The 144,179-nt window shown below is 32.8% G+C and overlaps 8 protein-coding genes, 1 long non-coding RNA gene and 2 pseudogenes across 36 annotated transcripts; 3 read left to right on the top strand and 8 right to left on the bottom strand.

Moving 5' to 3' along the window:
* Positions 1-16,618: 16,618 nt before the first annotated feature.
* On the bottom strand, positions 16,619-17,951 carry LOC148563229 (uncharacterized). The gene is made up of 2 exons (XM_088486212.1): positions 17,094-17,951; positions 16,619-17,008 (listed from the first exon to the last, which is right to left on the bottom strand). Exons 1-2 carry the CDS (start codon positions 17,904-17,906, stop codon positions 16,619-16,621), a joined length of 1,203 nt encoding a protein of 400 aa, XP_088342338.1. The 5' UTR covers positions 17,907-17,951.
* A 10,200-nt stretch (positions 17,952-28,151) lies between these two features.
* LOC148563228 (uncharacterized) lies at positions 28,152-31,881 on the bottom strand. 8 transcript variants are annotated; one of them, XR_015883227.1, is made up of 6 exons: positions 31,394-31,881; positions 30,788-31,035; positions 30,247-30,311; positions 30,048-30,143; positions 29,481-29,543; positions 28,152-28,590 (listed from the first exon to the last, which is right to left on the bottom strand). It is a non-coding gene; the product is annotated as an uncharacterized LOC148563228 (long non-coding RNA). The 8 variants fall into 8 exon arrangements; XR_015883230.1 differs by having other exon boundaries at positions 30,247-30,300; XR_015883226.1 differs by having other exon boundaries at positions 30,811-31,035.
* Positions 31,882-35,643: 3,762 nt separating this feature from the next.
* On the bottom strand, positions 35,644-37,282 carry LOC148563227 (protein FAR-RED IMPAIRED RESPONSE 1-like; annotated as a pseudogene).
* Positions 37,283-59,351: 22,069 nt separating this feature from the next.
* On the bottom strand, positions 59,352-60,047 carry LOC148563226 (ninja-family protein AFP2-like; annotated as a pseudogene).
* Positions 60,048-86,029: 25,982 nt separating this feature from the next.
* Positions 86,030-91,371, top strand: LOC107642503 (phosphatidylinositolglycan-like protein). 15 transcript variants are annotated; one of them, XM_088486226.1, is made up of 10 exons: positions 86,062-86,404; positions 87,027-87,120; positions 88,257-88,402; positions 88,667-88,737; positions 88,861-88,977; positions 89,731-89,908; positions 90,024-90,108; positions 90,247-90,301; positions 90,660-90,798; positions 90,949-91,371. In XM_088486226.1, exons 6-10 carry the CDS (start codon positions 89,732-89,734, stop codon positions 91,033-91,035), a joined length of 543 nt encoding a protein of 180 aa, XP_088342352.1. In that variant the 5' UTR covers positions 86,062-86,404; positions 87,027-87,120; positions 88,257-88,402; positions 88,667-88,737; positions 88,861-88,977; position 89,731; the 3' UTR covers positions 91,036-91,371. The 15 variants fall into 15 exon arrangements, with proteins under 15 accessions (XP_016201371.1, XP_088342355.1, XP_016201375.1 ...); XM_088486233.1 differs by having other exon boundaries at positions 86,067-86,404; positions 88,291-88,402; positions 88,909-88,977; XM_088486228.1 differs by having other exon boundaries at positions 86,070-86,404; positions 88,291-88,402.
* On the bottom strand, positions 91,195-99,419 carry MLH3 (MUTL protein homolog 3). 4 transcript variants are annotated; one of them, XR_015883187.1, is made up of 26 exons: positions 99,112-99,419; positions 98,976-99,027; positions 98,804-98,851; positions 98,179-98,333; positions 98,004-98,061; positions 97,644-97,701; positions 97,429-97,521; positions 97,186-97,351; positions 97,043-97,058; positions 96,710-96,930; positions 96,358-96,427; positions 96,189-96,269; positions 94,610-95,974; positions 94,432-94,513; positions 94,234-94,343; positions 93,737-93,810; positions 93,432-93,629; positions 93,252-93,323; positions 93,062-93,106; positions 92,940-92,993; positions 92,744-92,847; positions 92,451-92,499; positions 92,270-92,329; positions 92,105-92,177; positions 91,744-91,829; positions 91,195-91,649 (listed from the first exon to the last, which is right to left on the bottom strand). XR_015883187.1 is itself a non-coding variant. In XM_016345883.3 (25 exons), the coding sequence occupies exons 1-25, from the start codon at positions 99,241-99,243 to the stop codon at positions 91,586-91,588; spliced, it is 3,531 nt and encodes a 1,176-aa protein (XP_016201369.1). In that variant the 5' UTR covers positions 99,244-99,419; the 3' UTR covers positions 91,195-91,585. The 4 variants fall into 4 exon arrangements, 3 of the variants coding, with proteins under 3 accessions (XP_016201369.1, XP_016201365.1, XP_088342350.1); XM_016345883.3 differs by lacking the exon at positions 93,252-93,323 and having other exon boundaries at positions 91,195-91,666; XM_016345879.3 differs by lacking the exon at positions 93,252-93,323.
* A 16,602-nt stretch (positions 99,420-116,021) lies between these two features.
* On the top strand, positions 116,022-118,488 carry LOC107642501 (PHD finger-like protein). 3 transcript variants are annotated; one of them, XM_021122840.2, is made up of 3 exons: positions 116,072-116,190; positions 116,680-116,794; positions 116,997-118,488. In XM_021122840.2, exon 3 carries the CDS (start codon positions 117,004-117,006, stop codon positions 118,138-118,140), a length of 1,137 nt encoding a protein of 378 aa, XP_020978499.1. In that variant the 5' UTR covers positions 116,072-116,190; positions 116,680-116,794; positions 116,997-117,003; the 3' UTR covers positions 118,141-118,488. The 3 variants fall into 3 exon arrangements, with proteins under 3 accessions (XP_088342349.1, XP_020978499.1, XP_020978498.1); XM_021122839.2 differs by having other exon boundaries at positions 116,072-116,250; XM_088486223.1 differs by having other exon boundaries at positions 116,022-116,190; positions 116,680-118,488.
* A 5,492-nt stretch (positions 118,489-123,980) lies between these two features.
* Positions 123,981-127,854, bottom strand: LOC107642498 (Protein kinase superfamily protein). The gene is made up of 4 exons (XM_016345875.3): positions 127,280-127,854; positions 125,237-126,022; positions 124,608-124,655; positions 123,981-124,534 (listed from the first exon to the last, which is right to left on the bottom strand). The coding sequence occupies exons 1-4, from the start codon at positions 127,460-127,462 to the stop codon at positions 124,223-124,225; spliced, it is 1,329 nt and encodes a 442-aa protein (XP_016201361.1). The 5' UTR covers positions 127,463-127,854; the 3' UTR covers positions 123,981-124,222.
* A 1,677-nt stretch (positions 127,855-129,531) lies between these two features.
* Positions 129,532-131,427, bottom strand: LOC107642499 (Transmembrane amino acid transporter family protein). Its single transcript, XM_016345876.3, has one exon. The coding sequence runs from the start codon at positions 131,087-131,089 to the stop codon at positions 129,812-129,814; it is 1,278 nt and encodes a 425-aa protein (XP_016201362.1). The 5' UTR covers positions 131,090-131,427; the 3' UTR covers positions 129,532-129,811.
* A 4,295-nt stretch (positions 131,428-135,722) lies between these two features.
* On the bottom strand, positions 135,723-140,530 carry LOC107642497 (pentatricopeptide repeat-containing protein At2g17525, mitochondrial). Of its 2 annotated transcripts, none has more exons than XM_088489113.1 (2): positions 139,785-140,530; positions 135,723-138,108 (listed from the first exon to the last, which is right to left on the bottom strand). In XM_088489113.1, exon 2 carries the CDS (start codon positions 137,905-137,907, stop codon positions 136,015-136,017), a length of 1,893 nt encoding a protein of 630 aa, XP_088345239.1. In that variant the 5' UTR covers positions 137,908-138,108; positions 139,785-140,530; the 3' UTR covers positions 135,723-136,014. The 2 variants fall into 2 exon arrangements, with proteins under 2 accessions (XP_088345239.1, XP_088345240.1); XM_088489114.1 differs by having other exon boundaries at positions 135,924-137,769; positions 139,785-140,199.
* A 614-nt stretch (positions 140,531-141,144) lies between these two features.
* LOC107642496 (putative protein phosphatase 2C 47) lies at positions 141,145-143,853 on the top strand. Its single transcript, XM_088488618.1, has 4 exons — positions 141,145-141,806; positions 142,080-142,274; positions 142,642-142,847; positions 143,152-143,853. The coding sequence occupies exons 1-4, from the start codon at positions 141,597-141,599 to the stop codon at positions 143,705-143,707; spliced, it is 1,167 nt and encodes a 388-aa protein (XP_088344744.1). The 5' UTR covers positions 141,145-141,596; the 3' UTR covers positions 143,708-143,853.
* Positions 143,854-144,179: the final 326 nt, after the last annotated feature.

Genomic DNA, 144,179 nt, shown 5'->3' with positions numbered 1-144,179 from the left:
GTCTTGACGGGCAGCAACTTCACCACTCCTTCTTGAGTCTTGTCCCTGACCAAATGACAGTCTACTTCCAAATGCTTTGTCCTTTCATGGAAGATAGGGTTTGCAGCTATGTGAAGAGTGGATTGAGTGTCGCAAAAGAGACTAAAAGGTGTCTTATGCTCAGCCTGGAGTTCTTTCAGAAGATACACTAGCCATTGTCCTTCTCTAGTTGCCTGGCTCATTGCCCTGTATTCTGCATCTAATGATGAACAGGAGACAGTAGTTTGCTTCCTGCTGCGCTAACATACAAGAGTTCCACCCAAGAAAAAGCAATAACCAGTTACCGATCTTCTAGTATCTAGGCAAGTTGCCCAGTCTGAATCAACAAACCCTGTGAGTTTCAAGTTATTGTCTTTGGCAAAAAACAAACTCGAACTCGAATCACCCTTGAGATACCGAAGCACATGGAGACCTACTTGAAAATGTTGATCAGTGGGGCAGTCGAGAAATTGGCTCAAACATCCTACAGCATACGAAATATCTGGTCGAGTGTTGGTGAGATATAATAACTTGCCAACTAGTTTTCTGTACCATAGCGAATCACTCAACTTCATCCCTGAATTCTTGGAGAGGGCAGCTGAATAGTGCATGGGAGTGCTTGCTGGCTTGGCACCCAACATACCAAATTCTTCTAAGAGGTCTAATGTGTACTTGCGTTGACAAATTGCCAATCCTTTTGAACTGTGAGCAAATTCCAGTCCTAGAAAGTACTTCAATCTGCCGATATCCTTGATTTTAAACTTCTCATCCAAGACCTTTTTCACATTTCTGATTTCTTCCATGTCATTTTCAGAGACAATGAGGTCGTCTACATAAACTAGAATTGCTGTAAATCCATTTTCGGTGGCTATAGTAAAGAGAGTGTAACCATGTTTTGACTAAACAAAGCCTTCTCTTTGTAGCACTCCACTCAACTTCAAATTCCACATTCTACTTTCTTGTTTTAGTCCATATAAGGATCATTCCAACTTGCACACTTTTTTTTTTGGAGCATCAAGACCCGGTGGTGCTCGCATGTAAACTTCTTCGGGTAAGTCTCTATGTAAGAGCGCTATGTTGACATCCAGCTGATGAAGGAACCAGTTTTTGCTCGTGACAACAGCAAGTAACATTCGCAAAGTGGTCATCCTTACTACGGGGCTGAATGTGTCGAGAAAATCGAAGCCAGGCCTCTAAGTGAATCCCTGTGCAACCAATCGAGCTTTATAGCGCTCTACTATACCATCAAGATTGTACTTTATCTTGAATACCCACTTACAGCTAATGGGTCTCTTCCCAACTGGTAAATCAATTAGATGCCAAGTTCTATTATTCTCAAAAGCCAAAAGTTCGTCTTGAATGGCTATTCTCCAACATTCGTGCACCACAGCCTCTTGATAGGATTTTGGTTTGGGGTTGGATGAGAGATGTAGTGCAAAACGTTTATGATTTTGTGAAAGAGCATCATAATCTATTGCCTCAGAGAGTGGATACCTGTATGTGGTTAGCACTTGAGTTTTGATGGATGGAGCCATAAGCATGCAATGATAATCCTACAAGTCTTCTCTCTCTGGTGATCCTTCTCGATGTCATATGTGTGTGTGGTGTAATCTCAGCCAGTTGTACATTTTCTAAATGTGCTAAAGATGTTTGTGAATCTTGTGTATTATGCAATGTTGTGCCTAAAGTGTGTGAGGCAGTGCTTTGTACTTGTGTAGGGGAAGGCATGGGATGTTCCATGATAACGGGCAGAGTATGTGTGAGAGTGTGTGTAATATGTTGTGGCTCAAGATCTATTGCGAATAAATCAAGGTTACTAATGTTGTGAGATGGTATGCATGTGTGTGATGCATGTTGGGAGCTTAAGTTATTGTCTTTGAACTTGTATGAAAAATGAAGCTCATAAAATTGTACATGTCTTGAAATAAAAAGTTCTCTAGAATTCAGGTCAAATAGAATGTATCCTTTGGTTCCTTATTTAAATCCAAAAAATATACATTTTCTAACTCTGCTATCTAATTTTTTTCGATTAGCAGTTAAAGTGGAAGCATAAGCTAAACACCCAAACACCTTCAAATTTTTCAGATCAGGTAATTTATGAAACAAAATTTGAAATGAAGATTTTTCATGCAATTTTTTACTAGACATTCGATTGATAAGATGGACAGCATGGTTAACAGCAAAAAGCCAAAAAATTTTAGGAACATTGATTGAAATATGAAGGCTCTAGCTGTGTTGAAAATGGTTTGATGTTTTCTTTCCACAACAACATTTTGTTGTAGAGTCTCAACACAACTAGTTTGATGTTGTATGCCTTTGGAATCAAAAAAGATTTTAAAACGAAATTCAGGTCCATTATCACTTCTTATACATTTTATAGTTTTTTTGAATTGAGTTAGAATCAAATGAACAAAAGCTTGTAAGAGGAACCTGCCTCTGATTTGAGTTTCAAAAAAAAATATTCATGTAAATTTATTTTTTTTTATCCACAATAGTAAGAAAATACTTGTAACCATTAATAGAAGAAATAGCAATAGGTCCCTATATATCCACATGAATAAGATTAAAGTAACATTTTATTTCTGTGACACTGCCAATAAAAGGCAATTTCTTTTGTCTTGAAAAATAACAAGAATCACATGGTATAATGTTATTTATACAATGAATGAATGGGTACAGTTTCTGAATGCTATGCATTTTCTCTTGTAGCATGTGTCCTAGTCTAAAATGTCACAAAACTTTTTTATTATCTAATCCATGTGCTATGTCTATTTGTGCTTTGTGTGATATGACTTGAGTTGGAGGAGAAATCAATTTCTGATTTGCAGGTAGTTTGAGCATGTAAAGTCTTTGATCCACCTCAGCTGTGCCAATCATCTTTTAGGTAGGGGTGAGCACGGTTTGGATTTTTATAAATCCAAACTTGATCCATTTCAAAACCAGTTTTATGGTTCATGAAACCAAACCAGAACTGGATTGAAGAGAGAAATCGGTTCTAAATCGGTTTGAAAAAATAAAAACCGATTTTAAACCAGTTTTAGAATTTAAATTCGATTTTACTTACAAATCGGTTTTAAATCCAGTTTTACGTATAAAACCGGCTTTAAATCCGTTTTTTTTAATCCAAATCTAAAATTCAGTTTTTTTTTTTAAATCCAAATCTAAAATCTGGTTTTTTTTTTATAAAATCTAGTTTTAAAACTAGAGTTTTTAACCAAAAATTCAGTTTTAAAACCAATTTTTGAAAATCCAGTTTTAAAACCAGTTTCTTCAACCAAAAATCCAATTTTAAAACTAGTTTTTAAAAATCCAATTTTCAAACCAGATATTTTAACAAAAAATCCACTTTTAAAACCAGTTTTTAGAAATTCAATTTTCAAACCATAATTTTTTTAAAAGTAAAATTAATACTAAAGTCATTTTAAAGTGTATAGGTATTAATTTTACTTTTAAAAAAATTATGGTTTGAAAATTGAATTTCTAAAAACTGGTTTTAAAAGTGGACTTTTTGTTAAAATATCTGGTTTGAAAATTGGATTTTTAAAAATTAGTTTTAAAATTGGATTTTTGGTTGAAGAAACTGGTTTTAAAATTGGATTTTATAAAAAAGCCGAATTTTAAATTTGGATTTAAAAAAAAACCGGATTTTAGATTTGGATTTTAAAAAAATCGAATTTAAAACCGATTTTATACGTAAAACTGGATTTAAAACCGGTTTTATACGTAAAACTGGATTTAAAACCGGTTTGTAAGTAAAATCATATTTAAATTCTAAAACCAGTTTAAAATTAGTTTTTATTTTTTCAAACCAATTTAGAACTGGTTTCTCTATTCAATCCAATTCTGATTTGGTTTTATGAACCATAAAACTGATTCTGAAATGGATTCAGTTTGGATTTATAAAAGTCCAAACCATGCCCACCCCTAAACACAATGGTGTGTTGCCCGAAATCCATCATCACCGTGGCCTGGATGTGGTGGCCCGGCAGTTTTACCCAACTGCCATGGCGGCATTTGGTGTTGAAGTGGTGGCGGGAGGCACCACATGTTGTTCCCATCATCCTCAGCAGAATCCACGCTACTTATACTCTCAATGGAGTGGAACCACTGGCAGAAAATAACCATCAATGCAAGCAAAATCAAAGCTAAAATCCTCTTGGTTTGGGCCATGGGAGTTAGACAAATTAAATTAAACTCAAGGTTTGTTTTTATTTCAATAATAATAAAATGAAAGTGGTATTTGCATTGGGAGTAGTATTTAGTACGCAAGCATAGCAATTGGAGTAAGAAGCATACAATTGAGTTGGTTGGTTACAAAATAGAAATGTATAATTCCGATCGTTTTATATGTAGGCAACAAAAGGTAGCTAATTTTTTTTTTTTTAAATATGATATAAATGGGAAAGTCATGTTGAGATCCTCTCCCACTTCAGTAAAGTTAGATTCTCGAGTGCACTAAACTTAGATACTCTGGGTCCCGCCACAGAAGTTCATGAAGTTGTTACATTTTTGAGTATTTTGGTTAGGGTTGGCAATATATACTCTATCTAATCAAATTTGGACTAATTCATTCGAATAGGGTTGTTTATCCGATCCGTAGGATACGGTGTAAATTTGTCTGCGGGTAGGGTAGGGTACGGGTTCAAGGTATACCCTATCCTATCCTACCCGCATCCCTAATATATTATATAATATATATGTAAAAGTTATGTATGTAGTGAAGAAAGTGAGGGTTGAATTCACAATCTTTTTCATATAAAAACTTGAAATAACCACTAAACTATTTGATGATCATATTATTTATAATTTTATGTTGAATTTCTTTAAGATTTTATTTTTTTAAATTTTAATTTGAACTTAATTTTTTATTTTCTATTTTATTAACATGTATAAAATTTGGAATGGTTGAATCTTATATTTGTTTAAAAAAAAAATTTTTTCTGCGAGTAGAGTCGGGTAGAGTAGGGTTTAGAACTTTAAGGTGCAGATAGAGTTAGGGTTGAGAGATTCTCAACTCGCGAGTAAAATAGAATAGAATTTTAAAAAAATTTTCAATTTGCGAGTAGGATTAGGGTAGAGTCCAAACTCTACCCATTGCCAGCCCTAATTTTGGTCTTCTAAAAAATTTAACATTAAAAAAAATGATATTAAGAACAAATATAAGGAGGTGTACTAAAAGAATATATTAAATTTCCATACAGTTTTTGTATGTCTATTTAAAAAAATAAAATTTTTTATTTTTTAAATCTGATAATTTTATGCTAAATGAGTTTTTTTGAAATTATTTTTCTGAACGAGTTTTTAAACAAAAGATTGAAAAAAAAAATCTAGAAATCTATTTCTTTTTTATTTACTCTTTCAATAATTTTCTAATGTTCTAACAAAATATTAGATCAAATATATAAATTATTTGCTACTTATAAAAAATATGTGTTTTATCAAATTAAAATAATTTTATTGAAAATTGAAATTTTAATATTAAACCAATAATTTGGTTTTATATTTTCTTACATTTTCAGGTGGGAGAAGAGGTGCCCTTCATTTGAGAAAGAAGCCAAAGCGAAAGGATACAGTCCTATATATTTGATCATCCTTTTTAGTTACTGTTGATGGGTACAATAATATCATGAACCAACTAGAAAACATACACCGAGAAATTAAAGGATATATATGTACCATTAGCTATGATAAATGTGTGGTTTATCTTCTAAGTTTGAAAATGCTTTTACTTTAATTTTGAGCATGGTCACTACTACATGAGGTACAGCTTTTAGTTTCTATATATATTAACATTTAAGATCAGGTGAGAAGCCAAATGTAGTAATCTCTACTAAGAAAATAAGGTGGTCTCAAGAAGCATGCAATCCAGTTGGTTGGATAAATTCCCATCGCATTTTGAAAGACTCCATTTTATAGAGGACAAGAGCTTCCTAATTGCTTTTCTAACATTGGCAATCTACGTAAAGTGCAAAATAAATAAATCAAAATAACTGCTTCCACCAACTTAAAAGTCCATGACTGCATGCCCGTTTAAATAATATAAGAAGCAACGCAAGTTGGCACAGATGGACGAGGGTCTGTATTCCTTAACCATCTCTCCCGGGTTCGATACTGGAGGATGAGAATGGAGCTTGCTTATTTGGGAGGATCGTCTACTTTGTCTTTGCAGTACCCGAGGGATTAGTCATTGGGCTACCGGCCTGATGAATACCCTGGTGCAAACCAAACAAAAAAATTATATAAGATGAGATAATGGGATAAATTAAAAAATTAGTGCAAAACAAACCCCCACGATGCCTAATTAAAAATGTTATCATCGTAACTCCTAGCTTGTATACTTTAACACACATATGCGCCAACTTTGTTTCTAATACTAATTGTTCAACTAAAATATAACACGTGTCATCTCCTCATTAAAATTGGAACAAAATCTTCTCCAATTAGCTTGGAAGTTGGAAGAATTTTGCGGCTGAGATCAAATTCATATAACAAAATCATTCCTGTCTCACTCATCCTACGTAAGTAGGTCATGCATATATGGAAAGTATTATATGGAAAGTATTATAAAAATTTAATTTATTCCATTTTTTTATTTAAGAATTTTGAGAAAAAATATAATAATAAAAAAATAAAATTATAAAAAATTAATAAAAATAATAAAAAATAAATTATATTTTTTGTTAATATTTCTATATCTTTTTTATTACGATGAACGCAAAATAAATAAAAGACTTTATGAGCTTGTAATAATTAATAATAAGCATTAGTTTATTAATTATATATTAAGCCTAGAAGGGCCCATGATTTTGATTGTTGAATCTGTGTATGTTAGAAGGTAACAATTTCTTCTTCTTCTTCTTAACTTTACATTAGCTTTCTTCTTTCTCTCCCCCCTCCCCCACTTGAATTCTACCATGGTGTATGATTTTAGGAAAAGTATAGGTAAACAATAAAAATATTAAATAATGTAAATAATAAATATATTAAATATTCAATTTATTAGGTGTGTAGATAGTTATCCTAATATTAAGATTTAGGTAAATAATTTAATAATGTAGTATATTTTTATTTTATTAGACTTATTTTAGAGTTTATTGTTTATATTATTCACAAAAATTATTGTCTATTTAACAAAGTCTATGTCTTTATCACCAACTTGACATAATATATAATAACATACAAAATGAGAAGGTAATATCAAAATGGCCTAAATCCTAGTATTTAAATGATTTAATGTTAACGGTGTGAATTATATATAACATATGAAGATTTTTTTCATTAATAATTAGATCGAATGAAATTAGTAACGAATCATTAATTATTATCTAGTCTATTCTATATTATGATTGAACAAAATAGAGTAATACCTCAAACCAATTTCTAAAAAAATTTTATTCGGATACTTTAATCTTTAAAAAAATTTAATTATAAAATTATCTCCAAACTTTTTATTTGAAAAATTAATCTCTAAATTAAATTTTTCGTTTTATATGAAAGAATTATATCATGAATAAAATAATGACATGGACTAATTGTTTAGTTTTTTTTTATTAAAATTTGGCATGATAATTAATTTATCTAACAAAATAAAAAATTAAAAACTGTTTTAATGATTAAAATTTTTTGAAGATTAAATTATCATACTAAAAATTTTACAAGAAATGATTTAGAATATTACTAAAAGAATGAATTAATAATGTTATATACATTAAAATCTTTTTGTTAATTAAAATTAATTAAGTTAATTTAATATTAATAAAAATCAGTTATAAATAGTATTATTCTAAATCTTATTGTTTAAGATTTGATTTATAAAAAAATTGGATATCAGGGGTAAAAACAAAGATAATGATCTATGCAGCCATGCAGAACATGCATGTGTCTTCTAATGCCCATAAAGCACGTCTCTTATGAGAACGCTATTGTAAATCTCAACCATTGGATTATTTAATTAGTTATCGCAAGTTGCAACAAGACGACAACCATTGCACAATGTAAATATGTAGGTTAGTTTTGTCGTTGAGGGCACCATCCACCAGACAAGACAAAGAGTGCAACATAATAAAGTTGAGATCCTTAATTCGAACCGACTTCTCCCACTTTTATCTCCACCTTTACATTTGAATTTCTAGTGCACTAAACTTAGATACTCTCCCACTTCTTACAAAAGATCAGATCAATAAATTATTTGCTACTTATAAAAAAATATATGTTTTATTGAATTAAAATCATTTTGAAATAATCAAAATATCATTTTGTTCAAAAAATGTTTTATTAAAAATTGAAATTTTAATATTAAACCAATAATTTACTTCTAGCTATATGAATATGAGTATCCAGTAGTACACACGCTCCATGAGCCTTTAACCCCTCATCCAATAAAAAATAAAAGAGAAAGTATCTGTATAATGGAGTATTTACAATGTGTACAGTTGAAATTTAGGAATATCATATGTTTATTATATTATTCTTAGTATCTGGATGGTTATTTTAAATAATATGGGTGTATTATGTTTGAAAAGTTAGTAATATTTTATTTTGGATGTTCATTTTTTAATTCATATTGAGCCAAATAAATAGTTCATTATACACGTTGTTTAAAATAAAATAAGACAAACCGGGTGTATATATGTATCATTGTCTTTTTTGGCCTAGTGAGGGTGATTGCTCTTGTATATAATTAAGAAGGATTGGTTACTAAATACTAACTACCACTTTCTTCATAAACACAAAGTTTGAGTGATCATGGTCCAAACCAACACCATTTTAGCTTTCACTTTGCTTGCTTTGATCGTTATTCACTGCTACTCCATTCACCCAACAAGTAGCGTCGACTCTTCTGCTCAGGACATGTGGTGTCTCCCTCCACCACTTGAACAACAAATGTCGCCGTGGCAGTTGGCGGTAAAACTGCCGTGCCGCCACCTCCACACCACGGTGTTGATGGATTTCGGTCAACACAGCATGGTGTTAGGCATAGCGTTCCGCATTCCATTCACAACCAAGGCTTGCGTTTCTCTTCGCTGGATTTATACTTTTTAATTTCTGTTTCCTTGTTACACATTCAACTCATATATATCTCATATGTTGTGCCTTTGGTTTCTTCTTGATGGTTAAGATTTATTTTACATTATAATTAGGATTTCTAGATTGAGATATTAGTGTTTATGACTAATTACTAATACCAAAATCCAAAGTTGCTACTGTACAAATGTGAGTTAGTATCCTCAAGACATTTAGTTATCAAAATATTAATTATTTTGAAATCACTAGATTAATTATCATATGAAAAGTGCGGCGTGGATAGGTGACTATCTTTTTGGTTGTATTTCCGTCCAAGAGAGTGACAAAAATGATATATATATATGAGTAAAGCTAGGAACCAAAAGCATATCAGCCAAAACTCAGCCAAATATTTTTAGATGAATTCAAAATCCCTACGAATTAATATATATGGATGTTTCTTTTACTAAATATCAGAATATTTCTATTTCATATTAAATGGATGTTCTTTTATATATTTTTTGAATTTTTTTGTATTACAAATGTGAATGTCTCTATTTCTTTAAGAATTTTATATATTTTTTTAATTTTATAGATATTTATTTATTTGTGTTAAAATATAATTAGATGTTTCTTTTGTTAAGTATTAGGATTTTTTTTCATATTAAATGAATATTTTTTTTTATATTTTTGTAATTGTTCAAGGACTTCTTTTAGTTAAGATCGATCAAGTATGTAGTTTATCAAAACGGCATCTAATATTCCAAAACAATTGCGTACAAAGTAGAATCTCTTCATACAATGTGATGAAATCCCAAAAAAGAGTGTGTCCAAACACAAAAGAAACGCATTCAATGGAAGAGAACTAAATCATAACAGTCAAAAAACTCCCAGAAGAACATAAAGAACCAAAAGAAATATGAATACAACCTCCCACATCACTGTCAACATCCATACCATTTAACTACTAATATAATAACTATCCCTAGACCCTAATAAAAACAAAACCCAGTACACACGGATTCCAGCCCCTTCTCACTTGAAGTGGCATTGCATTCTACTTATCACTAAACATGTAATGCTTCACATAAAACCTTGAACACCACAACCTCCTTCAGCAATAACCATCAATAGTATCCATGTCACGTCCTATGATATATCTGAAAATCACACTCTTCTACCATGATTATCCATTCCTTACGTTCCACAACATCTGCTTACGGTGACGAATCCGACGAGCCAGATGTCGGTGATAGAAGAGGAGTGGATTGCGGTGGGAATGCGGAGAGGGCCTGACGGTGAGAGAGAGGGGTCTGTGTGTGTGATTGTTGGAGGTGAGTAGGTTAATGTGAGAGAGAAGAGGAAGGTTTTTATAGATTTTAATTAGGTTTACTTAATCAATTTAAAATTTTTTAAATTTTAAATTTAAAAAATTTAAAATTAATTATTAATATAAATTAATGTAGTTTTGTTTAGTTTTTGACTTATAAGCTTTTGGTTTCTTATACTTATACATATATATAATCAATTACTAACAAAATTAATTATTATATATTTATCTATAAATACATATATTATTTTATATATTTTTGAGAAAATACCAAGGTTCTAAAAATCGGATCGGACCGGTCAGTTCGACCGGTTTAACCGCAAACCAGCAATGCAAACGGTCCGGTCCTCCTGCAGAAACCGTCCTGGAAAGAACCGGCAACGAACCAGCGAACCGGCCAAAAACCGGCCGGTTGGGCCGAACCGATAACCGGCCGGTTCTGCATAAACGACGCCGTTTTATTTTTTTATTTTTTAAAAGAAACCCTTAACCCGACCCGACCCGTAGAGCACCATGCACCTCAACCACCCCCCTTTCTTCTCCCGAATCCCTAATTCTGAATCAGTGAATCATATTCATCTGCGTGAGAGAAGAGAACAGAGAAGACTGAACCCTCCACGCCCGAACCCTAGCCTGCCACCGCGCCCTCCTTCGTCGCCGCGGTCACCGGTCAATAGCGCAACCGCCGTCGCCTAGTCGTCAGCCCAAGTAACCCTCCTTCTTCGCCTGGTTCCCTGCCCAGTAGCCATCCATCTGCGTCGTCTTCGTCTTCTCAACACCAGCAGGCAATAGCCCATCCCATCGTCTTCATCGTCGCGCGGTGAGTAACTCGTCTCTGATCATCTTTGTTCTTTGCCTCTGTGAACTTCGACTTGCCTCTGTGAACTGACTTCCTCTGCTCATCTTTGTTCTTTGCCTCTGTGAACTTCTTTGTTAGTAACTTGGTTTGCAGCTCAATTTCTGTTTGTTAGTAACTTGGTTTGCAGCTCAATTTCTGTTTGTTGCTCAATTTCTGTTTGTAGTTCAATTTTTGTGTGTTGCTCAAATTTCTGTTTTGTAGCTCAAATTTGTTACTGTTTTGTACTTTGTTAATGCTGGAAACTGACTTGGTTTTGCATATTTGTTGACTGGCTGAATTTCTCAAATTTGTTCTGCATAATTGTTAATGTTCATTGTGTAGATAGAATTGTTAATGTTTATTGTTGTGGCTATTTTTGATTTCATATATGTTCATTCAGAGGGCATAGTTCTCGATTGCTAGCATTCAGGTATCTTGTCTCAGTTGCTGCAACAATGCAAAGAAATGTGAAGCCTTCCTTCTTCAAATTTTAACCACTTTATTGAACATAATTGATTATACATGACAATTGCATTTAGCTTGATTTTTGGATCTGATATAATGTAAATAGAACCAACATTGTACATAAAAACTGAAGGAAAAAAGGAAACACAAAATTGGCGAAGATATTATGTAAATAGAACCAACATAGTACACAAAATTGATTATATATTTCGAAGATATTTTAAGATTTATATCAGATTATAATTATATTTTAGGATGTGTATTTATAATTTATTTATTATTCTACTCTAAAACGGTTTTTTCGGTTGAACCGGTTAGATTAGTGAACCAGTGAACCAGTGACTAGAGCGGTTTGATGATCGGTCCGGTTTTTCGAACCTTGGAAAATACCACTCCCCTCTCCTGCGAGATGCTAAAATGACACTCCTCTCTCCTCTATTTATAAAATGTATATTCTCCTCCCTTATAACTTTTAAAAAACCTCATCTTTAATTCATTTTAATTTTTTTTTGGTTAACTAATGTTAATTTTATCCATTTTCAAAAAAAAAAAAATTTATTTTTTACAAAAATACTCTTTAGCAAAAAGTTTTTTTTTTGTCATTAAATTTTGCTTAACAAAATATTCTTTAATAAATTATTTTTTTAAGATATCCTTCAATAATTTTTTAATTATTAAATTGTGATATTACCAAAATTTTCGTTAACAATTATTTTTATATTTAATGTTAAAATAATATATATTGATATCGAAAAATTAATAGTAAAATATAAAAAAAATTGTTAACGAAAATTTTAGTAAAATCATAATTTAATAATTAAAAAATTATTAAAGGGTATCTTAGAAAAAATAAATTTAATTATTAATTTTTTTTAAAAATATTTTGATAAAAATACAATTTAATCAATAAAAAAATAATTTATTAAAGAGTATTTTAGTAAATAAAATTTAATAATAAAGAATAAAATTTTTGTTAAAGGATATTTTTATGAAAAATAATTTATTTTTTCTTGAAAAATGGATAAAATTAACATTAATTAACACAAAAAATTTAAAATAGATTAAAAAAGAGGTTTTTTAAAAGTTATAAGGGAGGGGAATATATATTTTATAAATAGAGGGGAGGGGAGTGTTATTTTAGCATCTTACAGGAAAGGGGAATGGTATTTTTTCTATATTTTTTAATTAGACGGTGGTGGAAGCTGTTAATTTGATAATAATCACCGAAGTTTGTCTCTCGAATCTTGAATCGGACACTTTTGCTTACCAGTAAATTTTTATTATTATGAAAATTTTGATAATTATTTCTTTTAGATAAATTAATTTCTTTGTTATTTTTAATATGTGTATTAGTCAAATACATTTCTGTCAATTTCTATTAGTTGTTATCGACTTTGCCTATTCATTTATCCAAGTCCAAGCTAAATTAGCTAAGGTCCTTGTGGTACGTTGCTCATTGGTGCCGGTTTTATGGTTGCTCATTGCTCCCTTCCAAAAAAAAAAAATATATATATATATATATATATATATTTATTACTATTTATTATATATAATATGTAAATCATTTAATTTATTAATTATATGCTAATATATTAGCCATAAAAAAATTACATGTAAATAATTCAATATGTATAATGCGTATTATTGTAATAGAATATAATAAGTATATTTAAATATTTTGGGTGGAGGAGGTTTAATTTTTTATAAAACAATTTAAAAGAAAAAGAATGATATTTTTATTGTTTAAAGGTAACAAAAAAATTATGTATCTGATATTCTGGTCTAATATTTTATTAAAATGTTAAAAAATTTAGTAATAAAAAAAATTCCAATCTCTAGATTAACTTTTTAATATTTTGTCATTTATGTAAAATAATACCTAAAATAATTCACTTAATATAAATTCTTTTTATAGTGTTATTTTATTAAAAATTAATTTTTTAAAAAATTAGAATGATAATTTATTCAAAAAATGTAAGAGAAAATGATTTACTAGTAGTAATAGGATGAAACTGATATACATCGTACATTATTTTCATGTGAAATTACTAATTCAAAATCATTAAATAATTTGACAAAATTGTTATCTAATTATTTCGAACAAAACATCTAAACATACTATAAAAAAAAGTAATATTTGTAACAAAATTTTTTTACAAAAAATTAAAATTTTAAAACAAAAGAATTTTGTAACAAAAAAAGGGGTCATTGTAGTATGTTTTATTACAAAAAGTTTTTGTAACAAAAAATAGGACTGTTACAATTTAAAATAATATTTTGTAACAAATTTTTTTGATATAAAAAACTAAAAGTCGTTACAAAAGTGATAACAAATGTTGATCTTCAAAATATTTTTGTGACAATATATTTTTTCTTATCATAAAATTTTGTTACAAAATGTAACTTAATTTTGTAACATTTTTTTCTTTAGTTACAAAATACTATTTATTTTATAATAACTTTTTTAATACAAATTACACGTATAATTTGTCAAAATATATTATTTTTTTAATTAATTAATATATTAATTAATTTACTCAACAAGTCAACATTTATATAATATATAATAACATATAAACTTTAAAGTACAAACTAACAAGACACATTGAAAAATCCTAATGAACTAGATAGATACATAGGACAAGAAAAACAAAGAATTATAGATCTCCAAAATATAAACTACAAATTACAAACTCCATCATGTTCATACATCTCCTTTCAAAAACAGTCAAGTATTATGTATCAAGTTGTATAACCTTGGTGATTGTAGAACAAGGCTCTCAACATCTCTAATGTATAAAATGATGGGAGCAGTTTCTGAGATAGAACCAAGACCTGCACAAAGAAAATGTTCTTAAAATTTCTTTTTCCGAAATCTATGTAACAGAGTAGGTTGTTATCAAATGAGATAATAAAAGTTTAAGTAAATTAAATCACCTTGTAAAGTGACAGAACAAATAGCTTTTCATCGAAACATAAGCTACTCATGCGCTTTAAAGGAGTTACAAACAAAATCTGAAATAGTAAGCATAATATTGCAACACAATAAGAAGCAACACTACTTATATTAAATGCAGCTGAGCCATTTCTCCTAAGTTTTAAAACAGTTTTCAAACCTTCAGCACCAACACTTTGTTGATGTAAAGTACCTATAAGATCAAAAGATAGTTATAAAATGAAATTAGTAATTAATATTTAGGACAAAATCAATAACAATGTGATGTCAATTAATGCAATTCTAAAAAATTTTGTCTAAAAAATTTGAGCTTTACTTTCTCTAGTACCTATAGTTTCAAATTGTTTAGTTAGCATAAACATGTAAGGAAATCACACAGCCAACATAACCAAAAAGTTTAACTAAATCATTATATTTTTATAAAAATTTGGATATAACTTCTACTAAAAATGGATTTAAACCACCCTTACAGGTTTCCTCAACCTCAACAACTCATCAACCTTTTCTCTATTATTATCAAAACAATACACTCTCAAAAATATCTGATAATAGCATAAAAATCTATTCTTAAGTCCCATAGGCCATAGCTAAGGTTAGGGTTAAGTACTGAAATCGTCCCTAAGGTAAGGGGCGAAAATCAAATTCGTCCCCAACCTTTTTTTGTTATTAAAACCATCCCGAACGTTCAGAAACACATTAAAATCGTCCTTCCCTCCTGAAAACAAAATTTTTGGACACTTTTGCCCTTTAGCCGTTACTGTCCGTTGGAGGGTTTATTAAATAAAGTTAATTTATTTGTTTATTTATTTATTTATATAAAGTTGTGATTTGGGGAGGGTTGGGATTAAATCAGAGAAGTCATCCTTAACCAACGAAACAGAGAAAGAGGAAGGGCTTGCGAAGGTGAGTGGAGCCATGGCTGCCGAGAGCTCACGGTCGTGCCGGAGTCGGTCGTCTGCGCAGAAGAGGGAGCTTGTGTGTGGACATGGAGAGAGACCCGTGCTTAGGATTTTCGGAACGAGGAACAACCCTGGACGACGATTCTGGGGGTGTGTCTACTATGAGGTTAGGGTTTTAAGTTTCTGTAGGTGGGTGATGGCAAGGTATTGTTTGTTCTGGGCTCTGACTCTGATGGGTTGCTGCAGATCCAGGAGGAGTGTGACTTCTTCCGATGGGCAGACCCAGAAGCAGAGAGTGAGGATCCCCATGTTGCAAAGATGAAGAGGAAAGTTGTTGCTTTGAAAGCAAAAGTGAGGGACACTGAGTGGAAGTTCAGAGTTGCTGCAGTGCTAGGGATTTCGGGATGGCTTGTTTTGTTTTGCTTCTGGTCTCAGATTTGGTTCAATCAGAGAGAGGGGGTAGCGTGTGTGATGCCAGTGAAGTATGGTTGAGGAAATTAGGGGAGAATTTAGTGTTCAGTTTGCATTTCTTTGATTGGGTCTGAGTTATGTAAATTGTTTTGTACTGGGTCTTGCTGAACATCTGGGTTTAGTTTAGGGTTTTGCTGATTAATTTTGTGAGTGTAATTATCTCCATGTAATTTGACAATTAATTGGAATGGCAAATTTATCTGTTAGCAAGAGAATTGTGACTGAACTCTTCTGTTAATCAACTATGTAACATGTCAACTCAGCTAAGGAAATTCATTAAACAGAAGCAGCATAATATGAGGCAGAACATAGTCTAGTGTAATTCAGTAATAAGCATAGGAAAAGGAAAATAACACCAAATGGTGGATACCATCAATTCCACTACATGGAGAGTAAACAAAATATAGTCCAAGACACACAAAAAACCTAGTGCAACTCTGTTGCTCAGTAAGAAAGATCACAATCCATGTTGTCTAGTTTTAAAAAAAAAAACCAAAAGAAAAGTGACACTAACATTGTCTCACAATCCCTGTTGTCTAGTAAGGAAAAAAAACCAAAAGAAAAGTGACACTAACATTGTCACTATACCAAACAACAGTACATTAATTACAGCACAAAAGACAAATTTTCAGAACAGCCTAAAGTTTTTCCCAAAGCCTTGGTGGAAGTTTAGCCATGAGCCTCAGCCTTTTAGGGGATACATGCAGTGGAATTCTGTGACTAAAGGACACTGGCCTGGCTGGTTGGCTGGAGCTGGTTGCACCCTTCTCCTTTGGTACTGGTGGTTCTTGTGTAAGGCTTGTAGTGGGCTTTCTGTTGGGCCTAGTAGAGGATGATGTGGGCTTGGACCTGGAATGGGTTGAGTTGGGCTGAGATGCTGCTCTAGACCTGGGGGACCTCCTCAAACCTCCACTTGCAGATGGCATGTCAGGCTGGGATGAAGCCTTAGATCTAGTTTTAGGTCTGATAGATGAAGACTTCCTTCCTCCTCTGCTCCTTTTGCTAGCAGCTTGTCTTGGTTGTTGGGCCTGAAAGACATTAAAGAATTCATTTGATTAAACAATGAAACTGTAAACCTAACATACATGCAGTTGAAAATATTCACACACTTACATCCAGGGATGACTTCTTGCATCCTCCCCTCTTGTGTCCAGATTCACCACAGTTTGAGCACCTTTGGATTTGTCCCCTCCTAGACAAGTGGGAGTGGCTGCTGTCCGGAGGCTCATCAGGTCCTCTCTTCCTCTTCTTGATTGGTCTGTGGCTGGGCTTTCGATAAGGAGGGGGCATGACATCATCAAAGTTGGTTTCCTCCCACAAATTTGGGCCATTCAGAGGATAGATGACTGAATCATAGCACTTGACATAAGCAGGTTTCTTGTAGCAGTCATCAACAAATCCATCTATGTCAAGGCCCTTATAGTTGATGCAGCTAATGGCGTGGGTGCAGGGGATACCACTAAGCTGCCACTTCCTACAGGAGCACTCATGAGCAGAAAGATCAACAGCAAATTTAGACAAACCATTAACAACCTCATATGTTTGTGCAGCAGACCAGTAAGGCCTCCACTCACCAGCTGATCTGCCTCTCCTCTCTAATTTCATCCTAATCCGAGGTAAGACTGTCCCATTAAATTTCTTAATTCTTTCCCTATTAAGAGCCCACCTACTCATCAAATAAACCCTAATGTCCTCCAACATTGTCACTATAGGTTTCTCCCTAGAGTCTACTATTACACTATTAAAGCTCTCACACATGTTGTTCACAAGAGTGTCACATTTACAGTAAAAATTAAACCTGGACCTGCTCCAAAATCTTGGAGGAATAGCATTTAGATGTCTGTGCGCATCCACATTGATCTGCCTTATGATTTGCATCTCTTTCTCCCATTCCTTCCAGTGTGTAGCCTTTACACACCTCCACATCAGCTGTTTCAGGTGTAAGCCGGGAAATTTCTTCCTAAAGTTGCTGTAAAGATGGCGGACACAGAACCTCTGGTCCACTCCAGGAATAACTTCATCGAAAGCAGGCAAGAGACCCTAACAGACCAGGTAAAAAATTGTTACATAACAATTACAATTACTGCATTAATAAAGGACAAGAGCTTCAACATCAAGAACAGCAAATTTGTCAAATGTAAGATTTTAATTGCAACCCTAACCATTTACCTTCTGCTGATCAGACATGAAGGTTGTTTTCCCAATGACCTCAGCTCCAAAGTCGTCAATGAGCAGCCGGAGAAACCACTTCCACGTGTCTTTAGTCTCTGCCTCCACAACGGCGTAGGCAATTGGAAGCATTTGATCATTGGGATCCCACCCAATCGCTGTCAACAACTGCCCCCCTTAAGGTGTCTTTAGAAAACAGCCATCCAATCCAACAAACTTTCTACACTGCATGAAGCTCTTCTTGCAAGCAGCTAGGCACACATATACCCTTTGAAAAATGCAGTAATTGTTTAACCCCTGGTGCTGGTCTTCAACCTCGAAATCAGGGGACCTCTGGACCTTGAGCGTGACTGACGACCCAGGATTAGCACGTAGCAGCTCGGAGCAGTAGTCAGCAATCCTTTTGTACTGCTTCCGGTAGGCTCCCTGAATCTCATCCAATGCAGCTTGTCTAGACCTTGCTGCCATTGAAGTTGTCACTGTCAAATTCCATTTCCTTTGTGCCTTGTTAACCAGATCCTTTATCTTCACCTTTGGGTTACCTTCCACTTTCTTCCTAAATGCTTTACTTAGCCAACCAGTATGCAGTATCCCTACCCTATGTGCCTGGCCACAAGTATGCTTAAGGTTCAATGACCTCAGCTGCCAAGTCTCCTCCCCACTCATTTTTGCTGCATATAACCAAAACGGGCAACCCTCTTGACAAACAGCCCTCACCCTGACCAAGTCAAGTTTCGCATACCTCAGTCCCCTTCTTGTCTGCACTGCATAAGCTGTTACAGTGTCCTTGAATTCCTCCCTTGAAGCAAACACAGTTCCAACTTCCCATTTGTACCTTGTCATGTCTTTCACATCTTTATGGGTCAGATATCTAATTGCTTCATTGTGATCATCATCCTCGCTGTCCTCTTTCTCAGAACCACCACCCACTTCATAATCCACATCAACTTCATCACTATTAAACCCTTCCTCATCAGTGAACTCACCTGCTGCAACCCCTTTTCCTTTTTCAACCCGATCACCATCTGTCCCATCTCGTACATCATCAAATCCGCTCTCATCATCATACTCCTCTTCACTATCTGTAAAGTCTACATCATCTGCACTAACAACCTCACTATCAGATGGAATGAAATCCTCATCATCACTATCCTCATCACTATTCAGCTTATCTCCTTCTTTAACCCCCTCTGCATTGGCCCTTTCCACCTCTTGAACCCCATCACCCTCATAAATAACCAGCTGTGTCTGATTATGTACCTCTTCATCATTGGCCCTCTCCTCCTCCTGAACCTGTTCACCTGGGCCTCCAACATCAAGAAACCCTACTTCAGGAAAGGCTTCATCAACCTCAACCTTATGGACCACGTACAGATCGACATGACCCCTCTTCCCCGCTATTTTACACATCTCAATGGCATCTCTGTCTCCCTCAAATAACTTCAAATCGTTCTCTAACCATTCAGAACTTGGGTCCTTATACCAGAAAGCTGCGATTTGTTCCTTTGTGTACCCAAACTGTCCCACCTCAGCATATGCCTCAAAAAGAGACCAGCAGTCCATATCAACATCTTCGATCACAGTCCTTTCTCCCCCTATATACTCTAATGTACCATTGTCATACCCAAATCTACCACCATGGTACACAGTCAGGTTAAAGGTTCCCATCACCCTAAAACCTACAAAGAAAAATCGCACCCAACTCCCATTAGTAAACCACCAAATACCCTTCACACAGTATTAAGTTCAAGCTCCAAAAAATCAAATCAAATGCTGCACACGTACCTTATTCCAGATGACTGGCACGACAACGAGCTCCTCCTCTACTCTTTCCCACGCAATCCAGACGCAGCGACGATACTCCTCAGGCCAGCACTCACTCAGTTAGGGCATCATTGAAGGTGAAGGATCGGTGTTCCTTTGTGTAATGTTACTCATGTAATGAATTGGAATTCGCGGGAATAAAACACCAAGCGTCAAAGGGCTCAGGGGCAAATTTGGAATTAAAATTTTTTAAATGCACTTGAGGACGATTTTAATGTGTTTCTGAACGTTCGGGATGGTTTTAATAACAAAAAAAGGTCGGGGACAAATTTGATTTTCTCCCCTTACCTTAGGGACGATTTCAGTACTTAACCCCTAAGGTTATTACCAAAAATAACTACGGCAGTCTAATTTCAATTGTTTTTAAAATACCAAATGAATTCGAAATTGCACAAACTTTATATCCATGGGACCGTCTCGGATTAGGCTTTCCATTAAACTTAAAATCACAATTTTTCGCTTACTCTAACTTCGGAAATATAAGCAAAACTTGCAGTGTCTTAAAAACCAGAAAATAACAACAACTTAAAATCGTCCCCTGCGTTTTCTGCATTATTCTGCACTTCGCGCATGTCACGCGTCCGCGTCGTCCACGCGTTCGCGTCATTTGTGCAGATTCCAGTCCACGCGTTCGCGTTAGGCACGCGATCGCGTCATTGCGATTTCCTCCATTCCGCGCGGTCGCGTGAGCCATGCGTCCGCGTCGGTACTTGCTGGTCATCTCCTTGGTTTCTTCTCTTTCTCTGCAGAAACTTCATCAAATCCATCCGAATGCTACCTAAAATAAATAAAATTGCACAAAACTCAAAATAGCATCCATAGTGGCTAAAATATAATTAATTCTTAATTAAATTCAACAAATTAGATACAAATTCACTAGAAAAAGATAGACAAGATGCTCACGCATCAGGTCACCCGACCCACCGCTCCCCACAAGAGAGGCAGCTCCATTCCCCTGCTGAAGCCCACCAATTGGCCCACTTCCCCATCTCCTTTCGCCCCTGCCTCGCAGCCCATTTCCAAGAAGATTTCCTGTTGGGCCACTGCATGCCAAGCCCACCATATCTACTATGTTCCTACTCCCATCCTGGTGACACCAAGGTTAGCCCACATGAGTTGTACCATACTTCCTAGCATATTCTCCCAGATACCCTCCTCCCCCAGTACCACAGACTTGTGTAGTTCTCTCAGACTCCACCTCATTATCCTGAACCAGCCCCTTAGAAACTGCTTCTCTTTCTTCCTTGGTACTACTAACTGAATCCGGTACATGCCAGCCATTTTTGAAATTCAAATAAGCAACGTTAACATCATTCAAAAGCACATCTTGAATGACAATTCTGTCCTTGGCGTCCTCAGTCACCGTTTGCCCAACTTGAATCATGTCCGCCGCCAGATCCCACGGCACCGCCACATCTCCCTGGTCCTCCGCCGTACCATTCCCATCACAGCCTAGGGTGCTTACCCCCACATTGTCCTCCTCAGAAGCTTCCATACCCACCTCCTTCACAAAAACTCCGAAAACAGTATCCCCAACAGAGATTTGAACCCACTCTCGAATGGTATCAAACACCCCAGTCTCCACTTGGACCCTCCCAGTTTGAAAAGAAGCACCTTCCTCGGTCGGCACATCACACTGAATTACATCACCCCACTGTCGTCCAATTGTTTTCACAGTCTCCGGCGACCAAACATGTAGAGGGATGCCATGGCATTCCAGCCACACTGCCCGAGTATTACCTCGGTCCGCCTCCCCACAACGCCATACCCTATGGAATAATCGCAACAAAGTAGTCAGTTTGATAGCAAATGCCTCCTCTGCATGTTGAACAGTATCAAAGGTTAACAGCACTTTCGACGGCCCGATCTCCCTTACATCCACAATGTGCGGCATATTTATCCTCACTGTTTTCTTCAGCGATTTTAGTTCCAACGGTTTCAACATTTTCCCTACCAAACTTCTCCCCAACCATTCCATATTTGCTTCGACGATGGTTACCTCAAGTATCTTCGAATCTGCCATACCCTGATTGATTGACGTTTGTTCCTGCACCGGCTTTTTCACAACTGTTGGGTCAATAGCCACCCCTTTCCCACGATGAGGCTCCGCTGGCCCTCCGCCCTGCTTGCAGCGTGGTTCGACATTTACCGGTCGATCCCTCGTCCCTGCCTGCCTTCTAAATTTAGCTTCTCCAACAGTAATCACCTTCCCTCGTAGTCTCCACTGGTTCATCTCTGCAATAGCTTTTAGGGCACCCCTTTTGTCGTGTACTGGACAAAGACAAACAGATAAATCGTTCCACTCTTCCATTTTTTGCATAGATAGATGTCGTTAATCCTTCAGAGCACCCCCTTTAAAATAATATTAATATTATTTATATAAATTTCATTACAAACAGTTTATTATTAAAACAAAATATATGACTAAGACACAGCGATGGTACTATCAAATAATTACAAACTTTTTTTTTAATAAAATTAAACAATATAATTTGGATTTCAGAGTATTGATCTAAATTTCGAACTAAGTAAGCAAGGTTAGAGACTCGACTAATAAATATAGTAATTATTCATATAATATTTTTATAAGAAGAAAAATTAAAGTTAAAAATTAAATTAAATTGATTAATATAATATTTAACAAAATATCCATATAACTAACTACTAACTAACATATCACTCTGCAATATATATAAAAGATCAAAATAAAATAAGGGGTAAGTATGGTTTTGGTCCCTAAAGTTGAGGTTGAAAATCAAAACCGTCTCTCATGTAATTCTCGATTTAGAATCGTCCTTCACATTTTTTTTCGTATTAATATCGTCCTTTTTATTTTTTTGAACAAAAATATCATCTCCTCCCTCCACCCTCACTCCCACCCCCACCCCCTTTCCCCACCCGGTCACCCCTTCCCCCACCCCACGTCCCCTTCCCCTCCCCCCCCCCAAACGTCTCCTTCCCCTCCCCCATATGCGTTGTTTTATTTTTTATTTTTTAAATTTTATAATTTTTTTAAAATAGGAGTAGTTTAGGAATAAAATTAAAAATTTAAATAAAAAGAACGATTTTAATACGAAAAAAATGTTAAGAACGATTCTAAATCAAAAATTAGATGAGAAACGATTTTTAGCCTCAACTTTAGGGACCACAACCATACCTACCTCATAAAATAATTATCATCACATGGTTGTTTTCAAATATAGAAAAAAAAATATTTTGAACAAAAACTAATTTAGAATAAAACTCAATCCTGTTTGACTTTGACAATATTCGTCTTTAATTTTCTGCGTTCCCTTCTCGCATAGTTGCCGCTTATTAGCTTAGCAGTTAGCACAACTCAAGTTCGGTTTCACTACCAAAAAAAAAAATCAGCTAGAATTTGTTTTAAATTAATAAAAATTAAATAAAATAAATTCTAATTAATTTTAGTTAATTTTTTTTTGTTATTAAATATTTCTATTTAGTTATACGGTGGCAAGAGATCTTAAAAGTTTTTCCATATTATTACAATTTGTAATGAATAAATAAATTTTATAAAATTTATATTAGATACGCTGATTTTATAATTTGAATTTTTTTTATGATTTTATATTTTACCTATTTAATTTGTTTGTTTTTTTATTTTACATAAAATTTTAATTTTATTTTCACCTGCACTCTTTTTATTTAAAAAAATGTCTCTCATTTCTGCTCGATTTTCATCACACATCTCCTTTTATTTTTTTAATATTAAATTTAAAAAAATTTTAAAAAGATAGATTGACACAACTAGCTATAATACAATTTAATATAATTCAACCAAATTTATTATATATATTGAAACATAATCCAAATACAAATTTAATATAATCTATTTGCATATAAAATCTTCGACATACACATTAAAAAATAAATAAAAATAGTGTTTAATAAAATAATATAACATAACTTTTATATATAAATAAAAATATTTTAATAATTTTACCCTTTACAAAAATTTGATAGGTCTCCATAGAGACGGTATTTCTACTCCATTTTCGTCTCTTAGAAATTTTGCGGCTTCCCATTAAATTCCCATTGCAAATAATATTTACCAATACGTCGTACCCATACTAGTATACTACACTAAAGCTCAAGGTTCAAGGACGTACGGAAGCGAACCCTTTTTTAAATGAAATCATTGCAGACATATTAAATGAAATAAGTTTTCATAATAATTATTTATTATTTTTCAGTTATTCTAGAATATATAATTAATAATAAATACAACCTTTTTCTTAAACATCATAATTATATTGTGTTTATTTGTACCCTGACCTAAGAACATAAACCAAGTTCGATAAAGCTGAAAGGCCAAATAAAAAAAGTAGACTTTGCCTCATATCCGGCCTTTTTGAGGAGGTCAGATTCGACAAAAATGGATAGCTTATACCTATCTACAAAGTAACTGCCCCCTGAATCTCTTCTTATCAACTTCTAGAAGAGAGATCTTAACAATTCTAAAATAAAAGGACGGTTATCCACTGTCAAAAGTGGAACTATTCCAACGGTGGTTATTGACACATCACCTATAAATACCCTGACACACTCAAGTATCTTTAAGTTCCAATACACTTAAACCTGCTTAACCCTTTGCTGACGTAGGCATTGGAATGTCTTGCAGGTACCACTCCCCTATTCTTTCAAACACACAACTCGGTCGGCGGCTCCCTGACGTAGGACAAGTCGGAGACCACCTTCCTTAAACGCTTGGACCTCACAAACAAGCCCAATCATCATCCGATTTTAGGTAACCATCGGAACATTAGCGTCGTTATCGGGGACTTGGGGTTCAACGCTCCATGGTGGACGATCAATATGAAGACGGACGTACAACGTCTGAGTCAGATCAAGAATACCAAGACATGGTCAACAATGACCAAGCACTAGTAATACCTCCTCCAAGAACGGAGGAACCACATGGTGAAAGTCCTTCTGGCGACTAACACTAAAGGAGAATCCCATCTGAGGTTCGTCTCCCTGAAGGGGAAGCACAACCTCATAGTGCCGAGATTATGGGATTACTGCACGGACATTATGGTCGACTTGAACAGCTGGAGCAGGAACTAGAGCGACACCGTGAAGCAGAGAGAAGCCTGAGGAAGGAGATCAAACGGCGCAGAGAACTGGAGAAAAAGCTCTCAAAGCTAGAATCCAACCTTCGAAACAAGGATTCCCGCACAGTTCGGGAAGATACCCCACTGGGGGGAGAAGATCCTTTCACTGAAGACATCATGCGGGCTAGAGTTCCTAGAAACTTTAAAAGTCCTGACATGAATCTATACGACAAGACGACCGACCCGAAGCATCACCTCATCAACTTCAAAAGTTTGATGTATTTGGCCGACGCTTCAGATGCTACCCGCTGCAAAGCTTTCCCCATGACTTTGACAAAAGTGGCCATGAAGTGGTTAACAGTCTACCCCTAAGTCGGTTTCCAGTTTCGACGACCTCGCGCGCAAATTTCTTACACGATTTTCAATCCAGAAAGATAAGGTTAAACACACACCCAGCCTACTCGGAGTCAAACAGGAGGTCGGAGAACCCTTGAGAGACTACATAGAGAGATTCAACAAGGCATGTTTGGAAATCCAAGACCTACCTACTGAGACAGTAAATCAGTAATAATGGGACTAGTCAATGGGCTCCGAGAAGGACCCTTCTCCCAGTCTATATCAAAAAGACATCCGACTTTCTTGAATGATGTACAAGAACGAACTGAAAAGTAAATCAATATAGAAGAAAACGGCAGGTTGCGAGAGCCAAGCCGGCGACATGGGCACCCTCATTAGCAAAAGGAAAAGGAGAGGGAGTCTAAGAAGAAGGAAGATGTCGGATATGAGAAGTCTAGAAGGTATCACAAGTTCATAACTACACTCCGCTACGAGTTTTTCTCGTAGACATCTACAGAAAAATTTGCCACACCGAGAAGCTTCCTCCCTCACGTCTAATTAGAAATAAAATGAGGGGGAAAACTGCAATAAATATTACAAATACCACAAATTATATGGACACTCTACAAATAACTGTTACGATTTAAAAAATGTAATAGAAAAATTGACTAAATTTTAGAAATATTTATATAGAAATACAAAACACAATTTTTATCTTATTTAATAACGTCTCATATTTTAGATATACAAATATTAGAAAACATGTTAATTTTTTAAAAAAAGAAAATACAAAAAAAATATATTTTTTAATTCTAAAACAAAATTTAAGTTTTTGTCTGTGAGAGAGAGAGAGGGAGGTACGCATAGTCATAAGTAACACATGTTGTACGGTCTGTACACTTTTTAGAAAAATAGTGAGTTGAAACCAATCCAAATAAGAATAATAATAAGACAAATTCTATGGCGTAGATTGTACAAAATATTTACATATATAGATTTTAAGTGTTATTTTTTTTTGTGTGACGCGTGTTAGAGAAAATTTAAAGGTAGTTTTAGTTGATGCAACTAAAAAGTTGACACCGACAAAATTTTTGAGAGCTTTGTCTCATAAGTCATAATAGCATGCATAATCAGAAAGAATAATCAAATATAATTAGTAAAAAAAATTAGTTTAATATGTTTTGCTAATGGGTCAACTATTTTTTTGGGCCAATCAATTTTAATTGAACATGCTGCAGAATGATTGCTAAACCATACTTCTATTTTCGATTTTTGTCACTATTTTATATTTAGAATTAATTTCAGAAAACATTCTATCTTAATATATTATGAATATTTTTGGTAGAAAAAAAATCCTTCACAAAACTAATAATAATAATAATAATAATAATAATAATAATAATAATAATAATAAAGAGTGAGTAATAATCTTAATTAGTTTAGAGTAAATATTAAATAGTAAAGCAGCTTTGTCTTTTTTTTAAATAAATGTCAACAATATTTGATACTTAATTAATAATTATATTCTGAACGTAGTTATATATACGTCTCACTATGTATTGAGTTCATAAATTTAATTTAATTTAATATATGAAAGACAATTACATAGTCTTTTAAGAGAATTTATTTTGTGGTCTTTAATATGATAAAAATCACATAATTAGTTAAAAAATTAAAAAATCGGTATTTATTCTCATTGAAGTACTTATAAAACACTAAAAGTAGTTAAACACTAGACATTAGTAGTCAAAGAATAAAATAGCATAAGTTACAAATCCTCTAATTTATTAATGTGTGAAATATATATGTATTTGTGTGTGTGTGTGTTTTTTTTAATATTATGTCATATTATATATTTTTTGTTATTTTAAATGTATAATTTACTTGGCAATTAATGTAATTTACTTGGTCAGCACCCGGAGTATTTATGTTTTGTTATGATAACTATGTTGCAAGGGCGTATTCGTTTAATAAATATTGATATCTTTATCTTTTGTAAAATTAATATTTTAGTTTATGAAATAATTTAATTGGTGTATCTATATTAAAAAGAATTTTTTTATTTATTATTTAAATTTAAATTCAAAACATTTTAATTTTAAAAATTGAACAATTTACATTCACTACAAGAAAAACACCTATTCAAGTACACTTGAAAAGTGTAGCCAAAAGTAAAAAAAAAAAAATGATGCCTTAAACTACGGCTACACTTTCTAGGCTACGGCTACGCTTTCTAGGGTAATTCCTATTCAGCCGTTGCCTATTCTCAAAGGCTACGCTTTTCTACACCAAAGGCGACGCTTTTGGCTTTTGAAAATAGAGTGCACTTTTCAAGTGATGCTGTCCAGGACCAAAGGCTACGCTTTTCAGCTTCCATTTTTGCCAGAATAGACTACGCTTTTCAATGCTACTGCATCACCTGTAAAGCGTAGCCACATTCTATACCATGACTACTTTTTATAAGTGTAGCTTTAGGTCCTTCATTTTTTTTTTTGTATACTATAGCTACTGTATATAAGTGTAGCCGTAGGTCCCTTATTTTTTTTTATTTTCTATCTTCTATATATATATATAATATTCTAATAATTATTAATACAACATAATACTTAATAATATGATTACAAGTATAATAATTCTGTATTTTTAATTAAATGAGTTAAATATTATAAAATAAAAATAAATACATAATTATACTAAATAATTTCTTTAAATAATAAAAATCACCTCTAACCAAAATATATTTATAATAATGATACAAAAAAAAAGGTTTTGCATAAGCAATAAATTTCACTATGAATGCTGATGTACCAGGGGCATAACCAATATATTATATACAAATGGGTCTGTTCATATTTTACAAAATCAGAAAGAAAAAAAAAAGTTACAAAATTTGGATGGAGAAGTAGAGAGAATAATCCACACCTCAAAAATATATGCACTTGTCTGGCCACACAAATTATGGCATATTCATGAGATTAGCACCAGAAAAATGACTTGTGATGAAAACCATGGTTAACCATGGTCCATATGTTTGAATAAAACCCATCAGATCTTTCAAGTAGATCCATGTGAAGGAAACCATTCGAACATATAACTTTGTCAGCAAAAAAACATGATGTATATAGAGCAAAGATGAAGTATGCATTCACCTTCATATATCTTCCATCGTTGCAAAGTTTTTCTCTTCCAATAAATCTTGAATGAGTCTACAATGGACAGATACAAGGAACTAATTATATATTTTGTTCATAAGAATGCACATTGTGAGGGAACAATAAAAGAGAATATGTAATATTGGAAAAAGAACTAAAGCAGAATGCACAGGTCAAGAAAGTGAACCCTTTTTATAAAATGGCAAAAGATTTATGAACCACAAAAATATGTGGTACTCTTCAAATGAGAAATCAAATATGAGAAAAAATAATTAAAAAAAGGATAAAAATAGCCTTAGGCGTTTGAGTATATTATCACACAAGACAATAAAAAATTAAGACACTCTTTAGATTTTTCTTTTTCTTTTTTTTTCTTTTTTTTTTAAAATTTATATTTGTTTTACAAAAAAGTAGAGACGTAGAGTAGAAGAAATTACCATAATCACAGACACAATTCATGAATGCATTTTATTTTTGCTGCTTATCTTCCACAGATAAATAATGGTGCCACATATGTGCTTTTGTTTCTACTTTCTACTACTATTGTTTACTTAAACTGTTATATAATTAACCTTTTTTCACTCAAAGTAATGCTTTCAGTTGTTCAGAATTGAATATGCCTTCCAAGAAAAAGGATACAAAAAACATCAAATATAACAAAGCCACTACAATGTTTATGAAAAGATAAATTGACTATCCAACAAGCATTAGCTCCTAGTCTCTAGCTAATAATATATAAACCCAAAAATCATTGCTGCAAGTAATCATTTGTACACAAAGTAAATACATTTTCATTTGACCTCAACGTCCCCAAATATAGGGTGTAACTGCAGTGCACACATAATAGGCAGGAATCATAGTTATATCATATATGCTATATTAGTTATAATTTAGTGTACAAACTGACATGCTATAGTTTCAACAGTAATCTAAATTATATATACCTGCAGTGTGGAGCTGCAGGCTTTTCACAGCCGAACATCATGTCTGAATAAGTCAAAAAACACCTGTAAAATCTCATCAGAAGAATGCACTTGCAACAAAGTGAACCTTTGCTAGAATGGAATTAAAAAGATGCCAAATACATGTCTAAATGACTCCCTTTACAAAAGGAAAACTGCAATGACAGTGAAGAAAGGCAATGATTACTGGCTTATTGCTGTGTGTGCTTAAAAAAGTCCTCTTTGATTTGCACATTTAATTCCAAGCATGTTGTAAAAATCATTTAACAATAATGTAGAACCAATGATAAGAGGAAAATGATGGCGCTAATTACTAAGACATTGAAAATATTCTCATGTTAGGAGTCTAATAGCAATGCCATTTGGCTAGCCTTGTACCAGTTCAACATAGTTAACATAATTATATCATGTCAGTGTTATTGCTTTTGTCACCTCATATTATATATATAACAAAATGATTAAGGATTCTATTTTTCATCATCTATTACATTTTTACCATTTATTTTAACACCGTTGCTGTTGCAATCATGTCAATGAATCCAAGTATACCTTAGAACTTCTTAATAGAGTAAACAGGACAAGCGTCCATTCTTTAAGCTTGACAGAGCACATGTGAGCAAGGAGAAAGTAAGTATCCAACTGCCTCTATAATTTGAAGTTGATAACACAAAATAATGTCATTAGTGAGAAGCAAAGAAACTAATCAAAGAAAATATTAGAATATATCTACCAAGCTTCAGCACTTAACTATCGAAGTTATTGCACCAGGATATAAATTGGCTTCAGCACTTCAGTTAATTATCTGCATTAACCCTTCATAGAACTTCATCATACATATTTTGAATTTATATCTCATTTTCTTGAAAATGTCACATGATGTTTTATTAGAAAAGTTGCAGAAAAGGAGGAAAAAATGCAATGATTCCTCCAATGCATGAAACTTCATAAAGGTAATTGATCACATTTATCAGCTTGAAGTGACAGTAAATCCATGTCTTTTGGTCAATGTATCTTATCTTTCAGAAAAATATAATATCCAAATCTCTACTTTATAAGATACCTATATCCCATATTTCTGTCTGAATTTGTAATTTAAGAGTAACTGACATGGTACATTTATGATTATGACATCAACATCAACATATGTTTTAGTAATTTCACAAAATGGAAATTTTATTTTTATATCATTCATACCATAATTATAAAAGGAAAAATTCTAACCAATATTAAGACCACAATTCATTCTTAACAGCCATAAGAATAAAAGTTGTCAAAGTAAAGAAGGATACCCAAATCAAAATTAGAGAGGCACCTGCACTGACAAATCCTTTGATACAACTCAAGCTGGACCAATGTGTATTCTTTTGTCTGAAGCTGGATCTTGAAGGCTTATCAAGTATGAGATCCAAGTGTTGTGGGAATGGAAAGGTAAGAGTTCAGGTGGGTCAGAGCTTTTGCAAGATGCCAAATGGCCAATAGCACCCTCTGCTATTCCTCTTCATGACACAGTGGAAGGCCAACCACGAACATCTTATTCCTACAAGATGAAGAATGCTTATTAAAAAGAAAAGAAAAGACGTGTATCCCTTATTTTCTTTGCTTGTGGAAAATTATTAGTAGCATTGCATATAATATAGGTTACTAGAATTGATATGATCCTTTGAAAAATCACTATATGGACACTATTCCATTTTTTATCAGAAGGTAAGATAAACATAAAAAATCACTAATCTAACAATACTCATTAATATGTTAAACCACGCAGCTTCATCAACAACAACAGCATGCATGTTATCAAATCACAATTCACAAACCCATATTTCACAGATTAAAACCCCTAAAATCGGAACCCTAAACCTCTAAAATTTCAGAACCAAATAGAAATCAATACATACATAATCAACACGGAGATGACGATGATGAGAAGCATGGAGATGACGATGGTGAGGGCGGCGCAGCGACAATTAGTGCAGAACGGAGAAGAAGAGTGATGGTCTGTCCAATGGTGACAATGGCAAAGGTGATGAGCGACGATGGTGAACGGTGAATGGCGACTGGCAGAGAGTGGTTACTGGGTGGCGACGGTCAACAGCGACGGTGAGAATGGCGAAGGTAAGGGTTGTGTGAGACAGGGTTGGCGAAGGTGAGGGTTAATCGATCGAATTGAAAGGGAAAGGACGATGAGAAGCGCAGAGATGACGATGGTGAGGGCGGCGCAGCGACAAGGAGGAGGGCGAAGAGAAGCGACGGTGAGCGGTGACTGGTGAGTGTGCAGCGAGAGGGTTTCTTCTTCGATGGTGAAAGGGTTTTTGAAGGCTAAGTGTGAGTTTTGGAGGAACAAAAATTTCACTAAGTGTGTGAGTTTGCTTTCGGGAACTGAGGAAAAAAGTTTACTAAGTGTGAAGTTTTTTGTTCTAGATACATTAGACATCATTTTTAAAATGCACTTAAAATTTAATAAATAGGCTACTTTTAAAAAGTGTTTTTTTTATACAAAAAGTAGACACATAAATATTAACATACCACTACGATTTATTAGTAATTTTTATAATACCTAAAACTATACTTTTTAAATAATGCTAGAATTGTATTTCCTTTTCTCTTATAAAAAAATAACACTAAAAAAAGTGTAACCTATTCTATGAATATGCTACACTTTTCAAATGTAGCTTAAAAAAATATGGCTAAATGGATATTTTTTGTAGTATATTATATCAATCATACTATCTTTTATATTATTTTGGACCTATTTATTTTAAATTTTTACGATTTAAAACACATCATTAAATATTAGTCAATAGATTATTGTTTTAATTTTTTAAATTCTTTTATTATATTATCTCAAAAATAAGTTTAATAAAAATATATATAAAAAAAAGACGCACATAAAAATTATAATTTCATACTATTAATCAATATTTTTTTAGTTAGATCATAATAGCAATAATTTTTTATAATAACCGTAACATTTTGGTTTTTGCGTTAGAGTCACATATACGAATTTTATGTTTTGTTTGCATAATGTTTATATTAAGTTTTTCTGCGATCTTTAAATAAAATAAATAATAATATAATATTAATATTTTGCTATTATTTAATTTTATTTGATGAAGAACGATCATCATTTAATATTGAATTCGGTAAATTTAAAAAGCTCAGCTTTACAAATGTCATTTATCTTAGTAATTTATTCAATTTTTATCCTAATTAAATACCACTACTTAAAATAATTATTTCAGTTTTTACCATGCCTAATTACTTTAATTACAAATACTTGAATGAGAATAAATACCGATTTTTTAATTTTTTTCAACTAATTATGTGATTCCCATCATATCAAAGACCACGAAATAAGTTCTCCTAGAAGATCATGTAACTATCTTTCATATATCAAATTAAATTGAATTCATTAGCTCAATAAATAATGGAACATATACATAACTACGTTCACAATATAATTATTAATTAAGTATCAAATATTGTTGATATTTATTTAAAAAAAACAAAGTTATTTAACCTTACTATTTAATATTTACTCTAAACTAATTAAGGTTGTTACTCACTTATTATTATTATTATTATTATTATTATTTTGTGAAGAATTTTTTTTCTAGCTATCAAAAATTTTCAGAATATATTAAGATTTTAAAATTAATTCCAAATAGAAAATAGTGACAAAATTGAAAACCGAAGTATGGTTTAACAACCATTCTGCAGCATGTTCAATTAAAATTGATTGGCGCAAAAAAAATAGTTGACCCATTAGCAAAATATATTAAACTGATTTTTTTACTAAGCATATTTGATTATTCCTCCGGATTATGTATGCTATTATGACTTATGAGACAAAGTTCTGAGAAACTTTGTTGGTATCAGCTTTTTAGTTACATCAACTGAAGCTATCATTAAATTTTCTCTAACACGCGTCACATAAGAAAATATAACACCTAAAATCTATATATGTAGATATTTTTTACAATTTATACGTAGAACTTCCCTAAAAATAATAGTACAAAATTAGAATCCACATCTGCATGCTTGGAAAAAAAAAAGAGCTGCTGTGCCTATAAATCTATAATTGACGGAGACACCAGACATTCTACATAGAAAGTGTCTTAGTTCGTCTTCCATGATCCATAATACATGGTTATTCCAACCACAAACCAAAATAACATTGTTATATCAACTTCCATATTCATCTCTCACATTATCCAACCACTAACCAAAACCTGTCACCGACTTTTAGTTTAGCGCTTAGAAAATTTTCAACAGTTCCAACTACGTCAGGTCTCAAAGTGCTAAACATATTAAACTAGTTTGTTAAAGGTGCTGAAATATTGGCTTTTGAATGGCACTTATGTACAACAAAGGTTTGTTCTTTTTATGATGAATCTTTTAATTTTTTAGTTTATGCTTAGTATAAACTTTTATAAATGAGTTTCATTTGTAAATTTACACATTAAATTTATCCATGAAAATTTTCACCTAAGATGTATATTATAAGCCTTTCCGCAAGTTTATGGTACATATATTTGAAAATATACGTAATAATATGAGAATAAAACATGAGAATAAGACATGGCGATGGTACTATGAAATAATTACAAACCTTTTTTTTAAATAAAATTAAATTGTTTAAATTTCAGAGTCTTGATCTAAATTTCGAACTAAGTAAGCAAGGTTATTAGAGACTCAAAACTAATATAATAATTATTTGTGAAGAAAAAAATAAAAAATAATTAAATATTCATATAAATATAGTAGTTATTGTAACCATTTATATATATTTAATTAAATTGATTAATATAATATGTAACAAAATATTTATATAACTAACTACTAACCAACATACCACTCTGCAATATATATAAAAGATCAAAATAAATAATTATCATCACATCGTTGTTTTCAAATATAGAAAAAAAAAGTTGTTATATTATTTTGAACAAAAACTAATTTAGAACAAAACTCAATCCGATCCGAAGTTAACCAAATATCATGGTATTCTTTGGATACAACCATAACCATGAAGAGATGATCAACAACAAAGAAAACACACAGTATATATATGACATATTAGATATGAGTTGAATGTGTAACAAGCTAAGGAAACCGAAATTAAAAAGTATAAATCCAGCGAAGAGAAACGCAGGCCTTGGTTGTGAATGGAATGCGGAACGCTATGCCTAACGCCATGTTGTGTTGACCGAAATCCATGAAGACCGTGGCGTGGAGGTGGCGGCACGGCAGTTTTATCGCCAACTGCCACGGCGGCATTAGTTGTTCAAGTGGTGGAGGGAGGCACCACATGTTGTCCTGAGCAGAAGAGTCGACGCTACTTCTTGTTGGGTGAATGGAGTAGCAGTGAATAACGATCAAAGCAAGCAAAGTGAAAGCTAAAATGGTGTTGGTTTGGACCATGATCACTCAAACTTTGACTAATAAGCAGCAAATGAATCAACGAAGAAAGTGGTATTTAGTATTTACTATTTATAAAAAGCTGTTGTATAGAGAAGTACAAAGTGAAAATTGAATTGGTTGGTTCGGAACAATTGTCAGTTTTATAGCGGATTGACCTGGGCATAGGGGATTGAGGACTTACACTGTCACATGCAATTCTATTGGTCAATGCTAACCCAATATATCATTGGTCTATGCTAACCCAATATCAGTTTTTAAATTTAATAATATATTATTTTAATTAATTATATCTTCTATTGTGAAGGATTCATTGGTCAATGCTAAGTGATCTAAACAAATTGGTCTAGCTATTTTAGGTAAGTTAATTGGGTTTAAAACTGGCAAAATTAATTGATAACTTTTTGGTAACATTACGTTAATTGGTTCATATAATCTAAGAGTAGTTCTTCTATTATTCCATCTACCAATTGTTTTTACATTAATGCCAAATAGGAATAAACTAAACTGAAAAAATTATTTTTTTTTTCAATTTTTTTTACATACCTTTTAGATAAATGTTTAAAATATTCTAATAAAACATTGGATCTAATACACCTCTTGCTAGGGGTGCACATGAAGCCGGATAAAACCGGATTCGTCTTAATCCAGATCTGATCTTAAATAATGATCGGGTCTATTTTTGAGATCTTTACTCAGTTCTAAACTCGATAAAATTACACAACTTTCAGGTTACACTAAAACTAGGTCTCAACCGGAAGAAGTCCGACTTAAACCATTGTGTACTAGTAAGACAAGTATCTTCTTCAACTATTTTTCCATGCATATCTTTTACTAATCCACTCATTGCTCCTCTTATTTACCTTTTCAAAATATACTGATCAGGTAGTAATTTAATATCTTTAACACCTAAAACTTTGATTACGTGACAACATAAAATGCCAAAATGCCAAAACTTTGATTGCCTGACAACATGAAATTGAACTCAAGAAAAGATCAAATGCTACTTTAAACTCAATGCAACCAGATATTCATAAATAAAGTCTTTACTTCTCTTATGCAAGCTGCAGAATATTTGTCATATTCCTCTTGAAAAAGATTAAAGAATAGCAAGGTATATACTTCTAAAACCTGTTGTAATAATAGTGAACTTATTATTTTTAACCTGGGTAATTTTTGTCTGGATTGAAATTCACCTTGTAGCTCATTGTATCTCTTATTATTGACAACTCTTTTAAAGTGATTAAAAAATTGAATTATGTTTAGATTTGATTTCATATAATTTTTGAGGTTTGCATTCAAACTTTTACTAACTTGTGTGTACTCCGCATGCCAATAGTAAATTCATTGTTCATTTAGCATCTTACCCACTTCTCCTTCAATTTATACAAGCTTATCAACCATTTATTTTTCTTAAGATCATAGTCATCTAATAATTTATTTCATGCTCATTTAAAATTAGTTTCATCTACATGTTCATATATACATGCTTTAAAATTTGCAAAAAAATAAGAATTATTCTTCATAAAATTACCAAGATGTTTTATGCCATTTTATATCAAATGCCAAGAACATAAAACATGATATATTTTAGGTATTACCTTAGCCAAACCACTAACCATTGCAAGAGCTTGATCTGTGAAAATAGTTTGAGACTTTTTATTTTTGTGTGTCTTCGAAAATTCTCTAAACACCCATTCAAATTAAGTGAACTCTCATCATAATTAAGTGCAGCTTCAAATATCACTACCCCTCTAAAGTGATTAAATCTTGCAAACACGCCCAAAGGCTTACAAGCATTATTAGTACTATATGTAGTGTCAAGAATAACCACATCACCAAAATATTCATAAATTCATGATATTTTTGCATCGACCCAAAAAATATTTGTTATTTGTTATTCCAGATCTAACTGAATAGCATGACTGAATGATGAATATTTTAGAAATTCTTATTGAAAATATAGTAACAAGCTGTCTGTCTCTCTGTATGCCATGCTTCTCATTCTTTTGATATAGAGGTAATCTTTTTGGTCTGAACGTATATAACCAATGTTTTCTTTTTCACCAACTTATCAATTCATCAATGTCTTTAATATACCTGATTTCTAATTTTATCAAACAATTAGTCCTTGTTTCACGTTTAGAAATAACCATTAAAAAATCTTTTTTGTCTAATTTACGAACACTTTCTTTGACATAGACGAACCTAAGAGTTAGAAATTTTTCATCTGCATTTTTGTTAGAATATTACTTGCGGACACCAAATCCCATCCTCCCAACATGATCAATTCAAAATTGCCATGCATCTTTTACATTGTTAAAGGTTTTGCCTAATTTAGGTAGTCATTCAAATTTTACATCCATATTTTGGGCATTCAAAATAACAGTAAAATTATTGGACATCTTAAAATGAAAATAAAAATAAAAAATACTATTTGTCTTTTAAATTTTTAGTCTTTAGTCAGTCTTTTTTATTTAAATAATATTATTTAATTAATTTAAATACTCACTTTTTTAAGAAATTATTTGTTTTTTTATGAGAATTTACTTATTTTTTAATTTCTCTCTCTTCTAAAGGCGGAATAATAGACAATCTTTAAAAAATATCTAGTTACATTGAAAAAATATTAAAAAAATATATTTTTTAATTGTAACAAAATAACTAATTTAAAGATTCAATTATAAGAACATAAACATTAAAAAAAGTATTCATAGAGCATAATTTATTAATTTTCAATAAAAAAACTTACAGTTTGAAAAAAAAAATAATGTCAAACCGAATGTATTATCAAATTATTGAAAAGTAAAATTTGAGTAAAGGAATTAGATAAAAGAAAATGAAAATAAAAATGAAAACAAAGAAAAATCGTGATCTTCAACCTGAGTCTATAATGACCTTCTATTAACATTACAAGATATCATTAAAAATCAACTATTTAAAAAGAAGAATATAATAGAAGTTCAGAAGTTTAATTTTTTAGACAAGATGATAAAAAAGAAATAAGTGCAAAACGATAATAAAAAAAAAAGTTAAACCGTGAGAATAATAAAAAAATAAAATAAAATTATAATTATAATTATAATTAAGATAGTTAATTTTTTAAGAGTTGAAATCAAACACTGAATAATGTCAAATTTTTTTTTACTAAAAAGAATCCGTTTCTTTAATTTTAATATATAAATTAATTTAAATTAATTTTTAAATTAAAATTGATTTTATTTTTAATGTAGTGGAAAGAGATATAGAATGTATGATAACCAATGATCTAGCTGAAGAACTCACAAAAGACACGCTTCTTTATGAAGAGGAGCAGATTTCCCAACAATGATTTCACCAATTTCGAATTCTAGGAGAATTTAGTGAGGCATCATTTTGACTTCACCATCAGCAAAATAACTGGGTTTGCACATTGGAGACAAGCCTCGAACTTTCTATTTTTGATATGAATTAATAATAATATTTTTTTAAATTATAAACTGCTGTAATGTTTTTTAAAATGTGAGATAATTTAATTTAAAGAATAGAAATCAGATTGTTTAATTTTAAAAAAATATAAAAATTAAATTGTCTAATTTTTTGATACAAAAATTAAATTTTTTTATTTTTGTATTTGAATTTTTTAATTTATATTTAAAAATTAAAAAAATTTAAGATACACAAATCGAAAGATTTAAAAAATAAAAAATTTAAAGTACACACATCAAAAGATTTAATTTGTATATTTCAAATTTTTTTAAATTAAATCTAAAAAACGCAAAAAATTATAATATTATTAAATTTATATACCTTCATAATTTTAAAAAATAGAAAAAATTATAATATTATTAAAATATGTCGCTCATCCTACTTTTACATCTAAATTTTTTAATCGACAAGCCTCTTCTACAAATGGTAAATCTACGAAATCTGATAGATAATAATAACAGCTTACTGATTGATATAATTGTGTGAGAGGAATATATTACATGAATATTTTATATTTGTCTGTATTTGACGTGAGTGTTTCCGTGCTTGTGACAGGGGAAGCTAGAAACTTTGAGTGGCGGTAATATATAGTTATTGTACACGAGTGAAAATGTGTTATTTAGGCTCTTTTTTCTAAGCAAAAAATTGATTGATTTATTTATGTATAATATTCTTATGTATTTTTTAATTTTAAAAAATGTGGGGTTTGGAATTCAATTGTTAAATGATGGAATATTTGGAAGGCATATATATTAAGCGGGACAAATTATTTCAAATATGAAAAACAATAGTTAAATTTTCGGTATATATAGTAGTTAGATTTTCAGTACAGCAAGTAGTATTTCAGAAACACCCTTAACCACTTTAGAATTTAAAAGTGGGAATAAGATAATCTTTAAATAGTTATTTTTAGAAAAAAATTTATTTTTTTTTTACAGAAAAATATTAAAATGATACTTTTTTTTCTCTTTATTTATAAAATATATATGTTTTTTTATAATTTTTAAAAAATTTTTTCTTTAATTTATTTTAATTTTTTTATATTAACTAATATTAATTTTATTTATTATTTAAAAAAATAAATTATTTTTTACAAAAATATCTTTTAACAAAAATTTTATTTTTTTGTTATTAAATTTTACTTACTAAAATATTTTTTTAATAAATTATTTTTTTATAAATTAAATTGTATTTTTATCAAAATATTTAAAAAAAATTAATAATTAAATTATTTTTTTAAGATACTTTTCAATAATTTTTTAATTATTAAATTATAATTTTATCAAAATTTTTGTTAACAATTATTTTTATATTTTATTATTAATTTTTTTATATTAATATATATTATTTTAACATTAAATAAAAAAATTTTACCACTGTTAATATGTATAACAATTAATATATAATAATTAATATATTATTTCAATATATATTGATATCGGCTAATTAATACATAAGTTAACGTAATAAAGTTGCATTTCTAGGCTAAATAGTAAATACACACATAATTAATTAACTAATGCTTATTATTAGAAACTTTCTGAATTATATATTAAAATTAGAAATGCGAAATGGGAATTGTATCAAAGCAAAGCAACTGGATTGCATGCTTCTTGAACTAGCGCCACCTTTTCTTATTAATTAGAGATTACGTACTACATTTGGCTTCTCATATCTTAGATCTTAATATATATATATAGCATCAACAATCACAATTTACAACAGATAGACTCTGTATGCTCAAAATTAAAGTGAAACCATTTTCAAAAACTTAGAAGATAAACCACACATTTATCATACCTAATGGTACATATATATACTCTCTCTCTAATGACTAATGAAGGGCCCCTCTTCCTCCCACCTGAAAATGTAAGGAAATATAAAAGTGAATTATTGGTTTAATATTTAAATTTCAATTTTTAATAAAATAATTTTTGAACAAAATGATATTTTGATTATTTATTTTTTTAAATTGACTTTACAAAAACTGTATGGGAATTTAATCTTCTTTTTTAACTGCACCTCCTTATATTTGTTTTTAATATAATTTTTTTAGAATAAGTTGAATTTTTTAGAGGGCCAAATGCTCGAAAATGTAACGAATGGTGGGACCCAGAAGTGGGAGAGTATCTAAGGTTTAGTGCACCAGAAAATCTGACGTCAGCGCAATGACGCACTGGCACTGACACGATTAAATCGAGGGTCATTATTGCTCTTATATATAAATACTAACATATATGTTTGCATGGAAGTAACAAAATCCTACGTAATATGCATGTGTACGTATATATCTCTCTATCAACTGTATTATTTGCCTACTTTTTCTAAATGTCAATAACAAATTAAAAACAAAAATTACTATGAAGAATGAATTTTAAATTTGACTTAAGGTTTTATGCATGATGATATAATTAGTTAGTGTTGTTCATTTGAAAACCAAACAATCAATTGATTGATTTTTGAAGACCTTAAACTGATTTTCTTTTTTTATAGAAATTAAAAACCCGTTCAATCCTATCATAACTAATATTAGGTGGTATTTAGATTATATTTGGGTCTTTGATGTTAGCAATCAAAATTATATTTAGACTATTTCAGGCACAATAAAATAACACTTTAACAATTGGACATGAATTCGTAGTAGAAAGAAGAAGCTTAAGAAATGGTTAATGGAATTCTTTGTTTTCATTTGAAACATATTGGTTGAAAAGAAATAAAATGTTATTCTAAAATAAAGAGTTGGATGTTATGATAATTATTAGCCGATTATTTTTGAGTTATAAAAAATGGAGTGATATATATTCTTTTGTTATTGGTGATAATACTAAAGATGACTAATGATTAGATTTATTTTTTTAATTTTATTTTTCTTTTGTTTTCTAACTCCGCCTATGTTATTGCGGTACATAGTCGGTTCTAAGTCCGGATAAAGGAGGAGGGTAGTGTTAGGTTTTCGACAACCAACATAAAAAAATAGTTGAATCCCCATGACATGAATCAAAAATATTATTGCGCTAAATCTAGGTCGTTGTCTGAAAATAACGCGCTGTATGGCTCGAGTACGGTGTCAAATGAGCAAGAGTCGCTGCATCGGTGCCAGGATGTAGTGTTAAATGAGCAAGGGTTCTCGCGTTTTCGTGAACGGACGAGGGTAAATAAGCTAGTTCACAAAGTTAAAGGTAAAGATCGGAGCGACAGAAGGTTGAGATTTGGGACATGGAACATAGACACTCTAACAGGAAAGTCCATGGAGGTGGTGGACATCATAACAAGGAGGAAGATTAGTATTATGTGCCTACAAAAAACAAAATGGGTTGGTGTGAAGGCTAGGGAGTTGGATACTTCTGATTTCAAACTTTGGTATACAGGAAAGGTGAGGAATAGGAATGGGGTTGGAATAATTGTGGATAAACAGTGGAAGAAGGACGTAGTGGATGTCAAGAGGGTGGGAGATCAGATCATCTCTATCAAACTTGTGGTGGAAGGAGGTGCTTTCCATGTGATTAGCGCCTATGCACCGCAAGTGGGTTCGAACGAACAACACAAGATAAGATTTTAGGAGGATCTAGAGAGTTTGGTTCAATACATGCCTTTGGGAGATAAGATTTTCTTAGGAAGAGATTTAAATGGCCATATTGGGAGAGAAGTGACTGGATATGGAAGTATTCACACGGAGGCCATGGTTTCGAGGTAATCAATGCCGAGGGTAAAACTATTTTGGACTTTTCCTCAACCTTTGATCTTCTCATCGCAAATACATGTTTTAAAAAGAGAGACGAACATCTTATAACCTATAAGAGTGGCATGACAAGCTCTCAAATTGACTTCTTCTTGTTGAGGAGAGTCGACCGGAAATTTTGCATTAATTGTAAAATTATCCCAGGAGAGAGTTTGACAACACAACATAGGGTGCTCGTCATGAATTTTTGCGTGAAGCAAAAGTTGAGAAAAAGACATCATACGAATAACCTAAGAACGAGGTGGTGGCGGATGAAAGGAATAAAGAAGCTTCCTAAGACGAGAAGGAGAAGAGACAAAGTGGGATGAAAATGGAAGCATGGAAGAGATGTGGAGGGAGATGGCAGAAGTTATTAGAAGAACAGCAAAAGAAAGCTTTGGTGAATCTAAAGGAATAGGACCAAGAGACAAGGAGTCTTGGTGGTGGAATGCGAGTGTACAAGAAAAGGATAAAGATAAAAAGGGAGTGATTTAAAGAATGGATCTTTATGCCACAACGTAGATAACTGAAAAAAATATAACGCGGCTAAGAAAGAGACAAAAGTGGCTGTAAGTGAAGTGTAACACCCTAAGTTATATCCTATCTTTGAGGGTCTTTAAATAAGGCGCCACACTCGATAGAGAAAGAGACTGAACTTAATCGTTATGCAAGGAAGGGAGGAAGTGCGCGTGAAGAGGAAAACAAGCAGTACTAAAACGATAATAAATATGAAATAATAAACTTATCCATGAGTACGGTTCAAAATAAAATGTTTAGAGGTAATTAAACAAAGAAAAAAAACTAATACGTCCTAACTAATTTCGTCGAAGAAGCTCCCATACTTGTGTCCTATCCTATCCTTAATCAGGACCCTTCGGTTATTTACGAATCTAGGTATCAGTGGTTTTCCTCCAACATCTTTTCGCGTAGTGAAGATCTGGTTCCGTTGTGTGGGATGAACTAGAACTCGACGGGCAGCTGGGGTTCTCCTTCCACGAATTCTCGACCTAAGTAGATAGTTTGGAGCACGGTAGTAATGGTCGTAACTACCCACGCGTGCTTTGAGGTGATCATACTCAGAAGTTACCTTCGGGGGGCACTGCGTCGTCTCTATCCGCTGTGCCATGTTCCTCTGGAGACAGTATGGGAAAAGAAAAAGGGATGAGAACCTAACGTCTCAGTAGGAGTGCTATGCAACACCTCCATATCTATCTCCAGCCCACGTGCGGGATTTTAAAAGAAAGTCGTACGATATGGCATGTAATATGAACCTCTTGTAAAGCGTAAAACATATAGGTAAAAAGAAAAGAACATAGAAAGAAAATAGAAGGATAACATCTTAAGTAACATCAACATAATCATAAATAAATCTTAAAAAAAAAACATAAAAAATCAAACTTTCATTCATGCTTTCTCCTTTCTTAACTTATAACTTTTATGGAAGGTATTGAGCTCAAACCGGTATAAAATGAGAGTCCCCTTCCCTTACCGAAGGTTCTTATCTCGAATGTCTTGGCGATCACCTTCCCTTATCGAAGGATCATCTCGATCGATCACCCTCCCTTACCGAGGGATCATCTCGATATCTTGTCTTTGGGGGTCACCTTCCCTTATACCGAAGGATCGTTCCCTCAGTTCAATTTACAATCAAGGTTATTTTAAGCATACATGAAAAAGAGGGTCATACAAGAAGCATTCATGCATGAAGATGGATAAAATTAGGATATACTAAATAATTAAATGTAACATGGTAAGAAGGTATGTACTCTCAATATTAAAGGAATATTAATAATATAAATGCACAGGATAAAATTAGGATATTCTAAATAATTAAATAAAACATGGTAGAAAGGTATGTACTCTCAATATTAAAGGAACATTAATGATATAATGATATGAAAAGTCATGTAAATGCACATGGTGGAATTAGGGTATATTAAATAATTAAATAAAACATGGTAGAAAGGTATGTACTCATGAATCAAGAGATTATGAATGACAAAAATAGATAGACATGGTTAATATGGATAGGGGATGAGAAAAAGGTACTTGATGCCATGAGACACATGAAAGATAGTAACCATGCATGGATGGAAGAAAAATAACTAGAGTATACTACATGCCAACATAAAGTGAGAAAGACATAATTCCCTACTCTTTTTCCTAACGCTTCTTCGAGCTTGCCTCTTGTGTTTGCACACAGAATATTATTTCTTTGTAGAGAGAGAAGGGAGAGGATTAGTATTTGAGAGTAGTGATTTTCTACCTATAGGTGCACCCCTATTTATAACATTTGGGGATAGGGTGGTTGGGATAATTTTAATTTCAAACGGAGGGTGGTTACTAGATTCCTATCCATAAATTTAAAATTTTAAGCCTATCTCCTAACTGATTTTCAAATTTTGAATTTAATTTTGTTTCTAGAAGGGGTGGTTGTTACATGAAGCAAGAACAAGAGCATATGAGGGTCTCTACCACTCTTTGGGCACGAAAGAAGGAGAAAAAGGTATATATAGAATCGCAAAGAGCCGTGAAAGAAGAATGAGAGATTTAAATCAGGTTAAGTGCATAAAGGATAAGGATGGAGAGGTGTTAGCTCAAGAGGAGAAGATTAATGAAAGGTGGAAGAGCTACTTTTACGAGTTATTTAATGAGGGACAGAAGACTATTCCGAGCCTTGGTCGGTCATGCACAAGGGAAGAAGATCAAAACTTTGACTACTATTGAATGTTTCGAGACTTCGAGATAACAGAGGCTCTAAAGCAGATGAAAAATTGTAGGGCAGTAGGACCTGATAATATCCCGATTGAGGTTTGGAAGGGTCTTGGAGAAAAAGGCATCAACTGGTTAACCAAGCTTTTTAATGAGATTTTAAGGTTAAAGAAGATGCCTTATGAGTAGAGAAAGAGCACCTTGGTACCTATCTACAAGAATAAGGGGGATATACAAAGTTGCGAAAACTATAGAGAGATCAAGCTTATGAGTCATACCATGAAGTTATGGGAAAGGGTGATAGAATGGAGGTTGAGAAAAGAGACACAAGTAACAGAGAACCAATTTGGATTTATGCCAGGCAGATCTACCACTAGAACGATATACCTATTAAGAAGGATGATGGAGAGGTATCGTAGTAATAAAAGGGATCTACATATATGGTGTTTATTGATTTGAAAAAAGCGTATGATAGAGTATCAAGAGAGGTCTTATAGAAGGTTTTAGAAAAGAGGAGAGTAAGGATCGCATATATTCGTACAATTAAAGACATGTATGATGGGGTCACAACTAGTGTGAAGACTCAAGATGGTGTGACAGAGGAATTTTCTATTGGTATAGGATTACACCAGGGATCATCCTTAAGTCCATACCTTTTTACATTAGTCCTGGAAGTACTCTCAGAGCACATCCAAGAGCCTGTGTCATGGTGCATGCTTTTTGCCGATGATATCATCCTTATGGGAGAGTCAAGGGAAGACTTAAATAAGAAGTTGAAGTTATGGAGAGAAGCTTTAGAAGTGTATGGTCTGCGCATAAGTGTAGTAAGACGGAATATATAGAATATAATTTCAGTTTGAGAAGGAAAAACCCTAATATAGAGTTGAAGATTGGAGAAAACATCCTATGAAAAGTTAAAAATTTTAAGTATTTTGGGTGCATCATACAAGATAACGGAGAGATTGAACATGATGTAAATCATAGGATCCAAGCAGGTTGGTCAAAATGGCAGAGTGCATCTGGTTTTATATGCGACAAAAAAATGCCTTTAAAACTTAAAGGTAAATTCTATCACACCGCTATAAGACCGGCTATGCTTTATGGTACGGAGTGTTGGGCGGCTAAAGGGGAGCACGAACATAAGTTAAGTGTGGCAGAGACGAAGATGTTGAGATGGATGAGTGGTCATACGCAATTGGATAAAATAAGGAACGAAGATATAAGGGAGAAAGTTGGAGTAGCACCCATTGTGAAAAAGATGGTTGAATCGCGTCTCACATGGTTTGAACATGTGAGAAGAAGACCGATAGAACATTCAGTCAGGAGGGTGGATAAGATGGAAGATGAATAAGGGGCGAAAGGTAGAGGAAGACCTAAGAAGACCATCCATGAGATAGTCAAACGAGATCTACATATAAACGGTCTTTCTGTAGACATGATACATAACAGAGCACAATGACGTTGTTTGATTCATGTAGCCGACCTCATTTAGTGGGATAAGTCTTTATTGTTGTTGTTGTTTGTTTTGTTGTCTTTTGTTTTCTGTGTATTTTTTTTATTGTGTTGTGTTTTTTTTTTGTTAAAAATAAAATATTTTGATGATATAAGTCGAAATTATGTTTACATGTAAAAGGGACTAAAACAAATACATAATATCTATTTTTAATTATCTTTTATTTAACTTTGTAAATTTATTTAAAATAACATTATTATTTATACAAATTTCATTACAAACAATTTATTATTAAAATAAATATAAGAATAAGACTTAGAAATAGTATTATGAAATAATATAATTACAAATATTTTTTTTTTATAAAATAAAACCCCTAAATGCAAATTTTCGAACTAATAAGTAAGCAACGGTTAGAGGCTCAAAACTAATATGGTGATTATTGATACATAAAGATGCGCATCTTTATGTATCAATAATCACCATATTAGTTTTGAGCCTCTAACCGTTGCTTACTTATTAGTTCGAAAATTTGCATTTAGGGGTTTTATTTTATAAAAAAAAAATATTTGTAATTATATTATTTCATAATACTATTTCTAAGTCTTATTCTTATATTTATTTTAATAATAAATTGTTTGTAATGAAATTTGTATAATATTTTAATAATTTGAATGTAAAAAAATAATTAAATAATTTAAAAATACGAAAAAATTTATAAAATTAATCATCATATATTTTTATTTGTGTAAAAATTTATGTATTATTTAGTTCATTTTAATATATACTTTATATTTTAATAATATATAATTTATACGATTAGATAATTTAATAATTAATTTTTGATATACATGTTAAATAAATTAATATAATACTGAACAATATTTTCATGCAAGTAACCGTGGACCATCATACCACTTCTCAATATAAAATATCAAAATAGCCGCTTGACATTACAATGTTATTTAACTTTCGAGGAGTCTTACATTACAAAGTTATTCCTTTGATATGTTTTGATGAGTCTTTTTTTTTTTTTTTTGGATGAGTTTATTCCTTTGATATGTTAGAAAACTTAATTTTTGATAAAATCAGTGTATCTTCAAATATTAAACAAATAGAATAATATTCATTAATAAAGACAACCTTAAGCATCGATCAAGAGATGGTATTAACAAACTAAGCACGCACTATATTTATTTAAATTGTTTAAAAAAAAATAGAATTCCTCCATCCAAAATAATAGTTTACTACTCTCTCTTGCATTTTCAGGTTCCAAACATATATATTAATGGGGACAAATTATTTCAGATATGAAATACGTAGCTAAATTTTTGTTGTAAGATTTTTTTTAAATTGACATAATTACATACATGAAAACGTCTTTGTTGGTCACCAACTAAAATACAAGTCTTGAATATATATAAAAATTCAAATTAGATAATTTTCAAAGATGTCAACAAAAACATATTTAGAGCAAAATTCAATTTGTAAATATTATCGAAATATAATGGTATTGATGAGTTGAGATATAAACTTAAGAGGAGTGCTAGGGACCAGCAATTTTTGTGATTTGTAGCCATCAAATAGCCATTAATGATGATTTGAATGGTGTGAGATTGGCGTGAGATTTCATCTAATGGCTCAGTTTTCATTGCTGGTTACAAGCTGGCCAGAATTTAATAAAATTGCTGATTCCTAGACTTTTCCTAAACTTAATTGCCTGTCTAGAGACAACAAACGAAATACACAGTTGAATTTGTAATAAGGAAACTCAAACTAATAAGTATAAAATGCACCAAAGATTGTGAATAGAATGCGGAACACTATGGCTAACACCATGGTATATATTGATAATAACAAATATATTAGTTTTTGTAAATAGACGTTTAATCTCACAACTTCTTTTGTTTTTTTTACTTTGACTAAAAACATATTTGAACAAAATCCAAATATTACACAATACATTGGAGACAACCTTAACCATCAAGAGATGTTGAACAAGAAAGCAAACACACAGAACATGAGATATATATGTAATAATAAGGAAAGCGAAATTAAAAAGTATAAACCCAGCGAAGAGAAGCGCAAGCGTTGTTTGTGAATGGAATGTGGAACGCTACTGCAAGCACCATGCTGTGCGGACCGAAATCCAGCAACACCGTTGCGCGAAGGTGGCGGCATGGCAGTTTTACGGACAACTGCCACCGTGGCATTTGTTGTTGTTCAAGTGGTGGCGGGAGGCACCACATGTTGGCCTCATCATCAGAATCCACGCTACTTGTTCTGTGAATGGGGTAGTAGTGATGAATAACCATGAATGCAAGCAAGATGAAAGCTAAAACGATCTTGGTTTGGGCCATGACTCGAGCTTTGTTTCACTGATAAGCAGCACATGAAGCAATCAAGAAATAAAGGAAAGAGGTCATGCGGCAGTTTGCAATTGCACTAGGGCAAAATAAAAATAGCAGGAGGAAGCAAGAAGCAACAAATAAAGCCAAAAAAAGTTAGAAGGACCGCTGTGTGCTCACACAGGTTAGGGGGTCCCAAATCTCCCAATACAGATTCCTTTAATACTATTTCATTTGGAGGAACTTTAATAAATTACTATTTTGATACGTTAAGAAAACTTAATTTTTGATTAAATGATATACTTAAAAGAAAATGAATTTTTTCAGCGATTGTTTTTAGTTTTTACGTTAATGGAAAAAGGGAATAAACAAAACTGAAAAAAAAAAAACACTGTCTAAAGTTTTTTTTTACAAACTTATCAGATAATTTTTTAAACATTCTGATAAAATATGGATCTAATACATGAAACATGAATCATTTTCCAACTCCAGCTCTCATATGAAATGAGTCCCTATTACTGTTAATTAGAGGAAACAATTTCGTCTTTCATGAACACAGTCAGAACACACTTGTACTGACCGAAAAAAACAAAATTGAGCCATCCACCCACCAAAGAATACATCATCAAATTGAGAAAGGTAGAATTTCAGGGTTTCTTCGTTGACAAAGAATACATCATCAAATTGTAAGCAGAGTCATATATTAAGTATTTTATATTATGTATGCTTCACAAAACAAATAGCTTCCCCAAAATTGTTCAAATGAAACATTTCCATTTTTCATTTACTTGAAACACTAATAAAAATTCAGAGTGCCAAAATCACCAAAAAACTTCATAAAGATATTTGTGGGGAACATAAGAATTGGATAATTTTTTAGTTTAAATAAAAGATATTGTTTGGATGCATCTTTTTGCCTACATCAAGCACAAAAACATTAGCTTTTGGCTTTCTATATGAATGATTAGAACTATTAGAATTATACCAAAAGCATTATTAGACTTATACCACATAGCTGCAATTTATATAGCCGAATTAGCATAGCATTCTTAAGCAAGTAAGTTTGAAGTATGATAACTTCATACACTTGATAAATGGAACTTGTTTTAATACGTATTAGTTTACTTGCTAGGCTTACTTTGTTCTTTAATTTCCTGACTTATTTTTATTCGTATTCACATACTTATCTGCATACTATATATTCTGTGAATCATAGATTTGCTTATATAACACCCAGTGTAATGTAATAATTGCATAAAGGCCGAAACAGTAAAAAAAAAAAACACCAACAAAAATATAATGGAAACAAAGTAGAAGTTTTGCAATTAAATTTGAAAATGAAAAATATTGACCAAACAGATCTAGATATTTACTTCAAGAACGTAACAAACAAATGAGGAAATCAACAACTCCGTTTAAGCAATTGTGAGCAAACCATGCAAAAAAGAAGCCAAGAGAAAGGGCAAAATCTTACATACAATGCAGAGGCCAGAATTTGGTCTTTTTTCCAGGTCTTGAGCAATTGTGAGCAAACTAAGAATTTGATCAGAACAGAGGCCAGCATATATCTTTTCTCCAGGTCTTGAGGGTATTCCCGTAATTTTATTTTTGGTGTCTGGATAGCCCCGTAATTTACAGATTCTTTCCACATTTCCCTTCTCCTAAACGGAATTAGCAAATAAAGTGATCCATGTTGGTTTCTCTCTTTTGGGGGGCTAAATACGGACCAAGTTGGGTCAACCAACAAGGGGGACATGTTTGCCACGTGTGCTTGAAGTTTAATATGAAATTGTATTATTAGGAATAATTATATTCTAGTGAGTGTTATACAGTGAATATCATTCGCCAATGGTGAGGTTGTATTATTGTAAGAACAATTACACATTTGTATTGTTATTATTTACTTGGGGATATTTTAACATTTTCTTGAATATTTTTCATTCCTATTCATGAAAATCTAAAACTTATTATGGAAATGAAGTTCTAACATTAAAATATACCTTTCTTGATAATGATTAGTTCTTGAAAATACATTTTTTAAAGATATTTAGAAAATTAATAACATACATTATTATTACTCGTGGCGGATTTAAGGGAGTCTAAAGTGACCATAATCTTCTTAATTTTTTATAAAAAAATTAGTACTATTAGTTTATTATTATTATATAATTAATATGAGAATAAAATATGAGAATAAGACACGGCGATGATACTATGAAATAATTACAAACATTTTTTTTTAAATAAAATTAAACCGTTCAGATTTCAGAGTTTTGATCTAAATTTCAAACTAAGTAAGCAACGTTATTAGAGACTCAAAACTAGTATAATAATTATTTATGAAGAAAAAAATAAAAAAATAATTAAATATTCATATAAATATAGTAGTTATTGTAACCATTTATATATATTTAATTAAATTGATTAATATAATATGTAACAACATATTTATATAACTAACTACTAACTAACATATAGGGCTGACAATCTATACCCTATTTATGGATATCTAATCCGGACCAACTCGTTCGGATAGGGTAAGGTACGATACGGGTTCAGGGTATACCCTACCTTACCATACCCGCACTCCTAATATATTATATAATATATATGTAAACGTTATATATGTAATGAAGAAAGTGAGTGTTGAACCCACAATCTTTCTCTTATAAAAATTTGAAATAACTACTAAACTAGTTGATAATCATATTATTTGTGATTTTATATTAGATTTCTTTAAGATTTTATTATTTTTAATTTTAATTTTAATTTAATTTTTTATTTTCTATGAAATTTAGAATGGTTGAATTTTATATATGCTTGAAATTTTTTTATTTTTCTGCGGGTATGGTCGGGTAGAGTAGGATTTAAAATTTTAGGGTACGGATAGGATTAGGGTTGAGAAATTCTCAACCCGCGAATAGGATAGGGTAGAATTTTTAAAAAGTTTTCAACTTGTGGGTAGGATTAGGGTTGAGTCCAAACCCTACCCTACCCTACCCTACCCATTGCCAACTCTACCAATATACCACTCTGCAATATATATAAAAGATCAAAATAAATAAGGTTTAATTACTCTATTGGTCCCTATAGTTTCGCGAAATTTTCAATTAGGTCTTTATACTTTTTTTTTTCCTTTTAATTGGGTCCCTGCACCTATTTTTTTCCAATTAGGTCCCTACCGTGACCAAACAGTTAGATTTAACGAAATATTCCGCTCCTAAATTAAAGATTCTCTAACTTTTTGTGAAATTCCTAATTCTCTTTCATTCCTATTTTCTGAAATACAAAAATAACCCTCCCACACTTAGAAGGAAACTGTTCGTTCTCTTCTCCTAAACTGAGAAAAAAACTCATTCACATTCGTTGGTTGCCCACTCCCTCAGCTGCCGAGATCAACTCCACTGGAATATTGCTGGAGGGTTTCGCATCTCCGGTGTCACTGCCGTCGTCGTAGGCGTTGGTGCTGCCTCTAGGTAAGACAACGCTTAACCTTGTCAGTCGTTGAAGAATTTTTCTCTTTTTCTCCTGGAAAAATTTGCCACATTGTTTATTAGAGCTTCCTTTTGTTTCTGAAAATAGTTGAAGAAGGATTTATGGTATATTTTTTTTTGGGTATGTAGTTATGGGTGATTCGGATTTCACTATCGAAATCCACCATGGTGGCAAATTTGTTGACAGTGGACAACGATTAGAGTATTTAGGAGGAATGGTTATGGAGGATTTACATTTTGACGTTAATGAATGGTCATTGCAAGAGATTGTCAGTCAGCTAAAGCAACTAGGGTATAAGGATTTCGCCAGGGTATGGTACAAGGAACCTGGGATGGATTTGAAGTCAGGTCTTAGAAAGATGCTGATTATGTGCCAGAGGAAGGTGAAGACAGTGGCTCTGGGTTGATAGAGGTTGAAGTGGATACTGAGTCAGAGCCTTCTACTGAAGAAGAGATATTTGATGATAGTGCTGATGATGGTGACCATGAAGATCACTTTGGGTTTGAGGTGGAGGATAATGATCCACAATCAAATGCATTTGGGGGATTTACCGGCCCACTAAATGATGAGGAAACTGCAGCAGCTGAAACAGATGAAGGTGATGAAGGTTTAAGGGAGGGTGATGAGCAAGTTGGGGGCATATCTGATGGATATGAGACTGATGATATAGACAGTTATGAGGGGGACTCTGATGATATGATAAAAAAGAGGAGGTTTCCTAAATATAATGAGGCAGAGATGAACAGAGAGTATGAATTTCAGGTGGGGCTGGAATTTAAATCACTTAGTCAATTTAAAGATGCTGTTAAGGAGCATGCCCTATTGAATGGTAGGGACATTAGGTTTCGAAAAAATGATAAGGTGAGGTATAGAGTTGTTTACAAAGGAAGAAAGGGAAAGTGCAAGTGGGTTTGTTTTGCAAGTAAGGTTGGAGGTTCTGACTGTTTCAGGATCAAGACTTTGAATGGAAAGCATACATGTGGAAGGAACTATAGTGGAAGACTTGCATCAAGTAGTTGGATCTCAAAGAATATTGCCAACAACATCAGTAGAGGCGAGGAGATGAAGCTTGCGACAGTTATTCAGACCATCCAAGACAAATACATGGCTAATATCAGTGTTGGTAAGGCTTACTGGGCAAGGAGGAAGGCAAGAGAAGAGGTACATGGGCAGGCAATCCAACAGTATGCTAAGCTAAGGGATTACTGTGCAGAGATACTTAGGGCAAATCCAGGATCTAGTCTGAGCATATTGGTTGATAGGCCTTCTCTTACGCAGTCAAGAAAGGTACATGTGCTTTGATGCAGTCAAGAAAGGCTTCTTGGCGGGTTGTAGACCTATTATTGGCGTGGATGGTTGTCACTTGAAGGGCGACCATGGACAGCAGCTGCTAGTTGCTGTTGGCAGAGATTCGAATGACAATTACTTTCCGATTGCTATAGCTGTAGTAGAGGCAGAGACTAAGGACAGCTGGGAGTGGTTCCCAGAGATGCTGTTAAATGACATTGGAGAATCAAGAAAGTGGGTTTTCATGAGTGACCAACAAAAGGTATCACAAATGGATTAATAATTTGTTTGCACTTAATTTTTTTGCAATTAATTTGATTGGAATATAAATCTATACGTATATGATCATATATGCAATTGCTTTGTTTGTGAATATAAATCTGATATGTATATGATCATATATGCAATTGCTAAGCTTGTGAACATAAATCTGCAATGTTTGTGAATATTAATCTGCTACATAAATTTGCTATGTTTGTGAACATTAATCTGCTATGTTTAGATACTATATTAATCTGTTACATAGGTATATTGTCTTCTGTACTGAAACTATAAATCAGGGGCTGATGCAAGTGTTTCAAGAGGTATTGCCAACACTGGAGCATAGGCTTTGTTTGAGGCATTTATATGCCAACTGTAAAAAATCCTATGGGGGTGGTACTGTACTAAGGGACCTCATTCTATCTATTGCCAAAGCTACCTATGTGAAAGAATAGGAAAGAAGGATGAATCAACTAAAGGAGATCAACAGAGACTGTTATGACAAGTTGTTTGCTTTGGATCCAAAATTATGGACAAAGAGTTACTTCACATTTCTGGCCAAGAGTGATATGCTGATGAACAACATCTCAGAGGCATCCAATGGAAGAATCCTAAAGGCAAGAGACAAGCCAATTCTGACTATGTTTGAATGGATTAGGTGCTACTTGATGACAAGGTTTGCAGAGAAAAAGAAGAAGGTAGAGAGGTATGAGGGCTCTCTGTTTTGCAAAAATTCAAGAAACGGCTAGATATAATTGCGGTTAGAGCTATGGAGTGGCAAGCTAAATGGGCAGGAGACCTTAAGTTTGAAGTCCACCATAAGAACAGGATGATCATGGAAAGGTTTGTGGTCGATTTGATGGCTGGAAGGTGCAGTTGTAGGTTTTGGGGCTTGTGTGGTATGCCCTGTCCACATGCTTGTTGTGCTATCTTTGAGAAGGGTGACAACCCAAAAGATTATTGTAGTAACTATTACAGCAAGGCAGCATACCTTGCTACATATGGGCAGTCAATATCACCGATCAATGGAGAAAATATGTGGCCAAAGATACAATGTGATACCATCATCCCTCCAATTTTCAGAGTTAAACAAGGAAGGCCAAGGATTGTTAGGATAAGAGAACCTGATGAAAACAGAACACAAACAAAATATAGATGAACTGGACTTCTGTTACCTGCAATAATTGTGGCCAATACGGACACAATAGGAGACTCTGTCCAAACCTTATAATGACAGGTATTGGTTACTCCGTTATTTTGTTCATATGTTGAGGAACTATTATTAATTGCTATTTCATGTTATAGCTCCTGAAGGCACACAAGAATCTGATGCTGCTGCTGGAACTGGAGGAGGTGATGCTGCTACTAATGAACCTGGTGCTGCTGTTAAAGCAAATGGATCTACAACTGCTCCTACTGCTAGATCCAGGATGGTTAGAGAAAGGGTTAGAGGGAGGGCTGCACCTTTGATTGCACCAGCATCAGGACCTTCAAATACCCCTGCACCACCATCACAGCCTCCACAAACCCCTGCACCACCCTCAAAGCCTTCAAACACCCCTGCACCACCATTACAGCCTCCACACACCCCTGCACCAGCATCACAGCCGGCCACTTTGCCTACACCAGCATCACTGCCGGCCACCTTGCTTACACCAACATCACTGTCCACTGCACCAGCATCTCAACCTTTACCCAAGACCAAAATCTTTGGTGTGAGAAGAAGTGGAAGACTCAAGATTGGAGTTAGGAAGGCAACAAGTCAGCCGCCTGAACATGTTGACCTCACGCTTGATTGAGGCTGAAGAGAGTTTAGGGTTTCCTTTTGATATCTATTGTGTTATGTAGAATTTTTAGTGTTCACCTGTGACTCTGCTTTCTTTATGGTTTGGACCATTTTTATTATGTGTTGTGGACCACTTTTGTTATGTGGGTGGAAAACTGTTATGAGAGGGTGTCACATTTATTTTGTGGCTATCTAGGCATCCTACATTATATAATGTAAAAAACAATGGTATCTATTATAATTCAATGCATCTTTTGTTTTACCTACTTTTTTCTCTGTGTCATACTTCTATGCATATTAAATAGTAAAGGAACAACTTTCATTTAGAGAAATTAAACAACATTTCATATATCTTCATTGCATTCAACATAAACAGTACACTTTTGTCTTATATATAGACTATTACATTATCATAACAGTCATACTTTCTACATCTTTACATATAATACTGCAACAATCAAAACACCTAATATCAAAACCAGCATAATTAGCATCTTGTTTTGTTTTTTCATACTATGTTCCATTTTAGCAAATTGCTCTTCCACTGAACTCAGCTCACCACATAACCTTTCTACACAGGCATCTATTTCTCCAACCTCTGCAATTAATCTCTCTAGATCCACACTTAATCTGTCTATCTTCCTTTCTTGTGCCTCCAATTCTCTAACCCTTCCAAGTACTTGCTGTGAACTGTTTACTCCATCTTCTCCGGATAACTTTTTTTCTTTCCTATCAACCCACTCAAAAAACTTGCATCTCCTATTAGGGTAAGAAATGAATCTTCTGTTTGAATTTTTTGATGTACTTGAACTCCGAAGAATCATATCAGAGTGTCTCCACAAAAGTAACGAATCCTCCTTTCCTTTTGCTTCAACCATCCACTCTTCTCATCTTCTTCATCATCAATTTACTCGAAGAACTTGCATTTTGGCATTCTACCACAACCAACATACCTTTTTCTATGGCTTACTACTACCGAAGAAGACATCACAATAACTGCCTCACCACAAAAACAAAGATGTCTCTTCTTGACGAGGGTTCTGGAACTACAGACTCCTGAAGATAACTGACTCTTATCTATGAGTATTGACATAGTAAGGAACGCAAACGGAGGAGGAAGAGAAGTTTGAGGAAGAGACGAAGAGAAGAGAGTGAGAACTCAGAACCCTACTGAGTCTCGTTGATTTGTAAGGGGTAGACGAGGGTTATAATAGTCAAATTACCCATTTTTAACGTTTTTTTGTAACGTTTACCGTCAATAGGGATCTAATTGAAAAAAAAAATAGATACAGGGACCAATTAAAAGGAAAAAAGTATAGAGACCTAATTGAAAATCTCGCAAAACTATAGGGACCAACAGAGTAATTAAACCAATAAATAATTATCATCACATCGTTGTTTTCAAATATAGGGAAAAAAAAGTTGTTATTTTGAACAAAAACTAATTTAGAACAAAACTCAATCCTAAATTAACCAAATATCATGGTATTCTTTGGATACAACCATAATCATGAAGAGATGATCAACAACAAAGAAAACACACAGTATATATATGACATATTAGATATGAGTTGAATGTGTAACAAGCTAAGGAAACCGAAATTAAAAAGTATAAATCCAGCGAAGAGAAACGCAAGCCTTGGTTGTGAATGGAATGCGGAACGCTATGCCTAACACCATGCTGTGTTGACCGAAATCCATCAACACCGTGGCGTGGAGGTGGCTGCACGGCGGCATTAGTTGTTCAAGTGGTGGAGGGAGGCACCACTTGTTGGGTGAATGGAGTAGCAGTGAATAACGATGAAAGCAAGCAAAGTGAAAGCTAAAATGATCTTGGTTTGGACCATGATGACTCAAACTTTGTGTTTATGAAGAAAGTGGTAGTTAGTATTTAGTAACCAATCCTTCTTAATTATATAGAACAGCAATGACCCTCAAGTTGTGCATCACTTGGGGAGTTGGAGGAAAAAGAGATTAAGAGAATGATATATACACGCCATTTGTCTTATTTTATTTTTTATTGGATGAGGGGTCATAGGCACGTAAAATGGGTTCATGTATAACACTTTTTAGGATGCTTTGGGGGTCAAATTAAAGAACAAATGGAGGATGATGTGTACACATGGTTATTTAAGAAGTGAGAACGTGTATATATATATATATATATATCTCGATCACCATTGGAATCGTTATTTAAGAACTGAGAATGTATATCTCACCATTGGATTACTTAATTATCGCAACAAGCTAAGAGGACAACCATTATTATTATATTGCATCTCTCTATGGTAAAGTAGCTGAGAAATGGGGCGCTGTTATTAGCTTCCTTCAGTCCACCGAGACTATTGTCACAGCAATCTCAGCCTCCGACTAGTTTTTTGAATAAATTATCATTTTCATTTCTTAAAAAAAAGTAATCTTTGATAAAATAACACTTTAAAAAATGAATTTATGTTAAATAAATACTTTTTCAAACATTTTAATTAAATATTAGATCAAATATATAATTCATTTATTACCTTTATATATCGAATATATTAAAATTAAAGCTTTCAATTTTAAAACGTATAAGATTCTTTTTTTGTTGTCCGGATCGGAGTTCTATTTAAGGGTCTGTCGCTGACCAATGAGTTGCTGCATGCACAAGACGGGATTCAAACCCCAACACTTGCTTAAGCGGATTTGCTTAAGCGGACTTGCTTAAGCGGACGAGTGAGCTGACCACTCGACCAACCCAAGTTGGTTAAACGTATAAGATTTAAATTGATAAAAGTAAATATGTAAATATGTAGCTTAGTTTTGTGGTTCTAACGGAAAAACTCTTAAAAAATTCGATCTGATAGATTATTTTCCTATCATAATCATTAAAAATTATTTTCCTTGGTGAAAGCTACACCAAGAAAATGAGGACCTGAGGATATTCATCACCAATCTAAAATATACTTTTTCCACGAAACATTGTTTTGTTTTAATTTGTGGGGCCACAATTATTGAGTGATAATTCTCACTTGACCAACTAATCTTGCTCTTCAACAAAATTCATGATCATGGTTTTTGGAAATAATAATGGCAGGCATTAACCCTAATTGAAGGGAGAAAATTGGGGCATATTTCTTGAAGAGCCGACATAGTTGAAGGTGAAGAATGGTGTTATCTAGTTGATGAAAGTTTCCTATATATTAAGAGATCGAAGGCCTCTAGGAGCAGGAGGAAAACATGGATTATTCTTAAAGAGTCCTATAGAATTGGAAGATGAGAAATGGAAACATAGGTATTGCTAGGTAGAAAATAAATTAGAAGAAGTGGTGTGGTAACTCCATTTTCAATAATATAAATGACAAACTATATATGATGAGAATGAGATTATTAAAATATCAAGATATTGTATTACATATTGTTAAAAGTTTAGCACTCTCAAACTCATCACACTCACAAGAAAAATAAAAATAGAGGAAACAAGAAGCTTTTCTTCAATACATAAGTATATTAATTATTTATTTCAAGGAACATACATACACCTTACATATATTAGATTAAGAGTAAACCTATCGCATTCTCAAATTTCAACGCAAGTTCAATTTGTAAGTGCCTCAAGTCTTGAGAATAACTTATGTTGGAAGCAGAAGCTGTATCAGTTAAAGCCTATTATTATTCATAGATTGAAGGTTACAAATTTGTAAATCATTATTATGTGATAACTGCTTTATACTTGTGTGGGAAAATAATTGATTCTGCATCACCAAATATTTTGCTCGCCTGCATAGAGAGAAAAAGATTGTTTACCACATAATAAAAAAGCAGAGTTAAACTCCAAAGTTGCCCTTGAAATTCACGAAATACATTGATTTGATCCCTAACTTTTTAATTGCACTATTTATGTTCTCGAAATTGGAAAAAATGCACCTATTTAGTCCCTTCCCGTTTTTCTGTCCAAACTGCTTCCCGGCGGCAGTGATGTGTGGCAATGAATTACCACGCTAGTACTCAATGACGTCGTTCTTTCCAAACTACTAAATTTATTCAAAGCAGCCTCCACCAAATTGCTATTGTTTCCATCAACAAAAGCAACAATATCTTCAGAGAAAGAAGAAGAAAAACGGTTACTCTTTTTTCTCATGGCCTTCATGTTCCTCTGCTGATTTTCAGAGCGCTTTCTTCTTGTTTCCAACCTCCTCAGCGTCTGCAACTCCTTCCTCTTCCTCCACTCCTCCTCTGTCTCCATTGGAAGGGAACATGTTATCATCAAATTTGTTGTGCAAGCCATTGGCATGTTATTAGAGTAACCCCAATATCTTAATTATTATTATTGTTGTTGTTATTATCTTCATCTCTGATGAGGGGACTTTGAGAATGAGAATTTGAGTATTGATGTTGTTCTCTTGATCTTATTCGCTGTTGGGTCCACACCAAAACGATCATTTATTGAAAGACCAAGGCTCAGCTCAATCTCTTGTTCTGCATCTCCATCACCATGGCGATGTTGTTGTTGTTGTAGCTCATGATGGTGATGATGGTTCACGGACATGAACTTTTTTAGCAGATCTCTTGGAAAATCACTTATGTGAGTTCTGCTGTTCTCTCTTTCCTCAACAACTTGTGCCATTGAAGAATTTGGGATTAAAACAACAACAAAGAAGAAAAAAGATTACCTTAGCTTTTTCAGGGAAGTAAGAATATCCAGATGGCTCAGAATTCATGAGGACTTGAAAATTGAAGTTTGTTTTTAGTAGGTAACCGAAGATTAGTGATGAACCAGAAGAGAAACAAGGTCGAATCAAATGATTTTTGTACCCATGCAGTGAGTGAAAACGAACAGGGAAGAAGAAGAAGAAGAAGAAGGTCTGTGATTAGGGTTAAAAAGGGACTTAGGGATCACATTGGGTTAAACACTTTCAATTGACACTCTAGTATGGCAATCTATTGTCACATCACTGCCGCCGGGAAGCAGTCTGGACGGAAAAATGGAAAGGGACCAAATAGGTACATTTTTTCCAATCTTGAGGACATAAATAGTGCAATTAGAAAGTTAGGGACCAAATCGGTGCATTTCGTAAATCTCAGTGACTACTTTGGGGTTTAACTCAAAAAAACATGATTGATACCCCAACAATTTTCAACGTATTTTGGAGTTGGCTGATAATTTTAATTAACCTTCTTATTATCCATTTGGTGAAGCCTGGTTATAATTTTAATTAATCTTCTTATTATCCATTTAGGAATCCTAAGTTCCTAAACCCAAACCTAACAGCCAGCTAAAAGATAAAAAAAAAGAAAAGAAAAACCTAAGAAACAGAGGTAACGGCAACGTAAACGGAAACGGCAACAGCTTACCTCAAATGGCGGAGGAGGTGTTGTCGGCAACACAATGCATCTTGAGAGAGCACCTTCCGGCGGAAACGGGAAGAGAGAGGGGAAGGGAAATGGAGAGGCGCTCGTCGATGTGGAGGTTGCGGAGATTGGAAAGCGGGAGGGGAGGAAGATGTCAGGGAGGTGGAGGCGCCGATTTGGAGGGAGGAGATGACCTAAGGCGGCAACAGCAGAGACAGTGAATTTAGGGTTTCGACGATGAGATCTCCCTTCCCTAAATCTGCTTCTCGCCCTCACTCTCTCCCTCTGTTTCGATGACTGAACTTAGTGTAATTATTATTAAAAAAATATTATTTTAATAAAAATAATACTGACTATAATATTATGGCCACTAAAATTTTTCACTAAAAATACTTTTTTCTTATATTTTTAATGATAAATATATAATAGTTACAAAAACATAATTTAAATTTAAAAAATAATAATCATTATATTATTGCTGCTAAAAATTTGTCACTAAAACTAATTATTCTTCGGTGTAAGCCAAAAATGAAGCAATCAATAAATAAAGGAAAGAGGTTATGCGGCAGTTTGCAATTGCACTAGGGCAAAATAAAAGTAGGAGTAGAAGGAGGAGGCAAGAAGCAACACTGTTATAGGCTTATAGCCATGCATATGCAAGAGACTCACCCGTTTTGAATTTGTTTGGGTCCTACTACTACATCAGCAACATTATTCGATGAATAAATCAATTATTATCGTGACAAAAGTTGACGGGGAAATTTCCTTTTCCAAAAGTTGACTTCATTCCAACAATGTGTGGGGCCGCCACATGTATGACTATTTTTATTTTGTTTGTGCCTTTGGAGTTTGACCAACCCTATTACTGTTAATTAGAGGAAACGATTTCGTCTTTCAGGGTTTTTCGTTGACAAAGAATACATCATCAAATTGTAAGCACATTCCATATTGACAAGCAGAGTCATATATTAAGTATTTTATATTATGTATGCTTCACAAAACAAATTGCTTCCCCAAAATTGTTCAAATGAAACACTAATAAAAATTCAGAGTGCCAAAATCACCAAAAATATCTTTATGAAGTTTTTTGGTGATATTATCGAAATATAATGGTATCGATTTGAGATATAAACTTACCTGTCTAGAGACAACAAACGAAATACACACTAGAATTTGTAATAAGGAAACTCAAACTAATAAGTATAAATGCACCAAAGATTGTGAATGGAATGCGGAACAATATGGCTAACCCCAGTCTACGTACATCACCCCACCTTGATTAGGGTACCCACCTTGTCTCATCCCACCATGCACCCACTGTACTGTATTCTTTTGTGGATGTGCTATGCTATCATTTTCTGTAATTCCTTACTTGATTGGATATCCATTACCATTCATATTCACATAACTAATCTCACAACTTTTTTTTTTTTACTTTGACTAAAACCATATTTGAACAAAATGCAAATATTAGATAATACATTGGAGACAACCTTAAGCATGAAACACAGAACATGAGATATGAGTTGAATGTGTAATAAGGAAACCGAAATTAAAAAGTATAAAGCCAGCCAAGAGAATCGCAAGCCTTGTTTGTGAATGGAATGTGGAACGCTATGGCTAACACCATGCTGTGCGGACCGAAATCCAGCAACACCGTTGCGTGAAGGTGGCGGCACGGCAGTTTTACCGACAACTGCCACCGTGGCATTTGTTGTTGATCAAGTGGCGGCGGGAGGCACCACATGTTGGCCTCATCCTCAGCAGAATCCACGCTACTTGTTCTGTGAATGGAGTAGTAGTGAATAAGCATGAATGCAAGCAAGATCAAAGCTAAAACGATCTTGGTTTGGGCCATGATCGATCACTGGAGCTTTGTTTCACTGATAAGCAGAAAATGAAGCAATCAAGAAAGTGGTATATGATATTAGGTAATAAACAATTAAGACGGGCCATTTTATAGAGAGAGACATAAAGAAAGATACCTCAAAGGCGGCAAATTACCTCACCGGTAGTAAAACACGGTAGTAGTGATTGTGGGACCCATGTGGCCTGGCCATCCGGACAAGTAGCAATACGCGCAAATGTGAACTACCATTTCATTTGCAAAAAAGAAAGGGAGTCAAGGGATGTGGCCATGTGGGTAAACGCTATCTTCTTCTCTCTTACATTTTTCTTTTTTCAATAAAGGAAAGAGCTGAGGTAATAAGCAAGGGCTGTTTGCAAAATTGCACTAGGGCAAAGTAAAAGTAGAAGTAGAAGGATTATTCTGTAGTAAATTTGAATTTTATTTAAGGATTTATTATTATTTAATAAATTATTTTATATATAAAACAAAATTTAAATTTAAATAAATAATTGAAATTTTAAGATATATTTTAAATACCAACTAATTAACTAGTATCATGAAGCTAATTATTATTATTTTTTAGTTGATTTATTTATTTATTTTAAGGATAAACATAATATAACAAAAGGATAAATATTTACCAAAATAAAATTCATGCATATGATGGTGCAATTATACAATTGTTGACAAGTTTGGTTGGTCGTTGGTGCACTTGGGATGCATTTTAAAGTTTTTCATGGCTTAAAGGATTTCGCTGAGATTGATGGTTGGTCTCCAAAGTTTGTGATCATTGATGATGGATGATGGCAAAGAATCTTATCTTGGGGGACCACACTTGAAGAATGTGTGACAAGTTCAAGAGTTACAAAGGAGGACATAGGTCCTAATGCTCCTCCTTTTGATCCAAACAAGCCCAAGGAATTGATCTCAAAGGGGATTGAGTTGTCTTTTCATCTTTTGGTTTAGTAATATTTTATGTCATTTATTTAAAATTAAACTCTATAATTTATTATTTAATAATACAAAATGCCTAAAAGATGCTTTTTAGTCTATATGAAATTTATGAATGGCGTGTGTGGCCACATCCATGACTATTTTTATTTGGTAGCTACTCCAATGAAGATTTAATGATTATCATCATGTGAAAATACATCATTTTAACCATTGGATGATAGATTGTAGGGCTTGATTTTATTTGAAGTAAAAGTGTTATCTTTATTTAAAGTGTTGCTAAATAAATAAGTTATACTTTTTAAACAAGGATCATCATGAAAAGATGTTTTTGGCATCTTCATGAGAGTAGTTGCCTTTTTATTTTGTTTGAGCCTACCCTACTACTGTAGAGGAAAAAATTCCGTCTTCCTTGTACACAATCAGAACACACTTGTACTGACAAAAAAAAAACAAAATTGAACCCATCCATGGTCAAGCTATCAGCATGACATTTTTTAACAAAATTTAGAATAATTTATATAAAGACTAATAACCTTTTTATGACTAAATTACTCTTTATATAAATTATTCTAAATTTTTTTTCTCTTATTTTTAAAACTTAGAAAAAGAATCGTTATTTAAGAACTGAGAATGCATATCTCACCATTGGATTATTTAATTATCGCAACAAGCTAAGAGGACAACCATTATTATTATATTGCATCTCTCTATGGTAAAGTAGCTGAGAAATGGGACGCTGTTATTAGCTTCCTTCAGTACACCGAGACTATTGTGACAGAAATCTCAGCCTCCTACTAGTTTTTTGAATAAATTATCATTTTCATTTCTTAAAAAATTTAATCTTTGATAAAATAACACTTAAAAAAATGAATTTATGTTAAATAAATATTTTTTCAAGCATTTTAATTAAATATTAGATCAAATATTATAATTCATTTATTACCTTATATATCGAATATATTAAAAGCTTTCAATTTTAAAACGTATAAGATTTAAATTGATAAAAGTAAATATGTAAATATGTAGCTTAGTTTTGTGGTTCTAACGGAAAAACTCTTAAAAAATTCGATCTGATAGATTATTTTCCTATCATAATCATTAAAAATTATTTTCCTTGGTGAAAGCTACACCAAGAAAATGAGGACATGAGGATATTCATCACCAATCTAAAATATACTTTTTCCACGAAACATTGTTTTGTTTTAATTTGTGGGGCCACAATTATTGAGTAGTGATATATTCTCACTTGACCAACTAATCTTGTTCTTCAACAAAATTCATGATCATGGTTTTTGGAAATAATAATGGCAGGCTTTAACCCTAATTGAAGGGAGAAAATTGGGGCATATTTCTTGAAGAGCCGACATAGTTGAAGGTGAAGAATGGTGTTATCTAGTTGATGAAGGTTTCCTATTAAGAGAAGGCCTCTAGGAGCAGGAGGAAAACATGGATTATTCTTAAGAGTCCTATTAAATTGGAAGATGAGAAATGGAAACATAGGTATTGCTAGGTAGAAAATAAATTAGAAGAAGTGGTGTGGTAACTCCATTTTCAATAATATAAATGACAAACTATATATGATGAGAATGAGATCATTAAAATATCAAGATATTGTATTACATATTAAAAGTTTAGCACTCTCAAACTCACCAACACTCACAAGAAAAAATAAAGGAAACAAGAGGCTTTTCTTCAATACATAAGTATATTAATTATTTATTTCCAGGAACATACATACACCTTACATATATTAGATTAAGAGTAAACCTATCGCATTCTCAAATTTCAACGCAAGTTCAATTTGTAAGTGCCTCAAGTCTTGAGAATAACTTATGTTGGAAGCAGAAGCTGTATCAGTTAAAGCCTATTATTATTCATAGATTGAAGGTTACAAATTTGCAAAATCATTATTATGTGATAACCATGGTTTATACTTGTGTGGGAAAATAATTGATTCTGCATCACCAAATATTTTGCTCGTCTGCATAGAGAGAAAAAGATTGTTTACCACATAATAAAAAAAAGCATGATTGATACCCTAACAATTTTCAAGGTATTTTGGAGTTGGCTGATCATTTTAATTAACCTTCTTATTATCCACTTGGTGAAGCCTGGTTAGAATTATACTTTAAAATGGAAAATGTAAGCAAAGCAGTGTAATAGGTGAATTGATATAAATGGTAGTGTAAGCGAGGCGTGGAAGCAGAAGAGGGTGGTGGTGACTGGTGAGAAGTGGTAGGGATAAAAATGAAAACAAGTGTGTGACGTTGAATGAAAACATTGAGTCCAATTTTAGAAAATGTAAAAAACGCTAAGACTAAAAAGCCTTATTTAACCCAAAATTTATGTAGTATTGAAAGTGAGAGCAAGGACCTTCCACCCTTGTCTAACTTACACACACTAATTTCAACTACAACCTAGTTTCACCCTGTGTGGCAATTTAAGACGCAAATACATTAAAGTGAGGATGATCTGATCCTTTATTTGATCATTGCATTATTTAATTATCGCAACATATTTGAACGAAATCCAACTATTAGATAGCGACAGTACATAGCAGACAAACTTAATAACCATCAAGAGAGCAAACACACACAACATGAGATAGGGTGAGTTGAAGGTGGAAACCGAAATTAAAAAGTATAAATAACCCAGCGAAGAAAAGCGCAAGCTTTGTTTGTGAATGGAATGTGAAGCGCTATTGCTAACAGCATGCTGTGCGGACTGAAATCCACCAACACCGTTGCGTGAAGGTAGCGACATGGCAGTTTTACCGACAGCTCCCACCGTGGCATTATTTGTTGTTGATCGCCTGGTGGTGGCGGGAGGCACCACATGTTGCCCTCATCAGCTGAATCCATGCTACTTGTTCTGTCAATGGAGTAGTAGTGAATAACAATCAATGCAAGCAAGATCAGAGCTAAAACCACTATCTTGGTTTGGGACATGACAGAAAGTGGTTTATATTAGTGATAATAATAATGCACTTTGCAAGGGCTGTTTTATAGAGAGAGAGAGAGAAATAATATAATAATATATAGCTTCAAGGACAGGAAGCATTTTTGCAATAATAATATGGCCATATAGCTTCTAGGTTCAAGCTCCCTCATTTTACAACTTTACTTTCAAATCAGGCACGGACCCAGTAAGAGCAATGAGGGGGCCACTTGCCCCCACTGCTTTTTCATTTTTTTTTTTTTCAAAATAGTTATATATAATAATGTATATTTATTTTAAATTTTAAATAATTTTACTATAAATAAATTATATTCAATTGATTAAAGTCTCAAATTAATTTTTTATTTTTTATTATTTTTATTATTATTTAATCTTTTTTGTACTATTATTTTTTTATTTTCTTAAATTTTTTTTTATTTTTATATTTTTAATATTTTTTTCTATTTCTTGTATAGTAGTCATCTTCTATTTATCAAAAAGGTAAATTTTAAATTCTCTATATTTTTTTATATAACTTTCTATGACTCTATGTATCTTCCAATTTCATTGTTTTTCTTTTTGATATTTTTAATAACAAATTTTAATTCAAACAATTATATATAGTTTACGTATTAATTTAATATTTTTCTTTGTGACTTTATATATTTTATTTTTTCTCAATTTATTCATCTGTATTACTTATTTTTTAATTTTTTGTTCTATTATATGTACCTGTGTTGCATATAAAATTTTAAAATAAATTAATTAATTTACTAATTTAGAATATATTTTTTATTTTTGAAAATAATAAAGATAAAATATTTTAATTACAATACATAATTAAACAGATGAATAAAATCTTTCATCTAACATTATATCAAAATTAAATTAAAAAAATATATAACAAACTTAATTATTTTAAAAAGAACGAAAAGAAAAAAAATTGTAAATTAAGGTTATATTATTTTATATAAACATACTTTTATATACAGATTTAATTTTTCTAGTATTTATATATAATTCTAGTTTTAAATTATAAATACTAGTGTGTCATTAGTTGCTAATATGACAGTTGAGTCAGTCTTTTATTATTAAATGTATATAAAAAATTAATTAAGATAACAAGTTATCTAGAATTTAATTAAAATATTTTAAGTTCAAGTTTTAGAAATAAAAAAAATATTTTTTATAAAAATTAAAGTGTTCATTAACTTTTTTTAATTTTTATATCTTTATATAATTAATAATGTTCAACAAAATTTATTTTAATGTATATATTTTTACCCCTACTCTTAAAATTTTTTGGGTCCTTCACTACTTTTAATATTCTTGCTTTAGACTTGTGCTGTTATGAAGCACCATGTCAAATTTGAAGGATGGATCATTATTATTAAATTTGTTCTTAATTTTATTTATAGTTGCTAAAATTGTGAAAAAAATATTGTATTTCAATTTTTTTTTTCATTAGTTATATGAATTTTGAATTTTATGATTTACGAAATGAGTTTGTTACCGAAGAAGATTTTGTGTTTTAATTTATTTTAGTTTATTTGTTTACATTCAACTATGTTAACTATAATATAATGTGCCAATGAGTAATAGCTCAAATAGCATAGACTCCCCATACTCAATTAAGAGGTTGCGAGTTCGAGTCTCCTATCTTTCCAAATTTGGAAGTCAATGAGTAATAGCTCAAATGGCATAATCTCCCCATACTCAATTAAGAGGTTGCGGGTTCGAGTCTCCTATCTTTAGTAAAAAAAAATAAACTATAATATAATGTATAATTTTATTTTTAAAACTAAGAGAAACAACAGATTATTTAAAGTGATATAATAAACACAAAATAATATTGGGAGATGCTTGAAATTGGTTCATTGATTTTATTCATAACAGCTTTGAGTATACCTTTAATTATTGGCCTATTATTTGCATATTTTATTTTTAAATTTTTTATACTATAATTTTTTTTTCTTCTTGTAACAATGTTTTAAATTGTGAATTGTATTTTTTTTTTTTTTTGCATAATTGCATGAATAAATTAAACTATCCGTGTATATTAGTATTACAACACTATAGTTAAAAATTGAATAAGCAAAGTATACCATATATAACGAATTTTACATATATCTTTTTAATAATACAAATAGATATCTTTTTAGACTTTAAATTCATCCATGAAAATTTTCTCCTCATTTTACTCTCAGACCAAACATACTCTCAAGATGTAAATTATAAACTTTTCCGCAACATAAATTATTTGAATTAATAAACTTGATTTTTGTTTTTTTTTTTAAGTGTTCTTACAACTCAACCCAAAAGAAGGACTAAGACAAGCATCCTATGATTTATGAAACCATCTCCTTCGACGTTATCACCAATAATTATTAACCATCAAGTACATTATTATAAAAATACTACAAAACAAAAAACAAGAGTATAAGACAATTCCTTGCCTGTGTACACTATCAACTTGTTAACAAAGCATTCTCTGATTACTTTTATTATTATTTTATCTTTTTCATTTTTTTATAAAATGGTATTCGAACCGACCTCTCCCACGGACTTGTATCACCACCTTTAATTACATTTGAATTTCTAGTGCACTAAACTTAGATATATACCGTACCCTCCCATTTCTAACAAAATTTCAGAGATCAAATATATAAATTATTTGCTACTTATAAAAAAATATGTATTTTATTAAATTAAAATCATTTTGAAATATTCAAAATATCATTTTGTTCAAAAAATGTTTTATTAAAAATTGAAATTTTAATATTAAACCAATAATTATTTACTTTTATATTTTCTTACATTTTCAAGGTGGGAGGAAGAGGTGCCCTATGTTTCATTAGAGAGAAGAGAAACATGCCAAAGCTAAATTAAAGTTTCCAGTTCTATGTTTCATAATCTATTAATTACTGTTGCTGTGCACAACAATACATACGTGAACCAACTAGCAAACATACACCGAGAAAGTATATCATGTGTGCCATTAGTTATGATAAATATATATGTGATTTATCTTCTAAGTTTGATAATGCTTAGCTCTAATTACACCTTAATATCTTTGTATAGATTAATTTGTTGGATAAAATAAATAAATTTATAATAATATAATATACATAGTATACACAAAAATATTAAAATTAATATTAATTTAGTTTAAATATAAAATTTAGTAACTAAATCTATACCCGAACTAAACCTTCAAAGTTTAACTCTATCTGAAAATTATTCTTAATAAATAAGTGATTCTATAATATTATAAATTTAATTACAAAATAATGGTTTGAGGTAAATCCAAGGAATATCGTTAGATAAAAAGATTAAGTCATATATATATTAAAAAATTCAATACAGCTGTTAAAAATTTAACTGTAAATAATAAAAAATTATTATTGTATACATATATTAAAAACTATTAAAAATAACAAAAATAATCTATATATATATATATATATATATATATATATATATATAACTTGAATAATAATTAAAACTTGTACAATAATAAAAATTCACCGTTAATCAAAAGTATTCGCGGGAGAAAAATTAGGTAATTATTATCAAATGCCACACTTTTCATAGGATGATTAACTAGTATCTTGAGGATATTATCAAATATATTCACTAACCAGTATGAATGTTAGTTAACAATTTTAGTCCCATTTATATGTCTTGTTATTTCTTTGTTGATTTGAGTTCATATGTTTCTTTACCTAGTGACTTAATTACGTCAATATGGCATTTTTGAAAGGATTTTATTAGGTAGATAATGATTTTTGTAAATAATGTGAATAATAAATTTTAGAATTGATCAAATAAAATAAAAAAATTCTATTTTTAAATTATTTTTAAATTTTAATATTAGAATAATTATCCACACATCTAATAAATTGAACATTCAACTATTATTAACTGTATATTAATAAATTGAATAAAAAAAATAACCATTAAATTAAGAATTAACATAATCAACCATCTAAGTACCTATTAAATTGAACACCGGAGGCAGAATTGCAAATACCAGATAGTCAGATACCAGAAACCACATACCACATACCCCGATATCCGGGGATCCAGTATCCAGTGATGTAAGTCATATAATGTAACTCAATTGTTTTCGGCCACTCTGCACTATTGTTTTTATGTAGGTAACACCGCCAGAATTGGCAAAAAGATACCATCAAAAAGAATTTGCAAAAAAAAAAAAAAAAGTATATATTGTAACACGCCACAGCACAGTGAGTCGGTTTGGAGTTTCAGGGACATAATAAATTATTTTAATATATTATTTTTTCATGTTTTGTTTTCCATAATTAATAAAAATAATCAGACTAAACTATTATTTTAGATTTTAGTATTTAAATTAAATTTTATTTTTATTTTTAATATTTAAAATTTTATTTTATTTTAAGTATTTTATTTTATTTTTTTATTTTTTGTCTACTCTCACCTGATTACTCCTTGCAATTCTCCAATGTAATCCTTTTCCAATAACTTTCCTACCTTCTTCAATAAGACTTTTCTATCTCCAAGACAGATTAGTGGCTTCTGAATGTGATAGAATCAATTTTTAGTTTATGCACTTATTTGATGTGCTTCCTTTTTCCGGTAATTTCGGTTTTGTTATTGATATTATCTGTTGGTCTATGACAGTGTAAAAGAAAGCAATGCAACAATGTGTTCACTGTTTGCTTGACTTGAAACAAAGCACAGAAAATATGTTTTTATAATATGGCGCCAAATTATTCTCAGAAAATTCCGACGATAATCAACTGTAAGAACGTGGTTAGTTAGCCGTTTAATTAAATTAAATTAATTATTTAAAATAGGATTCAAAAATTTAGAATGTTAATTAGAAAATTTAAAAATGATTTTTGAATTCAGTAGATTTTTTAAAGTTAAAAAATTACGTAAAAATATATACCAATAAATTAGTCAACAGTACTGGTTTAAATCTATCCGGTACTGTGAGTGAGCAATACAAACTATAGAAAAACTTATAAAAACATTTAAAGTTGAAAATTGGACACTAATTTTAAAGGTTTGGTCTAAAATTAGGTCAAACGGACAAAAAACGCTAACGGATTATATCGGGTCAAAGTTGGACCCAAACCCAACATATATAAAGCCACTTAAGTGACAAACTCAGCCACTTTCAGCGCAAGAAGGCTGAAGCAACGTGAATGAGAGGAAGAGAGGAGAGGGTTTCAAAAACACTATTCACATCTAACTTCTTTTGATCATATCTCGAGTTACAATGCTCCGATTTGCGTGTCATCAGCGGTTATGCGAAGTTGTCGCCGAGTCCGTTAGTTCTATTCAACTTTTGTAGGTAAGATTTCAAATTTTACTCCCCATTATGTTGCTCTAAGAAATTCGAAATTTAAGGTTTTGGTTTTGAGTGGATTTTATGTTTTCGATTGATTAAGTGGTATCTAAGGTTGGGCTATTGGTGGTTTGTGCCCTAAACACCATCGAAAAAAGTAAGAAAACTCTTTACCCTTGTGAAATTGTCTATTTAGGAACCCTAAATATTGATTTGTGGTAATTAATGTGAATAACTTGGAAAATTTGATTGTTGATGCTTGGTGGAGTTGATTGGTGATTTGATGGTGACTGGAGGCTTGAATTGGACTCAAATTGGTATATTGTGCATAGTGAAAATCAGCCAAGGTATGGTTTTGGTTTCTCTATGTAATATGTAATATTTCTGGATACTTAGACTAGTGGACCATAGGATAGGTTTGAATTGTTGATAGTGGATTATGATTATTGATGCTTGTGATAATTCTAATGAATTGTGATATTGTTGTTGATTATTGAGATTGAAGTTGAATAATGACAATATTGAGTAGTGATACTGGATTCGGATGCTTGTTGATGTTGATGAATGTTGATGATTGTGAATTAAGGTTGAGTTGCGATTTATTGAAAATGTGAATGTGTGTAAGTAAGAATTTTTGAGTGAAAATGGTGAAAATGCGTATGGATAGGTTGTGGAATGAATTGAAAGATATAGGAACATCATTTAGGTCCATTGAAACTATTTTGGTTGTAGGATAATTAGTTTTGATTGTAAATTTTGGAAGTTGAGGACTTAGTTAACTTTTGGTAAAAATCATTTTTTGGCGAATTTTGCCAGATCATAACTTGAGCCTCTGCTTTTGAAACTGGTTGGAAATCGCTTAAAATTAAAGGTGAATCAAAGAGCTTTAAATTGATATAAAGTTTGAGGAAAATGGATTTTTGTAGAGTAAGTTATGAACGTTTAAAATTTGGTGGTCAAAATTAAAATTCTGCAGATTTGAAAATTTTTTAAGTCTGGTGAGGGTTGCGTACGCGATACAGTGCATGCGACGCGGCCATTCCATTCGGGTTGGGCATCTCACGTACGCAGGCAGAGCTATCAGAGTTTTGGCCCTTGCATACGCAAACTTTAATACGTGACGCGAGCAGGGGGTCGCGTACGCGACCACTCGTTTTTACCCGTGTGCATACGCACAGCACGGGTGTAAGTAGCACAACCCCTGTTTTGCTGAAAAATTATTTTTATTCGTTTTCAAATGTTCTCTAGTTTTCCAAACATTCTTTAAATGCCGTTTAAGAATACTATCTAGTGTTTAGGTCCTAATACTATCAAAGATGAGTTAGAGACTTAAATAGATGAATTTTGTATGAATTTTAGAAGACGGAGAATTAGGTTTCTGGAGTACTGAGGATGGATTAGTCAAGAGAGATGACAGAGTATTTTGATGACGATATATTATGAATTGTGGAATTACGAATGGATAATGTGTGAGACGAGTCTAGGACTCAGAGTGGAATGGTGGCTTTAATGAGTACAGAAAATGATTTCTGAAAACCACTGATATGATATATTGTTTTATACTGAGATTGTTGAGACGCTATGCACCTGGCAAGGACGGTGGTTAATCCCGCTTGTCGAGGTCACAGCGGCGGCGTAAGTACGGTGGTTAATCTCGCTTACGTTGAGACACGAGGTCTGTGGCATAGTATTCCGCTCGCATCCTTTCGGATCACAAGAGTGTGCCCGATACTATATCCGTGGGTAGTGTCCCCGCCACTATATCCGTGGGGGGATCCCACCTATATTCATGACCGAAAGGCCATATTCCCATGGGAATGTGTCGGGTTAGAAGTTGAACTGACAATGTGATATCACAGCCAATTAGGACAGGCATTCATCATGTGCATATTCTATATGTTTGATTACTTTGCCGACTTGCATTGTTTGCCTAATTGTATAACATGCCTAATCCAAGATTGCGAGAATCGAACCGGTCATCAAACCGATCGAATAACTGGTTTCATGGTCCAACCGTGGTCAAACCGGTTTCGTTAAATATAAAATAAAATTATTAAAAATATAATATAAATCTTTTAAAATTTATATTCAATCATTCATATAATAATAAGATTTAAATTTTCATAACTCACCCCCAACTAAACTATATCTCATCTCATCATTAAAATTCTACATTCAAATTCAAACATCAAAATTTAGAACAAAAAAAATCATGGCATAAAATACTATATCCAGTTATCCACATTCAATCAGCAATCACCAACAATGTTAATAATTACTTAATTAGACAAAATTTGCTCAATTAATATCAAATTACTAATTAAAAATAGCTATGAACCAATCTCAGCAGCAATATTTTTTCAAGATGTGCAAAACAAACCATCCCCTGCCCCCTGAAAATCCTAAAAGAAAAGAGATTTACCAATAATTGACCAACTTCTATTTTAACATTCAACCCTTCCAAACAGTTCTCCTAAAAAATTGGTACAACCTCAAAGAAGAAAAGTCTAAAACCCAACTTTATGCTTCAGTTGCAGTTACAACTCGCAATGTAGCATACCTTCAACGAGCAACAAAGGGACAAAACAGAAAAGCAATATTTGAAATAAAACCATCATTCACTCGCTCCAGAAATGCAATAGGAACCTGCCTTCCAACAAATTCATCCGCAACAACACAGTAAGCTGAAAAACGACAATGCAGCATTTCAAATCACTCAAACACAATGAGAATTTCACCCTAACAATCATCTAAGCAGAAATGCATACATATACATAAAATTGAATCAGAGAAAAACAGATCTAGAGAGAAAAGGAGCGGAACCGACTGAAGCCATTATTGATGAGGAAGTTGAGGAAGTTGAAGGTGTGGTTGTCGCAGTTGTAGGTGAACTTGTTGTTGGAGGAAGGAAGCTTCTGGAGGCACTGGAACAACGATGAGAAGAACAAGGCTGAGTAGACGTCCGCGACGTTGAGCAACAGAAACATTCGGCGACAACGACGGCACCCTCGGGCTCGACGACAACGATGACAGATCTGGGCTTCACGAACTTCTGGCGACGACAAGGAGGATAGGTCCGGGCTTGATGGCACCCTTGGGCTTGACGACGCGAGGAGGAAAGAATACCTTCGAGAAGCAAGGATGGCAATCACTGGTTGTCACCACCGAGAGTGGTGAGGGCTGATGGTGGCTGAAAAGCTTTGATGATTTTGCTCTGATAGGCTTAGGTTTGGTCAATTTGAGGCTTTGTGCATTTGTGGAAGATTGAAGGGGGAGGGGTGTTCTCATTTTGGACTAAGCATTGTTTTTTTTTTAGGGGAGGGGGTTGGGACCAAAACGGCGCCATTTTAATGTTGATTAGAGAATCGGACATTTTAAAAACCTGGCCTGTTCATTGGTTAACCGTCGGTTTGACCGGTTTTTTGCAGCACGATTTTAGACGTCAACCGGCCCGGCCAGATGATCGGTTTCTGGTTAACCCGATCGAACTGGTCAGTCCAATCCGGTTTTTAAAACATTGCTAATTGCTTATTGAATTACTTGATATACATGATTATACTTGTGTTTTACTTGTATTACTATTATTTGTGCTTTCTACTGAGATTGAAGAGGTTCGGAAGGCGGTGGCAATGGAATCACATGGAGGCTAGGTTGATGAAGGCTGTGGGATAGCAGCGAACTAATAATTTAGAAATTTCCTAAGTTAGATTACCCTTATTTTCATTATGGCTTTAAAGTGATGGTTTTAAATTTTAGTTATGCTTTAAGTTTGAATCTCATGATTGGTATGAGTTCTAGGATTGCCTCTGACGTCCCAGAGTCTTATATCTTACATTACTGAGCACTGTTACCATACTGAAAACCCCCGGTTCTCATACCATATTCTATTGTTGTTTTTCAGATGCAGGTCGTAACCCACCTCAGTGAGTTACGTGATGGTGAAAGTGTGGAGGATCTTTATCCCATTTTGGAGTCATTTTGGATATTTTGTTTAGTACTATCACTTTTGTATTTATATTTGCCTTAGAAGCTTAATTTGAGAGAGATATGTTGTATTCTGTTTTAACTTTTAAAACTCTGTATATCTGTATATAACTAGTCGCCCTAAACTCCGCAGGTTGAGGCTAGTATCTTATGATTATTATACTCATATATTTACATATACCTTGTTATTTTATATCTATATCTTGTGCCTTATTGCTTTTAGCTTCGTGTGAACATTTCACGCTTTTGTAACTTTGTTTTTGAGCTTATTTCTTCATCGGGCTTCTAGAATTATTATTTCTTTCTATATATATTATTGTATAAGCCTTAGAATTGTCGTGACTTTTAATTATCCTTTGCTTTATGGCATAAGGTAAGGCTTAGGGTAATTAGAGTGTTACACCAACCGCTTATTTTCATCACATTAATTGCAAAATCTACTGGTAAAAATGTTCTGGCGTCGTTTATACCGTCATCAAATTTAATTTGACGGTAAACTAATTTGATAAATCTACCGATAAATTCAAAGGTACTTAGTGTTTTTCTTATAGTGTCACTCATCTTACGTAATATGCATGTGTATCTCTAATACGTGCTTTAAATATTCGTGATATGAAGAGTTCAAGCATTATTAGAAGTTATTATTTTATATTTTTAGAATGTTTAATTTAATTTAATATATTTTAATTTTGTTTACTTAGTTATTAAATTAGGTTTTATTTTTATGGACTTAGAGCTTTTCTTTATTTTAACCTAATAAGAGTTTATAAATACCTCATAAATTATTGTAGTTGTCATATAGTAATTAGAAGAGTATCAAAGTACTTTTTTGTTTCGTGATGAAATCAAGGTGTGGGCAAATGAGGTTGAGTGAGTCCCTCTCTTATTACATCGGAGAATCGGGTAGAAAGTTGAGTGAATTTCTTCGATTCAATTCCCAAACTATGATGTAGAAAGTTGGCCACTATTAGTGATGTTGTTGCTGCGTTTTGTTTTTGTTTTTGTTTCTTCTTCTCCTCATCTTTTTCATGTTATTGCAGTCATTTATTCTTATTTTTTGTTTGATATTTTCTTCTCTTTTTTCTTGGTTTTATTCCTCTCAAGAGAATAAATCAAGAATAATTTTGAAAAAATAAAATAAGAAGGAGAACATGAAGAAAAAAAAAAGAAGACGAAACGGAAGATGAGGAGAAGGAGAAAGAAGAGTTTTGAATTGTGCAGGACAACGAGACCAAATACACCAAAATTACATAGTGATTGCCTGAAATTACAGGAATTTTTGAGTTTATAAAATGCACAATTTTCGGTTCATTTGTTATTACACAATGGTGTTGTTATAATAATATTTTGATTCATTTGCAGTCCAGGTGTGTTGTCGATGAACAATTTGTCCCAAAGATTTGGATGACTTCTCCTTTTTTGAGATGGTCTTCTTTGTCATTTTAGTTGCAAGGAATAAAAAATTTTATCAATACTTAATAGTAGCATCAAGTGAACCTAAGTTAATTCACAAATAAACCGAAATTAGTTCAGATTTGAATAAACAGTAAAGAAATTCAATTATCAACAAAAACACATCGAATTTATTTCTAAATTTAAATGAACCTCAAATAAACTAAAAAATGAATCGAAATTATTTAATGATGGCACTGGAAAAAATCAAAACCAATAAAAATGTTAGCAAAATGTTGCAGTGAAAAAAAAACTTTATATCCTAACATTCATTAAAAAAAAAAGAACAAAAATAGTTACTAAGTACTAAACATAACAATAACGACAATAATGATAATAATGATATGTATAAGAAGAAGATGATGATAATGATAACGATAACGATAACGATGATGATGATGATGATGATGGAGGAGAAGAAGAAAAAAGAAGGAGAAGAAAAAATTCAAATGAGAAAAGAAGGAAGAAGAGGAGGAGGATGAGGTGGTGGTGTTGTTGGTGATGACGATAACGAAAGAAAAAGACAACGAAGAAGAAGAAGAACCTGCGTGCGCAAATTTAAAAGAAGAAGAAAAAAAGCAGCCATGGCAGTGAAACGTGTATGCATAAATTTAAATACTTTGTTAGACTTGGTTATAACTTTGATGTAGAATTTTATTCTATATATATTTCCAACTTTTTAAAATTGCGGCGTATTTTTACGTGTTGTGAAAGTAAAAAAGTATTCAATTAGAGTCCCGTTAGGGAGACAATGAGGTATCTATACAATATGTACAATGAGCTGTTTATTTGGCCCAATATGTATTAATAATGTAAATTAAACATCATTATCCCTAATTTATAGTTATTTTTTGTGATATCTGCCCCAATTTACCCCAAATTCTTTTACATTAACCTTTCATCACCCACCATTACCTAGTACCTACCCTCCAAAAAATCCTATTGTTTGTTCCGCAGAAAACCCCCCATTTTCCGCCGTCCCGCCGTGTGGGCAGCAACCTGCGTCCTACCGCTCTGTTTCTGCGCGACGTGTAGCCTCCGTTTCTGCCGACCAGAACTGTCGCGCTCCGCCTCCTCGCGCCAACGCCCTCGCCGGAAGAACCTCCGTCACTCCTCACGCAGCCAAACATTCATGACCTGCAACTGTCAGCGTCACCGACGTGAGTTGCAGCCCCGAACCCCGCGCTCGCATCATCCCAGCGCTGCTGCGTGGGTCTTGTTGAATTACTCGAAGAATAAACATCCACGAAAACTGAGAAAGTGAACATCCAAAATCATATAAAAACGAACATCCAATGTGAACGTGTATAAATCATAACCAGCAATCATCGTCTACAACTAAGCACCCAAGAATAACCATCAACGATCACAGAGAAAGTGAACATCCGGCGGCACAAAAAGAAGGCACAAAGTGGCTGCGATGGAGGCGCTAGACGTCCGAGTTGCTGCGGTGCTGCGAGCTCGACTCACACGATATGCGCGTCCTCCCTACGTACGGTGGCAAGTGTGGACGACGACGCCAATCGGAAGAGTGTCGGCGCGATGTCCAATGGCGACTGGTAACTGTGGCAGCACTGTACCGGCTTTTAATTTGAGGAGAGAGTGAGAGAAGAGTTTACACCTTATTGAGAGAGGGGGATAATCCAATTTGATTATAATGGGAATCATGATTTGATTCAAATTTTAAATGGAAAACTATTGAAAATTAATTAATTGCCATAACTACTTAAAATTAATTAATTGCCATAACTAATAGAAATCATGATTTGATTCAAATATTTAAATTGAAAATTACTCAAAATTAATTAATTACCTCTAATTTAATTCTAATTTAAATTTAACCTCTTTGTACACATTGTATAAAACATACATTGATTTCTCATACTTTTCCATTCAATAATAATGAGATATGAAATATGCCGCAAGAAAAATGTATTTACTCTCCTACATAATAAATACATACGTATAATTGTGCATTTGTGCTAAATATATACTAACAAAAAGAAGCTAATGAGTTATAACTTAAATGGTATAGTCTCTTCATATTCATTTAAGAGGTTGTGGATTCAACTCTCCCTATCTTTAGTAAAAAAATAAAAAAATAAAAAAAAATACTAACAAAAAGAAATGTATTCAATAAGCATCTTTTTTCTATTTGGGTCGAGCGATTGAACAAAAAATCTTAGTAGTTTAAATAAAAAATATATATATAAAGTAAAATAGTATATTATGTAAGTATCCTCATTTTTTTATCTAGTTTTTGTCCATCGCAAATTCGCAATAACCAATTACTCATCATGCCTTTCTCTGTTTCTCAGACCAAATATAAACCAACTCTCCAACACAAAAATGAACTCGTAGCAACAACAACTACTTAAGGCGTAATAAACGAATTACCTTAATTAACATATGTGTCCATACATATACTGGATTGGTATCTAGAAATTAAAAAAACACTCTGATTAGATATAGGGAGAGTCGCGGAAGAAAAGGGAAAGTTTTTGGTAGTGATGGTGGCACTGGTGACTTATGGAGTGAGATTTAAAAAAACAAAAGACCAAAGAAAGAGATAAAAGGAGAACAAAAAATTATATTTTAAAATAAAATTATTTTTTAAAATATTTAAATATAAATATAATTATTCTATAATTAACAAAGAGATTTATCCGAGCCCTTTTCTGCTGGGTATTTTTTTTTTTTTCTCTTAGCTCTGCCGCTGCGTGTTTTATTTTTTATGAACGATAGGGCCTTAATTAATTAGTTACTAACTACCGTTTTTGTTTCAAGTTGCAAGTCACTTGAGAAACAACAAAATTCAATTTTTGTTGCGATTCAATTTCTAATAAAAACTTTGGACTATAATGAGCTTTATGATGATTAGGCTTGCTAGCTTTAACATTGTGCTTTATCTTCAGTCATATCACTGGATATTTTTTGCCAACATATGCTTAGATGTAAAATGACAAAATGGAGAATATATATAATATATATATTCTATTACTTTTCTATTTAATTTTGTAAATTTATTTAAAGTAATATTAATATTATTTATATAAATTTCATTACAAACAATTTATTATTAAAACAAAAATATATGAATAAGACACAGCGATGATACTATGAAACAATTACAAACTTTTTTTAGATAAAATTAAACAATTCAGATTTCAGAGTCTTGATCCAAATTTCGAACTAGCTAAGTAAGCGAGGTTAGAGACTCATCTAATATAGTAATTGTTCATATAAAAATAACTTTTATATGAAGAAAAAATTAAAAAATTATTAAATAATTTAACATATTAAATTAAATTGATTAATATAATATTTAACAAAATATTGATATAACTAACTACTAGACCAACATACCATTCTGCAATATATATAAAAGATCAAAATAAATAATTATCATCACATGGTTGTTTTCAAATGTAGAAAAAAAATTTGAATAAAAACTAATTCAGAATAAAACTGAACCCTGAGATACCAAATATTATTCAAATAACATAGTATTCTTTGGATACAACATAGAACATACAACCACAACCATGAAGAGATGGATGATGAAGAACAAAGCAAACACGCAGTATATTAGATATGAGTTGAATGTGTAATAAGGAAACCGAAATTAAAAAGTATAAATCCAGCGAAGAGAAGCGCAAGCCTTGATTGTGAATGGAATGTGGAACGCTATGCCTAACACCATGCTCTGCTGACCGAAATCCATGAACACCGTGGCGTGGAGGTGGCGGCACGGCAGTCTTACCGCCAACTGCAACGGTGGCATTAGTTGTTCAAGTGGTGGCGGGAGGCACCACATGTTGGCCTCATCATCATCCTCAGCTGAATCCAAGCCACTATTTCTCTCCATGAAAGAAGAGTAGTAGTAGTGGAACATCAAAGATGAAGCAAGCAAAATTAAAGCTAAAATGATCTTGGTTTGGACCATGATTCAAGGTTTTTTTTTTTTAGTATTAGTAAGCAAGGGTAGTCGGTTTTAATGTTTATGCCTTTATGGAGATGAACAAATTATGGATTGAAGTTTTACCAAAAAAAAAAAATTATGGATTGAAGTTAACACCAACTCCGAGCCTAAACGGAAACACTTCCGAGCCTACCCCATTGGTTGGATTGGGAGAGTTCGGAATCTAAAGTAGCTCCTTTCACATTGATGGACTTCAGCAAACTTGCGCCACTAAATTGAAGAAAAGAAAGTAATAATTTTATATAAATCAATATATTTGTTCCAATATAATTATATTTTTGTTCCACAAAAATTTATAAAATTTTATTTTGAGATTCATATTAAAAATAATTTTTTAATAAATTTAACGTGTAAAAATATTTATTTTATTAAATTTGAGTTAATATTAATTAAAAATAATTAAATAAATTAACTTAATAAAAATTTAATAAAAAGTGATAATATAATTTTTTAAATTTAATTAACTAATTAATTATCAAACTAAATTTTAATTTTTTAAACATAAGTAAAATTATCAGTATTTTTTTGTCATAAAAAATTAATTGAGATAAAAAAATAATATTTATCTATTGATTAATATTTTTTATTTTAAAATTATATAATATTTTTAATTTTATCTCTTAAATAATCTTGTTTGTAATAATTATTTTAGATTAAAAAATATTTTATGTCATAAATATTATAACAAATAAATTTTTTAATGTTATTTATTTGTTCATGGTTTTCTGATGTTATTTTTGTTTTTGTTTTTTGTTTTTTGGATTATCTGATTATGATGGAGATATTGGAACACTTAATGATGATTATGATTTTTGATGAGTTGCACTTTTGATTAGTTGAAAACTTGCTAGTAATTATTTTTTTTGAATGTAGAATATTATGGGTTTGTCATTATGTGCGTTTCTTTTGTTTAGTTATAAAATTTGATGTTTGAAGTTGTTTGTAAACCTCTAATATTAAGTTATGGATAATTTATTATGTGAAATTTTAAATTTTATTAAGTTATAATTTATTGAATTTATATATTTAAAATTATTTTTAGGTTTTTAATAATTTTATTTAATATTTAATTAAATCGGTTGAACCCCAGTTGAACTCCGGTCGAATCAATGAACCATTGAACCAGTGATCTTACCGGTTCATTGACCGGTCCGGTTCTCACAACCTTGATAAAAACCGATTTTCACAAACAAAAACAAAAGTATTCAATTACAGGAGCATCAAATACTAATGAACTACATTAACAAGGTTCGAACCAAATCTCATCCCACTTGATTTGTTTCAATACAATAATCCAATTTGCCCTGGTTCAACTCAAAGTGTGAACTTACATCATTTATTGTCTTTGAAAACGAATAAAGAAGAAGAAACAGCAGAAGATGAAGAGGAGAAAAATGAAGAATTTTGAATTATATAAAACTTATCAGAATAAAAATGTACAATAACACATAAATTTCTTAGTTTTACACTGAATTAAATCCAAAATACACCGAAATTAGAAGCAGAAACAGATTCAACGAAAAAAAGGTTCAAAAATCTTACATTACATTCAAATTCAAATATCCAACCATGAGCACCAATTTTTACAAACAAAAACAAAATTATTCAACTATAGGAGCATCAAATACTAACGAACTACATTAACGAGGTTCAAACCAAATTTCATCCACTTGATTCATTTTAAAAGATTTGATCCAAATATTCAAATCACATAAAAGAGCACTGATCTTAAACGAAGAGAACACAAAAAACGAAGAGAAGGAAGATAACGCAGAGGAGAAAGAAATATAAAAAACGCTGAGAAAATTAAAAAAAAAATTACATAAAAAATATAATTATATATAAACGCGTAAAAATGAATTAAGTTAAAATTATTTAGTTGAACTTAATTGATTAAATGACTTAGATGTATAAATTAATTCCTATAGATGTTCGATAGGTCTCTATATATAGAGCTAGTACTTCTATCCCAATTTTTGTCCCTAAAAAATTTTATGGGTTCTCAACTTCTCATTAAACACCCATTGCGGGTAATATTTGGAAATACGTACTCCTTTTTTAATGAAATCATTGCAGACATATTAAATGAAACATTATTTGAACAAATAATTTAGTAAGATAGAATAAGTTTCATAATAATTATTTATTAATTTTCAGTTATTCTAGAATATATAATTAATAATGAATACAATCTTCTTAAAAATCATAATTATATTATGTTTATGAAAAATTATGTTGTATTATATAGGTCTATATATAATTTATATAGTTATAATGGTAACAAATTATCAATGTTAGAATATAATTAGGATCAATTAGTATTATTTAGTATATCTGAATATTTATTATAGGAGATTACGTCTTTATTGTTATGATTCTCTTAATACCTATAAATACCCTTTTATATTGTATCATTCAAGACAACTTGAGTAGACAACTTAAATACACTCAATAATACACAAATTCTTTTTCCAGTCTAGTCTCTTATTTCTAACATGGTATCAGAGCCATGGTATTCTCCTTGAAGAGGATAGATTGTTTTCCTTGTGGTGAAATCACCATAGTTTTTGCATTTTTTTTCTATGCCATTCTCATTTCCCTTTTGTCACTCTTTTGATGTTTTTTCACCTCACTGACTAGCCTATTTTCTCTGTCTTGTGTTTTTTCGTGTCGAATGATCAAACACCATTGTCATCCACTGCTTACCTATTCTCATGGAGAAATCATATAGTTTTCGCTCTCTTTCGGCAGTTCCGTTTATGTTCTCTCGTGGCAGTTCCGTCTACATTTTCTCGTGGTAGTTTCGTCTACGTTTCGTCTATGTTTCCTTGTGGCAGTTCCGTCTGCATTTCTTTCCGGCAGTTTCGTCTGCGCTTCCTTCAGACAAGTGGCAGTTCCGTCTGCGCTTTCTTCAGGCAAGCAGCAGTTCCGTCTGCGCTTTCTTCAGGCAAGCAGCAGTTCCGTCTGCGCTTTCTTCAGGCAAGCGGCAGTTCCGTCTGCGCTTTCTTCAAGCAAGCAGCAGTTCCGTCTGCGCTTCCTTCAGACTAGCGGCAGTTCTGTCTGTGCTTCCTTCAGATTAGCGGCAGTTCCGTCTGCGCTTCCTTCAGACAAGCGGCAGTTCCGTCTGCACCCATTTTATCAGTTTATGCAGTTTTTTTCTCTTTATTTCGTTGTTTTAAATAAGTTTCAAACTCAAGTTGTCACTTGAGTCTAAGGGGGATATTAAAATATAATTAGGATCAATTAGTATTATTTAGTATATCTGAATATTTATTATAGGAGATTACGTCTTTATTATTACGATTCTCTTAATACCTATAAATACCCTTTTATATTGTATCATTCAAGACAACTTGAGTAGACAACTTAAATACACTCAATAATACACAAATTCTTTCTCCAGTCTACTCTCTTGTTTCTAACAATCAACATAACTAAGGTCAATTTCATTATTATTTTTGAAGTTATGAGTATTAGTAAAAACTAAAATAAGTTTTTGTCAACAATTAAGCTTATTTGAAAAATTATATTTATTAATTGTTTACTTTATGTGTGTATCAATTTTATTGTAGTAAAAATTTGTTAACATAGATCTAGATGAATTTTATTATGACTTTTTATGTTATGAGTATTAATAAAAGCTAAAATAAAACCTTTGTTGGCAAATGGGTTAATTAAAAAAGGGTTTAATTTTGATGCTGTGTAAAATGTTTTATATAGTCGTATAATTACATCTATTTTTTTATGACCATTCATGCAGTTAAATATAAAAAGTAGTTATTTTTTGCTGATGTAACATTATGTAACTGGATGCATGTGTAAAACTATTTTATACTCACAGTACATCAAAATTAAAATCATTAAAAAAAAATTATTTTTAATCATCTACTTTACGTGATACTTTTAAGAGTTATGCATAAGAAATGTTTTAAGTAAAATATTTTTTATTATGCCTTTGTACTGCATCATTATTAAGAATTAAGGTCTATCATAGTCATTAATTGATTTTAAGAAAAGTAATATTCACTTGTTATTCGCAATTTTATATGACATTCTCAAAGAATTAAAAATAAAAAATATGAAAATTCTTATGTGTGATGATGTAACTTGAAAAGAAAAATAATTCAAATGTATTTGACAAAATTGATTCGGCAAAATTAAATCTAGTATAAAATTAATTTAATTTACTTTTGAAAGATAATAAAAATAATTGTATAATATTTTATTAAAGTATTTATAAATTTGATATTTATATTCTTTTAAAATTTTTAAATATGTTTGAGTATATAATTTATATGTTCGTTAAATTATACAATTTTTTTGTTATATCTATTATCATACTATTATTATTTTTGTTATGTATTCTATACTAATAAAGAGAAAGGTTGGATTCTTCGAATAGTTTCGTATTATTTTGAGCTTGTTGTCACGGTACAGTTACAATTTGAGTTAAATTAATCATTTTTCTTTAAAATAATAATAGGATCTAAATACCAATAACAAATTAAAGACAAAAATTACAATGAAGAATGAATTTTAAAGTTAGTCTTGATGCATGATGATATAAGCAAGGTTCTGAAAACCGGTTCGGACCAGTCGGTCGAATCGTAAAAAAATACTGCTCGAACAAACAGCAAAACCGAAAATTTTAAAAACCGAAGTTGAACCGATAAATCAGTAATAAATCGGTCAGTCGAACCGAACCGCAATCCGGCCGGTTTTTTGAATGCATATCCAAACGTTGCCGTTTCAATCTCTCTCGGTAACTCCATAGTCCATCACTCCATCCTGATGCAGTGATGCCCAGATCCTGCCTCCAGTAGCCAGTTAGCCCTAACTCCATCCTCCCAATCTCATCGAGCTCACCTCCGTCCCTCACCTCCGTTCAGCACTTCAACCACCGCCTCGTGCCGCCGCCGTCGCGACAGGGCTCGCTCTCCTCCCCTCCATCGCGCAGCAGCCATTGCAAGCTTCCTCCCCTTCCATCGCGCAGCCACCGTGGGAACGTCGAAGCCTCCGCCGCGCAGCCACGCCGCCGCCGTCCCTAGCTCTGTTGGTCACTCGGTTCGAAGGTGCTCCACCACTACTTGTCTTAGTCACTCGGTGTCTCTGTCTCCCTCTTGCATAAGCTTCCAGGTAATTTTTTGAACTGTGAACTGAAGGCGTCTTGGTCACTCTGCTCCTTGTCTCTGCCCCTCGTTACAATGATTGTTTGATTGAATAACTGTTGCATGTGTCTGTCTCCCTAATGAGTATGATTGAATAATTGTTTGAATCTATGAAGCTCTGTGAACTTAAGTCACTGAAGTCTGAAGTCTGATATACTGATAATCTGAAATAGTGATACTGAACTGTGAAGTGTGAAGTCTGTGAAGCTCTGTGAACTGAACTGTGAACTTTGTTTAATAATTGTTGTTTACTGAACTGATTTTTCTTTTACTGAACTGAATTTTGTTGTTTGTTGAATAATTGTGAATAATTTTGGATGTTGTTTGTTGAGAACTTGAGATTATTAGGTTGGAGTAGATTGTTGTGATATTGTTGAGAACTTGAGATTATACTTTTATGCTTCTAGCTTCTAGGTTTTTTTAAACAATAATTGTTGAATAATCTGTAAACTTGTTATGGGTTGAATAATTGTTAATTATTCTGTGAGTTTTGCTGTTGTTATTGGTTGAATAATTGTTGAATTTTGCTGTTGTTATTGGTTGAATTTGGCTGCTGTTATTGGTTGAACTTTGCTGCTGTTATTATTCAGATCAGACTCTTATGCATAGAGATAGAGTGTGGAGCTAACAAGTGAAGCTATAGAGTTTTTGAATGGTACCTTTTGATTGTTGGATACAGATAAAGTATGTAACAACATTTTTTATCCACTCCAATATGCACCTCCATTTAGTTAGCTTCCATGCTCATTTTAATTTATACTTTCTATTCTTTGATGTTTCAAAACTTGACACTTTCTAGGATCGATCCCTATACCCTGCAGAAGTTGATAAGCTTTTTAATACTGCTCCAGAGCGGTGAACATTCCCTTTATTTGTCCCTTTTTCTTTTCTTGAATAAATAATTAATTTTCCACTACTATCATATTAATCTGCACTTTTTTTTTTGTTTTTTTTTTTTGGGGGGGGGGGGGATTATATTAATCTGCATAGTTAAATTATTCGTGACATTGAGGAAGTAGACTTAAATTGTTTGATGGCCTCTAATAGCTCGAGCTATTGATTAAGTATTAACAGGAGAGCTTTGAGACAGTTTTTTAGGTCCAACACTCGGTAACAATTAGATTTTGTGTAGTTAATATGTTATACTAGGCTTATCATATATTGTATTTAATTTGTTAGGATGAAAAGACAAAAAAGAAAGCAAAAGGTACAATATGAAAGTATTTGAATGAGATCATAATATTCTGGTTTATGTAGTACTTTTAATTTGGATGATATTTTAAAGATTATATTAGACTATAATTATGTTTTAGTGTGTTTATTTATATTTTATTTATTATTTTATTATAAAACGATTTTTTCGGTTCAACCACGATCGAACCGATTAAACTTATAAACCAGTAAACCAGTAACTAAAACGGTTCGATGATCGGTTCAGTTTTCAGAACCTTGGATATAAGTAATTAGTGTTGTTCATATGAAAACCAAAAAATCAATTGATTGATTTAAAAACCTTAACCAGATGTTTTTTTCCCTAGAAAAACCCGTTCAATCCTATCATAAGCTAACAAAATGTTATCAGTTATTATTATTTATTAGTCTATTTTTCACAAGCACCCTGGCTATCAGAAATAATATTACGGGGTATAAATTATGTTTGGGTCTTTGATCTTAGGATTCAAAATTATATTTTAAAACTTTAAACAAATACGAGAATAAATTAAAATTTAAGCGGAATTAATTTCTGGTTTTAGGAACGAAATCGGTGAGAAATGAAACCAGATTTATACCCTAATTTCCTAATTTGAGTAATTTGGTAGGTCTCGAATTCTATGCTGACAAATCCTGCCACAGCCTTACACGCCGCCGTTGCCAGCCGCCACCGGTGGGAGCAAGGACGCCGGAACCATTCTTACTCCATCTTGCGACTTGTGCCTTGCGAGGCGCTTCTCTCTGCCTCTCTCACGTGAGCAACCCTTTCTTAGCTACTGACTACCATTTTTGTATGAAGCTAGCCAACAAAGGTGATAAGGCATGCTAGTTTGAAGTTGCAATTCAATTTCAAATCAAAACTTTGGACTATAATCAACTTTATGATTAGGCTTGCTAGCTTCAACATTGTGCTTTTTCTTCAGTCATATCACTGTTCTTAGTTAAGGTAGGGTACCATGGATGAAAAAACAAAGTTCCATTTGGAAATTTGGTTATGGACTTGGTGGCATTGTTTCAGATGATCCAGTGAAGAGTTTCTGAGGGGTTTATTTGGGTACTACAATGTAACAAGTTCACAATCCAATAGAGGTAAGATATTTTCCTACATTTTTATGTATTGAATATATTAATTAATTTTTTTATCAAATTAAGAGTTTTCAATTCTGAAAATGTATAAAATTTAAATTTGTCGATGTTGATGAAAATATGTAGTTTTGTTTGTGGGTCCACGATTGATGATTCTCACTTCACTCTTTGAAGCATCGCCGATTCCCCCCATTTGCGCTTCAACTATCTTCGTTTCCTCTTCTTCCAAATCAGATCATAAGGGTATGTCTATGGCATTCTCACACTTCATCCTTTCCTTGTGATATTGGGTTCTTTAGGGTCCTGAAGCTGTCATCTGTTACTTTCTTATGTTATCAATTGATTGATGATTTTGGGTAATTCAATTACTTCTGATCTTAGCTGTGAAGGATTTGATTATATAGTATCTAATATACTCAACACCCAGTAGCCATCGATTTCCTTTAGCTGGTGATTTTGAATGTGACTGCTAGAATCTGGCAATGAGATTGACATAAAACTAATTTGAGGTTTCAATTTTCAACTTGAGCTAGGTTTCCATGGATCTTGGGATTCCGATACTTGTTTTTCGAAGAAATAGTTGCGTGCTCCTGGGAGCAAGCAACTATTTCTAGTGTTTTTGTTGTGTTCATGTTGTGTGCTGTGCTATGGCATTTTATAAAAGATTGCCTTTCAAAGCTATTATAAGCTGGAATTTCGGACACCAGTTTGCCAATTTTCTGAATTCATATATTGGTTAACTTTGTTCTTTAATTCATTTTACTGTTTAACATAGCATGTTTGTTCAGCAAAGCTTTGTTATTTTGATGAATCTTTTAAAAATTTAGGTTATGTTTGGTTGGGGTGTAAATTTTCATAAGATGTAAATTACTTGAATCCATGAACTTGTTATTGTTTTTATCACTGAGAATGTGCGAACTCTCTTGCAGAGTGCAAGTCTAAGAAAGAATTTTCTGATTATTTATATATCTTTTCCGTTTTGCCTTTTGGTTACAGAATGGTAAAATTCACGATAAGTAAGGGCAGATATATGTATACCCATGATCAGAAATATCCCTGCGAAAATGTCGACATACACCACATTATTTTGAAGAGTGGTAGGGCAAATTATGTCTTTGTATACACCTCAGCCGTTCTTGTATTAGCTTCTGCCTTATATCTCTATATTCTTGGGGTAAGCCTTTCAAAATTCTTTTTGGCTTTTTACAATGACTTGATGTTTTCAAAACTTTTGAAACTCTTTCATCTGTTTTTTGTTTTTAACTTGATTAGTCCACTTGTGATAACAGGAAAAATCAATTAGTATTGTATATTACAGCCTGCTTTTTGACCTATTTCTTGTCAAGTTATTGCTTCGAAAGCCTGTTAAGAAAGGTGAGGGCCTGAAAGTATTTAAGGTGTTTTGGAAGCTAATTTTTAGTTTTGTTTGTAACCGGCAAGAATTAATGTGTGGTTTATCTTCTAAGTTTGAAAGTTCTTTTCTCACTTTTGAGTGTTTGTACTTGCATGCAGAGTCTGTTGTAATTATGCCAGCTTTTGGAGTACAGCTTGAGACTCACTACATGAGGTATAGCTTTTAGTTAATTGATTATTTATTCGTAGTTCAACAAGCTAGTAAAGACCAAGTGAGAAGCCAAATGTAATATCTAATTGTTCCATAGAATAGTCTTTTCAAAGAAAAGGTTGAGAAAGTTGAACGCTGGCGCTAGTTTCCCAGCCTTTTGAAAATGTTCATGCTCGAGACATTTTTAATGTATGCCTCTGTTTGCATCTGGATTGTACGTTTGAGAATACCTTGTCTAATTTGTTTTTAGCTATCAGCAATCTTCATCATATGTAAATATTTTTGAGTTCATTTTAGTAGTTATCCAGCATGGTGTTTATGCATATCATCCTCATTTTTGTCTTGGGATATTTTGTCACAGTGGAAAAATCGTTAGATGCTTTGTTCCCATTGACAAGATTCTGAAACCTGTTCTAGTAGAATGTGTGACACCAGTGACTTGTTACTTGACACTATCGTTGATGATTCGTGGGGAATCGGAAATGGTATTAGTTTTCAAGGTAAAATTATTCTTGGTTGCATTAGTAAAAATATTAATGGTGGAAACACTGTTGCATGTTTTTAGAAGGCTATACATTTTAGGGCAGTTACTAATCACCAAATAGGTCATTTTAGTTTCTAATGAAGAATCTCTGCATTTTGTTTTATAGAGCTTGCGTCCACCAGTGAAAATGCTGGTCCATGTATGGAAGGCCCTATGTGCTGCAACTGATATTAAGGAAGAGGCTATGATGTAGTGATTCAGGACCCGTTTGAAATAATCTCAAGTTCATAGTTTCGGAAGTATACATTTTTGGCATTTCTGGCCATCTACTGAGGGCTAATTAACTAGATTGTTGTTCCATAAATTAGGTAGGTTGCATAAACAGGAATGTTTCGTGACATGACATGACATAGCTGTACATGCTGAATATTATTGCCAAGAGAATGTTTCTATGCGCATTAAACTACTTTACATGGATCGCTATCTTAGCGATCAAATTGGACCCCTCATTATACACCATGTAAAATGACGTTGAATCGGTCATATATCTATCTATATACAATCATCTATAGTACGGTTGTCTATCTATGTTGTATATTCTCTGAATGTTCTTCTGTACACTCAATCACATCGAATGAATAAACAGTGATACATCATACATTCTGTTGCAACTAGTAAAATTGAAAGGTCTCAGGTTCCTCTAGCAGAAGATAAACGCTCTGCTGTGCGTTCAATACATACTTTGTGCCTTTGTAATCCATGAAACTTATCATCTGAGCAGCCATTCATTTGCCCAAGCTTGGCTATCTGATTATGCAATGCCTCCAAGTTGACAAGAGGAACAGTTGTCGGTCGCCCATGAGCGCACTGCACGGTAAATTCCTCTATTCATGTCATGAACCATGCATTCCCATCAATACACATGCAGAGATAGTGGAACATTAAAAAACATATATCTTACTTGGAAACAAAGTGACGTATGCTTTAGCTCTTCAACTATAAGGGAACACTCTGATGGTAGTAATGAATCCCCAAACATAATTGCACCTACACAATAAAGGCATTGATAAACAACGGAGTAAATAATTAGTTTGACTTCAGATGATATGATAAAACAAAGGGAGCAATTCCACAGAAGTTCCAGAAACGGGCCAACATTTCCTTTCAATCACCTAAGTTTGTCAGATTTATATATCAACATCAAGACGGCACTGCATAAATTATGTGCAGCCCTCTGTACTTCGGTGAAGAAATGGGACTCAAATATGGAATTCGTGTAAATATAATAAGGCATTTCAAACTCCTTGATATTGGCCACATACCTCTGCATGCTTTCAAATTTAGGACTCGTATAACAGAGGGTGGCATAGTTGATGATCCATCAGTGTCAGCAAGCTAAGATAAAGAAATCAGATGATGTGCAATGTTCAATTATTGAAGGAATACAATTAAAACGCAACAAAGGGTCAGATAAGGCTTTTTTAAACCTGCTGAAGAAACTCTAAAAGATCAACATCATTTAAGTTGACACCTAAAATACAAGGAACCTACAAGCAATTACATAACACCACACATCAGTAATATGTAAAACATGGAAGGCATTTAGCACTTCTTGCAAATTGAATTTAAATGAAGTTGATAATAATAAATGCATGGCTCGATGCGAACCGCTATAAGTGTGACGGCCATTGGTTGTCTGTTGAGAACATCCAGATTCCTGCAAGGCAATGAAAATTATATATTAAAAAACCACATCCAACTGAATGAGTTTGATGTAACAAATTATTCTAGTTTAATTTGGGCCCACACAATAAGATGCACGATATGACCAAAGAAAGGCATTTTCTATCTTGATTCGTTGCCAAAAAAATAAATAATGAACGACTCATTAACACTATTTGCCTTCTAAAAACATTGATCTAGGAAGTATACAACTTTTGCAAGCTAGCAGACAAGCATACCTTTTATAGGGTTCAGAATGAACATGAATGTTGCACATCCAACCCCAATCTTTAATCTGTTCGCTATAACTATGAAGTAGTTGATAACCAATCTCTGGCAGCACCTGTATAATGCGTCTTACTAATGGTGTAATAATTTTAAAGAATCAGGGAGAGAAAAGAGTCTCATAGACCCTCTAATTCATAGGATACATACCAGTTCCTGTTCAGCATCCAGATAGGTTATTCCTTTTGCTTCTCCAGATAATACCTACATGTTACTTAGTCTCATAAATAACACTGGATAAATATTCTGACATTCACCACAAACAAGTTTACCTTTTGCCGCAATTCTTCCAGTCTGATTCTTTCATCTGCAGCATGCTGTAACAAAAGAACTATGAATGTTATACACAACTTACTGCATCTGTAAAGTGTATTATTTTTAAAAAAATCATTTAGCAAGAATCCAGGCTTGTGATAAGCTGAAAAGATGCAAATGCATAACTCTAAGGCAATATAACTTAACTGTTGCTTAAAGGCAGATACAAGTACACGTGGAGGTGGACAGCCAAATTTTAAGATACAAGCGTGAGATTTTCTAACAGAAATATGGAGGTCAATGAGATTTCGAAAAAAACTTATCATTACTTTTGCTTATTTGATATTCAACTGTACTGTATCTGCAATAGTGTACAGCAAAACAGACCTGATCAATAACAGCAAGGGTTCCACCAGCCACAACTGGAATGAATTTTTTATCCACCTGATGGAGAACTTTAGCATCTTCAAGGCATTTCTTACTGATTGCTTCAGGTATTAATGAATCTCCAGCAAGATGCAAAAATCCCGAAGAGATATCAAGTATATTGTTTTGACTTTGAACTTCAACCACTTTATTGTTTTTCTATGTAAAAGTCAAAGGTCATACTCTCAGTCAGATTACAGTCATCCTCTATAGTAATAAATGTCTCAAAAGTAACATAGTAATCCCACGAAGATTGAAAACATAACTGGAATTTCAGGTGAGCATGTCCTCCATTTAATCCCCTGATCTATAGAATCTTGTGCTTCCCTTGAGAACAACTCTGAAAATACAGAACAATATGCGACAGCAGTTTAAAAGTTGATTATAAGATGAATGCTTACAAAAGTTTCAACTATTAGCATAATCCAATTGGACTGAAAGTAAACTTTTTCCACTGAAGATGGTGCAAAATGCAAAGCTTCTATAACTCTTGCCTATGTTTTATGGTAGAAACTGCTAAACACGAGAGAGTAACTTTCAGCCTGACACAGTGCATTGAAATATGCTACAGCAAAACTTCTACTTTAAAATTATAAATATTACTCAAAATAATCTCTGAAGATAGACCGGCTACTAAACAACAGATCTCTGACAACTCACTCTGAATTCAAAGCCGGGCTATATTGAGCATGAGCCAAAAAAAAAAAAGTTTTCAAAAGCTCCTTGTGTCAGACTGTAGTTTCTCTTAACTACTTGAACTTACCTCTGACTGGAGCATTGTTCTGAATGTTGAAACTATCAAACCCATCAATCTCCTTGTTGTCATTACAATGTGCATCTCCCAGAGCATCTGATCTCTGTTTCACATTAGATCTATGATCAGGATAATTTGAAGAGGTCAGTGAAAAATTATTCCCAACAGTTGAGTAGCTAGAGAAATGGTCAACAAGAGCTATCCTACTTGAATTCTTGCAGAGAGTGATCTTCAGTGCTTGGATGAAGAGCTTCAATAGATTGTTGAGCATATATAAAATCAGAAGCTTCTGGAGATTGAAAAGAGAAGGGGGGAAATATCATGATAAAGGGAATTATTGTTGCTTCAAAAAATAGGAAGGGAAAGGCAGAGGAAAATGGAAAACCTCGATGGTTGAAAGCAGGATTGGAGGCTTGGCCAGTAGGTCTTTTGGCTATCATTCCTGATGGATGGTTGAAAGCAGGATTGGAGGCTTGGGCAGTAGGCCTTTTGGCTATCATTTCTGATGGTTGATTTAAAGATACAAACCTCCTTTTCCTTTTATGGAATGGTGGAGCTGAAGAGCTTCTTCTAGATCTTTCATTATTCTTGTTCAATGCTGGATGTCTCGAATGATCCATCCTGCTTTTGTTCTTGTCATGGCTTTTGCACTTTTCAACACATGTATCAGGCAACAAACACTCAGATTCCTCAAATAAAACATCTGGCCTTTTTTTAGTAGAATATTTAGGACCACGATCAGGCCAGTCAACCTTTGTGTCGAATATCGTTTCCAAATCAATAGCATCAGTAAATTCAAAGCCATTTCGTTTGGCATCCCTTGAAATATCGTAGACAAAGTCACAGTCATTTTCTTCCTCGACAGTAAGTATTGTACGATGAAGTCCAAGGTCATTAATATCAGCTGCACGATCACCACCCCATGCACTGGCTGGAGATGAGGCTTCTTGATAGACAGAATGCCATTCAGAAGTAAATAGCTGATCAACAGTCCCAGAGTTCATTGTTTGTGCTACTGAATAGTCTGAATATGGAAGATCTTCAGCCACTGCTCTAGAGAAAAAATCACAGTCTCTAGACAATTTTAATTTTTTTACAACATTTGAACAGCGTTGAGCACCATAGTCCTTCAGACTGTCATAGTCTTCCCTTGTCTGTTTTCTCCAAAAGCCATCAGTGTGGAGTTCATGTTCATCATTTGTAAAGAGAGCCTTCTCTCGCAGGATACTTCCTTTTATAGAACAGCTTTTCAGAAAAGGCTTTTGAAAATCCTCATTTACCTCTACGTTGTTACAAAACCCATGGCTATCATTAAGTAAGCAGTCTTCAAATGATTCGTTGATCATATCAGCTCCTACAGCACGGAATTTTCTTCCCTTTGAAGAACTTGGTGCATCAAAAGGTACATTATCAAATAAAATTTCTGCGCTAGGAACATTATCATCTGAAAAGTAATCTCCTAGTGATTGACCATTCTTATCATACATCAATAAACTCTTATGCTTTCCAACAGTTGGCATGCATCTGGCATATGAATCATCCACTAAATTTCCAGAAAAAAGAGTCTGATAAGAGAAGTCTCTCTTGTTTTGTTTCTCTCTCAATATTTCAGTTCCTTGACACAAGTAACCAAGAGAGGTTCTAACATCTTCCCTGTCAGATTGATGATATTCATCTTCGGTTAGCTTGCCTGAAGTGGAAACAGAGAGTTCTTGGGAATTCTTAGTATGGCTTCCAAATTTTGATTTATCTACAACAAAGATATTTGACAATAGTAGTTCAATGTAATTATAAAAACAAGCCAGCATGATCCACGGTACAAAAAAACAATTATGGGGATATCTACCTTATGTAATGTTCAACCCATGTGTATAAGACAAGAAAGGCAAAAGTAAACGAACAAAATTGATCACACTCAAATAATGCAAAGGGATCTGTTTGACCACCAAAACAATAAACCTTACCTGCTTCTGTTGGAAGAATGTTGAGATCTTCCCACGGTTGATCTTCATGTACCATGTAAGTGGACTGATTGAAGGACTCTCCTATAAGAATCCCAGTAATAAATAGTGAATAAAAATGTAAAAAACAATAGCTCATCATACCTATGCAAGATGCAGTGAGAGGGCATACCACAATCTACGTTTTCCTCCCAGCATTCTTTTATGACCTTCTCAATGAAGTTGAGTATAGAATCCCAATCCTTAATTTGCAAGATATAAAAATGTTGAGCCAAAAAAAAATCAGATTTATCAAGTGTACCAAGAAGTGATAAGACAATTCCCACTGAATGAAACAATAATACAGGAACCCCAAAAAAGAAATTCTACACATCTCTAATAAATGTCCTGAATTTGGACTAGAACCCTGTAAAATTCACTTTTGGACCTTCAACAAACAACTATGAATTATGGAGCCCATACAGCAACAATGATTTACAAACATGGTAAGAAAAATGAGTAAAGAAAAAGGGCAAAAGAATTACCTTGAATTGTACCCAAGTTTTTGAGGGTTCAAATGTCAAATCATAGAAAGAACGTGGGCAACTTATATTCAAGATATAAGCTGGACATGGTTGAGACCTACTTTTCTTCTTGTTTTCGAACTCATTATTAGTATTCCATGAATTCAGATGCTCAAACCTATTAGCCAATTGACTCAGAAGCTTATGAATTGGGCCACTGCTAACAAACTGTGAGTTAACATCTAACAATGTTAAGGCAACAATTCAAATGTTTATGGTATTGAATACTTTTCAAACCTCAGCATATCTACTGTGCCATAATTACACTATCTAAATTTGTAGTCACAAGGATACAGACATACTGTAAAGCCTGCAAAGCAAATACAGAAACACACCAGAAGTTAGCGGACGGGACAGGGACAGAACCTATATCAAAGGAAGAAAAAGTTGACGTATTAATTACTTTTTTAAGATTTTACATGCGAAATATAAATCACCTTCATATTCAAAGCATTGCAAGGGCCAGAGACATATCCAGATAGCTTTATGATATCATTCTCAACTTCTAAAGCTTGAAGAAAGCTTGATACCTCCTCCCCAAAGCCGCTGGTCAAAAGTGCTAGTGGAGAAGAAGCAACTTGTGTGCAGAAAAGCTCATCATCTCTACACGTAAAGTATATAAAATGTTACTAAGACAAATACAAAGAAGATTGACTTTGTTATTTTGCAGGGGAAGATACCTTTCAACATCGATAACTTTGAAGGAAACATTTGGACGCACAAGAGCAAGCCGCTGTACACATTTCTTGATTGATTGCAGCACCTTATTGGGACTTTTATTGCAGAGGTGAATTCATCGGTCAATATAAAATTATCAAACAGATCCATTGTTCATTAAAGATAAATTAAACTTCACAAAATATATCATTTGCATGGTGGTACAAGAGAAAAGAACCTGGATTGCATGTATTTCCTCCGAACTGGTTGGTTGTAAAATAAATCGCGGACAGCAACTGACAGTCACCAGCTCATGGTTAGCAATGAAAATGAGCATCAAGCATGGAGGAGAAAATTTTAAAGCAAATACTTTTATTGCAAGCAAAAGGAAAAATGATTAGCAAGTGAGAAGTAGCAGACACATTAGATGCCTCTACTAGTCTACATATCAATCAAGTATTATTGCAATCTTGTATCAATAGCTGAAGTGTATAAAGGATTATGCACTAAAGTTGAATAACATCGATGTATTAACAAGTACCACCACCATAACGAGAAATTAAAACCATACAATTGTCAGATTCACCAAAATAATTACCTGTTGTACCAACTTCCTTCCTATCATCATCAATACCAAGATACAAGCATTTGCACCCCTGCAGTAAAAACAGAAAAGTAAACCAGAACCAAGTTTGCATCAAAATCAACAGCAATCATAATATATACTTGCATGAAATAGTACTAATGAACAAACTGCTGGAAATTATCCCCACCTTCAATACTTTTCTATATCCATTGGGCCTTCCGTATGTTCTTGTCACAATTTCCAACAAAGAGACTTCGGAAATGGAAGCTAAAGCTTCCCCACGAAAACCAAAGTTTCCGCTGGTGGTATTCAAGTCATCCAAATTACGAAGTTTTGATGTTGCTGCTTGCACAACAGGCAGGTATCACCAAATCACATTATCAATGACAACATAAACAAAATCAAATTCATGAAAGATAAACAAGACAAGCCTCTTTTTTTTTCCCTTCCTTATTAAATCAATCCAAAATAAAAACACGCTAGTTGTAGCCTTTTAGAAGTTGAGATTGGCACGTTATAATAACAAACTCAAGTCCTAACACAGCTTCCCTTAACGCCAGCCCCACTGGAGAGCTGTGTATAATACAACTTGAGAAGGCAATGAGAGTATTTTGATAACCTATAATCGCTTCCACAAAACAATTTTGACTACCTACTTGTATTAGCAATTAACAAAATTGACAACAAAAATGTCTTTTGAGGCCCTCTAAAATTTGAAAAATGAACACAGCCCAAGACTAATACAGCTGCATTCAGAAAAGTTACATGCATTAAGAAAGAAAGAAACAAACAACGAAGAATATGCAATGTACCGTATCTTTCTCCCACCAATTCAAGTCCATCTCGAGCAATTCCACCTCCTACAAAACATACATTCATTGAAACCAAAAAATGAACGAAAAACCAATGTCCATTGCAGTATATCAAAATTTTTAATCAGGAAAAAGAATACGAAATCAAAATTGCTAAGCAAAATTGAATTACCGTCATCTACTACTTTTACGTAACAGTTCCCAATGCTAACAAACACAGAAACCTGAAAACAACGCACCGAACAGTTTCAGTTTCAAGTTCAGCATTAGAAGCTAACAAAAATTACAGATACTAGATACTATACTACCTTTGTGGCACCAGCATCAAGGCTATTGAAAACTAGTTCCTCGACGACGCGGGTGGAATCGAACAAGAAGATGCCGGAACGCACTGAACTGCGAACGGCCTCCGGCAAAGGCCTTATGCTCGGCGCCGCCATGGAGCTCCGGCGCTGCTGCAAAATGCGATCTCTTACGATAGGGCTTATGCTCCGACGTCGTCGTTTGATCAGAGAGCGCTAAGTATCACGCTGAGTGTCAGTGACTCGGTCTCAGTGTGTTGCTGTTTTCGGTACGCGCAAAAAAGAAATGGCAGTTTGATACTACTAACTGAAACGACTTGTCGTATACTGTGATGTTTATATATCAATAATGAAACTTACGTGTGCAGAAATAAAAGAAACGAAAATGTTTGGTAACGAAAGAAAATCAGCCAAAAACAGCTGTAATTTATTTTATTTAGTATTTATTAATTGTTGTGATAATTAATTAATATTAAATAAGACAAGTTCTGGCTGTTTTTTTTGTCTACCTACCATTATTTATTTGATAACAAAAAAATTAAAAATTAAAACTATCAAAATTTATTATTTTTTATTTTTTTAATATGATCGTATTTTAAAAATAGAAGAATTATTAATTTAATTCACAAAATATTTTTTTACAATTGTTTAGTTCTTGAAAGATACATATGTACTAGATCAATTTAATTAAAATATTTTTAACATTGATTTAATCCCTACAAATATTTTTTTGTCACAAAGTTGAGGGTCGATTTTTAACATTTAATCCTATTTGTTCAAACTCCATAGTTTTAACTTTTAAGTGCAGTTATTGGATTGTTTTCTGTCATACACCACACTTGCAAATAACACACAAAGTCTCAATAACGACAAAAAAAAAAAAAAAAAACACCATTCTTCCTGTAATATGAAAATTAAAAAGCGATTTTACTTTGGTCTCTAAAAATTATATATGACATCTATTTGATTATTTATTTTTATAATTCCAAGGAAACCATTTGATGTACATTCATTTGTTTGTATAGATAAAATAATATGGATAATGTGGGGTATGAATATGACCATTATCGTCTTTAACATATTCATGTTAAAATAAAATGGAATGGAAAAAAATGAAAATATATAGGGGAGTAACATTATCGATCATAATAATGAAAATGACCATTTCAACTCCTAATAAAATGACGTTGAATTTTTCTTCAAGTAATGTTTACAATTTTCTAAATACTTAATTGATCCTACATGGATCTTTTAGAAATTAAGCAAATGCTAAAAATCTTTTAATAACAAGTCTAATATTTGTGGTTTTAGTATAAAATCAACTGAGTTCTATCTAAAAAGATTAGCCTACAATTTTATATTATCTTAATAAAAAAATAAACAATTAGGATGGTTTGCAAACATCTTTTTAACAGATCCAGATTTTTATCAAATAATGCTTTTTCTAACAGGCTGGAATGACAAATACTATTATATTGAAAGAAATATAATTAAGATGCTTTCAGAAGAATCAATTCTAAAACAAATAATAAAAATTGGATGACGACCAAAACAAACCCAACTATATTTGTTGTTTACCATTAAAAGTATGAATTGCTTCAAATCATAGTAAAAATTTACTCTCGATAAATGGCTATCAATAAATTCTTCTTTCGATATTTCACATTTCTTTATATGTATACACCCACCTTTAATATAATAGCTATATTTTTCCGCAAAATGGCAATCAATTTAGTTCATAAGTTTTTATACAATAATTAAATTGGGCTCTCAATTTTTAAATTGATCATATTAAGTATTTAGTTTTAAGTTGTCAATCAAATTAGTTTCTTTGTCAGTTGATCAATCAACAGCGTTAATGAAAAGTTAACGTGAAATATTAATTATAAACATGAACATTTTGCTATGTTGCATACCAGTTAGGCTTTTTCATTGACGGACAGTACGACAACAGATGCTTTACGAATTTTGAGCGGTATATTGATGGTGGACAACCTGCATAGAATTGGTTTCAAGAGCTATTGGATGTGTTGTTTCCGATAGATTGCATTGACAAATTCACTGTGAAGTGCACTTGGATGTCGGATATATTCAGTCATCCTCCCTAGGACGCAGACAGGGAGACAGTCAGGAGGTACGCGATGGCATATATCATGATGCTTTTATCCACCCAGCTCTTCAGTGACAAGTATGGTACACACATGCATATTCGGCGGCTACCATACATAACGAGATTAAAGGACATGGGTGGATATAGTCGGGGATCCGCTGCTCTGTTATGGTTATGCCGGTGCTTATGCCATGTGACCAACAGGAATGTGATTAAGTTGGCCGGTCCATTGCAACTCCTCCAGTCATGAATCTTTTGGCGGTTTCCGGGTTTTAGGCTCGATGGGTTTGACGCTTTTCATTGGCCGTTGGCGACGAGGTAAGTACCGTTTTATGGTTGTCATGTTTAGTAATATATATTAGAGATTATTGCCATTTTCATAACATATATTGCGTGTTAGGTGGGCCAGTTATCAGCCAACATTAAGCGAGAAGGGGCCTAGAGTCGCGCATGGAGGCTCATGATAGATTTACTCCGGGCAATGGATGTGAGTGATCTAGGGTTGAAGCATTTATTATTAAGTTTGTTTAAACTACTTACTGGATGTAACTTGACTTGTAATACTCTTCATTCGTTACCAGTTCACGTGGATGCTATATAGCACACCGGATGTTGTTCAGGTAATTCATCCCGAGATCTTAGAGCCCCGGCATATGGCACTATGGAGTGCTGTAAGGGCATTGATCTACTTTGTCATGATAGAGTGGCATCAGGTGGATAGGGTACTACCACAGCTTGATGGAGTACAGCATTGCCCACTACCTGCACTCGACATTGATTTTCTGATGGCGAAGTTTCGAACACCCTACGATTTGATGTGGTGGCAGATCCAGGACTATCACAAGCTTACTTGGAGTGGTGGCACGAGCATGGGAGGAGATTCTTATCGCCAGAGCTCTTTCTTGGAGACCCTATAATAGATGCTATCCCAGCTGATCATGCGACGCAGAGAGGTCCAGGGTAGGTTCCTGAGATGGATCAGTTGTCAGGTATTCTTGACATACGTCGAGTAGAGCGGAGACGTCATGTTGGTACACGAGCCAGTGATCGTGAGTGGAGATGGCTCGATGATGCGATTGATGCCATAGAGTGGAGGGGTCGAGGTTGTCGACGAAATAGGGGACGTGGCCGAGAGGGAGGGAGGGGTGGACGTCGAGGTAGATGTCGACGTATTAGGAGAGGCGAGGATGATGGTGGTGATAGTGGAGATGACAGCGGTGGAGATAATGATGACGGTAGATCTGGAGGTGGTAGTGGAGGTGGAGATGATAGTGGTGGTGGTGGTGGTTTAGGAAGTGGATCTAATGTTGGTGAAGGTGCTGATGGAAGTGGAGATGGTGGAGGTGGTGGTAAGGGTGATAGTGGCATTCAATGTGGTGCTTTAGGGTTAGGGGATGGTGGCGGGTTTGGAGGTGATGATTATTTTGGTAATTATTTTGTTGATGTCTTTAGCAATGATATATCCCTGCATGAGAGTCAAGTATTCATGAGCCTGGGTAAACTCCTTTTGGATATGCTAGACAGTGATGACCTAGATAGTGACTTCGGAGGATCCCACTTCCTGGAGGAGATTAGTGTCATTATCCAGGAGGATGAGGCAGCCCAACGTGAACAACAGGTCTTTGGACAGCAAACACCCCTTGATGTGGACCTAAACGAGCTTCCATTAAAGACTTTGGACGAGACATTTGAATTGGGTGACACTCCTTCTTCGACAGTTGCTGCTGCACCCTCTGATTGTGCAGGTCCATCTAGGCCACCTGAATCAATCAGAGGCGAGGATGAGATACCTCTCACTTAGAGAGCACAAAAAATCAGGCCCCACGTCACTACTTTACATGGTCACATCTATTCTGACTATTTAGATGACTGTTATGTTATGTGTTATTATTATTGTGTTGTTGTATTAAGAATTATGTCATCATACTATGTTATTATGGTTGTTATGTTATTATGTGATTATGTTATCATGTTATGTCATTATATAATATTTGAATGATTTTGGGAGGTATATATTAATAATGTTCTTAATTAATGTATATTGAAAGTTCACGAAAATAAAAGTGAATATAGCATCGTGCTGAAAAAGGAAACAATAATAATATTAATGACAGTCTGTTGGACAAGACAACAATAACAATAACTAAAAACTCAAAAAAGATAATACATTTCTCAACAAATATTGCTAAACAATAATAAAGTATAGGAAAAATAGACAAAAGTACACCCGGATTTTCACACGGAGTACAAATGTACTCCTCAATTTTTTAATGAGTCATTTGTACACATGAATATAAAATTCCGTTGTCAATTCTACCCTTCCGTGACCTGAGTAAATTTTCCGGCGGTGGTGGAGGCCAGGTGGCACGGTATTGTATGATGTGGCTAATTTGAGGTGACACTGTGTAAAATAGAAATATTAATTATGAAATTTGTTGAATTTTTTTTTTTAAAAAAGGAAAATTTTTTACAAATCTCTTCATTATCTTTGTTTTCATATTTCAGTGTTGAATGAAAACATGCCCTAGCAGAGAGTAAGGATAGTGAATTTCTGAGCACTTCACAGTCGTTCATTGCAGTTCGTCATTTGCTTTACATTCTGAAGGCAAAAGCGGTAGGGCAAGAAGCGTGGAAGTCCAAACGCAAGCTTGTGCGAAGGAGGAGAGTTCAGAATCAGACGCGATCAAAAGGTAATGCTTCCGTCCTTCACATGTATCTGTGTTATGATATGAAAATGCATCAATTTAGTTATTCTATAGTTTGATAGAGGAATTTTTGATAAACAGATGGCAAATCATATAACCTTTGTGTATCATCACAAAGGAAGATTTGAGAGAAATATGAATGGGGTTCTAAAATATGTTGGAGGGGAGGTTGCTGTAATTCCTAGGGTGAATGTGGAAACTCTGAATACATTTTTTATGGTGGGGTTATTTAAGGATTTGGGGTATGTCTTGTTCAAAGATTTTTACTGGGCTGAAAATGAGGTATCGAATGGTTTGCATTTAATTAGGCTTGACAGTGATGTAGTCCGAATGTATGAATTTGGTATTCAGAATGGAAGAATATGCCATGTTTATTGGGATCATATTGTTGATGTACCTGAGGAAGTTGAAGTGGTAGACGTTGTAGATGATGAGCCATGTCCAACTACAGATACCGTTGAACAATCTACACCACAAGAAACCCCAAGACGAAGAAGTAAGAAGGCAGTCCACAAAAAGCCTACCCCAAAAAAGTTGTATGTTAAGAAGGCCAATAAGGAAAACGAAATCAACCAAAGTTGCAATGAAACTCAAAACCCAGCATCTCCCAATCCTTCTCCTACAACCCAACCAACGTCACATTCCGAAATCCCAAATGTCAACCGAAACACGACCCAGCAGCAAAGTGAAGCAGAAGTCCCACCTCCTAATAATTCACAGCAAGAAGGTCAGAATGAAGTGCCCACCCAACAATCTAAGAACAGTCAGAAGAATAGAAGAGCATCGTATAAGAGGCCAGCACCGACTGGTCAAAGGTTTGTTCAAGGAGGAAGGAATGAGGCACCAAAGATATTTGTTCCTCATGTGGAGCCTGATTCCTCTAATTCAGATGATGATAGTGACTCCGACCCTGACTACTATCAGTATGAATCTGAAGATTTACACAGTCCAATGTCATCTGATTGTGAAGATGATTATGATAGTGAACAAGGTGTGTGGCCTCAGGGAAATCCAACAGCACCATTTGGCCAAGTTCATCTGGAGCTTGGGATGGAGTTTGCTACCATGGATGAGTTTAAGAGATCCGTGAGGAAGTACAATATTCAAATAGGAAGAAGCATCAAGTTCAGCAGGGTTGAGCCAACCAAATGTAAGGCGATTTGTTGGGATGAGAATTGTCCCTGGAACATTTACTGCTCTAGGTCAAACGAGCCGAGGAGTTATCAGGTGAAGACATTTGTGGATCAGCACGTCTGTGCTAGAAGACATAATAATAAATCTGCAGATAGGGTGTGGGTTACTGAGATGCTAGAAGAAAAAATTAGAGACCAAAGGGAAATCACTTGTGCGGAGGCCGAAACTTGGTTTAAAAAAGAGTTTAATGTAGCAATTAATTATAAGAAGATCCAGAGAGCCATGAAAAAGGCAAGGGAAAATATAGAAGGATCGGAGAGAGAACAATATGCTGAGTTGAGGGACTATCTTAACCAAATACTACTGTCAAATCCAGGCTCAACAGTGCACTTGGATACCACCCCAATGCCTGACTCGTTGCCCTTGTTCAAGAGAGTCTACATTTCTTTTGAGGCATGTAAGAAGGGTTTTGTCTTAGGGTGTAGACCTTTCATTGGCCTTGATGGCACATTCTTAAAGGGCTTCTATGGAGGACAGCTACTCACTGCAATAGGTCAAGATGCGAACAACCAGATTTTCCCAATTGCTTATGCCGTGGTGGATTCAGAAACTAGAGATAACTGGAAATGGTTCTTGGAGCATTTACATAATGACTTGGGCAACTACAAGGTTCATGGTTGGAACTTCATTAGTGACCAACAAAAGGTATGCAGTTAGTTGTTGTTAACATGGTTGGAACTTCAATTGTATTAACCATTGACATATTAATTGAATAGGGTCTGATTCCGGCTATGCAACAAGTTATGCCTGGAGTTCATCATCGCTTCTGTGCTATGCATATTTGGAATAATTTCACAAAGAGATGGAAGGATAAACAACTCAAAGGGGCAGTGTGGGAGTGTTGTCGAGCCACTACAACTCAAGAATTTGATGCTGCAATGTTGAGGCTACAATGGATCAATACTGGAGCATGGGAGTATCTGAACAAGCTTGATCCGAAGCAGTGGACAAAGGCTCACTTCAGTGAGTGGCCCAAGGTTGACAACGTTACTAACAACAACTGCGAGACATTCAATGGTAAGATTGTGAAATATAGAGGTAAACCCATTATCACTATGTTAGAGGAAGTAAGGACATATGTAATGAGAATCATGGCTAGAAATAAAAAAAGTCTATCTGGATATATTGGAACGGTTGCTCCAAGACAGTTAAGTAGGCTTGAGAGAGAGAAGGAGGAGAGCAACAAGTGGACTCCCACCTGGTCTGGAGACGATGCTGAAGATATATATGAGGTTGAGAAGCATCCAACTAAAGTAACTGTTGATTTGGGTAACCAGAAATGTACTTGCAGATTCTGGCAGCTTACCGGCTTACCTTGTAGGCATGCTTGTGCTGCACTCGCTCTTAGAGGTCGCAAGCCAGAGGAGCAAATCCACAACTGGCTTGGAATGCATGCATACAGCACAGCTTATCAAATGAATATTAATCCTGTGCCAAGTAGAGAATTCTGGAATAAAGCTGATGGCTACCCTCCTCTGCCTCCCCACTATAAAAAGCCAATTGGAAGGCCCACCAAAAAAAGAAGAAGAGATAAGAATGAACAAAGACCAAACTCCAACCCTCACAAACTTAAGAGAAATTATGGTGTAACTATATGTAATTACTGTGGACAGGTATGACTATAGCCCAATAATTAATGTTCTCACTTTAGTGACTATTAATTGACAATTTAGAATTAGTTATACTCACTTAAACTTGTTTTTATAGTCTGGTCATAACAGCAGGACTTGTCAACAAAAGAAGGATGATACTCTGGATGAAGAAGTTGCTCTAGCAGCAGAGGCAGCAGCTACAGCAGCAGAGGCAGCAGCTACAGCAGCAAAATCAAAAAACCAACCAGAACAGGTGAGGTGGTAGCTCATATTAGAATAAACAAAATCTGAATTACATGTTACCTTACCACTTGAGTTTGTCTTTTTTTTTTTCCAGAACACTGGAGAGCCAACATCAGAAGTCAATGTTGCCCAGCCTCCATCTAACAATTCTGGTTCAAGTGTTAGGGTTCAGCCAATAGTCAGCTCTGAGACAATGAATGCTGCAAGTCCTTCTTTGAGAGAAAGGTTCCAGCAATTTATGCCCACACCAGGCCTGACCCGACAACCCATGAGTGGCCCAAGACCCTCACCACTAGCCCCTAGTTTGAGTGGCCCAAATGCAAGTAGTCCAAGTGCAAAATGTGGTCCAGCTGCTAAAAATGTTCCAAGTGCAAAAGTGGTAAAAGGTGGCTCAGGTGCAAAGGGTGTAACCAGTACACAACCAATAGGTGGAAAAAAAATCAGCAAGTAGAACTGGAACAATGGCTGCAACTCAAATGTAGTTGCTTTGGACAAAGGAGTTTTTTGGCTTTGGTATTCTCATTTGGACCTGTAGATTTCTGATTGGAGTTTAAAAGATTGTTGTTATCATTTAGGACTATGTTTATGGTATTGTAATTTAAATATGTACTCCTGTGGTTTGGATTTAGCTAATTAATATTTTGATGTAGACATCTGTTTTGATGCCTATAGGCATAGACATGTTTGCTATTTTGCAAGGTGAAATTGTAGTTTGCTATTTAAGCCTCTGGCTTCATGACTTGTGTTTCAATTTGTTGTTAATGATAGATTATCATAGTTATGCTTACTTATTGTTCATAATGAATTAGATCTTCAGTTTGTTTTGTTGCCGGAATTGTACTAGAAATAAAATTGAACCAACCATTTGTATTAATAACCTTGAAAAAATCCTTTGTATTCAGATACTAGTAAAAATGAAATTGACAACACAGCCTTCTACTTAGAGGGAATTACAACTACTGATTAAATGTCTTAATGAATAAACACAGAATACATATACTTATCCCTAAGCATACATACTGCATCCATTTTCTAATGTTCTGTAACTCTTGATTAATCCCATCAATTGTCTGCAACATCTTCTTCATTTCTTCTTCTACCTTCCAGTTGCTTTCTTCTGCAAACCTCCATTTGCTTTCTTCACTCTGTTCCTGAATTCCACAATCTCTTCCAGCATCAACAACTTCATCAGCCCAAATGAAATAGTCACACCTCAATTCAACCTTCTGCATCATGAATTCGACGACAAATTTTAACCATTTTGCAGAAAATTAACATTTGTCATCATAAACAAAATCAGAATTCACATACCTCCCATAATGGACAACGAAGAAACAATCTTCCAGGGTTCCACTCTGTAGCAGACTCAAGCATCACTGCGTCAAGTCCATGCAGGCACTTGCCATTGTTGTAGTCAAACTTCTTCTTCTTCCTATTTTTTGGCGTAAAAGACGAGCCACCGCAACCACTGGCACAAGCATGAAGTATATCCTTCCTTCGTTGAGACTGTGACATTTTCATACATTATAGTTTACAAACCCTTGTTACAACAGAAAGGACGAAGATGTACAAAGAAAAATGAAGAGGGTGAAGGAAGATTTTTTTTTCAACCTGTGTTAGGGTTCATATGGTTCGAAGAAGGGAGAGGATGAAGAGTGATTTGATTATTCCCTTTTCTTATATTTATTTCAACAAATTTCATAATTAATATTTCTATTTTCCACAGTGTCACCTCAAATTGGCCACATCATACAATACCGTGCCACCTGGCCTCCACCACCGCCGGAAAATTTACTCAGGTCACGGAATGGTAGAATTGACAACGGAGTTTTATATTCATGTGTACAAATGACTCATTAAAAAATTGAGGAGTACATTTGTACTCCGTGTGAAAATTTGGGTGTACTTTTGTCTATTTTTCCTAAAGTATAATATAAGGGACATATGAAAAGGCCACACAATATTAAAGTAAATTGATTCGATTTATATAGAATTAGGATATTAATGTCTACTTTTTTCATTTAAAATATTTACATAAATTTCAAACACTAATAATTTATTTATGTGATTTGTCCGAAAGAATAATTTTAGTTTTGTGGAAGCAAATGTATATACTATATGTATTTTTAAAATATTTTAATTACTGATAATTAAAATAATTAATAATAAAAGTAAAATCGAAATATTTTAAATATTAAAATTAAATCAAATTATATATTAGAGGTCATTCCTAAACTGTTTGCTAGCAATAAAAAGAAACATAATCTATCCATATGTATGTGTGTGTTATGTGGTATGTATGTATGGAGAATGTATCCGGTGAAAATGATATTCTTATATGAATATAAGAAGTGAAAATGATACTCTTATATGAATATAAGAACGTATTTATAGTCATTAGATTAATTTAAATAGTAGAAATTAAATGTAACTAATAAATTATATACAAACAATATATTTAATACAGCCATTGAATTTATAAGAGAGAATGCATTTAGCTATTATATTTATAGTTATTGTCTTTTAATTTTTATTAAAATATACCTTATAAATAAATTAAAATAATTAGATTTCACATGATTATAAAAAATATAACATAATTTAAAAAATCATACGCAAACAATATTTTTTAGAAAATGGAATCATAATTAATAAAATATTCCACGTTTTATTTTCTCATTAAAAAAAGTATTTAATAATTTCATGTCGTTAAGAGAATAAAAATGGAGATATTATAAATTATACAAATAATTTATACCATATTATTATGTTAATAAAAAAATAGATAATAATTAAAATGTAATAAACTATTTTTTATAATTTTTTAATCTAATACAAAAATTTAAGAAACTGTTACTGTCATATTTAAAAAAGGTATTTAACTAAATTTTTTACTGTATTTTTAGTTTGTACTAGATCCATGTCCTCCTAAGTAAATAAGCTCAATTCTCATCTTCCAATAAATATTGAATTTAGAAGAGATGGTTAAGGAATATAGATTTTCATTTATCTATGTCAACTTGTGTTGATAATTAGGGGTGTTTGCGGTACGGTTTGGATCGGTTTTGAGTAAAAAATTCATCCGATCCGAACACTAATTTTGCTTGCGGTATGATTTGGATTGGATGACTTAAAAAAAAATCCGATCCAATCCGATCCAATTTCAAGCGGTTTGGATTAGATTGGATTTGTGGTTTTGTAAATTAAAAAAATTAAATACATATAACAAGTCTTAACATCAAATTTTAAATAATTAACAATAACATAACAAATCTCAACAATATTTTTAAAAGCCAACATAACATAACAATAGAAATAAAATGATAAGTTAGTTAAAATAAATAAATAAATAACATTTTGAACATAAAATATTTATTAAATAATAATAATACTGAATAATATAAAAATGTATAACAAATTGAACATGTTATAAGTATAATTGTAAATATAATAATAAAATAATAATATTATAGTACGTTGTGCGGTTTGGATTGGATTGGATCGGTTATGAAAAGTAGATCCGAAATCCAATTCGATCCGGCGGTTTGTAAAAAATAGAATCCAATCAAATCCGAATTAGTGCGATTTTAATCGATTTTCAGTTTGGATTGAATTGGATGAACGGTTTAATTTAGATCGATTTAGATTTGAACACCCCTATTGATAACTCTTTATTGTATTAAAATTATTAGCAAACGAACTATATCTCAAATGGTATAATATCTTCTTTTCTATCTAAATGTCTCATATTCGAATCCCACCAACTGCAACCAATTGAAAAAATTTCTTAGCTATTGCTGTAACATGTGATAAGTGTGTAAAGATATGTGGGTATGTTTTTAATCCATTTAACAAAAAAAAAAACTATTACAAATAGAACCATATGACATATGTTATTAAATAATGGGTTATACTAAATGTACACCAAAATTAATTATTAATATAAAATACATGCTAAAATATAAATATATATTAAAAATAAATTGAATCACTCATATATTTATATATAAATATATTAGTAGCTAATTTTAATGTATAAATAGCATTTTTCTTAAATAATTTCTATGGATCCCGGTGATATTTCTACAAGTGTTTGAACTACACTCTTTTTTATCAAGGGTTAATAGTTGACTTTGCCTTAAGGACTGTTCTTTTGGCTGGTGGTTTTTTTTTTTTCCCCAATATTTATTAGACGAAACACAATAGTGATCTAGGCTGACAACAAAATACAGGAGATGCAACTAGCTAATTATTAACTAGTATTTTGTAACACAACAATTAGAATTAATAGTAAAATAAAATGAAATATTATTATTTTTTAATTTTAGTTTCTGACAATAAGTGACAAGAATATGAAACAAATTAATTAAAACTTTAGTCACCAAAAAAAAAAAAATTAATTAAAACTTTAGTACGTAGCAATTATTTTATCAATATAAATAACAGTGGACTTTGGAAAATTTAATGTCAAACCACCTCAAACTCTATTACTTTCCTATTATGCCATTCAATTCAATATGACATTTTTATGAGTATTCTTTTAATTTAGGATTTAGCTAACTTATTTTCTAAAAAATACGTGTTAAAATTATAAGTAAAAAGTTTTTTATTAAAAATATAAAAAATTATTTCATTTTGATGCATTCATTTTGATATTTATTAAAAGAAAAATTTTAAAACTTATATATATATACATTAACTAAATTCTTAAATTTAAGTTGTATTTTTTTCTGTGATTTAAATTAAGCAATTCTTAAGAATTAATTATGCCAAGATTTAAGTCAAACAACCACTTAATTAAATTAGGGTTTATCTATTATATATTCTAAGATACATAAGTTAAGATTATAAAATAAGATTTTTTATTAAAAATATAAAAAATTTAAGTTTTTAATGTATTTATTTTATATTTATTGAATGAAAAAATTTAAAATTTTTTATTAATAATAAATTTATAAAGACATATATCAACGAAACTCATTAAATTAATGATCAAGTTGCAATTACTAGTTGAAGTTAAAATATTTGCGTCAATTTTCAAAGCAAGGGAGAGTGAGATATAAGCGGCAAGCAAAAAAAAAAAAAAAATATGCCAGCAATTATTATTAGATAGATTGTTGACGTGAATTAAGTGTCAGTTATCGGTACTATAATCGATCAAGAAACTATTTATAATTATTAAGTAGAATATCTTAAAATTTATAATTATGTTATTTTATAAAAGTAACCTCTATTTGTTATTTACTTTCCAGAAGGGAGGAGAGGGAAAAGGGCGGGGATAGAGATGCCTCTGTTTTCTGTTTCTGTTTTTAGATTTGTTTTTTATTTCTATTCTCAATTTTTGGTTGTAGAAGAATATTATTTCCATTTTCATTTTTTTGTGGAACTTCATTTATTGTGGGTTCTTATTTTTATCTTTTTAATAGTTTTCACTTATCATAAAAATAAAGTCGTAAGTATTCATCATATATAAAAGAATAAAATTTTATACAAAAACATTAAACGACAAACGATAACTTCTTTTGAACTGACGCGGTGAGGAAATATAACTACGAGGCAGAGTACATAACAGTAGACAAGCATGGGAGATGCAACAGTGGAGATGAGAATATGTACGATAATAGAGTTGCAAAGAGGAGAATGACGCGGTGAGAGTTAATGGCGCGGTGAGGGGTGACAACATGTTGAGAAAGGAGAGTGGCGAAGGAGTGGTTGTAGAGAGGTTGGATAGAGTATGAACGGTGTTAGAGATCTCTGAATTGAAGAAGGATTATATAAATAAAGATTATGAATTTAGGGTTTCTCTTTATATAATATATATATAGCATATGAACTAAAAAACATATATATGAAATAAATGATTAAAGACTAATAAGTAAATTTATGAATTTTGGATATTAGCGAGGACGGGCGGGGATTTTTGTTCGGATCTCCGTTCCTGTCTTGAAAAAATTTTACCTCCTGTTTCTGTCCTTGTGAAAAAAATTTTTCACAGTCAAATTTCTATTTGGAATAGTCTCCACAAAAATTTCGAAGGATCTTTTATTATTTAAAAAAGTCACAATTATTTATTTTTTTAATAATAACTATCATATTAAATCTATATTATTAGAATTAGTTATATTAATTATATATGGATCACGCTATTATTTAATAGAATAATCTTATATTAAAATGACACATTAATTACTTTTTTCATCCATAAGGTCTTTTGTTAAATCAGAATTATCTCAGACATTTTTTTTCTATTAAAATTATCTTTAACATTATAAAACGTTATAAAATAATTCTTTTATCCATAAACAATATTTTTTGGACAATTTTATCCTTAAAAATAAAGAACTCTCTCCACCTTCATCGCTAATCTTTGCATTATCATCACTATCGCTAAGCCATAACTACAAAATAAATTAACAATCTAACAACAACAACAACCACAAAATTAGCAACAACATAAATTAAAAAAATTAAAAAAGAAGAACTCATGTATATATATGTTCTTCAAAAATTAAAAAAAGAAAGAAGAAAAAAAAGAAAGAACGAAAAAGAGAGAAAGATAGCAAGGTAAGAAAATCGAAATCGCAGTGTCTCCTCCTTTCATTTTCTGCCTCTGCCATTTACTCCCCACCCTCAACACTCCTTCCACCTCCATTACACCACTGCCTTGATCCTTTCTTCTCTTACTGCAACAAAATCATCACAAGTCTAATCTTAACTCTGTCCAAAATCAACAACAAGAGAGACAAAGAGAAAGTAAATCAAAGAAAAATGATACAGAAGAAAAAAAGTTAGAAAAAATAAAAGAATGAAGAACAAATTAAAATATAGGAAATCAAGTAAAAAGAAAAAAAAAGGGAGTAGAAGTTTTGCTGAAATCCATAAAATAACAAATTGTTATTTTGACCAAGTTAACTCTATCTTCTCCTCTTGCATAGATAGCACCATGCCTTAGCCAAAATTCTTTTGTTTTTTTCTCTGTTGGCATCCTCTTTCTGTTTGCAACATCCCCTTCCCCGTCGTTCCATCATTTCTCAATCTCATAACCTTTTTTTCAAGAAGCGCGTCCAATTTGTTATTCAATTCTGCCGTAGAATTCTCTTCGAAGACTACCGCATCTTTGGGCAGAATGAAGACCGGATCGGCTTCGTCTTTGACGTCTTCCTCATCAATTGCATTGTTTGCAGTGCTGCCACCATCTATTACGGCTCCTCTTCCGATAGTAGCAATAACCGCCTATGGTTCAAGCTCTTGAAGAAGTTATTGGATAAAGTCTTTTTATTTTATGATTCTTTAATTTGTGTGTGTGATTCACTCTTTGTTTTTGTGATAATGGTGATGATGATAGTGATGAGAAGAAGATGAGTGGGGTTAGTAATGAAGGAGAGTAAGAGTTTGAGACAAAAAGAGAGAGAAAAAGATTCAGTGATGATGATGAAGAAGGTTAGGGATTAGTGATAAGGGAGAGTAACAGTTTAGGAGAAAGAAAGAGAAAGAAAAAAAAGAGGAAAAGAGGTTCGATGATGATGATGGAGGGGGTTGACGGTTAGTAGTGAGGGAAAGGCGTTTTTTTTTTTTTAAGGACAAAATCGTTTGAAAAATGCTGTTTATGGACAAAAAGGTGATTTTATAAGATTGTGTAACGTTGAGGATGATTTTAATAAAAAAAAATATCGAAAACGATTTTGATTTTAACCTAAACCTTAGGAACGAAAAAAGTACTTAACCCTTAATTTTATTATTACCGGATATAAAAATAAGTAATATACACTAATGTTGAATAAAATTACTATATAAGAGACAATATATTAGATAAATAATTCATCTACTTTAAATACACTCTGAATTTAATATAGTCTTTGAATAAAATAAATGAATAAAATAATATAACATGGAGAGGCAAAATAGTAATTTTTTGTATTTAGAAATGACAATTTTATCTTTCCAAACAACTTTATCTTTTCACAATTTTTGTAATGAACAATGCTATGAAAATTGTTTTTAGTGACAACTGTTCCAAAAACAATTTTTAATGATATTACAACTAGAAGATTTAAACAGAAAATATAATTTATATGTATTTATTAAATACATTATTGAAGATATTTGAAAAAAATTTCTATTTTCATCTTTCAATCAATGCTCTTAGACACTCTTTAGCTAAATATTTTAAATTGTGATAGATGAATTTATTATTTTCTCTTTTAAAGAACAACTATATCCTTTGTAATTTTAGTGAGGGACAAATTGAATTGATCTCATAAATATATTTTGTTATACATCGATTATGCCCAGAATAAATTTGATTTTTTAATTTCAAACTAGCATCTTAGAAAAAAAAAAAGGTTATTACCGACAGGGGTAGTAGCATATAGGAGAATCAAAATATAAACTAATCTAATCATTAAACTAAACAAGAGAAACCTGGAAAAAAAATTAGGGTTGTTGAGAAAAAGTAGCTAATAAACAAGTAAACAACAAGAGTTAAGAAAGTTGTAAGAAAAATTTGACCTCTTTTGACAAAATATATATAAAAAACGGATAATAATAAAATAAAAATAACATGTAAGAGTAATTAAGTAATAGCAATTAGGTATTGTAATACAAGTAAAAATGAAGGTTTAGTGAGAAATGAGGCAGTAATTATTAATTATTAGTGGTTTATAACTTTATATGGAAACATAACCAATCCAAATTCCTTCACATTCTGACATTTATTGTAAAAAAAAGTACAGTGTACTAACATATTATCTGTTAACTTCTACCAATTCTTATTTATAATTGTGTTTTATAGAAGTGTGTTCGTGGATGTGTCTAATAATTAATATATTTTAAATACATATATAAAGAGACACATCCAGAAAATATATCTATAAAGACACTTCTATTAAACACAGCTATAAAAAAGACATTTTTATTAGACACATCTACGAACACACTTTCATGAAACACCATTATAAATAAGAGTTGGTAGAAGTTGGCAAATATGCTGTTGGTAATGTAGCGGAATTGTTATTGTAAAAACTATATAGTATATTAATTAATTAGAAAATAAAGAAAACTAACAGAAAAAAAGAAATTCGAAAAATGAAAATTAAAAAAAAAAAAAATCTTCGGTTTTCATTACACACGCCCTGGATTTTCTTCTCCTACACCACCACCACCAATTTTCTCTCTTCCTTAGAGAGAACAAAGAAGAAGGAAAAAAAAAAAGCAAAAAAAAAAAAGGAAGAAAACCCTAATGGTACCTCGCCGTTTACTCTTCTCCATTTCTCTCTCTTCTTTCTCTCTCTAGCAGGATCAGGTACTCATGGACCTCATTTCTTGTCCGTGTGTTCTTCTCTCCAATTTTGATCCGCGTTTGTTGAATTCTCGTTGATTCTTGCGCAATTCGCTTGAATCGAGATTCTCGATTTCATTTCACTTTCTTAATTTGATTTGGAAGGAAAAAAAAAAACGAAGTGTATCGGAAATATGCAAACTCTGCTATGTATGAGTCTGCTGCTCAAAATGATATTCTATGTGAATTGGAGGTTTTTCTTTGGTTTTTTCGGTGTCTGATCTTTTGTTCTTAGCTCAATTATGCATCCATGGCTACATTCTAATTCGTTAGATAACGATTAGCGTTTTCTGTTGGTTTTTGGTTCATTTTCATAGAGATTCTAATTCGGATGAATTGAATAATTTTGTTGTGAATTTAGTTTGACTTTGATTTTGCTTCTTTTCTGGTTAGGAACCAAATCGGTGGAATATTTGGAAGAATATGTTGGTTATGAATCGAATTTTCTTCTTTGGAGGGTTCCTGATATCACAACGAAGCAGTTTCTGTAGGGTTTGCTGAGAATCTTGTAGGTTTTTGTTTTTACTGAATCCTGATTTGATCACGGATGTGGAGTTGGGTTTGTGAGCTAGATTAGCTGACTGTTGATAATTGTTTAGATAGTGTGTGATTGCTGGATGGATTTGAGTTTTGAATTTCGATTCATGTGATGATTTTTTCATTGTTATTCGTACCTGAACATTGAATTGAATTGGGTTTGATTTAAGTAGAGTTTTCATGGAGAACGTGTGTGATGTGAATCACTTGGATGCTGATGTTCTTCTGCCTCCACGAAAGCGGCTTCTTGCTGGATTAAAAAAACAGAATTCGGATTGTGTTGATGCTGCTGCCTCTCCTTCGACGATTGCTGCTTCTTGTGTCACGGTTTGCGAGGGTGCTCCCTCTTCCTCGTCGTCCTATTCAAGTGAGTTTGAAGCTCGGCTTAAAAATTTGCTGAGTGCTCATTCGAGTAACCCTAATCTTACCCCTGAGGAGGTAGTGGAGGCCTCGAAAGCAGCAGCGGTAGCTGCAAGTAAGACTGCGCAGGCTGCTAGAGCTGCAGCCGAAGAAAAGGCTGAAATAGCAGCGAAGGCAATTGCTGCAGCTAAGAGTGCTTTAGATTTGGTTGCCTCTTTCTCTGATGAGTCGGTCAACAAGGAAAGAAGTCTCAAAAAGAACAAACAGAAGAAGCATCTCCCAGTTCAGCTCTTGTACAAAAAATACCAACCTGTTGAAAATTGTGGGACGGATGAAGAATTGGCTCGAAAGTTACACCGAGCCATGAACAGTTCTCCTAGGATCACAAAGAATTCTCCAAACTCGGAATCAAAAGGGAGCAGACACAAGAAGCCTAGAAGCTCTTCGAGCATGGAAATGACTGAGGGATCTGATGCTGGTATGGCAAATGGACATGACTTATCTTTGAACAATGGACATGCAGCGGCTGGCAAGATTGATTCCGAAGGCTCCATTCAAGAAGTATGCTCAAGTAAGGAAGACAAGAAGGGACTCAGATATGATAGATCAAACCAAATGGAGATGGATAATGGGGAAGCAGAGTCAAGCCAGTCAAAGGAGAAAAACACTGAAGATTTGTCTACCACAGGTAAGAAGAGAGGAAGGGTGAAGCTAAAAAAGTTGCCATTAAGCATTTGCACCTCGAAAGACAGGGCGCAGCCAAAGGAAGGTGTCAGGGGTAGAAGCGCACCAATATCTGAAATGAACTCGGGGAATCATCCTGTTGATAGTATTCCTTTGTTTCCAGTTGAGCCATCCACTGAGAGAGTGATGCCAATCGAGGCTACATCAATGTGGAAGTGCCAGGAGTTCAAGGCACCGGCTTGTATCAAACAAAATAAAGCTGTGCAGTCATAATGTTCAACATAAGTTGAGGTGATTTGGTGCTAGGAGTCAGATAGCTGAGGAGGTAGACATCTTGATGCTTTCTTTTTACATATATGGCCTTTTATCTTCTTTTTTTCCTTTTTTGTTCATCTTTGGTTTTGTAATGGATTTGCGCTGACTAAAATGTAAATTTAGATTTATAGTTGCTTGCATTACTTGTTTCTGTTTAAAGTTGTGTGTAAGTTTAATTGATAGGAAAGCTTGGAGTTTAGATAGGAGGATGCAATGACTTGAACAGCTTTTTCATTATGCTGCATATTCCTTCCCGCATTTGTGTTGATAATAAAAGAGAAAACCTCTTTGGTCTTCTATTTATGAATTTCCTTCAGCTGTTCAAATTTTCCTTTTTGCTCAAAAGTTTGTTAATACTGACTGATTTAGTTGCTTCATTCTATGATTATATGGTAAGTGAAGTTCATGAAATGGGAATTCTTTTATTAGAATTTTTTAGCGTTGATCAAGATTTTGTTTATTCTAATTCCACTTTAGCTTAAGTGAGCTTGAGACATCCTAATTAAATAGAATAATTTCCTCATGATTAACTAATGAAGTGAACTATCTAAGCATAGTTAACTTTCTAGTATTCAATAATATGTATTTTATGAAATGAATCTTTCTCATAACAACTCCTTAGTGGCACTAATAATCTGATCTTGGCATTCAAATAAACAATATAAGCGTGACTAAATCGCCAAGGTGGTCCCTCAGATTCACAGTTTTCACTATTTTAGTATCGTAAATTCAAAATTATCTATACTGGTCCCAGGATTCAGTTCTAGGCACCATATTGGTTCCTGAACCTTTCTAGTATTGAATCAGCAAACTAAGTGCTGAATTGGCTTTAACTTGCCACGCTGGATACATGGCTAAACAACGTCGTTTCGTTTTAGCACTTAAATAAGGCAAAAACGAGAAGAAGAAGCAGAAGAAGAGTTTATATGATGTGCAACTCATTCTCCAAAACGATCTTGTTTTTGCCTTATTTAAGAGCTAAAACGAAAAGACGCTATTTAGTCATGTGTCTAGCGTAGCAAGTCAGAGCTAGCTCAGCATTCCGTTAGTTGATTCAACGCTGGAAAGGGTTTAGGGACCAATATGATGCCTAAAGCTGAATCTCGGGGACCTGTATAATAAATTTTGAATTTGATGGACTAAAATGGTGAAAGTCGTGAAGTTTAAGAAGGTTGGCCTTGTTCTCTGTTATACTTTTGGCCTACTTTGATCAATATCATTCTTTCCTTATACTTTTGTATATAGTGACAGATAAAAGAGAACGAATGGAGCGATCAAATATTTCTTTTTCGGAAAAGAAACTTGGTAAAATTCACTTCATCCCAGAATGAAGTGGCGAAGTTAGAAAGATCGAAAGAAGGATTTTCGTCGGACTGACTTTGAAGTTTGACCCCAAGTAGCTTCCAAACAGTATGTTTGACATGTCTTGAAATTAAAAGACGAATGCTACTTTTAATCACTCCCAGGGGTGCTTGGCCTCGATTAACCCAACATTTTGATACTGAGATCCAGAGTTTCTTCTTTTTTTTTTTTTTTTTCTTTCTAGAATATGTATAAGAAATCACTTTGTTTCATAGAAGATCGATTTATTCATGACTTTGTTTTTTTTAGCGTTATATGACAAAATGTTAGGATGCAGCTTTATGAAGTTCAATGAGCTTATTACAAATATTGCGGAGGCATTAATGGGAGATGTGAGTTGATATTTTTTAAGAATATGAATTCATATATGGATTTTGTAAACTATTAACACTTGTTAAATGCATTAGCGGTATCACAAAAACATTATTTATATATTAAAATTAGTTGCTAAAATCAGTCACTAATATATTTATGTATAAATACATGTGTAATTTAATTTATTTTTAATATATATTTTTATTTTAATATCTATTTTATACTAATAGCTGACTTTGATGGTTGATTTTAGTATATACGTAACATAGTTTTTATTATTAATATTATAAAGCTTTTTGAGAGCATTGATAAAGTTATTAAATAAAGCCATAAAGATATAGTTATTAGGTCATAAAAGAACTGTTAATTTTGAAGTAGTATTTACATTCGATATTTTATAAAAACAAAAAGAAGATATTTTTTTTTTTTGGAGCAGAAGCTATTTCATATGTTAATGATATATGTTGGTATGAATTAAAGCATGAAATGACTCCTAGGCCGACAAGAGTACCCGCTTGTACAGAAACGTGTGTAAAATAATTTCAATAATATGCCACCATAATTATTCCATTAGTGGAAGGTTTAAAACACCAGTGTCTTATGCATCATCATGATTTATTGATTTTGAGTAAGGAAAGGTTATTTCTTCAAAAAAAAAAAAAAAAAGTAAGGTAAGGTTATGAAACGTATAAGCTATGTTGTATGGACATTAATATGAGATATAATATGATATGGGATACAAAAATTTAAAATTCTAAGATAGCGGGATACGATATATATAAAATATAAAATAATTTTTAGATACATTATAATAATATTTTAGTATTTTATTAATATTAAAATATAAATTAATTTTTTAATTATTTTTAATATTATTTTTAATTATATAAAGTATTTAAAATATATTTTATTTTAATAATTAATAATATATATTATTTTTAAATTCATTTTAAGAATGTATATTAAAAATAAGGCTAGACAAGCTCATACGTGATGATATTTAGGTGTATCTAAATATGTCTTAAAAAAATTATTTTTTATTGGACAAATATCCAAAATATATATATATTTTTTTACCAAAGATATGAGATTCGAACCCGCAATTTCTTAATTGAGTATGGAGAGACTATGTCATTTGAGTTATTACTCATTGGCATGAACCGGACCCGCTTGAAAACTAGTCATCAACACATGGCATCTCATAAGCTTTTGAAATAATGCTTTAACTTGTATAGTAATTATCATAAACATAATTTAAATCAATATATATGAATTTGAATACCAAGATAAATTATGAATATGTACTTTTTTAAATTAGTTTTCAACTGATTTTTATTATCAATTGAACATAATCGTAATTGAGGGAGAGTATATATAAATACAAGTTAATCTTTTTTTTTTTAGAGAAAAACGACAACTAAAATGCACTAGTTATTTTGTAATTATTATTTAGTTGTCAAATTAACTCGGTCTCCGTACAAAAAGAAGGGGGAAAAATGTCGGCATCTTGGAATTGAAACATTATTTTTATTTTTTTTATATAAAGAAAAAAAGAAACAAAAATAGTATTTATTGCATCAGCAGTGTGTTGCCACATGCACGTGCAGTAACGGTGACAGTAACAGTAACTGAAGCTGTTACTTGTTCAGTTGTTCTTGCTTTTTACTTCGTTCGTTGGATTCAATGTCAAGAACTAACTTTAGGTCCTAACTAACCCCTTACAACATAGTAGATTACTAGATTTCATCCTCTAATAATATGTGTTACCATTTTTTGGATTTTATAATAAAATCATGATAAAATAATAGTGCTCTATTTTTTTACTGCTTTAGTAATTTTTGGTCAAGAATGATGATTAATTAATCATATTTTTTAAGTGATATATTTTATTGTAGTAACAAAAGGAAAAGGTGATGTTTCATTACTTAATTAATTAAATATTCTTTTGGCACAAAGTAACTAAATATATATTTGCTTATGTATAATTAGTTAAATATTTTAACTCAATTACTAATGTGAAACATGCAGTACATTACATATTATTGAAACTGAGTTAGGCACATATTTCAAAAACTTTAGAGAACAAAAATGAAGATTTGCATTTGTCTTATTGAGCACTAATATTAATGGATAAAACAGTATGAATTTCGTGGAAATATACAGTTCTTCTACATCAAGTGGGCCTTAATCAAATTGAAAGATGTGTTGTCTTGAAAAATGATTTGTATTCTTATCCAAAACTGAATTGTGTCAATTTTGGTCACACATTTGTGCACTGTGCAAGATTAACTGCCTCAATGCCCACAACAAAAATAAATAAATAAAGTTAATTGCCTCGTCAAAGTGGAAAGGGAAACATTAATAATAATAATAATAAGAAGATGATGATGATGACTCTAGCTAATATGTATTTAATGGAGGTATATTAAAATTATTAGTAAACATTTTTAAATCTTTTGTTTTAATAAATAAGTAACAAATATATTAAAATGTTAAATTTTATATTTTATATATATTTTTAATTCTTAGTTAAATCCTAACAACAGAATGTTAAATTGAAAATCTCCCACTAAATACAAAAAATTCTTAGTCACTAAAAAAAATTATTAATTAATAATTTAATACTTTTTTTTTTACATAAAAGTTAGTTCTATTTTAAATTATTATCAAGTTAGATAATAATGTTATATCCTTTTGGTAACTCGCGAATAAGGTCGGATACCTATAAGTTTAAAACAAATATGATTAGGATTGAGATATTCTCAACCTGTAGGTAGAATAAGATTGAGTTTATATAAAAATTTCAACTCCTACAGATAAGATTAAAGTTGAATTTAAACTCTATCCTACCCTACCCATTGCCATCCCTAGATATTACTTATGTTTTTTTTTTTTTTAAATTAGTAGTGAAACTCGAATCCACAATCTTTAAGTGAGTATGAAGAGATTATGTCATTTGAGTTATAGCTTATTGGCTAGACATTACTTACGTTAATTTAAGGTAAAGTAGTCTTTGTATTGGGGGAATGTGGTTTTTTTTTTTTTTTTTTTTTTTTTTTTTTTTTTTTATTGATATGGTGAATGTGTTTTACTATAGTCTAACTCATTGAACAAATAAAAGCAAACTTGGGCTTACATGCTTCTTAAACTTAGTGAATGCAGGCTTATTAATTACCAAAAAAAAAAATGCAGGCTTATTATATGTGATTAAAAGTTTCATATAATTGGGTTAGTTATTTAATTATACTAAATTAAGAGATTACTTAGAAAATTAAAAAGCATGTGTGTTTTTGACTTAACAGAACTTGGCATAAGCTAGTCCTTTATATAGTTTTCCAAATCAAGTCAAACATTTCTTTTGTAAATAAACAACACCAAATCAGAAACAAATGAAAAGTAGACAAGGCTAATGCCATGGTTTCACCAAATAAATTTAAAGTCTTCTTGTTTTGTTTGGTTTTTTGGTCTTCCATTCACACATTGGACTCGGATCAAATCTGTGAGAATGAACATTGAAATCAATGAATGCATAAACTCATGTCACCACCATTGCCCTTAGGCTGCTAATAGCACCATTTCACTTTGGTTGACCACAAATTATGAACTTAGCTTCAAGTCAATTTAAAGCAGTGTTTTGAGAATAGAAACAAGTCGATCGATTAAACCAAATTAATTGGAAAGTAGCCACTAGACCTATTTGGAATTTGGTTTAAACAAAAAATTAGTTAGTAACAAATCAATCAAAATATATAATTTTTTAGTATTAACCGACTTCAAATAATAATATATAATTTTTTCTGAAAAAAAATATATTTAAATCGGTTCAATCTCGATTGAACTTTTAAACTTTTAAACAACTCTACCAATTCAATAATCGATTTGCTGTTCAGAAACACAATTTTGACAATAAGTGTGCTTTTTATAAGCTTGACATAGGTAATGCAAATTTAACTAAAGAGTAATGCTATATCTTTCAAACAAAAAAGGCCTTGCTTGTTAAAGCATGAACATATTCCAGAATCAAAGATATCAACAAAAATTAGAGCAAGTTAAATAATTCCTATGCTGTGTTTCAATGTGGAAACAGGAAAACATAAAGAAAAAAAAATGTAAGAGCAGACTTGGCTGAATACCATCAGTTACATAAATGTGAATTAATATACACACAAATTCTGTTGTCAGATATCTCTGGTAGAACAAAATTCTTTACTAATTTACATATAAATCCAATACAAAGAATCTTATTAAAACTGGAACAAACAAAAAAAAATTGACAATCAATAGTGATTAGTGTAAAAAAAAAAAAAAAGGGGAGATATGTGACTTTGACTATGGCTATGTCAAAAAAACCACATTATCCCCTTCACTTTCCCACCTTGAGTTTAAGGTTGCTCATCCCAACTTCCACGGTTTCGACACTAGACTCATTCTCGTTCGGAGATAACTCGCGATTCATCCATGGGTGTTGCAAGCACTGTTGTGCAGTTGGTCGCTTCTCCGGTGCAAAATCAAGAAGTGGTGTAAGAAATTCGGTAAACTCACGTGCGTCAGTCTCTGGAAACTTATATCTATCAATCAGCAATTTGTCAAGTGCCAAAAATTTTAGCCTCCGGATCCTTTTCAGATCACCATGCCTGTCAAAGAATTCCTTGGATTGTGCTCCAGAAATCGCAATCTGCAAGTCACAAGTGTTGGATAAGCCACAGTAGCTATTCAAGAAACATGTTGGGCAGTGGGAGTGTACTTACCTTCCGGGGCATCTTTCCGAGGAGCTCCATCATCAAGGCGAGATGATCCTGAAACCAATATGAAGCAAAGTGTTAGGAAATCACTGCTGATGTATATCTACTCCAGCATGGAACTTCGAATTTCATGCTGCAATTATAAACAAATGTGTTCTGTTATTTGTCCTCACTTTTTCCTCATAAACCAAACCAACGCACACCTTTCCACTATTGGATGAGGATTGAGAGTCCAACATTCCATCTAATGGTGGAGAGGTGTACATTGGCTCGGTATAGAAGGATTACACAATAAAAAAAGCAGGCATGGCATTTAAACTCAAGCTCTTGTGTAATAATGATGTCAGTTAAAATGATTCAACTATAAAAACAAGTAGTCTTATAACGCCTGTAAGTTCATTTAGAAATTTCTAACATAAGTCATAAGCCATAAGATTCTTCCAAGTTTGCAGGCTACATATTCATCAAATTATCTTTTGTTAAACAACTTGTTAATCAAGTTATTATGTTAACTAGTATATACTTGGTTTGGACAGTAAGAAAGAATTCATGATCAAACATTTACAATAAATTGTATATGCATAATATACAAAATTTTAATTTAACCACAATAATTTACTAGCTGATCATCATACCTCATCTTCACTAAAACCTTGACCACCCTTGGGCGTAAACAACATATCACCAGTGGCAAGCTCGAAAGCAATGCAAGCAAAAGACCACATGTCAACAGAGAAGGAATAGCCGGACTGCAGTATAACTTCAGGAGCTCTGTATTGCCTTGTCTGTATTTCTTCAGCAAACTGCTTGTCAGCCCAACATGCATTTCCAAAATCTACAATCTTGCATCTCATATCAATCCCATCAATGTTTCTAGTAGACTTTTGCTCTTCTCCAGCTACACCCATTGAGGATCTTTTTTCGGATATCTTAGCAACAGCCCTCTTAGCTCTCCTTCTCAATCTTTTCTCAATAAGACTTGTGACTCCACCGTTGATGTTTCCCTCGGGCCTCTCCAGAATTGGGGATTGTCCAGATTTAAAAGGGTCTTTGGCAGCATCAATGGTTGAAAGTAGAAGAATATTTTCAGGTTTGAGGTCAGTGTGGATTAGACCAAGTTCTCTGTGCAAGTAATCCAAACCAATCAAAATGTATTTGCACATTTCCCTAACTTTATTCAATGGAAGGCATTTGTATCGGTTATATTTGATCAGACGTAGCAAGCTATCACCAAGAAACTCGAGGACCATGCAAAGGTGCTGCCCATTCGGGCCAGTGTGTTTAAAGTGGTCAATTAATTGAACAACAAACTTTGAATTTGAAGGGTCACCCTTAGAAATGTATGAAAGAACATCAATCTCATGAAGTGCTGCCTGAACAAACTGGGCTGCACTTTTTTGGATCTTGAGAGCAACATATGACTGCCAAAAAAATTAAAACAGAAGCAAAATACTAACTTAGAGATGATCTAAAAATGAAAATACCAGTTCACTAAAATAATAAAAAGTGACATAATTAAAAATGGAGATGCATAGCCGTAAATCTTTTAACCTTTAAAGAAGATTTATGAATCAAACATGAATATCGAATAAAGGTCAAAGGATAAAACTTAGACATAGTTATATCTTCTCATTTTCTTCTTTCTTTTGGCGCTTTTCATTTGATTTTAATTTTTCTAAATTTAAGCATTTACCAAGATCCCATAAGATATAATCCTACTTACGATTATAATCTATAAATACAAAAGGCTCCTATAACAGTCACCTCTGGTACTTCAGCATTGAAGTTCAGAGCATAGTTATTTCCAATTTCCATATACATCCCACACTATCTACCTTCCAACAAAGTTAAATATAACGAATGCATTATAAACAAACAAAAGAAAACCAGAATCAGTTTTCATTTTCTCATGAGATCCCATGTGTTTAATGTTACAACAAAGGAGCATGAGATATACACCAAATCAGCATAAGAACCTATTCAATTTCAAACATGTAGCAGAATGAAAGTGACACATTTATTGTTCATCTGCATAAAGACAAATCCTGAAATCCAAATTTCTAACAAAGGTGGTCACACATTCTGTGAGGACCATTCACCATATCCCAAGATAACATCATCCAATGATTCATAGGTATTCGCGACACACACACACACACATTGAGAATTTATTCCATTTTAAGTTTTTTAGCAATAACATATAACTATAACAGTGAAGGAAACAAAAAAAGGCAGAGAAAACCAACACCAATAACCCAAAATATCTAAATTTGATCTATTCAATGAAACCAATATACACTCCCCAGATAGCAAAAAAAGACAAAACAGAAACACACATGAAATGAAAACATGTATACAAAAGGTGCCAGTGGAAGCAAAGAACAGAAGATCTTAGAAATTAGGAGCTCCACATCATTTTAAATCACAGAAATCTGAACTAAGAATACAAATTCACCATTTTTTTTAAATTAAAAAAATGGCTCTCAAGTAAACTGCACCATTAGTTTCAGAACCGAATGCATTAAAAATGTTAGTAAAAAGAAAAAATAAAAATCAGAACTTTACATCTAGAACACAAATCACAGCACAAAACCAAACAAAATAACAACATTTTGAAGAAAACCAAGGATCATAAAAGGAACAAATACAAACAAGGGTTCAAAAGAGGAACAACGTACGGAATTGGTGGTATCGTAAGCAAGCCAAACGGTGGAGAATTGGCCCCAACCGAGCTTCCTCTGAGCTATGTACCTTCCACCGGCGAACTGATCGCCGATTCTGACAGCATGGTACCCTCCTTTCCGGTACGAATCGAAACCCTCATCGTCCTCCTCCGACCCCGACGACGATGAGCACGACATCACCACCACTCTTTCTCTCTTCTGATCGATCTAATTCCTTCAGATTCAATCCCTAAACGAAGAAAATGAAATCAAAATCACTTTTTTCCCTCCTTCTCCAATAAAAGCTGGAATTTTTTTTCTTATTTTCCCCCCTTTTCTTTTACTGCGAGAGAAAATGCTTGGACGTGATGATCACGGAAAGTGAATCCAAATTTGAAGACTTTATTTGAACCCAAAGTGAACCATGTAATTTGTGTGGTTTTGTGTTTGTGGCTTTTGTAAAATCACTCTCTTCAATTCCTCCACTTTTTTCTCTCTTGTGAGATTTTCTTTCTTCTTTCCTTCTTTTCCTTTCCTTCCCCTTTCTCTTCAATGTGAGTCTTCCAATTTTTATTAATTTTTGTTTTCCCTTTTTGTTCAATTAGGTATATCTGTTTTATTTTTTTCCCCCTCGAATGCCAAATTTTTTCTTGATTTTACTTTTATGCCCTTGGTCCTTCAATGTTGGCTACTTGGAGACCTTGACCATTTTGGGAAATTTAGGTGTTTATGGAATGTGAATTGTATTTTTTGTGAGGTGAGGTGGAGTAATCATATATTTAATTTTTAAAATCAAAATTTTCAGAATAGGGGTTGTGGAGTTGCTGCTCTTTCCTACATCACCCACCTGCCTCTTATTATCTAATCTAATTATCTTTATTTATTTGTACTACTTTTCTTTATGCTTTGCCTTTTTTATTTTTACTTCTTTGTTGGTTTTGGTCCTGTAATTTCATTTTCAATTATTATATTATTTTGGGCTTAGTTAGTTTACCCTTTTCTAAAGCCTTGTTTTGGTGTTTAAACTTGAAGTTTTGGATACTTATGATGCCAAAATTAAGAACTTATGATGAGTAAGCACTCTGATTAATGACAATTTGACAATAGGCTAAGTGTCAATTCCTCCAAAATTGCTATGTCAATATCAAATCCTTAAAAATCTATCATTGCAAGAGCCTTTGCTTTGTGTGTGGCAATTATTACCTCCAGCTCACAGCACACTATTAAGTGTGGTAAAAGAGTCCAATTTCTTGGAGATTACATAAATTATAAAAGTATTATTGATTGAAGTAATTGCTTTCTTTTAATTATTTTATTTATTTATTCATTTTACTTATTAATTTAAGAGTATGACTAAAAGAGTAAAATTAATATAATATTAGTTTAGTAATTGGGAAGTTATTTGTAGAAGAATAAAGTTCAAAATTAGACATTTACTTGAGAATGAGTAAAGTATTATTGTGAAATTTTAAAATTAATAATGAAAAATAAAAGTAAAACTAATGGAATAGTAATTTCCAAAGGTAAAGAATCTGTCTCATGGTACCATGAAGAGTAATTTTGATGTTACTTCAATGAAGTTAAGACACTTGCTTATTTTCATTAGCAATTAATTGACTGGTGCTGCAGCTTTCTTTTAAATTGCCATGTGATTCAACTTGTATGATTGATTCGGTGTTTGGTAAAATGTGGGTTGAAAGCATAGGAATGGTTTAACAATTTGAAAGGATCTGCTTCTTTATTTCAGGCATTGAATGGCCTACTTTATCAAAAGGTAATATGAAGATTGAAGAGCATTAACATGGGAATAACCCCTTTTTTATTTATTTTCTTTATATTGTGGAAGAAGAATAATAACTTAGTTTGTTATTTTCCACTTCCCCAGAGCATCACATGTGTCGTTATTAAGTCATTTTCATTTTAGATAAATGCAAATATTGATGAACTCAAACATTTATAGAGAAAAGGAGAGATCTAAAATATTTATTTTTTATTTAAATCAAACATTTATACATTTAAAGTTTAATTCATTTTGATGAAGCCATGAACTGGCATACATGTTGGCCAGACTCAATCTCAGTCCTATTTGACTTCCACAGACCATAATCAAAAGTATATCAAATGCACATACAGTGTAGAGTGGGAAAAAAAATTCATTTGTTTTTTTTTTTTTAAGAAAAGATGTCACTATGCCAACTAAATATAGCTGCAGTTTTTACCCCCAATAAATAATAAATAAATAATAACAGCATGCAACAAGCTAATTATTTCAGCATTCAGCAACTTTATTACAAACTTTCTTCAAAGGTATTGAGAACCAAATAAAAAGAATTCTCTCAGTCATTGGAGACAAGAGTCTACTATGAGAGAAAAATACTTGCATGATCTTAGATAACATTAGATTTAGCTCATTGCAAATCTTATGCATTTTAACAAATAAATCAACCCAATCATGGTTGGCACACTAGAGACCTTACAACATTACATTATATTACATTACTCCACATAAGGGATTTTTCACATTTTTTATTTTTTTGTTTTGCCTAATTAGGCCTTAGGAGCAAGAATCTCAGATAGTGAAGACCAAGTTCCAGAAACAGCAACAACAAATCCAAAAACCACAATTGCCCCATCAGAAACTAAACACTTCCAACCCAACTCATCCTTAAACACAAGACAATGGAACATTGCAGGCAACACAAAACTAAGCACAACACATATGCTGCTCCCAACAAGTGACAAGAAATCAGCAAAATTAGGCACCAAAAGTGCCACAAGACTCACCACCAACACCAAAACCCACCTCAGCCATAAGCAGTACCTATATCCACAGAACCTTCTCTCAAAAACCTCATAAACAGGGTTCATCATCAAAGGAAAAGTGAAGAACAGGTTAATGCTTAGTCCTAATTGCACCAAAACACTAATCAAACCAGGTCCTAGATTAGTAGTAATTATATCCTTGGTGTTCTCACCAAAAGCAAAGTAACCAAGAACACCAAAAGCACCAAACAAAACAGCAATGAAACTCATCCCAAATCCCAAAACCCTACCAAACTTGTCCTTATCCTTAGTCTCAGATTCCAATGGCAAAACCATTCCAATCCCTTCAAATGCATACACAGCAACACCAATACCATAGAAGAACACAGAAATCCCACCAAAAGCCTCCAAATTTGGCCTGTTCTTGAGGAAAACAAAAACTTCCTCAACCATCACAGCACCCTTAGCAGAAAGATCAACAGCATCAGCAAATATACTCAGAGGAGCCAAGTGAGTCAAGGTCTTAATCGAATTCAGCCCTAATTGAAACGGAAAACAACCCCACAAGAACAAAACTTTAGCACTAAACCCTAGAAAAACCGGTTTTGTTGCATCAATTCCATTGTTCACAAGAAAAGCCAAAGTGGTGGAAATGAAGATTAGGTAGCTGACGCAGAAACCGGCTTGGGAAAGCACGATCATGGCGTCAACGGTGAATCTTCCAATTGGGCCGCAGATGGTGAATCCCAAATCGCCAAAAGATTGGATCTTTGAGAACCCTAATATGGAATCGAGCTTGCGGCGAGTTTTGACGAGAAGCATCATGCAGTGGTAGGTGAGGAATGCGACGGAGAGAAGCATGAGGAGGCCGGTGACGTAGCCGGTTCGCTTGAAGCTGTAAGGGAGACCGAGGACGCCGGCGCCGACGATGGCGATGAAGACGTTGGCGAAGGTCTTGAAGTTGGAGGATAGCGGCGGCGACTTTGTAAGAAGTGGTGTATCCTCACGTGGGTATGGTGGAAGCGAGTAGGTTGAAGAGCTTGCTTCTTTCTCGAACCCCATTTCAATCAAGTTTTCAGCTTTGCCGGAAAGTTTTGAATTTTTGCAACGATGAGTTTTGGGTGCTGGTGGTTATGGTGTATGTTTGTTGTTGTTGTTGTTGATTTGTTGGTTGAATTGAATTGGAATTAGCTAACGATTGGTTGAATTGAATTGGAATTAACTAACGATTGCAGAAAGAAGTTGAGAATTGAAAAAGTAAAGAAGGATTGGATTGGAAGGAGGAAGAAAGAGATGGAAGAACACGTCTCTGTGTGTGTGATTTTCTAGCTATGGTTATGGGCTTATGGCTATTGTTATGGAGATTCATCCTTAAGAATGTGGAGGGCAAATTTGTAAATTCCATATTCATGTGGGGATTGATTTTTAGAATTTGTAGGGAAACTTGTAAATAATATAGTATTTTATATTAAATTATTAGTATATAAAGAATCTAGGATTTATAATTATTAAATTAGGTTTATGTGCTTATAAATAATGAATTTATTTATATCAGAATATACTCATATAGGACTAGATATTTGAGTAAACTTTTTTAATAATGTCATGAAAATTAAATTATATATATAATAAAAAAATTTTAAGTGTACTAAAAATATCGGTATTTTAATTATTTTAACAGTTAATTTTAATTAATATATATTATATATTTTCGATGTACTTAAAACTCTTCCTGTGTAATAATATCCACTTCTCTACAGTTTGTTGACTTTGTTCATAATTCAAAGATCTTATTACCTTTGTAAACAAAAAACAATATTTCTTTTTATCATTTTAGAAGAAAGGAAAATATATTACTTCCGAGAATAAGTGAGAGTAATAAATCGTTTTCCCATGAAAGTTGTACAAGTTGTAAAAACGATGTTGATGATTGATGATGGATGTGCTAGCATCAGCAGCCCCTTATGTCATTATCTCTGCACAACTTGCACCAATTTTTAAGATGGCATGTTAATTTGGACTCCGTGTGTAATTGACCAGTTTTCATTTAGAATTTGGGTGTTCAATGATTAAAAATTAGGATCTATGAATTTAATAAAACAAAACTAAAATATATTTTTTTACACCGGAAATTTTATAATTATTCTAATGTTTAACTTAATTTAATTTTACTTTTAATATTTTGAAATAAGTTTTAGAATAAAATATATTTTTATTTCTAACGTTTTCGATTTGTTTTTAAAATATTTTTAATATTTAATTTTATTAAATTTTTTATAATATTTTAATTTGTGACTTTTAGATTTATTTAAACCCGAACGTGTTTCAGCCAAGGTAAATCATTTTATGCTTCAACGATTTACTAATAGATTCTCCTTCAAAGTAAATTGTGGCGACTATAAAAACCCTAAATCTTAAAATAGGACAAAAACAATCATTTCTATTTTAGGATGTGTGTATAATATTATTGTGAGTTTGATTTATTCATGTGATTTATAAAATACATGAAATAAAATTAAATATTTTAACAACATAAAATATAAATTTAAAACTATTAAGTAATATTTATTCTATCTTATTTTTGTCAAAAATAAAGTTGCAAATAATTTTATTATATCACGAAACCCAAACTTTTAAAAATAGTCAAAATTAATCATATTGACTTCTCTAGCAAACAGAGAGAATATTTATTTTCTCTTATAAAACATATATCAAAGAGATTAAGTTGGTAATGATAGAAGAGAGAGGCAAAAGGGATTCATAATGAGAAGAAGAAGAAGGGAAGGATGGAATTTGGAGATTGGAATTAGGCTTAGAATTAAAATGTTTGGATTTGGACAAAAGTTAGAAATAAAGTTAAAATTAAAAAAATATATATAAAAGAAAAATTTTACTAATTGTTGATTATTATTAGAGAAAATTTCACTCCCTTTTTTTCGAAATATTAAAATGACACTTTCTTTCCTTTTATTTTATAAATGTACATTCTTTTTTTTTAATTTTTAAAAAATCTTTTCTTTAATCAATTTTAAACTTTTTGTGTTAACTAATGTTAATTTTATCCATTTTAAAAAAAAATATCCATTAGCAAAAATTTTATTTTTTATCATTAAATTTTGCTTACCAAAATATCTTTTAATAAATTATTCTTTATTGATTAAATTATATTTTTAAAAATTTAATAATTATATTATTTTTTTCTAAAATATCCTTCAATAATTTTTTAATTATTAAATTATAATTTTACCAAAATTTTTGTTAACAATTTTTTTATATTTTACTATTAATTTTTCGATATCTATATATATATTATTTTAACATTAAATAAAAAAATTTAGTAAGATTTTTTTTATATCAATATATATTAATTGTTATACATATTAACAGTGGTAAGATTTTTTTATTTAATGTTAAAATAATATATTGATATCAAAAAATTAATAATAAATATAAAAATAATTATTAACAAAAATTTTAGTAAAATCACAATTTAATAATTAAAAAATTATTGAAGGGTAGGTATCTTAGAAAAAAATAATTTAATTATTAATTTTTTTAAAAATATTTTGGTAAAAGTATAATTTAATCAATAAAAGAATAATTTATTAAAGGGTATAAGCAAAATTTAACGATAAAAAATAAAATTTTTGTTAATGGATATTTTTTCAAAAAATAATTTATTTTTTCTTTAAAAAAATGGATAAAGTTAACATTAGTTAACATACAAAATTTAAAATGGATTAAAGAGGAGGTTTTTTAAGAGTTAGAAGGGAGAGAAATGTATATTTATAAAATAAAGAGGAGAGAAATATCATCTTACAGGAGAAGGAAGTGGAATTTTCTCTTATTATTATTATTATTAAAAATTAAACATTAAAAATAAAATTAAATCAAATTAAATATTAAAAATAATTTTAGAAAAGCTTCAATAATTTTAGAAACAAAAACATATACTTTTCCTAAAATAAAATAAATCCCCACGGTTCATGATTTGTATAGTTGTATTGATGTGACTTTGATACAATCTGTTCCCTTTTTCTTTTGATAAAAAAGAGAATTTTTGTGGATGCTAAATATGCAATAAGCCAAGCCAACTTATGGTTGCTAAGGCATAAGGTTATATTTTAAATTAAAAGTAAGTAACATGTGATGTATCAATTATTTTTATTTTTATTTGCTCTCGTATAAATTATTCGAGAGGGTTTTTAGTTTTTACAGTTACACCTACTTGCTGGTACACCATATGAAAGAAAAATAAAATAGTACCTCTCAAAAAGTATAGAAAAATTTTCAAGTATACTGTTATACCGGTGTATCAGTAATTTTTAACTGTTAATCTTAATTATATATATTATATATATTTTTTATAATTAACATCAACAGTTAAAAATAACTGAAACACTGGTATGACAGTACACTTGAAAATCTTCCAAAAATATATATATTTTGTGGTAATGCACTAGGCAATGCACTAATGCATATAAAAAAAAGGAAAGCTTATAACATTAATTATCAATTATTAATCCACAAATTGATGAGCCCTCTTCTTTTTCCTGTTTTTTTTTTTTCTTTTTTTTTTTTTGCCGCGTGGATTACACAGAGTTTCATGAATTGTTATAAAAATCCTCACGTACCATATCACATCGATACCTATTGAACATACGCATTGACAATATATAGAAATTTAAAGTGCTAGTAGTTGCAATTCTCTATAAAAGAAAAGAAAATAAAATAAAATACTAGTTATAATTCTTGATGATACATTTAAAGTGGTAGAATGAGATATAATTCTCATATTATAATGTATTCGTAGTAGACTAAGATATGATTGACATATTTTTTTTTTTTTTGGTGTCTATGATTCTATTAGGTTTTGTCTCCTAAAAGACCCCCTTTTAAAAAAAATTGAATTTTTTGTTGAAGAAACATTTGCCGACAATTTCATTCACAAATACAATCTTTTGTAATTTGGACTTAATTCATATAAAATGCCAAGAGACAGTGGCTTTGTGGACACCCTTTCAAGAGTTGTACAATAATTTTTGTTCAGTGTGATTACGGATGAGAAATAAATTTTATAATTGGATGTTGTCATAAAGGTTGGATTGGAAGCAAAATAAAATTTTAAAAATAAAACAAAATAAAATCTATTGTGTTGATCATGACAAGCCAACCACTTCACTTGTCTTCAAATTGATGAAAATGCTTGTGCCAGAACCAAAAAAAAAAGTTGCTTGTGAGTTGTGACCCCATCAATGGGTTTGACTTCTTCCTTCAAACTAAAGTTCATCAACCAACCATAAGAAAACGTGAAATATATGAGGCTTTTGCTTGCATGATGATAAATAATTAAATATTGAGCAAGTAATCATCTAAATTAGTACTAAAAAGTTTTAGTTTCTAATAATGTTTTTTATTATTTTAGAAGATTTTTAGAATCATTTTTTAAAAGAAATTGATCTGTCTTGAAAACTTCTAAAGTAATAAATTTGTTATGAATTAAAATGTCTGATTTAAAATTTTTTGGAGATCAATTTAAGTGTTTACTAATTGATAATGAGCTATAATCTTTGGTTGAATCAAAACCAAGACAGCACACATGTTAAGGAACCCATACCCCTTGAGATCATATCTGCAATAACTTGATGGGGAAATATTTGTGGGTCTGAGTTTGCATAAATATCTATTGCTATGATTGGCTGAGTACACATTCTATTATTATTTATATAAATAGTTGTGGCCATGTGGGGATGGGAGTTCCCACAAAATATCCAATGCTATTGATATCTATCAACAGATATGGTTTTGTATGTATTCTAACATCTCTCTTGATTTTTCCTAAAACTATATCCAACAAACTAAAGATATTGTGTATTTAGATAAATATGCATCTAGATAACATCAAAACCAGTAAACAAAAATGGTATTGATTGCATAAAAAATGATGAAATAGTTTTAAATCACTAGAGGAAACAAAACAAATAGTACTATAGTAGGTCATGTATGTTGATCATATTCTTATTTTTGAAATAATTTTCTTGGCTTAGACTCAATAGCAGTGAATTCCAAATAAAATGGTTAGGAATGATGCCGTTTTCTACCATTTCTAGGAAGAGTTGCAAGGCTTTTTGAAGATCACCCTTCTTACATATAACATTAATCAAAGGACCATAAGTTTCTGCATTGGTTTCACACCCTCTTGCAGTGATATCTTCCATGAACTTCAATGCACTTTCAACTTTTTCTTGTCTGCAAAACCCTGCAATGATTGCATTGGATGTAGATGGAACTGGAAAGCAGTTATTGGCAATCATTTCATTCATCAGCTCAACCGCTTCTCGGACGCAACCGTCTTCGGATAATCTGCGCACTAGGCAATCATAAACTAGAATACTTGGAAATCCACCTTCATCAATCATCTGATCATATACCCTCTTTGCATCCTCAATACTCCCCTGCTTACAATGTTCAAAAATCGTCATGCTTCTGTCAACAGCTTTTGGAAACATCTTTCCTAACTTTGTTAGAAATTCAACTGCTTCATCAAAACGGTTCTGCTTGAATAGACCATATATTATGCTATTGTAAGGACTAATGTGCCCTCTAGAGCCTTCTTTGCTTTCCTCCATCAGCTCCAAAATTGAAAAACCTTCATTGATTCTTCCTTCCAAACACAACCCTCTAATTATCGTGTCGAATGTAGTGAAGTTCCATTTGATCCCATCTGTTTTCATGTCATTAAAAAGATCCAGGGCCAAATCTAACATCCCAGAATCACAAAAACCAGATATGAGTATGTTATAGGTGTCTACATTTGGAAGACAGCCTCTACTCTCCATTTGCTTCAGGAAATGAATCCCAACTTTTACTTTTCCTACTCCACAAAACCCCTTTATCAAGGTGTTATAAGCCACAACATCAAGTGAACCCCCCATGCTCTCAACTCTGTCCAAAACCTCAGCAGCCTCCGTCACACGGCCGGCCTTGCAAAGACCTTCCACAACCTTAGTCGCAGAGACAATATCAGGAACAAAACCCATGGCAAAGCTCTTCTCCAGCATCACTAGAGCCTGAACTAAATTCTCCTCTTTGCAATACCCGGATATCAAAATGTTAAACGTGACATCATTCGGTTCCACCATCTCAGACATCAAGCTTCTAGCCCTCCCAACTTTTCCATTTCTACAAAGTGCATGAAGCAAGGTGTTGTAAATCACAGTGTTTGGTGTGACCCCTCTGCTAGACTTGATCATCTGCAGGAGCTTAAAGCCCTCACCAATCCTATTGGTCAAGCAGAGCCCTTTCATCAAGATCCCAAAAGTATAATCATCCCCAACAACCCCAGACTCCATCATACTCTTCCTATAAAACTCCCTAGCTATGCCAACGTCCTCCTTCACAAGGACATCAAGAATGGAGTTGTATATCTTCAAGGAAGGGCTGCTATGAAACTTGTACACCAAGTCAAGGACCTTGATGACCGCACGAGTCATGCTGGCACGGCCGAACCCGCGGACAATTGTGACGAAGATTTCATCGCCAGGAGGGGTGCCGATTGAGTCAGGCATTTCGTCGAGCAGTTGCTTGACGCTGTCGAAACGGCGGAAAGTACATAGCTTATGGATCAAGGCACGGTATGTGGATTGGGAGTGGGTGAAGTTGGGTAGTGAGGAGGCCCATCTGAAAGTTTCAATGGCCTTGGAAGCGGTTTTCTGTTCAAGGATGAGGTGGCAGACATGGTCCTGTGATGGGGTAGCAGGAGAAGAAGCAGAAGAAGTTGATGAAAGGGAACGAATTTGGAAGGTGAGAAAACGCGTGAGAGTGAAAGATTTGGATAATATACAATTTTGCAATGCATTGTAGAGCTTTGGGGGCGGCATTATTTGAAGGGGCCAACAAAATTTACAAAAGGTTTTAACTTTCAAGTAAATGAATCTGTTTCTGGAAATAGGTTATGTAAAGATAGTAACTTTGATCTGATCATGCGGCTAGTGAAACCGGTTTGTCCTAATCCAGACCCGGCCTAAATATGTACCAAGCTTATTTTTTAGACCATAACCCAATCCTAGACTCGATGAAACCTATACACATTCGAGCCACAATTATACCAGGTAAAAACTGGATGAAAACCAGAACTTTAATAATAATTTGTAAACAGAGATATTCAGAGCACAATAAACAAACAGAACACCAAAATAGCACAATAAGAATAAACAGAACAATAATCAGAAAAATCAACAATAACCACATCAACTAAATTAAGAACAAATCAGAAAAAAACAGGTAATAATCAGAGCAAAAACTCAATTTACTGGTAATCAGAACACCAAAATACCATCACTAATTATTTTTTTCCAGAAAAAAAAAAGAGAGAAAATACCATCACTGGTAATCAGAACTCAGAACAAGAGTTAAACCCCAAAGTAGTCCTTGAGATTCACTAATTGCACCGATTTAGTCCCTGACTTATCAATTTCACTATTTATATCTCCGAGTTTGTAAAAAATGCACCAAGTTGGTCCCTCACCCCATCTCTGGCCAATTTAACCTGCCGCTGGCAGTGACATGAAAAATTGGCGGACATTTCCTCTTCAAACTATTAGCGTCAGTCAAGATTTCCAGAAGACTTAAGTACGGCTCAATATCTCTCTCTGGTGTAGAGACACTTTCAGCCCTATTTTCCCCAATTTCCTCAAAGGTACCCCTCTCTTCTAATAGAACCACTTTAATACCCTTCAACTTGCAAGAGCTGACACTGTTTACATATCTTGAATTTGTGGATTCAGACTTATTGAATGCCAATCTCCAGTAATTAAGATCAAGAGATTCAGGAGGGCCTTCGAGAATATTAACTCCATTCTGTTCACACCAACTAGCTACAAGACCTTTCACACAGTAATTAGGAGTCAAACAAAGATGTGTGAGCTTCTGTTGGGTCTTTGGGCAAGTGTTATAGCCATCACTAAACCATTTTTCTATACATAACCTTTCGTAAGTTTTGCCCAAAAGCAATGATTACAGGATCGTACATAAATTGCAAAGATATTGGGCACCTTAGCTCTTCAGGGAGAAGGGGCATGTGCTCTGATTTCATATCATTTGGCTTAAAACAAAAGGAACCAAGTTTTGAAAACTGTCTGTCAAAGGCCTAACAATGAACACCAGGAACACCATCCTCAATGCATCCCTAAACAGTGGGAGAATAAGATGCAGAATCCTGAGAATCATTGTCATTTGAGATCTCATTTCTAAATAATTTTGAGTATTTCCTCATAAGATGCAAAAGATAAGCAACAATTGATTCTTTCTGCTTGTCTTCCTCTACCCGAGCCCTTTCTATGACCTTCTTGAGAGCTCTTCTTTCAGCAAGAGCTGCTCTAGAATATGTAATTCCAAGCCTGGTAGCAGCCTGATGAAAAGATTCAAGTTCATTGCTGTCATTGGAGTCATTAAACTTTCTTCCTTGCTGAAGCAATGCAATTTAACATGCTGTAACTATATTTCAGTGCCATGTCATGGCCGGCGGCAGGCAAATTGCCCGGAGATGGGATGAGAGACCAATTTGATGCATTTTTTACATACTTGAGGACATAAACAGTGCAATTGGTAAGTTAGGGACCAAATCGGTGCAATCCGTGAATTTAAGGCACTACTTTGAGGATTAACTCGTCAGAACAATAATCAAAACACCAATCAGAAGTTCCGAATATCAACATTAATTATATTTTTTAAATAAAAAGAAAAAAAAACGGTTTACCTGAGCTTGAGAACAGGGAAAGGAGAAGTTGAGCAGAGGTGGTTGCTGACTGAGCTTCGCCGGGGCTTCTAGTGGTGGCGGGGCTAATGGTGGCAGAGAAGAAGCAGACGAATGGGGGCAGCAGCGCCGGGAAAATAGAGCAGAGAAGCGCCGGTGAGTGGTGACAGTGGCGGGTGGTCTCCGGTGAGAGAGAGAGAGAAGAGGGGGTTGTGCCGTGCGTGCCCTAGCCTCTAGCCAGTAGGCAAGTACTATGCATCCTCACCGGGCCGGTCCGGGTGACCCGATATATGGTCTACAAAAAGATATTACACAGCATTTCAGAAATTCAAGCATGCATCTTCGATGGGATGTGAACAACAGAATATAGCCAAAAGCATAGAAAACACTATCACAGCAACAATAAGACCTGCACTTCAAGTTTAATTGTAAAGGATTCTGCTAACTTATACTCCTTAAAGTTTACTCTATCTAAAAAGACAAAAACTAACAATATTCATGATAAAGAAAAGAAAACTATTTCCGAAAATGTTAAAGTTCCTAATTTCATCGTGTCAATCTTATTTTCAACGGGAAAAAACCGAAAAAGGTTCCTAACTTGGAGATAACGACTAAGAATATTCAATGCAACTGACCCCAATTCCCAACCACAAGAAAAAAAGCTCAGCTTTAACAATTCATTGGAAGGAACAAGAAATAAAGAATCAAGAAAGGGTTTTGAGGAGAGATTGAAGCAAGTTGGGAGCAGTAAACTTACAGAAGGAAATTAACGATCTTGTACAGCTAGCAATTTTCGACCTGCAAAGCTTTCAAGTCTTTGAAAATTGAATTTGAGTTGGGATCAACCCATAGCCCACAGGAATAGACATAGAGACACCGTACAATCATAATTAACCTCTTAATTAATTAATTTAAAAAATTGATCGAAATAACCATTACATAATAATTTAACCAAATTTATTAAATTATTTAATAATTTTTTACTATTAATTTTACATAAACAAGTCTTTACTTGAGGTATTCTTCTGAATGTTGTTCTCTTTTCCGGGTCAGATCTTCGGGTCCATGAAAATCCCATTTAGACAATAGCCTAAAGTGTTAGATCCAAGATTGTACGATGTTGTAAAACTTGTAATGAACTAACTACCACAAGAACAAGGCCATGTCAACTATGAACACAAATAGCAGCAGAAGAAAACACGTGTCAGTCCCCCGATCCCCCTTTATACAATGGAGAGCCGCAAAAACTGCAATTGCCAAATGCCAATCACATGTTTCATATTTTTATTGTGTTATTATTATTACTAATACTATTACCTCCATTTCCTCCCCTTAACCGTTCCCCCTTCCTTCCTCTCTCATATTTGGGTCTTGCTTTTTCTGCTCTTAATCTTCACCCTTTCACCTTCATTCTCCTTAATGCTACAAAGCTCCAAACAATTCCCAAGACCATGTGTTTATTGGTTCCATGGATTATATTCTACAAGCTGACAATGGCTACCCTTTATTCCTTTGTCACATAGCAGCATCATGATCTGCACCATCGTTCATGTTGTTGTTGGATTGCACCATAAGTGCTAGTTGGCCTCTTTTCTTGGATCAAGTGCATCAGACCCACGTTCTTTGGGAGAGAAAAATAAAAATAAAAATAAAAAACAGCTGTTTTTGTGCTGTGAATCTTCTAATAATGCATGTTCATCCACTATGGAGATTGAATGAAAATGAAATTTTTTATCTTGTGAATTGGGTATATAAAAAATAAAGGATTTTTTCTTGTCTTTTTTATTGGTTGGTTTTTTGGGTTATGGGACAAGGATGGCACCAGGGCCTGGTTGCACATCTCAGACGACTATGTTGAGTGGTGGTGGCGGCGGCGGGTGTGTCGATAACAGTACTAGTAATGAGTCTGCCATGGAGGATCAAAATGGTGACACAGTTGGGAATTTGATTCACAACATTGGGAAGCCTCCAAGGGACCATTCTGTTATGAGACACTGCACCAGCTCTTCATGGTTGATTGAACCGGTTAGTGTAATAAATTTAGGATCTTTATAATTTATAATCATCTTGGTTTTTATGTGTATGTGCACTCATTTAGTTTATGCAGCCATCAATGACTGAGTTATAAGGTGTTAATGAATTGGTATCCAGATGTACACCTAGATTTGCATCCCTTAAAGATTGCAGAGCAGTTTAATAGAAAACTATGCTAACACATTATTCCTTAGTTATTGTTACTATGATGTGTTAATTAACGATGCAATGTTAATTATGGCTTTTTCAATGTTTTTATTCTAGGAATCAGATATTATGATTGTAGGATTGAAAACAACTAGTGAGGAAAAATCAGAATTTTCACCAAAATTACGGTCTGGAAGTTGTTCTGAGAAAGGACCAAAGCAGTACATGGAGGATGAGTTCATCTGTGTTGATATTCTCCGAGAACATACTGGTCCATCAGTGAACCTTCCTTCTCCAGCAGCATTTTATGGGGTATGTGTTCTTCATATTGACTTAAATCAGGAATTTCTTTGTTGAAGGATAGAATTGAGTGAAGAGTGAAGATTTTTACTAAATTTGTAAAAGAAACAATCTTCAATGTTTATCCAAATTTCACTCTTCACTATAGCATTATCCATCAGTTCTGCTATTAATCTCTAATTCAAGATACTTTTTTCAATGTCCAATATTCTCTCGTTCGATACATCCTTGGATCAATGTATTTGGTTATAATTTGTATCCAGATACATGGATCCAATGATATTGAATAGAGGTGATTGATTGAGTAAATGAATTTTCGTCGTTTGACTGGTTAACTTCATGATTATGATCATAGGAATAAGAGTTAATATCTGAACAGGTATTTGATGGGCATGGTGGCATTGATGCAGCATCATTTACAAGAAAGAACATCCTTAAGTTTATAATTGAAGATTCTCATTTCCCATCTGGAATCAAGAAAGCTGTAAATAGTGCTTTTGTGAAGGCTGATCATGCATTTAGGGATGCTAGTTCTCTTGATAGTTCTTCCGGCACCACTGCGCTAATCGCCATTGTCCTGGGAAGGTTAGGATTGCACACTCTAATTACAGTAATAGGTTCTAAAAGATACTAACTGGAATGAAATTAGTCCTTTTAGTAATTTTCTACTGTTAAGTGTCATGTGACACATAATAAACATTATCTTACATGTGAGTTGAAAGTTAACAGAATACCAACTTAATTTGCATTAGTATCTTTTTAATAACCAAATTGAGTCGTTGAATCTTTCAGGAACTATTATGAACATTAGCCATTCATAATAATACTGTAATGTATTTATTGTATTGGTCTATTGGATTGAATTTGAAAAACCAATGTGTTTATGCAGGGACATGCTAATTGGGAATGCAGGGGATTCAAGAGCGGTTTTAGGGAAAAGAGGCAGAGCCATTGAACTCTCCAAAGACCATAAACCAAATTGCACATCAGAAAGACTAAGAATTGAGAAACTTGGTGGTGTGATCTACGACGGATACCTGAACGGCCAACTGTCAGTGGCTCGAGCCCTCGGAGACTGGCACATCAAAGGGTCTAAAGGGTCCAAGAGTCCCCTGAGCTCAGAGCCAGAGCTAGAGGAGATTGTGTTGACAGAAGAAGATGAGTTCTTGATAATGGGGTGTGATGGACTTTGGGATGTGATGAGTAGCCAGTGTGCTGTGACAATGGTTAGGAGGGAGCTGATGCAGCACAATGATCCAACAGAATGTGCGAAAGCGCTTGTCGCGGAGGCAATCCAACGCAACACTTGTGACAATCTAACAGTTGTGGTGGTTTGTTTCTCTTTGGATCCTCCTCCAAAGATTGAGATTCCTAGAGCTCATAGGAGAAGGAGCATTTCAGCTGAAGGCCTTGATCTTCTCAAGGGTGTCTTGAATGGTAGATAGATAGATTGATTTATCATTATAACTGCTTTTTCTAACTGCTCTTCTTCAATTCTTGAGGCTTGCTTCTTCATTTTTGTTATTAGTTTCAGAACATTTTAGTCTTATTCTTTGTTAATTTTCTCAGTGATAGCTCATTCTTTGTTTCATTCTCCTCACACTTTGATCTCATTTGATGCTTCTCTATATCTTTTTGTATTCTGTAAATAGAAAATTGAGATTAAGAATAGACATGGAAAGATGTTTAAATACTCTGCAATCTATATTATTAGGTCTTCAGTTGTTTTCTGGTGGAAAAACAGAAATACTAATATATGAATAGAAGTTTTCAATTATTTTTAGGTGGTTTTAAAGGATAAATTATATTTTGTCTTTGAAATATGTTAAAATTTTAAAAATATTCCTAAACTTTATTTTATTTTAATTTCATTCTACAAGTTTTTTATTTGTATCAAATTTTAAGAATAAAAAGTAT

Source organism: Arachis ipaensis, chromosome B5 (genome assembly GCF_059453495.1).
Source record: "Arachis ipaensis isolate K30076 ecotype BB chromosome B5, ASM5945349v1, whole genome shotgun sequence".
Classification (NCBI taxonomy): Eukaryota; Viridiplantae; Streptophyta; class Magnoliopsida; order Fabales; family Fabaceae; genus Arachis; species Arachis ipaensis.
Note: the sequence above shows the minus strand (reverse complement) of the source record. Positions and strands in the feature narration are given on the sequence as shown.

What these genes read in the sequence shown, in the direction of transcription:
- LOC148563229 (XM_088486212.1), bottom strand. Translation starts at nt 17,906, where the DNA reads ATGTGGAGGTGTGTAAAGGCTACACACTGGAAGGAATGGGAGAAAGAG. An exon ending in GCAAGAAGTCATCCCTGGAT is followed by an intron (nt 17,009 to 17,093) that starts GTAAGTGTGTGA and finishes AATGTCTTTCAG; the next exon opens with GCCCAACAACCAAGACAAGC.
- LOC107642503 (XM_016345885.3), top strand. Translation starts at nt 89,732, where the DNA reads ATGGTAAAATTCACGATAAGTAAGGGCAGATATATGTATACCCATGAT. An exon ending in TATATCTCTATATTCTTGGG is followed by an intron (nt 89,909 to 90,023) that starts GTAAGCCTTTCA and finishes TTGTGATAACAG; the next exon opens with GAAAAATCAATTAGTATTGT. An exon ending in CTTGAGACTCACTACATGAG is followed by an intron (nt 90,302 to 90,659) that starts GTATAGCTTTTA and finishes ATTTTGTCACAG; the next exon opens with TGGAAAAATCGTTAGATGCT.
- MLH3 (XM_016345879.3), bottom strand. Translation starts at nt 99,243, where the DNA reads ATGGCGGCGCCGAGCATAAGGCCTTTGCCGGAGGCCGTTCGCAGTTCA. An exon ending in GAACAATGCTCCAGTCAGAG is followed by an intron (nt 93,811 to 94,233) that starts GTAAGTTCAAGT and finishes CTGTATTTTCAG; the next exon opens with AGTTGTTCTCAAGGGAAGCA. An exon ending in ATACGTCACTTTGTTTCCAA is followed by an intron (nt 91,650 to 91,743) that starts GTAAGATATATG and finishes TTTACCGTGCAG; the next exon opens with TGCGCTCATGGGCGACCGAC.
- LOC107642501 (XM_088486223.1), top strand. Translation starts at nt 117,004, where the DNA reads ATGGAGAACGTGTGTGATGTGAATCACTTGGATGCTGATGTTCTTCTG.
- LOC107642498 (XM_016345875.3), bottom strand. Translation starts at nt 127,462, where the DNA reads ATGTCGTGCTCATCGTCGTCGGGGTCGGAGGAGGACGATGAGGGTTTC. An exon ending in CTTACGATACCACCAATTCC is followed by an intron (nt 126,023 to 127,279) that starts GTACGTTGTTCC and finishes TTTTTTTGGCAG; the next exon opens with TCATATGTTGCTCTCAAGAT. An exon ending in AAGGTTTTAGTGAAGATGAG is followed by an intron (nt 124,656 to 125,236) that starts GTATGATGATCA and finishes TATTGGTTTCAG; the next exon opens with GATCATCTCGCCTTGATGAT.
- LOC107642499 (XM_016345876.3), bottom strand. Translation starts at nt 131,089, where the DNA reads ATGGGGTTCGAGAAAGAAGCAAGCTCTTCAACCTACTCGCTTCCACCA.
- LOC107642497 (XM_088489113.1), bottom strand. Translation starts at nt 137,907, where the DNA reads ATGCCGCCCCCAAAGCTCTACAATGCATTGCAAAATTGTATATTATCC.
- LOC107642496 (XM_088488618.1), top strand. Translation starts at nt 141,597, where the DNA reads ATGGCACCAGGGCCTGGTTGCACATCTCAGACGACTATGTTGAGTGGT. An exon ending in CTTCATGGTTGATTGAACCG is followed by an intron (nt 141,807 to 142,079) that starts GTTAGTGTAATA and finishes TTTTTATTCTAG; the next exon opens with GAATCAGATATTATGATTGT. An exon ending in CTCCAGCAGCATTTTATGGG is followed by an intron (nt 142,275 to 142,641) that starts GTATGTGTTCTT and finishes ATATCTGAACAG; the next exon opens with GTATTTGATGGGCATGGTGG.